The sequence below is a fragment of the Peromyscus eremicus genome, chromosome 6 (genome assembly GCF_949786415.1).
Source record: "Peromyscus eremicus chromosome 6, PerEre_H2_v1, whole genome shotgun sequence".
NCBI classification, from domain to species: Eukaryota; Metazoa; Chordata; class Mammalia; order Rodentia; family Cricetidae; genus Peromyscus; species Peromyscus eremicus.
In genome coordinates this window covers 39529859-39674037 of record NC_081421.1, presented here as the reverse complement: position 1 = coordinate 39674037, position 144179 = coordinate 39529859, and the positions used below count along the sequence as shown (strand labels likewise).

The 144179-nt window shown below is 39.0% G+C and overlaps 1 protein-coding gene and 1 long non-coding RNA gene across 4 annotated transcripts in view; both read right to left on the bottom strand.

The window, feature by feature from the left end:
• LOC131913056 (uncharacterized) overlaps positions 1-9469 on the bottom strand; it is a 71106-nt gene extending 61637 nt beyond the window's left edge. For all 3 annotated transcript variants that reach the window (XR_009379804.1, XR_009379803.1, XR_009379802.1), the window contains exon 1: positions 9331-9469. This is a non-coding gene — a long non-coding RNA (uncharacterized LOC131913056). The remainder of the gene's footprint in view (positions 1-9330) is intronic.
• A 23775-nt stretch (positions 9470-33244) lies between these two features.
• Mme (membrane metalloendopeptidase) lies at positions 33245-109069 on the bottom strand. The gene is made up of 23 exons (XM_059265414.1): positions 108941-109069; positions 104142-104311; positions 103224-103259; positions 77802-77963; positions 76788-76868; positions 76594-76689; positions 76374-76492; positions 75038-75103; positions 69111-69245; positions 67246-67347; positions 65675-65811; positions 65472-65565; positions 64053-64181; positions 63181-63279; positions 62093-62173; positions 60872-60975; positions 53680-53738; positions 48733-48852; positions 47055-47188; positions 46887-46952; positions 43259-43354; positions 42870-42946; positions 33245-34427 (listed from the first exon to the last, which is right to left on the bottom strand). The coding sequence occupies exons 2-23, from the start codon at positions 104299-104301 to the stop codon at positions 34328-34330; spliced, it is 2253 nt and encodes a 750-aa protein (XP_059121397.1). The 5' UTR covers positions 104302-104311; positions 108941-109069; the 3' UTR covers positions 33245-34327.
• Positions 109070-144179: the final 35110 nt, after the last annotated feature.

Below are 144179 nucleotides of genomic sequence, written 5' to 3'. Positions count from 1 at the left end.
TCGCCATGTGTACCATGGCTTTATCTGTGTGCCATTACATGCTGCTCCCTGGATGGTGGGCTGGTGTCTCCTGACTCAGCCTTCCTCTTCCCAGAATTCTCCTTGTCTGCTTATCCCTCCTATACTTCCTGCCTGGCTACTGGCCAATCAGCATTTTATTTATCAACCAATCAGAGCAACACATTCACAGCATACAGAATGCCACCCACCACTAGCCATTCTGACAGATGAGGGCTTGAAACTCATGCACTTTTAATTTACATCTCCCCATGGGCTACAGACTACAGGCCACGTTTTCAAGTATTTATTGACCATTTGTATCTCTTCTTTTGAGATCTATATGTTCAGTTTGTTAGCTCTGTGATTGACTGGTTGATGTCATAGGGCTGCTTGAATTTTGCAGCTCTTCATTGATTCTAGATATTGAAATGCTGTCTGAAATATAGTTGATGAAGATATCTTTTTCTTATTCTGTGCTGTCTCTTCATTCTAGTGATTGTTTCCTTTGCTGTTCAAAAGCTTTTTAATTTTATCTAATCCCTTCTGTCAATTCTTAGGATTAGTTCTTGTGCTGCTAGCATTCTGTGCAGAAAATCCTGCTCCTGCCTGTATTTTGAAGCATTCTACAGGTTTATTGTTGAGTCCTCCACGCTGCTCCCTTCATTGCTCTACATGCCACGGTAGTTTTCATTCTGCTACTTCTAACACGCCAAAGGAGCCTGCCTGAATGTAAACCACGTGTCCCCAGACTGCAGTTCCATGCACTGAACTTCTTAAGATGGTAATATGGTACTGGAAAAACAGATTTCAAGCTTAAAGAATTTTGGAAATGTCTGGGTTAAGGAAATCAAAATAGCTTTCTTCATTATATTTTCAGATGGTGTAGTGTTTCTATGCTAGGATTCATTTGATAAGATAATAAACATATGTAATGAGTTCTGTGTTTCAAATTTATTTGTGTTATACTTTCTCTTGGTATATTAATTAATAACCATAACAATGCTCTGTGGATAGCAATTGCAGAAAGAGATTAATTTTTTTAAAGTTATTTATTTTTATTTTATGTGTGTGATTGTTTTTGCCTGAATATATCTGTGCACCATACATGTACAGTGTCCACAGAGGCCTTCTGGAACTGGAGTTACAGATGACTGTGTGCTGCTGTGTGGGTGTTAGAAATTGAGCCTGGATCTTCTGGAAGAGCAATCAAATACTTTTAACTCTCTTAATTACTACACCATCTCTCCTGGCCCAATTTCCCAAAATAAATAAAATAATTCACCTACTTATTGTGTGTTTGTGTGTATGAGTGTGTGTGTGAGGGGAGAGGACAACTTTCAGGAGTCAGCTCTCTCCTTCCACCATGTAGGGGAACTTGGGTTGACAGACTTGCTGGCAAGTACCTTCAACCCTAGATTAATTTTAAATCAACCCGTTTATTCAGTGACTTTGGAAAAACAGCAATGACTTTGATATGTTGACTATATCAACACACCACTGATTTTGACCACAGAAAATGTGAAACAAAGTGCGTTTTACAAGTATTCCTGCCTGAAAAACAGAGTTTGTTTGTTTTGACTCGGAAAGGAAAAATAAAAGTGGTTGAGCTAATCCTCTTGTGGGCTGATGTTTTGGGCAGTTATTTTCACCTGAAGACCTTGTCTTTCCTGGAAAAATGCTGGCTTCTGCATACAGCCTTGAAGCACAAGGACCCATCAAATGAAAGGTTTTGTTTTCAAACCAAAAGTTCCTTTGTAAAAATTACATTTTATGTAATTATATTGTAAATGTATGTATGTATGTGGGTTGGTCCACATGTGCCACAGTAGGCATGTGGAGGTCAGATGATCCTCTCCTTCCAACTATGCAGGTCCCAAAGATCAAACCCGGCTTGTTAGGAGTGACAGCAAGTGGTGGTGCCAACTTTGCAGACCCTAAAGACTTGAAAAACTGGTTTGAACTCAAGATTTCCTGACTTTACTCTTAAAGCTGCCTCTACAATAATATATCAGAATCTACAAGCTTCAAATTCCATTATGATTCTTGTTTCCCAGTGTCTATTAAAATCATTTATTCAGATACAAATTTCAAGTACTTCTAGCTTAATTCGATCGGTTTATTTCAGCAGCATACTTGGCAGTTGTGAAGGTCTAACTAGTTTCTTAAATAATGAGCAATTGTTCCTTCGTGAGTTCATATGATACCAGGCTTTTAACTGTGCTGCTCTTGTTAAGGTGTGCCAAATGGATTATTTCAATTGACCTTTGCAAAAGCCTTCTGGAATAGATGCAATTATTTTGCCCATTTCACAGATGGGGCTTTTATAGCAAAACTAAATATCCCCAAGGGCCCCAGTTTGTATGGAACAGAGGCTAGATGGCTGTCTACACCACTGTCTGCCCCTCAACTTTCATATCAGTTTGGAGAAGTTGGAGCAGAGCTCTTAAAACCCATCTGGTTTTCCAAGATCTTTCCAGCCTCGTAAATTTGTGAGAATCCAAACATAGTTTGTTTACTGTTCATATGAATGAGTCTATATTTGGCAACTCCCAGGGCTCTCTTAATAATTAAAAAACCCACAATGCTCAAATCATCCCGGGAGGGAAAGATTAATAGGAACAAAGAGTTAGCTAATCGTGTTTAATTGGGCCAGCATGGGTAGCTGAATAGGGAGAAAGAAAACAGTTCCCTCATGGATGGTAGCACCTTGGATTGTGTTCCTGGACAGGAATCTGGGTGCCCCGGAACATGAGGAGTACTCTGCAACAGGAGCCATTGTGAACCAAGTACAACTCAGACTTTTGAAAACTGCTCTGACAATTTTTGCCATAAATGATTTATTGTTTGTGGACACCTTAGCAGAAATGCCAAGATGAATGTTTTATCAGGTTTGAGTTCCAAAAGAGCATGTGATCCAAACGAATGTAAATGCACAAATACTTCCTCTTTCACTTGGCTATGTCATGGTTTCTATTTTCCCTTTTATTTTTGTCCCTGCTTGAGAAACGTTCCATCATGAGAAACAGACGGCAGTCTCTGTAATCATCTGAAAGTCTATTAAAGCCACATTGCAGGACATGGTGCTTTCCTGGAGGGGAAGAGCTATAGTTGATGATTTTTAGCAATCAGATACACAAAATTTTAGATCTCTGAAGAAGATCAAATTATGTCCTTCCTTCTTGTTTGAACTCCTGTCCCTTTAAATGTTGAGGTTTCAATATACATTTTTTTTTGAGCTTTTACCAAGGCTACCACATGAGATAACAATCTGCCTCAATTCTTGCCCCCTCAGGGGTGTGCATCTTCATGGGGGATTCCACCTACACACCAAAAGTTTGCTACCCCAGGAAGATGGGCAAAGGCCCTGAAGGGGCTGTGAAACTTAATATCCAAGGAGACAGACTTGGGATCCAGCTGTGAATGTCACAGACCACATCCCAGGGGCAGTGACTTCAAACTCATGGTCAAGCAAAAAAAGTTTCACTGGTTTAAACAAAGAGGTAGGTAGGCATTTCAGACTTTTTTTTGTATTGTTTTTAATTTAATTTAATTTTATTTTACAATATAATTTAGTTCTACATATCAGCCACGGATTCCCTTGTTCTCCCCCCTCCCGCCCCCCTCCCCTTTCCCCTAGCCCACCCTCCATTCCCACCTCCTCCAGGGCAAAGCCTTCCCCAGGATTGAGATCAACCTGGTAGACTCAGTCCAGGCAGGTCCAGTCCCCTCCTCCCAGGCTAAGCCAAGCATCCCTGCATAAGTCTTGTTCAAATCAAAAAGGAGCAGTGGGGTTTGCAGGTAATTAAAAACAACATACCAATTTCAAAGCATCACAGATCCAAAGGAGAAACAAAACAAAACGCAGACGCATTCATTGCAGACTCTGCCTGTAAGCTGGCAGTTTTGAACCCTTGAGTTAAGGATCAAAGGGCGTGAGATCAGTCAACAAATCCATTGAGCACTCACTTGGCTTCAAATCTCCCCTTTTCTTGCCTTACTACAAAATAGGAGCAAGCACACCCCGAAGAAAATTTCCAGTCTGAAAGCTAAAGCCGCTCGTAAATAGAAAAACTATACAAACAAGAAAACATGGAGATGAAAACTACCATTTACTGTCCTCAGGGGGAGAGGAGAAGATACTGTGTCCTTGAAGCATGTGCAAGATGTTATTATAGAGGGTGTATTCAGGGAACAAAAGAGGAGTCTTAAAAATATAAAATGCGATAGCAAATATATTTAAAAAAAATCTAAGATACTTGTTGGAAAATAAAGTTGAGAAAAATCTCCTGTAAAGCAGACTGTGTTCTTTCACCAGGGAGCCAGAATCAAATATCACAGTCTGGGTGGCCCAAGAAACACAAATTTTTCACAAGCCTGGAGCCTGGAAGTCTGCACTTCAGGCTTCAGTGCGACTGGCATATTCTGAAGCCTGTGGGTGGCCATCTTCCTGGTCACATGCTGTCCTCCTCTGTGCATCTCTGTTCCCAAATCAATTATTTTTATCAGAAAGGTAGACCTATTGAACGAGTGTGTATCCTTAATGACCCTATTTTATTTGTCACCTTTGGAATGACCCTGTCTTCAAAAATAATCCCATGCTGGGGCAGCCAGGATTAGGATGGCATTGCTACCTATAAATGGGGTGGGGGAGGTATTCAGCATAAGAACCAAAAAAAAAATGAATGTAGACTAGAAAAAGAGTCCTAAGTTTGGTAAAGAGCACCTGCTACTTAAAATGTATGAGTTTTAGAGTAATAATAATAAAAAATACCCAAATGAAGGAAGCCATTAGTGAGGGCATTTAAGAAAGTTTCTCTGAAATAAAAGACTTAAGTTTTAAGTTTATAAGATTAGAAGATGGATGAGGATAGTTCCAGGCCAAGGAAACCATTAAAAAGTTTCAGAATAGAGAAGCAATTGGAAGATTCTTTTGAGGAAAACAGTTCACAGCAAAAATCACGAAGCAGAATGGCTTCATGCGTCTCTCAAGTAACATTCAGCTAAAAGACGGTGGAGCGATACTTTCAAAACTTTGGAGAAAAAAGATTTCTCAGTTTGAATTCTGTACTTGGAATGTTCTAAGACAAACAGAAAGTACAGGGCTGCACATAGAGATGCAAAGGCCTATACTCCCCTTCTTTTTGCTTGTGTTCTCGAAGCTTCTGGAGTCTTCAACCTTGAAGCAAACCAAAGGAGCATGAGCAGGCCATGGTTCTCACTCTCAGCTGCCCATCAATACAGGAACACAGGAGATTTCTGAGTTAAATGGTTTGGGATGATGCGGGGCCCTCAGGAGTTTTGGATGATCTCAGGTGATTTTTAGATATACTCAGGGTAAACAATGGGGCGATAAAAAGGGAGTCTCTATGGTGGAAGAGACTTTGGTAAAGTGTTCTGCACTGAGAATGGGCTTACAAGAATTTGTTTTGAATTAGTAAAAGAGATATAACAGCTACTGTAAGACTAGAGTGGGGCTTTAGACTACTAGGTTTTCTTAAAAGTGTGGGTCAGAGCCTACATGGGATCATAGAATGAATGTGGGGGTTGTGAAAATTTTAACATCAGTAAAGGTTTTAGAATACACAATGACCAAAAATTATTTCAAAATCAAATGCATAATGAATCAGGGTATTTGGGCAGTGTACACCCTTGTTACACATGACTTCCCTACAAGCTTGGGGCTAAACACAGCTTTCCCACTTTTAATTGTGCATATCATCACACCATGCCATGAAACAATAGCAAATTTCAAGACAATTGTATGTTATGAACTGCAGTGTTTTACTCTGTTGTACAGGCCAAGTTTTCTGTTCTTAGGGAAATGTAATGTTTTTATTATGGAAACAATGGTTTCATGTTTTCATACTACCATTCCTGAGTGTGTAAGTGTCAAATTATTGTATCTTGAGATTGTATTGTTATAATTGTTTTTCTTTTTTAAATTGCTGTTTTAGTTGCTAACTTGAGTTTCATAAAATATTGTTAAATGAATTTTGACTTGGGATTAGGTCAGAATTCCCAATATATGTTTTAATGACGCTAAACACGCTTCTGCAATTTTGTGCTTATGCAAAGCAGAATTCTCAGAATTGATGACTATAAAACCAAAATACTGATAATTCTGGAAAGTGATGATGCTTGATATCCTAGAACTGATATTAAGCTAATACTTTTTCTTTATGTATTAATAAACAAGTACATTAATCTCTTTAATATGCAATTTTTTCTTTTATAGATTGTGTCTTATTTATTGTTCTATTGCTGTGAACTAAAAGACATTGCTTCACTGTCTTTTAGCTGACACCATGACCAAGGCAACTCTTATATTAAAAAGAAAGGCATTTGATTGTGGGCTTGCTTACCATTTTAGAAGGTTAATTCATTATCATCATGGCAGGAAGCAGACAGGCATGGCACTGGAGCAGTAGCTGAGAGCTCTACATTCTGACCTACAGGCAACAGGCAGACACACACACACACCACACACACACACACACACACACACACACACACACACACACACATGGACGAACAGATAGATAGATGGACAGACAGACAGACAGACAGATATTGGATCTGGGTCGGTCAGGTGCTTTTTAAACCTCAAAGCCCATCCTCAGTGACACACTTCCTTCATCAAGGACTAAGTACTCAAATATATGGGCTGATATGTGCCATTCTCATTCAAATTAACCACAGATGTGAGAATTCTCTCTCTATATAAAATATATACATGTGTATACAAATATATAACTTTCTAGTTGAGAGTGACAGTTGAGAACATCTATGACAACAGGAATATGGACAAGCCAAGTTGACATTTTTTGTTCACTCCAGAAAAACTTTGTTTTGAGGAGAAGTATTGAAAATGAGCAATAACTTTGCCCTTTGTGCCAGGGAATTCCTATTCATCAATTAATTGGAGACAGAGATTGCTCTCCTGGGAAAATGCTTGCTTCTTAAACAGTTTGAGTAGCAGGACTTGTTTGGAGACTCTTGCTTTGTTGAGTCCATCAATCCTTAACTATGATGTCATAAACTGCTGAATTCCAGTCCTCCACCATGAGAGACATCTTCAGGCTATGTGACAGCAGAATTGCAAGACCTATGTTATCTTGCTATCTTTCCTTTTGAGAGTGCCGAGACTGTTGAGTTCATGTTTGGAGGGTGAACAACAAGGGGAAGTTCTATGCTATAGAGACAGAGCATAAAATAAATTACAAATTGGAACTTGGAATTGCCTATAAAATCTCACTCCGAGGACCAGGTTCAATCGTTCTCAGTTTTCCACCTTGGGTCTACTCCTCCGTGATATAAGTTCATGGCATAAGTTTTCCCTCTCTATCCTCCTCTTGTGATGAATCCATTTTTCTCTTTTTCATCCTCACTTCTCTGAAGAACTCAATTACTAACATCTGTTCATTCTCTCTCATAAATAGCTCCCAAGTTCATGTGCTTCTTGCCATTGCCACAGCTGTGTTCACACGGCTCATCTGGACTTGTGCAATGTCATTCTCCTCTGAGAGAGCTTCCCAGCATAGTGTCCATGGCATATAATATTTGTTATTGCACACTGATGTCAATGACAAAGTCTGCTGTTGATAGAGATAAACAGAGGTTCTAACTAACCCAGCCTTTCTTCATTCCCACTGAGACTGAAGGGACTATGTTGTCATGCACACTCAGCTGAACATGGTGTATTTCCCTCCATATTCTCAGTAGGAAGCTCTGCTCTAGATTCTTCCAGTATATTACTATTCTGAACATTGAATTCTTACCAGTGTGCCTGTCATACTAAGCTCCTATTTTTGTATGTTGAGTCAGTTCAAATTTCTAGAGTTAATTTTTTTCCACAAGACTTTTTTATATATCCCAGGCTGCCCTAAAATTCATTATTACCCCTGACTGTTGGGATTGTAGGCATATGCCATAATGCCGGGTTTAGAATTAATACTTGAAAACACAGACTGTTTATATGATAAAGGCCAAGCCTTTGGGGTATTCATCTCAAAGCCTCACTCCTTTCTCTTACAACCAGGATTCTTCGTTAACTTGACCTGGAACTCTACACAGGGCATCCCTGGACTATCTTGTTCTGTATTCTTACATTACTCTGTTCTTTCTTGTGCCATCTCCTCTGTTCATGATACACTCACGCTATCATTGCAATGAGCCCGAGGACACTTACTAATCTTTTAAAATCCTGCCAAATGTTGCCTGCTCATTTAAGTCTTCTCAACATGATGATATCCTTTCTGTATTTTTCCAAGAAACTTGACTAATAGTCTTGTGGATGGGGAAAAAAATCTCATCAATGAGTATCCAAAATCTTCTTTGCTTTTATTTAGGAAAAGGTCTTGATAGTTTCCTGAACAGGAAATAGGTTGGCAAAAGTTCTGGTAATAACAAAAATGGGTCAGGTTCTTTGCATGAAAAATGAACAGAAGGGAGTTCACTAGTAGAGAGAGAGGCTTGGGGAGAGAGTTGAGTAAAAGGGCAGAGTAAAGCAAAGACAGAATAGGCATGCTGATAATTTCAGGTGTTTGTGTCATTATGATAGACATCAGTACCTATTGCTAAAGCTTTCAGTGAAGCATGTCTCATATGTAAGAGATTCAAGGTGTTGTTTTATTTATTTTTGAGGTGCATGTTTGGTTTGAACATGATGGAGGAGAAGTGGAGCACTACACAACAGAGGTGACCTGGGGAGAGAGTTCACCAGTAAAGTGCTCTCCAGAATCCATGGCAAGCATGGTGGTGGGTATTTGCAATCCCAGTGCTGGGAAGGAGGGGACAGGGAGACTCTTGGGGCTTTTGACACAGCAAGTGTAGCTTGGTTGGTGAACCCAAGATTCTAGTGATAAGCACTGTCTCAAAAACAAAAGGCCAATGCCACCTGAAAATGAATACCTGAAGTTGACCTCTGGCCTTTACCTACACCTCCATATAAGTACATCAGTATATATTCATGTATCGATACACATGTATATACTGATCCCTCCACATGTATATGACCCAGCATACATTTGCACACTCATACTTCTAAATATATGTACACCAGCATACACACATATACTGATATACACATATGCACCCACATTCTCTCCTCACCCTCCCCTGCCTAAATTAAAACAGGCACAGAAGGACAACTAAGATCACAGATTAGTAAGTTGAAGTTGAAAATAGACTTAAGTTACAGAAAAAAAAATGGGGATGAATATCAATGTTTTCTAGAGTTTAGAGTTTAATGGACAATAAACTTAGTTGCTACCTGGCTTTTACTACAATTATAGTGGTGATAACCCAGGCTAGATTTTAAATATTACTCACAATGTGAATGTTCGGGCATAGGTTCCACGTGAAGCACAGCTGTCTAGGCCATAGTTGTCTCCAACATGGAGACTGGGAAAATCCTCAGAAGAAGGGGTTCTGGGCAAGAAGACAGTGGGTGTCTGTGACAGACAACAGCTTTCCTTACTTCACTCAGATCTGACTGTCAGGTCACAGTTGACTCTGAAGGCTGTGTTGAATCTTGCATTGTGACTCAAGAGCTCTTGTGTGGGTGTGGCCATTGCCACAGCCATAAACAACATATGGGAACAGTTTACTTCTCAGTGGTTCCTTTGCAACAAAGAAAGTGTGCGTGTGATCTCAAGGTTATTTTTATGAGGACAGAAATTGCACCTGTTCTGTTTACCACCCTGCACTGGGACAGTGTCTGGTCCACACTGGAAGCAAGGTAATATTTGTTGAACAAATAAAAAATTAATAACTGCTTAGTAAATTTTTAAATAGTTTCTTGAATAATACATTCCAATGAGCTGGGGCTAGGAGAAATGTTTTGGTTGGTAGCTAATGAGAGGCAGACACAGAAAAATACAGACTAGGGCAGTTCACTTCAATTTGTAGCCCATTATCATGGTTTCTTTTCTTTTCTTGGAGTAGACAGTGGAAGTGAGGCTCTTTCAGTTCTAGCAGATTTTAACTAATTTGCCAATGAATTTTAGGGCTTCTCAGGAAACTAAATTAGGTTGACTACAGTGCAATCTTTTCTGGATTTTATAAAGTGTGTGTATGGCTGTTTGTATGTGTTCGTAGCTTACATGTGCATGTGTATTTGGGTCCATGTACTGTGCATGTCCTTGTGGAGGCCGGAGGAGTACATAGGTGTCTTCCTCTATTACTCTCCACCTAGTCTTTGTGTGACAGCATCTCTCATTTAACCTGCATTCTTTCTTTCTATGAGGCTGTCCAGCTAGGCAGTTCCTGGGACCCTCTGGTCTGTCTCCCAGTGCTGCGGTTACAGGCCTGCACAGCCATGCTTGGCTTTTACGTGGATGTTAGGGTTTTGTTCTCAGATTTTCTTGCTCCCATAGCAAGATCTCTCACCTATTAAGCCCTATCTCCAGTCCCTAAAATGCAGTATTTTAAAATGCTATTTAAATTCTGTTCCTGTTGCACATTTAAGCAATCTGGCTACGCATATGAACGCATGGCCTGGCTGGGCTCACTGGAAGGTACTCCTACAGTGTAAAATTATCTATTGCTTGCCCTTGCATGTCCCTGCCCATTGCCTGTGTCGTTACTATCACAACCTGTCTGCACTGAGCTGATTTATGGCTGAGTTTTATTAGCTAAGGATCTTTCCATTTCTGAGTAATAACAGTTTCCTGTGTGAATTGAAAATATAATTTTCAATATCCCATGCATGGATCTTGGAGAATAAATGTGGCGATGTCATTAAAATAACTTCTCATACCAAAACCTTTTATATTATGAACAGCTAATATAATTAAACAGTTGGTTGTTTCTGGTGGCTTTCATGTTTTGAATACGGTAGAATAAATGCATATTGATCAAATATTGGATTACTTTTCCCCTTTGAGTCTTTGATTTTTCTAAGGACTTTTGTGCTGTATAATTTGCATGGTTTCTTTCATTGCCTGTGTGTTATAAGGGTTAAATGAGTAACAGCTCTTATGGTTTCCCAGGGCTGCTGGAATAAAGCATCACAGAAGTAGTAGCTGAACAACAGAAAAGTGTTGGTTCACAGTGCTGGAACCTGGATGTCCAAGATCAAGGTCAGCGTGCTCCGTGGGCTGTGAGGTAACATATTCTTCATGCCTCTCATCTCCCTGCTTCAGTGGCTTGCTCACAATCTGGCAACCCTCTGCTTATAGACACATCGCCTGCTCTCTGCCTTCATCTTCTTGTGGTATTGATGAAACATAAAGTCTACTAAAAAGTGAAAGTTGCCAAGGAAGGTGCGGTACACCTTTAATCTCAGCATTTGGAATATAGGCCAGAGTGTCAGGAGTGCAGTGCCAGCTTTGTTACACGACTTGGACGTCAATCTGGGACATAGGGCTCTAGTTTTGAAAGAACAATATCTTCATCATCTTCATCATCATCATCATCATCATCATCATCAGCAGCAGCAGCATTGAAGAGGCTGATGTGCTAGCTAATCCCAGCACTCAGAAGGTGGGTGCAAGAAGACCAGGAGTTTCAGGCCAGGCTGAGCTACACCAGACACATTTGTGTACACATGTGTCTCCGTGTCCCTCTTATAAGGATATAAGGACGCCAACTGTATAAAATTAGGGGGCACTCTAATGACCTCATCTTAACTTGAGTGTATGTAAAGGCTTTATTTTCAAGGAAGATTACATTTGCAGGTGCTGAGGGTTAGGACTTTAGCCGCTTTTGTGGGAGGCATAATGCAGTGATAATAGCATCATACCATTGTGAAGGAATGATGGGGTGTGGGGTGAATAGTCTTGGGAGTTTTGAGCTGGACCCTGAAGGGGCAGGGTGCAGGGTCTAGTGGAAGAGACTGAACAGTTCACCAGCTGTGGAAATAAGAGTGGAATTCTTTTGAATATATGTAATATTTCACCCAACTACAAATATGCTTTTTTTTTTTTTTTTTTTTCTTCCGAGACAGGGTTTCTCTGTGTAGCTTTGTGCCTTTCCTGGAACTCACTTGGTAGCCCAGGCTGGCCTCGAACTCACAGAGATCCACCTGCCTCTGCCTCCCGAGTGCTGGGATTAAAGGCATGCGCCACCACCGCCCGGCTCAAATATACTTCTAAAAGGTGTGTGTGTGTGTGTGTGTGTGTGTGTGTGTGTGTGTGTGTGTGCGTGTGCGTGTGTGTGTGGGGGTTGTGTGTGTGTGTATGTGTGTGTGGGGGGGTTGTGTGTGTGTGTGTGGGTTGTGTGTGTGTGTGTGTGTATGTGTGTGTGTGGGGGGTTGTGTGTGTGTATGTGTGTGTGTGTGTGGGGTTGTGTGTGTGTGTATGTGTGTGTGGGGGGGTTGTGTGTGTGTGTGTGTGTGCGTGTGTGTGGGGGGTTGTGTGTGTGTGTGTGTGTGTGTGTGTAGTGAAAGCACATGTGCAGGTAATGAAAGTCAGAGAACCATGTCAAATTTCCTGTTCTCTCATTCTCTGCCTTATTCCTTTGAGATGGGGTCTCTCCCTGAACCTGAAGTCTGTCTTTTGGACTGGGCTAACTGGCCAGTGAGCACTCAGCATCTGTCTGTATCTAATGCTGGGGTTATAGGCACAGGTGGTCATTCCTAGCTTTTACATGTGTTGTGGGGACTTGAACCAAGGTCCTGATGTTTGTGCAGCTTACCCGCTTACCACTGACCCATCTCTCCAACCCCATGAACAGTTTTTGAAAAGAGATAAATAGAAACTGGATTTAAATCCCGGGCCTGCTATTTTTCCAGCTGAGTAACTATGTTTGAGCAATCCGACATCTGCAAAGCTTGTTTTCCATGTCTGTAAATGGAAATCTGACAGCTTGTAGCTCCAATGAGACACGCTACTCAACATTCCCAGAACTGCACCTGTAAGTTAGCAACACTTAAAAATAGAAGTGCCCTTCCCTCCTGTTCCCTTTCTTTCATCCCTTCGGCTTTAAAATTGCCCACACTAGTGACCAAAAACAAATGAAAATTATGTAGTGTCATATCACAGTATTTGAGGATAAGTGGTTGAAGGAATGCAGAATAGGGCTACCTGTGCACTGTGCAAGTGGGAGAACTCTGCGTTACTCTCTGTCTTCCTTTCTGAGTCCTAGAATTTAGACTTAAAGCATTCGGTCTTAGTTAATGTTTTGCTTTGATCTGGAAGATTGTCACTCGAACATCCAATGACTCTTGGGGGGTAGGACTATTTATTGGAGGACTCAGCAGGGTCCCACAGGCATGTGACATGGCAAGTTTTGTTAGGTCTTTGCTTTATGTCACTTACTTAGTGTATTTTAAACTCTCTCTCTCTTTTTTTTTTTTTTTGTTGGTTTTTAGAGACAGGGTTTCTCTGTGTAGCTTTGCGCCTTTCCTGGAACTCACTTGGTAGCCCAGGCTGGCCTCGAACTCACAGAGATCCGCCTGGCTCTGCCTCCCGAGTGCTGGGATTAAAGGCGTGTGCCACCACCGCCCGGCTGTATTTTAAACTCTTATTCTGTGTGTGAGCAGAGAAAGGTACCTGCTCTTGAAAAGCTTGCCTCTTCCTCCTAGGGAATCCTCTACTGTGTACACAAAAACATCTCTCATGGACACTCCTGGTATATCCGTGGGTAAAGCTGGAACAAAACACTGAGGAAATAATGTTATTAATGCCATGGATGTAGAGTATCAGGCTCCAAGGACTGACTTCAGCTACCGTGGGACTGGTCCTGATGGAGAGAAAAGTGAACCAGTGACCATTAGCAATAAAGTAGGGATGTTTTTGTTACACCTACACTAATAAGAATCTATCTCAAAACAAAGCACAGTGAAAAACTACAAGCAATTTTGCACAATGTCATGTGGGCAGTCACATTGTCCTCTAGGTCCAAGGAATAATGTCCTAATGAGGAAAAGAGAAGTTTGTATTTAGGTACCACAGGCTAATCCAACGACCAAAAACAAATCCTCTCGTTTTTGTTTTTTTTTGTTTTTGCTACAACTTACACTGAGACTTCAAACATGTTTCTTTGAACTACAGTGTGGAGCTTGAGCAGATCTTAGACCTGACCTTGTCCAAGTCTCTCAGGGAAAATTCACCGCACACTAAGATGAACTGACTGCCTCAAGGTCACAGCATCATCGTTCAGGACAGATCTACTTCTTCTGGTCCTAGCATCTTTCCTTGGGCAGTTGTTAAGAAGCAGCAGGAAGACAATTGAACTTTTTAATTGCCAGTTTCTCTCTGCATATGTACAGGAAGTGAATTTTCTGCTTTTTCTCCCATTCCCATCTAATTCCAATTCAGTGTTTCAGCTGAGGTCCTTCGTGACTTAGTTTTGAGTTGTCTGATTTGGAATTGATTATTTGGGAAGTTTGGGTTCTTTCCTTCTTGCAGGGTTCTTTCTTTTTCTGTAAATAATCTTCATGGAGTTTATTACTATGTGCCCCAACCATTCCTCTAGCTATTTTTACCATTTAATTCGATCTTCATTAACTACCAGGTGTTAGGCATCTGGTCTCCTCATCTTGGGTTCATCCTAATTTTTTTTGGGTTTCTTCTTTATTAGCCTGGACTGTTTTGTGTAGACGATCTTAACGGCCTGGCTTAATTCCAAATTACAAAATAGGTTTGTAATTAGTGAGATGTTTGCCAAACCCAGTTGATTTCAGAATGAGCCATGGTTTTTAAATACTTTTCACAGATTTTAAAAACTAGTCTTTCGTGACGACTTTATTTATAACTCTGGATTAAAGAAGAGTTATAGCATAGTGTTCAAGGGTGGGAATGTAATGTCATCCTGTTTGTTTTCCATAGCTCATGAGCCACAGGCATTGGAGCACAGGGCTTGTTACATTAGTTTTGTATTTCTTGATGAAGCTAGTTTATTACAGACATGTATCATATAAACACACAGCTTTATTAGTGTCAGGAAGGAAGAAACCTTTCGCTTCCCTCTGAAGACCAAAGGATGATGACCTTCTTAGCTACCAGGTCAACCAGGGTGATAGACAATTTGGAAGCTTACATTGTTAGGAATAGTGATTTATTTTTTTATTTTTACATACTAGTAAATCCACTAACAAGAATTTTTGGGGTCGCCTCAGTCTTAACTGTTTTAAGTCATCATCTGCAACTCCAGGACAGCATATAAAGGAAGAGTTGGAAGCCAAGGATGTGTGTAGTACAGTGCATACTTGCCTGGCTCTGCTGAGTCAAATTTATTAGCGATGACTTCTTTGCTCTCGGCTTAGGGTCAGGAGACACTTAGAGACACATCTTTAGAAGAAGCACTGTTCTTTTCACAAATGCCTCAGTACTGTCTCTAGCTGGATGCCCTCGTGAGTAGTGTGGCAGGTGCACATTTCAGGACAGTTTTCTTTGGATGGGCCATCTGGAGCCAAGACTGAATAAACTGACTAAACTTTTATAGGAAGGGCTCAGTCTAGTGAATCTCTACTTCTAAGAGACCATTTATTCTGACAACCCTTAGTTGTTTTTAGTTTCTGCTCGGCATTTTATAATAGCTTGTCAACTGTAAATAATTTTTCCTATGAAAGTGAAATGCTTTTTAAAATCTTTGTAGTCTCTTAAATATGACTAGTTTGCTCCCACAATCACATTAGGGGAACACCCAAGAGCTATCAAACTGGGGTCCACAGTGCTTGAGGAGATGTAGCACCAATGAGCACTGTGACATTTATGGGCACTGTTGTCAGAGAACGAAGAATTTTAATATATTTTCCACACCAGAGAATGATGCATATGTCATACTGAAATCTACTTTGTGATGATCTAAGGAGTATTTTATTGCAGGACAAGTACATCACAGTTTTGGAGTAAAATATGTTTTAAACTAAAAATGGTACTAATATATGAAAACGTCTATATACTTACACATAACTTACAATCCATATAAAATATGACTGCATTTCAGCACATTTAATATGAAGTAGGGTAGGCCATCTAGATGTAAGTGTGGACAAGGTCTAGGAAGCTTTTTAGATGCCCCGACTTCTAGGAATATCAATAACGTTAAGAATATAAAATTTTAAATTTGAGAGCCATCGGATATTAGGTATAGCAGACATTTATTTATCTTGGTTACTCTCTCATACTTTGTATTTTGCTTTCTTATTTATTCCCAGAGAAGGTAATAAAACTCCAATTAGCCAGTAGTGAGAGACAGCCTGACTGAGAGCTTGTCTCCTGTCTCCCAGCCTGTCTTCTCCTTGAAGATCATTAACCCTGCACACATGCTTGTGAGTGTATCTTAAAAAGGAAAACTAAATTCTTTGTTGGAGCTACAAGAGAATATATTATTATCATTTCTTAAGGATTTTTAATTCAATGAGTAAATTAAAATTAATTTTAATCTTTCAATTCTCATAAAATTAAGAAAAAATGCTTCCAACTCTAGAACACACTGTAGGCTATACTAAGACCTGGAGTTTAATTGATACTAAATTAAAAAGAATGTTCAGATGTTGCCTAGTAGAGTCATTAAAATAGCTTTGTAGATGAGACTGTGAGTACTTTATGAGCTACCCATGTTTCCCAGTCCTGCATCTGTTAATTTCTTTTTATTGAAAATTTTCCTTATTCTTGAGAATTCTGCACATACATACAATGAAATACGAGCCTATTCACTTCATACCCCAACTCTCCCAGATCTTTTTCCATGTTTCTCTTCCAACTTCATGTCTCTTCTTCTTCTTCTTCTTCTTCTTCTTCTTCTTCTTCTTCTTCTTCTTCTTCTTCTTCTTCTTCTTCTTCTTCTTCTTCTCCTCCTCCTCCTCCTCCTCCTCCTCCTCCTCCTCCTCCTCCTCCTCCTCCTCCTCCTCCTCTTCCTCCTCCTCCTCCTCCTCCTTCTTCTTCTTCTTGTTTGATAACCCATTCAGTCCAGTTAGTGCTTCCCGTAAGTGCGTGGCTGTGGGGCCACCCATCGGAGTGTGGGAAATAAACCAGTGAAAGCACTCTCAGAAAAGGACAATTCTTCTTCCTCCAGCAGCTATCAACTACCAAAAATGCCTCGTCAAGGATTAGACCCCTCTATACAAACAAAATAAAACAAAAACACCAAAAACCAAAACCAAACCAAACCAAACCCAAAACAAACAGCCTGCTTGATCTTGTGCAGGTCTTATTCAGGTGACCACAGCTGCTGTTGGTTCATGACAGCAACGGCCATGTCTCATCCAAAAGACAATCTTTCTCAGTTCACAACACTCCTCTCTATTCTTATGCTCTCACCTGATTTTTGTTTGCTTCTTTGTTTTGCCTCTTCTATGACGTCCCCCGAGTTTGTCAGGGGTGTTGTTGTTGATAAGGATGTCCCTTTAGGGCTGAACACTTTGTCTCTTATTCGCAGCATTCTGACCAGTTATGTATCTCTGTATTGACGCCTGACTGCATCTGATTAGTTCCTGCCAAGTAAAATGAAGGAAAAGTCTGGCTCTTGAGGCTCTTTCTTTCGCCACCCATTTATATGGGGGAAATAAAGAATGTTCAACTTGATGGTAAAAAATTAAGAAAAGCTTAGGTAATAGAATCACAGGTTAGAGTGCTGTGGGATGTTCTGTATGGCAAATGTGTTGCTCTGATTGGTCAATAAATAAAACACTGATTGGCCATTGGCTAGGCAGGAAGTGTAGGCGGAACAAGGAGGAGAATAAAGCTGGGAAGTGGAAGGCTGAGTCAGAGACACTCCCAGCCGCCACCATGACAAACAACATGTGAAGATGCCAGTAAGCCAAGAGCTACGTGGCAAGGAATAGATTTATAGAAATGGATTAATTTAAGATATAAGAACAGTTAGCAAGAAGCCTGGTACGGCCATACAGTTTGTAAGCAATATAAGTCTCTGTGTTTACTTGGTTGGGTCTGAGTGGCTGTGGGACTGGCAGGTGAGAGATATTTGTCCTGACTGTGGACCAGGCAGGAAAACTCTAGCTACATTAGAGAAAAATAATTTCAAAAAAACCTGCTCCATGTGCTTGTTTTGTATGAGGAAGAAAAAAAGCTTCTGTTGTGTTCTCAGATTTTTGAAAATAACCAATACAATGAAGTGATTGAATCTGCAGGTTTTATACAAAGAGATACGGCCAATTACAGATTTAAAACAGTTAAGCACAAAGTTCTATTATTATTATTATTATTATTATTATTATTATTATTATTGTTTTTTTTTGAGACAGAGTTTCTCTGTGCAGTTTTGGTGCCTGTCCTGGATCTCGCTCTGTAGACTAGGGTGGCCTCAAACTTACAGAGATCCGCTTGTCTCTGCCTCCCGAGTGCTGGGATTAAAGGCTTGTGCTACCACTGCCTGGCAAGCACAAAGTCTTATGTTGTGGATATGAGTGATGTGGTTCAATCTTCAATGGCTGTGCCTGTACTGAATCGATTTTACTTATCATCATTCTTTAAATAATATTGGATAACAAGTATTTACATGTTGTTTACATTATGTTAGGTACTGTGAATAATCTAGAAATGATTTAAAGTATATATAAGTATGTGTATGGGACATAGGTAAATACTGTTCATTTTGTAGAAGGGACTTGAACACCCTTGGATTTCAGCATCTAACAGGGGCCTTGACATCAGTCCCACATGGATAATGAGGGACAACTATGTTAATTACCTGGACAAATATGACTGCTTTTAAACTTTTATTTATTTTTCCATTCTACAGTAAATTTAATTACTTAAATATAATTCCCTTTGTCATATTAAACTCTAAATAGAATTTATTTCTAGCCCAACATGTAGTTTGTAATGTAAATATCTGAGAGTTAATGATATATTTTGTCTTCCTGATGCATATTATCCCCACATTGACTACCAAGTCCTTGAGGTTTTACAGGTGTTTCTCTGGTCATCCTTACATACATATTTAAACCCTGTTTTTTCTTTCCAGAGATGTAAAGCTTTATAATGCCTTCTGAAGTGCCATAGCAAATGAACCACCAAGGGAAGAACACCAAAACTTAGAATTATAGATAACTATGTAAGTATATGCAACTATATAGCTATAGATATAAAACTCTCTATACTCTATATAACTGTATAGAGAGTTTTATATGTAATGTTTTTTTTCTCTCTCTCTGTGTATATATGTATGTATGTATGTATGTATGTATGTATGTATGTATGTATGTATGTAGCTTATTTCTTTCTTATTTAACAACCTGGGGTGAAGTTAACCAGGGGTCTGGTTCCTTTTATGCTTTTGCATTACCTTCTCAGCCTGAAGCTTGCTCACCAGTATGATTTCTGGAAGTTCTAGCCTGCTCCTTGGAGAGGAGACATTCTTGTTTCTAAATACGTGACTCAGAGTTGTAGATGTAAATGCTTTTATATGCTGGCTGAATTAGAATTGCATATTCTTTCCTGGAGGGAAACTGTCACCTCTAGCTAGGTGACTATGTGCTGAGATAAAACTTGGGAGTTATGTAACAGAGAAGGAAAAGAACAGATATTGAGACAGGCTTAGCAGCTTCCAGATGAACCCTGTTGGGACCTCTAGTAGTTATTTTCCCAATTGTTATAACAAAATACTTGACGAGAGTAACTCAAGGAAGGGTTTGATTTGTCGCCCATTTCAAGGGTATGGTCCATCACAGCGAGGAAGGCATGGCAGCAGGGGCTGGAGGCAGCCCTTTAGATTTCGCCTGCAGTTAGGAAGCAGAGACAGGTGAATACTGGTGCTCATCTTTCTTTTTCTATTCAGTCTAGGACTCTATCTAGCCCCAGGAATGTCACCCCCACACATGTAAGGTGTAGCTTTCCATTTCAAATCACCCACCTCGATAATTCCTCATAGATATTCCCAAGAAGCTCGTGTCTTAAGTGGCTCTAGACTGGTCAGGTGGATGGCCAATATCAACCATCACAGGATCTTTGGTCCATGTTCTAATGTCACAGGAGATCAATTTTGTCATATTCTGTACTATGAACTTCACTATATTTTCTTGCAGATGAGAACCATCCTTAAATAATAATTTAAAAATAACTTTTTAAAACTGTTGTGAGAATTTCTTTTGTGTAGAACATGAATTATGATCATAACCAACCCTATTTGCCCTCTCCAACTTCTCCCAGGTCTCCCCACTCACACATCCACCTCCTGTCTCATTCTTAAAAATATTATCTACTAAGCTCATTCCGTGTTGCCCATATGTGCACATGAAAATTATGCCAGTGCCCGCACTCACAAAAAATGTAAATATATTTATTATATTGTCATGTTTTTGTCTTTCTTAAGAACTAAGGCATGAAAATATTCTTCTTTATGTGTTATTTTCATTTTTGTGTGTGTGTGTGTGTGAGACTATAGGACATATGTGGATGATGCATAGGGACTTCAGAAGATAAACTGTTAGGGGTTGGTTCTTGTCATTCACTTACTTTTTAATTGAAATTTTTAATAGAATATATTCTGAACACAGTTTCCCTCCCCTCATCTCCTCTGAGATCTTACCCACCTCCTCAACTCCATGATAATGCTCTTTTCCTCCCTTGCTCACAAAAAAACAAAACAAAACAAAAAACAGAATAAAAAGTTAAGAAAAAAGAAACCACAATAAAAACACACATACCCCATAAAAATACAAAATTAGAAACCATAATATACAAGCAAAAGAGCAGTAAGACAAAAATAATGTCTGAACAAAAGAATAGGAGACAAAAAGTCTACAAAAATACCCTTGAGTTCATTTGTTGTTGTTGTTGTTGCTGCTGACATCTGCTGCTAGCATGGGGCGTGCCCTGAAGTGTGACTTAATATACTTGGTGAATCTCTATCGGAGAAAATTAAGTTTTCCTTTGCAATTGGATGTCAATTGCAGATAGTTTCTTGGTAACCGATGGAATCCCATGTCCACTTCCCGCCTCAGCACTGGGACCCTGTCTGTCCTGACCCTAGTCAGCCCCTGTGTTTGAGGCCACAATCTCTGTAAGTTCATATGTTTATTGGTCTGCTGTGTCTTGAAGACATTGTTTTCTTGGACTCATCTACCCAACCTCCCTCTGCCCCCAAGCTCTTATAATCTTTCTGTTTCCTCTTCGGCTTAACTTCCTGAGCCCTGAGGTTTGTTGAAGACATCCCAGTTAGGACTAATTGTTCCAAAATCTCCACTCACTGTACATTGTCCAGCTGTGTGTCTCCTAGTTAGTTTCCATCTACTGCAAGAGGAAACTTCTCTGATAATGGTTGAGTGATTGGTATTCACTTTGTTGATGCATGGTCTCTCTTGTTTCTGCCTCTGTGTCTCTATCTCCCATCTTATGTTTGTCCTGTGAACAGGATGGCCCAGAGGCAGGAGACTAGCTGTAAAATATATTAGCAGCCTATCAGATGATACTACCTGTAAACACAGGGCACACTGACATCGGCACCTTCTGATCAGGTTTCATAGCTATTGAAGCACAAGGCATGCCCAATAGAAGTTTTAGAGTGAAGTGAGTTGCTTCATGGGATTCAAAAGTCTGGTTTGGGAGAAGGGAGATTATGAGCTCAGTTAATTCCCGCCACTCAGAATATCACCATAGGATAAAAGTCAAATCCAAGTTCAAGGGGGTCTCAAGAGAGAAAACAAGCAATGCACATTGATAGATTGATAGAGATGTACTTACTATCCCTATAGAAATTTCCACAGAATGTGCATGGACAAGATTTCAACACTATCATGGTAGGTGTAATAGTGTCTATGTTGAAATCTTTGGCAGTAACAAGATATCGCACCCCTGGTTCAGATGACACTGACCTTGCTTGCTGTCTGGCAGCAGCTCTTAGAACTGAGTCACTAAGGAGGGAGACTGGTGGCTATTCCTTGGAAGCAGCACTTTTGTGGGCAATGGAGCATCACTGCTGTACCAGAAATCAGCATTAAGAGGAAAAGTCTGCAGAAAACAAGCCACAGAGGAGGGATGCTTCAGTAGTGAAGCATCCCATGCTTGCTTTGCTATGGTCTGTATGTGTGGTCTCTAGGATTCAGATGTAATGGGAAGGAGTTGAGAGGCTTTGGGACTTGTTTCTGTGTAAGTCTTGTTAAGACAGTAACTGTCTGATACTACTTCCTGGAATACTTTCTCTACCACCACGCCACCTCTTGCTTCTCCTAGCCAATACTTTAAATCTATTCTGTATAACTCTTTTGGCCTCATTTGATAGGGCTCCAAGCCAATCACCCTTGATGTGGCACCATTGTTACACTGTCACTAATTTGTTATGACTCTCAGAAGAAGGAAGGGCTCCAGTGTAGTGCCCACTCTACTCAGGGCAGATCAGTGTCTTCTATTCATTCAGACCCATGTCTTCCTTTGCACACCCTTGGACTCCCTGTGAGTAACACCTGTTGCTCCTGACTCAAGACTCTAGGACAGAATAGAAACCACACTCCTTGTCAACTGTCCCTTGTCCTTGTCTTTTGTTAAGACACAAGATTGAATTTTATTGAATTTTATTTTCTATTTACCATTAACTTTCCTTTTATCCTTTTAGTCTGACAAGATACCATATGAAAAGGAAACAAAAGCCATTTGTAGCTAGAGTTTTCCTGCCTGGCCCACAGTCAGGACAAATCTCTCTCACCTGCCAGTCCCACAGCCTCAGACCCAAGCAAGTAAACACAGAGACTTATATTGGTTACAAACTGTATGGCCGTGGCAGGCTTCTTGCTAACTGTTCTTACAGCTTAAATTAATCCATTTCCATAAATCTATACCTTGCCACGTGGCTTGTGGCTTACTGGCATCTTCACATGCTGTTTGTCATTGTAGCAGCTGGCAATCTCTCTCTGACTCAGCCTTCCACTTCCCAGCTCTATTCTCCTCCTTGTCCCGCCTACACTTCCTGCCTAGCCAATAGCCAATCAGTGTTTTATTTATTGACTAATCAGCAAAACATTTGCCATACAGAACATCCCACAGCAGCCATTTCATATAATGATTCAAAAAAATGGTTTGGAGTCACCTTAGTTGGCATGGACTGAAAATATTTTAACAGGTGTGTTTTCTGATAAGAGGATTAAAGACAATGATATAAGTTTAGCTTCTAATTTCAAACAAGAAAAAAGTTACAATATACTGGGTGCTGTAAAAAGTCCCAAAGGCACAATAACGCAGATAACATTCTGCTTTGTGGTCGTTTACTGGATCTCTAGTTCATGCTTTGAATCCTCTGATTTTGGCAGAAAATTAGGCTTTAAAATCTCAAATGAGCTTCCAAAATGACAGCTTGTTGACTTTGGAATTCCCAACCCTCATTTTTGGCTTCTAACATCCTTGAGACATGATATTCCTTCAGGTTATTTTGACATAAAACTACTGGCTCTTTGGAGAGTGGTTCTGGCTATCAATGTCGACTCAGGTTGTATTCTATTTCTTGGAATTCTCATTCTATCATTTCCCTTGTTAATGTCTGTCCAGTTTTTAAAGCCTACCCTAAGGGAGCATCTCTTTAAGCCTTTGCAAATATCCACAAGTAAAGGCAATCTCCACCTGATTGAACTCTACAGCTTTTGGTGTTAAATACAATGCCATACTCTAGTTATTTTCATGGCACATCAGTACAAACTACTGCTCCTGTCATCTGGATTGTATAAAAACAACAGGGTTTTCTCATTCTGGAGGCTGGGTCATCCAAAGTACAACAGCAGAAGGGTCCAGGTCTTGTAAGCTCCCATCACCTGGTTGAGAGTTGGCCATTTTCCCACTATATCCTCACAAGGCAATAGAGGCCAGGATTCTTTCCCAGTCTCTTAAATAATGGCACCACCCAATCATGGAGGCTCTGTACTTGAGACCTAATCCTATAAGCTCTGTATTTTAGATCTAATCCTATAGGCTCCATCTCCTATTACTACCTAGCATCATGGTACAAATGGAGGACAGTACTCAAACTTTTGATCTGTAGCTCTTACTGGGATTTATGTGTTCAAGTTCATTAACCCACATGCTGCATTGTGTGAAGTGAAAAAAATAAATGTTTTACTTTTATCTTTTAGAAAATTCTTATGTTAATTCTGTTAGTGTAGGAAAATTTTAGCTATCAGCCAGGAAAGTTGCAAATATGTAAAACTGAAGTCTTCCAGATTGTGCGTGACTTAAATGGCATGTTAGTCATTGTTCTTGTTGTTGGAGTGACCAAATGTCTGACAAGGAGAGTCTTAGGAGGAGGTTTATTTTGGCTCAGGTTGGAGGGTACAGCCCAGCTTAGAGGGAAAGACAGGGCAGCAGGAGTATGAGGAGCTGATCATGTGACATTTCACAATCGGGGAAATAGACAAGGTGGCATCCAGTTCACTTTCTCCTGTTCCTTTTTCATTCAGTCTGGGACTCCAACTCTTGGGATAATATCATCCACATTCAAGGAGCTTCTCTCCTTTGTTAAATACCTTCACAAATGCACCCAGGGGTGTGTCTTCTAGGTGATTCCAAATCTAGTCAATTTGACAATGAAGATTAGCTTGCATAGATGTTGACCCTGGCTTTCAAATTCTGGACTGTGGGTGGCCTTTGGTCAGGGTCAGCGTGGACTAGCAAATGCTGAATGGCTAATTATCTGAGAAAAACAGACTAGCCAAACCTGAGCTGTAGTGTTGGCAGATTTCAAGCTGCTGGTATGGTATCGAACAGCTAAAAATGTCTGAAAATTTAACAATCAGTTCTAATGAGCTGTTGAAAGATGGCCCCGGGCTGTCATGGTCTGAGCTTTATTTATTTTGCTATCTACAGAACTTAGTAAATGTTAAAGGAGCTCTGAGCAATGTAAATATATAGTTTATAGGTGTTACATATTAAAAAGCCATCCACATTCTTTGTGTAGCTGCCAAGGACAGCACACAATTCCCAGTGTAGTGGTTCCTTCCTCATTTTTAATGTTTAAGAATTTGGGCAATATTTTTTTTTAATGACATCCTTCTTAAAGCCGAGGTACAGAAGTTCCTGAGAAAATAGCAATTCATTATTAGCTTGTTTATGATAAAAATAATATTTATAAACTTTTCAGGAAAACACAATGTGCCAAGTGGACAAAAAAAATCTTCAAGGCTGCTATTTGATTAGTTTTTCCATGGTCCTCAGTTTCTATTTTCTTAAAGCACTGACTAAACAATTTATATTTTAGCTATTTAGTGGATGATGCCTTAAATATTTTCCTGACATATTAGTGCTTATACAAGGAAAGTCCTCTGAGTGCTTAATTATTTTGCATGCTGGGATGAAAAGCTGTGTGCTAGGCAAAGCCCATTAATTATCTAATATCTGACCTCTGTATGATAAAATATGTTTATTTTATAAAGGCCAATGGTTTTAGTCTTTGCATAAGTTTATCACTTATTATTTGCTTATTTTGGTTTAGAATAGTATAAACTCCTATTTGTTATCTCCTAGTGATGTGTACTCATCTATTTAATAATAGGTAAGTAAAAGAATAATAATTCTGACCACATTTCATAGTTTCATATATTTCATTGTTAGGAGATAATATCTAAACTTAGTATAATTTTGGAAATGTTTAAGTAATTATGAATTTTATGCATTGAATATATACTTGCATATTTTCTATAGTTCTGTAGAAAATTTCATACACTTAGTAGCATAAATAATGAAAACTTACTTTGTTCTTTAGGTCAGAAATCCTTTGTGTCACTGGTCAGGACTGTGTTACTTTTAGGGGTGCTAGGAGATGATTTATTTATTTATTTATTTTTGTCTCTTCCATCCAGCTTCTCAAGGCTTATGGCATTTTCTCCCACTTTCAAAATAAGAACCATCAGGTGTGGTGATATTGTGTTCCCCAAAATATTGTGCACCCTAATAAACTTATCTGGGGTAGGTAAGAGAACAGAATAGCCACTAGACATAGAGGCCGGAAAATGGTGGTACACACGCCTTTAATCCTCTCACTTGGAGAGCAGAGATCCATGCGGATCTCTGTGAGTTTAAAGCCACACTAATAGCCAGGCATGGTGACTCTTTAGTCCCAGGAAGTGAGCCTTTAACCCCAGGAAGAGATGGCAGAAAAGTGTATAAGACGTGAGGATCAGAACTAGCCTGGTTAAGCTTTCAGGCTTTCAAGAAGCAGTTCAGCTGAGATCCATTTGGATAAGGACATAGAGGCTTCTAGTCTGAGGAAACAGGATCAGCTGAGGAATTGCGAGGTGAGGAAGTTGTGGCTTGTTCTGCTTTTCTGATCTTCCAGCATTCACCCTAATACCTGGCTCAGGTTTGTTTTTATTAATAAGACCTGTTAAGATTCATGCTACAGTCAGGCCCTCACAGCATATCACTCTGACCTTCTCTTCTGTCCCTGGTCTATTTTATTTTTTCTTAAATGAAGACTATTTTATTAAAGTCTTTGTGTGTAGTGTTTCTAACCAATGAGGTTCTCCCAGTACCAAATGGAAAAGGAGGGATTGTTGAACTCAGAGTTCGAGGAGGGGAATATATAATACGAGTATCATTTAAGGAACAATATCTGGGGATGAATTGGATGAAAAGGAGCCAAGAGAAAGAAGTGGGAGGCCAGGAGTGTGGCCTAGCTGCATAGGAGGAGGTCCTTGTGGTAGAAGGGGCTTTGATGGGAGGAAGCAGACACTGTCTTAGTTTCCTCGCTTAGCTGACCACCGCCAGACTCCTCGCTCCTCAATATGCTAGAAAGTGCTACATAGTGTTAAAATGAACCCAGACAGTGTATTAAATATATGAATATCAATCACAGCTCATTACTAAGAATAAAGAAGTCCATGTGACCAGATGTTTGGGTAAGTCATTAGTCAGTCACAGGTCATTGACCATTGGCACCAAGCTTTCTGGTAGCTGAGTTGCCCAGTCCCTAGTCTGTGTTTAAAGACTCTTGTGATTAGGTCTGCCTGGACAGCCCAGGATCATCTATTTTTATAAAATCTGGTGATGAGCCAATTCAGTCCAATCTCTACCCTTTACTTCCCCTTTGCCATATGATCTCCATATTCATAGGTTTGGGAAATTATCCCATGGACATTGCTGGATAAAGGTGGCAAGGAATGTTGTTCCACACGCCACATATCAAATTGCCCAAACGTTTTTTATGTCTTTAAACTTCACTTCTAAGGAAACTAAGCTTCAGGGAACTACACTGTTTTCCCTGGTTCTCTGGTGCCAAACAGTATTTTCTCAGCAAACTGAAAGAGATGCTATTATAACCAACTGTAAGCAGGGTCCCCCAAATTTCATCTTGCTCTAAGCTTCAATTTTGTTTTGAGTGTGCTCTTACTTTTGTTTTTTTTCCCTTTGAAGAAATCCCTACTTCAAGGATTGCACTTCTTGTCTTTTCTGTTTCAGAAGTGTCTGGTGAGAAAAATGATTCAAAGTGATCAAGCAAGGGACTCATTTTAGCAACGTGAAAGACAATATAGTAAAAAATTATCTTTTAGACAAAAGCCTCATATTTTTCAAGATTCATAGAACGTAATTAGTGTCTGGGAAATGCTCGAGGTAAGGATCATGGTGTTAAGCTTCAGCACAATTGAAATAGTTTCTTAGCAACTAGTATGGTATTCTTCCCCAGAGGTGACTGTGATCCTGGACATTTTGTAGTTGAGGAAATGGAGGCTGAGAGGGGCTGGTGCTTACTGTGTGGCCTTTTGGCCCATCTTTGCTTCAACCCTAAATGTCTCTGAGTCAGTTTGACTCTCTCCAGGCTGAGATTCTTCCTAGACTCCATGTCCTAGTACACTGCAGCCATTCCCCATTCTGAGGAGTTTGCTTTGAGTAACATCATCTGCTACCTTCTGGTTTCCAGGAAGCCTTGATCCTGATTTGCTTTTTGAGATAGTGACAATGCAAATAAGTTAGCTATTTGTTCAGTGCAGTAAGTTCACAACAGGATCTAAAACTGAACAGAGTTCTATATTTTTATCGATAGGGGGGGATTTTATCTTTACCATACAACGTCTAGCAAATGCAGGGAATGTATGGGTGTCTTTCAAAGAAGAAAGAAAAATGCATCGACTTCCATAACAGCATAAGACATTCAGTCAGTAAATAAGGAAGACTTTTGTTGTTATAATATACATAAAAAATCCAAGTGTGAATAAGGAGTAGCTAGGTAAATAGTGTACATCCCTCTATTACATTCCTCCCCAATAAGCTCTGCTATCTTGTTTAGCAAATTCTTACTTTTTTGTGCTTAATTTTGCATGTAAAGTACCATTAAATGGGAATATTTTCTTATCTACTTTGTATAAATTACATCCATATTATCAAATAACAACCTATAAGTTTCTCTAAAATATTTTCCACATGCTAGAAAGAAAATCCCAAATTTGGAGTTCTCTGTATGTCTTTATAGGTGTTTGTGTATATTTTTAGTGTCTAGTATATGAAAAGATCATCTGTTTTCACTTAGTTTTATCTTCTACAGACCTAGAAAAATACATCATAGATTTGTAGGTACTTTAATGCCTAGTGTTTGTTCAATAAATAGAAAAAGCTAATGTTGGGCAAGTGCAGTGTTAGTCAAATATTTTACCATTTCTAGGATTTTATTTGTGAAAATAGGAGATAATTGAGCAGTTTCTTGATTACTTTAATGTTCTTTACAAATAATGTAGGTTTACGTAATGTAATAAAATTTGGAAAGTACATTGTTTTTCATTAATATTTCTTAAAAGATGTATATCTTCAGAATTATTGTCTATAAATAATAAGTATTTTGAGTGACTAAATTCATTTCATAGTGGGATAAGGAACTTTGATGGAAATGTGGATTCTAGGCTTCAGGGTAACTTGGGCATGTCAGTATCAGTGATTTTGACAAACCAGTTAACTCTTGCATTTAAATATATCATTTGTAAAATGAGGTTACACATTATTTCAGTTTAATATATTAAATTGAAACTGTATGTCTGGATCACGCTAAATATTGTTCTGACTGCCTACCATCTTTCATTAATTATACCTTTCTTAAGTAGCCATTCTGCAAGGCAGAATGCCTTTATTTTGAAAGACAAATTAAGATGCCATTTATTTGAAGTTTAATATGCACAGTAAAATCTAGACAGATATTTGAGAAATTATTTAGTATTATCAGTGTATTGGACATCTCTTTTCCTTTCTTTCTAGAAAGATGTTTTGTGTAAATTGCTCTTGAAGAGACCAAAGGTGCTAATTTCTGTAATGTATCATGGAAGATAACAATTTCTACAGTACCTCCTCCCACATCCTCCATGCCCTTGATAACAGAGATGTGTTCTAGAACAGGACAGTTGGCTTTTCATAAGGTGTGTTGAGTGTGTGGTCCAGTTAGAGGTCTGTCCTTCCCCTGTCCTGCAGGGTGCTGCTGGCTGCTCCAGCTTTTTTTGAAGGAGATGCCTTGAAAAAGGCTGAGTTATTCACACCTGCCGCACATCAGGTGACACAGAATGACAAAATCTCCAATTTTTGTTAAAGTATCCTGAGTTTGATTTTCACAATTGTAACCAAAGTCTTAGAGCTTAAGCACATAAAGGCAACTAGTCAGCTGGGTTAGCTACATCCTGCTCTTTTTTCCTTTTTCAAACCTCCAACTTTCAGCCTTTGCCCATCGAGTAAATAACATATCTACCAGGTAGAGCCTTTGGATCTGGACAGTACACAGTCTAACTTCTATGTTGGGGCTGAACTCTGCGTATTGACTCTTTGTCTGGGTTTGACAAGTGCTACAGTTTGACTGTGTGGGAAACTCCAAAGAGGAAGTATGAGTCATTCAGCTCAGTATTTTCTTGAGGGAAGCCCTCTGCGGCACATGCTTCTTTCTCAGAACTGCTGGGAACAGGAAAGAGGAAGATCAAGTTCTTCTACTCTGTGCTTAAATAGCAACTTAAGAAACTGTGAGAATGTCTATCCCAAGAGAAGAGATACTTGACCAAAAACTTAACCTACCCACAACACCAAACTGAAGGGTTTGTTGCATACTATGATTTATTACAGGAAATTATATTTTGATTTGTGATCATTTTTCCCATTTTCCTGCCGTCTACATTCCCCTTTATATTCCAAATATTTACTGTTTTCTGTTTGTTTGTTTTGTTGTTGTTGAGGTAATATTTTGTTTTTTTAGCCTGTGCTAATTTAAAACACTGCCTCTGTCCCTTGAGTTCCAGAATTTCGGTTATGAATCACCCACACCTCTCTCCAAGTAACATTTTAAAATTACCTTTTAAATGGCAATATTTTCTTATTTTAGAAAAATATTAAATTCAGAAACCAAAATTTATAAAAATGAATCTCATATAATACTACCATCAGGATTAGTTATGATTAATTTTAGGCATACATTCCAATGCTTTTTCTACGCAACAATACTTTGACACTCAAGTTGAAATGATAATGAATATTCAACATTATGTCCCCATGCTTTCATTGGACAAACCTAAACATTGTCCATTCCAATTTCCTCCATATCGCTCTGGTACCCTATCACTCCATGAACACTGCAGAATTCCATCTTTGATGCTATTTCAGGGGACCCAAAACATTCATACTATGTGTGAAGGCTTTTCCCTAAGGAAAATCATAATCCAGGTCTCAGATGCATTTGTCTTTCCAGATAAGGAAAAACAATCTTAGAATTATTATGTTAGTATTATAACATCAGATGATCAGATTGGAGATGTCATCAAGTGCATTTATATGAGTGTAATAAACTGTTAACATGGCTTGCAACTATAAAGTTTGATTGTTTCTTGGTAGAAAAAAAACCCTGGATCATAAACACCAAGCATCAGCACTAGGCTTTCCAGACCTTTTGTTTTCCATGCTGAGATCTCATCATTATTTGTAGTCAGGGACGATGTTTATTTTTCTACCAAACTTCCCCCGTACCACCAAGATCCCTTTTTTTTTTCAAAGAAAATAAAAACACATTTTTGTCTAAGAGGTTGAAAACAGCAGGGATGTTTTTCATTGTTTTAGAAGAAATGCAAAGCACAAGGAGTTGACACTAAGAAAATATAATTAGACAAAAAGTTAGGATGCAATAAACATGCCGTTTTGACAACAGTCACATGTGGCTCCTATGTTCACTAAATCACCTGAATGGCTCAGCTCTTCAGTTTGGGGACAGTGCACAATGGGTTTCAGCCTAAGTCACCCAACTATGATTGTGATCCCTGACAAGATTTGGTGGCCATATGAAAAGTCCAATCAGCAAACTGGTTATCTTGAAAAGAAAATGTTGGTAAAATAGTTCACATTATTCTTTTTAAAAAAGATTTAGTTTAAAACTATGAAGAAAGTATAAGACTGCATAGAAACCAATACTCCATTTAATCTTAAATTTTTTCAAGGCATAAATGGTGTGTGTAGGTTTACATGCGGATGGCGGGGGGGGGGGGGGGGGGCGGCGGCGGCTTGGAACAGAGTCAACTAGGTATAGAAACAACATTATGAAAATATTTGTTGTTATTTTCTATCCCAGAGACTAGGAACTCATTAAAAAATTCTGATTATGCTTCTCTTGACAGTGGAATCTTATTTTCTTTCCAAAAGAACAGATACCTTCTACTCTAAGAGCTCCACCCATTGCTACAGGAATTATAAACACTTTGAGGAAATTAGCAAGCATTTGCCCTGTCAACATGCCTAGTAGTAACAGTATCACAGCCCCAAGCTTGTTAGCATTTTGGTCCTTGTTTCCTGGGTAACAGATTAAAGGGAAGGCAGCATTGGTACGAACTGCTGGAATAGAATTGTCTTCTACTTGGGTAAGAGAAGCAGAGGCCTCAAGGAATATGCATGTGCCCAAGGCCACTTTGGTAGCAGTGGCAGAGTGGAAGTAGGACAAGCCCTCACCTTTCTGGGGAGCATCCTCTGGCCTTGCACATAGACACTGCGGTATGGAAGCAGACTCCTTGCCAACATATATTGCCAGGAGCTTTTTCTTGTCATTGCTAAGTTACAACAGCTCTCAAACCTTGGTGTTCTACTTCTAAACTGTCCTTGATCAGAACTTAAACATGGCGGGAGTGGATTTATGAGTGAGATTATATATAAAGTAATATAACAGACTGTTGTTAGGAATTAAAAGAACACAGGGTCCCGAGTACCAGCTACAGCAAGTGATGTCTGGATATGTGAGGAAGAGGGAAGAAATTGCTCTTCTCAGTTTTGTATGTCCTTTAGCCCAAAGGTTTGTTATACGTACCGTAGGGATGTAGGCACTGGAGTTGCTGTTTTTACAGGAATGGGAGCTTGCTGCTTTAATGAACTACCAGTGGAGATGCTAGTAGCCATTTATAGTTTGTACTAGTTACTCTTCACTTCTTTAGTTGCTATCACAGACAGGGATAAAAATAACCAAGAGATAACTGTTTCACTGAAATCTAGTACTACCACTACAAATAATACTCAAGTATGTTTAAGTTGATTTAAAAGAAATAGTGATATAAGTATACTGTAATTATCTATGATAATATTATTTGTGGTAAAAGGGCGAAGAATAAGGATATTTATGTTTAGTCTGAAACCATTTTCAATATTTATGATAATTTTTTTGCAAGATTTGGGAAAGTGATTCCACAGATGGTTCAAGTAAAGACGAATATGTAAGAACAGTTCACAATGCATAGTTGTATCATTTGTAACAATCCAAAGCAGAAAACTTCTTAAAGAGTCCATCAACAAAAGGATGGAAGATTTGTAGTCTAGTCACACAACAGAATCCCTTTTGACAATGACAGATCCACACACAAACCACCCATACAGCTATATCTTACAAATGTAAGGCAGAGAGAAGTCAGATAAGAAAGAATGCAATGATTGACTAAAAGACAAAATGGGGGCAAAGCTAGTACACGGTGCTGGAGCTCTGGATAATGTATGTGGAGGGCTGAAACGATGATGGCGGAGAGCTAGGACAGTGCCCCATTTCTTATAGGTTATAGCTGCAGTGCTATGTTCAGAGGGAGACCATTCACTAGCTATATAGTTCTGTTCTATACAGTTTTATATATTATATTGTAGTAACATTTTTACAGACATATGGGCTTTTCCCAAGAAGCATGAAAACCAATCTATTGGGTAGAAATATTCTCATTTTCACCTTTTGATAAAAAAATAAGGATTGTAGAAGTGCACCTCTTCTGCAACATCTTAACTGGATAGTGAAATGCACTAAAGTAAGCAGAAGGACAAGAAGGGAAGGGAATATGAGCACTCTGGGTCCATGAGTTGTAGAAATCCAGAAACAGGTCTGCTGGAGGCCTCCCATCTCCACTCAGACATGGGCTTTCTAGAACTAGCTGGCTTTCACACAGGCCTGGTAATGGGCTTGCAACTTTGATTTATTATCAAAATATTTCCATTAGATGACAAATCTGAAGAGATAAGGACTCATGGAGCAACACAGATACAGCTAGGCCCTTTTCTAGCCACCCTTGGGGACAGACTTAATCTTGGAAATGCTGTCTATAAACCACAACTATTATATATCTCTAGACAGTGGGTCGATGGTAACCTTCACCCTCACAGTTTGTACTTAAAACTTCTCACCAATATGATTTACAGATTTAAAAAGTCCCAAATTTTCATCTGTACATCACATTACAGCTCTTTGTAACTATCCATCTTGACCATTTAACTTCAATATTCAATGATTACCTATAGTAATGGTTATTTAGTCACAAATGTTGTTAGTAATTAAATATAGAATTATTGTTTATACATTCCTACAAATCCTTTAAAAAGACTAAGTCTGAGAGGCAGAGGGAGCAAGAAATTGCTCAAAAAAATTGCAGGGGCAAAAGAATCTCAAAATCTTTAAAGTGGTGAAAATGGGGAAGTTTCAGATATTCATTTTTACCATAACAGTGCTTCACCTAGAATGATAATGAATAACTCATGTACAGTAAAATGAGCTCCGAACTACACAAGCCTTAAGGCCACAGTACGCATGGGAGTTCTTTGGGAGCATTTTAAAGGAGCATGAGTGTTGCAAACAGAAGTGAGTGCTGAGGCAAACCACGGCTGTGCTCTGGTGCCCAGCTGAATTCAACATCTTCCCCTCTTTGATCAGAAGCTGCAGTCTGCCTCGAGAGTTAACACTGTTCTTTATGGACAGCACTAAACTTGCTGTTTGTGTGAGGAACAGAAACGAACAGTAACACTGCCCTTGAAAGTAAGCATTATTTACACAGTGATGTGATTGATTTGATAGACCTTAGGTTACCTCCCCCTTCCAATCACAGTGGATTCAATAAGATAATTGCATGTATGTTTAGCTTGTGCTCATCTCTGTGAATTGTCTCCATTAGCTGCAGAAACTTCCAGGGCCCAGTGTCCCTGAAGGGTGAGTCCTGTTTCTGTGGCTTTAACGAGTCTTGCCATGGATGCTCCGCTTCTCATGAAGCTCACCAAACCCGACATTTCCTTTCTGGATTCATGTATGAATTCTTGCGGCAGTGAAAGGCGTCTGCAAACTCAGCAGAGTTCTGCAAAGTCCCAATAATCCTTTGAAACAAACAAAAAAAGTTGCCGTCAGCACTGGACGCTCAGTGTCCATGTCACATTTGGAGACCATAGACATTCTCTTGATCCGCTTGTCCTTGCGGTTGTGAGCCCAGCCTTCAAGGTCTGAGACATCTCTCCGGTCCCTTCCCCCTGCAGAAGTTCTCTATGCAGCTCAAATGAGTGAATAGAAAGTTGGCATGATGAATTAGATCCTTTGTATTTACAACATTCTTAAATGGATGGAAGGCCATCATGCAGGAGTTAAGAGCACAAACTTTGGAACGTTTTCGAGACTTTTCAGGATTTTTATCTGTAGCATGCATCTAATACGTTCTATCAAAGCTGTTGTTACAATATCACTAGACTGTAAAGAGGATTCACAACATAAAAGTATGCTACATGTTTGTTTAAGATAGATGGACAATTAATATTTGAAAGTGTGGTGGTTTTTGTGAGAAGAGTTTAGTGAAAAGATTAAAAAAAAACATGATTTTTAACTGTTTCTTAAGAGGGCTCAGATTATTTAAATAACGTTTTAATAGTTCATTTTATAATAATCATAATATAATAATGATCAATAATTTTAGAAAACTATTTCAATGTTTATATTAAGTATATATTTCTTTTAATGTAACTGATTAACTGTCTTTTGACCATTTCACATTTACATATATGTATACATATGAGGATACATAAAATATATTGCGACTACTCTCTCCCCCACCTTCTCTTAGTAGATTTTTTTTTTAACCTTTTTAGAGCTTTATTGGGAGAGGCGGGGGAGAGAGGGAGAGAGAGGGCAGACGGAAGGAAGGAGCGGAAAGGAAAGAGAGCTCTCTTAGTAGATTTTTGTTGACTTGATTTAGTCAGAAAGATAGAGAAGTTATTTTCATTTTTTTGTCCCCAAAGCACTCTTTACATATTGGAAACTGGATTCACTCTCGGTAACTGGAGCTGAGAAATACCCATTTCTTCTTATTTGTGACACCAATGGGCAAAATAAAGCTGTGCAGCCCACTATATGAAGTAAGCAGCATTTGAAGGGAGAAGTAGGTCAATAAAAGGCAGAGGTAGCAGTATCATACCAGCTCTCAAGCAGTTCCTTCCATTTTCCTCCTTCTGGGACCACACTACCCTCTCCTAAGGTTGGGAGGTGAAGCTTGGAGGCAAATGCTTTTCAGTGATGGAAGAGAAGGAAAAAGTGATTACATCACTCTCTTCATGTGGTGGGTAAGTGCATATACACATCTCAGCACTTGTCTCCCCTCCACATATTCTACATGTAGAAGTCTGAGTAATATTAAAAAATTAAATCGTAATTTATAATTCCCAAACCTAATTCCAGTGACACCTGAAGGAAATCCAGACTTAGTCTATGTAGTGCATTTTCTTTCAAATTCCACATCTAGCGCAAAGTATGCCAGCCTAATGTATTTTCATAGCAACCACAACCTACTGTTGTGATGAAGCCCACTACCTGGGGAAATCACATCTCAGCCAGAACATGGCTAACACCTTCCAGCCTTCATCATCACCCCCTTGACAGCTTTGCTAGAGTTTTATGTCAACTTGACATAAGCTAAAGTTATCTGAGAGGAGGAAACCTCAATTAAGAAAATATCTCCATAAGATCGGGCTGTAGGAAAGCCCATAGAGCATTTTCTTAATTAATGATTGATGGGGGAGGGCCCAGCCCATTGTGGGTGGTGCCACCTCTGGGCTGATGGTCCTGAGTTCTATAAGAAAGCAGACTGAGCAAGTCATGAGGAGCAAGTCAGTAAGTAGCACGCCTCCATGGCCTCTGCATCAGCTCCTGTCTCCAGGTTTCTGTCCTGACTTCCTTCGGTGATGAACAGTGATTTGGAAGCATAAGCCAAATAAACCCTTTCCTCTCTAAGTTGCTTTGGTTATGATGCTTCATCACAGCAATGATAACTTTAACTTGGATAGCAGCGTTTTCTGACTACCATCTAAATTACCCCTTTCCACTAGTCTTATCCCTATCAAAGCTGTTATAATATCATCAAACTGTCATCTCTGTGAGCAAAATGCTGTGGGTAGCCTGCTCTCTGCTGAATCTTCAAAGCCAACTAAGTGATTTATATGCACCTTCTGATTCAGGACAAGCTGAATGAATGAACCCGTCACTTGGTCATGATGACAACCCACACATCAAAGGACAGTATGAAGGAAAAACTGCATAGGTAATTGTTGTTCATTTGTCACTGTAGAACAAGAAATGCAGCGTAGAAGAGAAATGCAGCTTTGCTTTCCCTTCTCACTGAAGGAAAGAGAAGAGCAGCATGAGTGATTTCTACACCTGACTTCCCAGTGTCCCATCCCTTAACATTCAGCGGCTGCTTCATCCCACCCCATGGCCTCAATTCTCTATCCTCAGGAAGACATAAATGTTTGAGATGCTTGTTTGGGGGACTATTAAGGGTAGTCTTAAAGATATATCTTCTTGGTTTGAGGGTTTGAGGTTAACTGGGGGTCAATGCTGAAGATTTTAATATCTATAGGTACACTTGGGAGGTAGACACCTAGCCTGCATAGGACTTGGATTCAATTCTGAAGTTTGTGTGAAGGACATAAGCACCTTCCTGTTGAAAACAAACAGAATGGCATGTGGATGTCCCTGAATCTGAACATGAAGAGCAGAGGTTCTGCCAACAGTGTGCGCTCAGGTGTCAAGGATTTGAGTGACCACAGCAGTCTTAAATTGAAGACTACACCCTAATCTCTAGATTCAGGTGATGACTTTGGGTTCTTTCATCTAGAAAACAGCATAGCACATTGACCAACTCCCATCTTCTAATTGTTTAGCAGCTTAGAGCTAACTTAATCTGACGGCTTTAAAGTGTCTCCATATCTGAAATGCTAAAAAACAAATCTACTCTTTCCATCATCAGGTACAGGTGAAGATTGAATCTACAACTCCAAAAATAACACCAGAACGTGACTATGCTGTCACTTAGGCTTCCAGTCTCTAGAATGGTGAAAAATGGAGGTTTGTTTGTTTATAAGGTAAGAAGAGAAGGAGGAGAAAAGTTGGAGAAATTCAACTGTATAAATGGAGTAAAAGGCATGGTCTAGGTAGAAAAGCATCTTAGATGACAATAATGGCATATACCCCAAATTCTACCTACTCAGGAAACTGCAAGAGGTCAGTAAGTTTAAGGTTGGTCTGGGCTACAGAGCAATACCTCATGTTAGAGACAAAAACATCTTAGAAGTTAATTGTTTTGATGGTCTTGACTCTTTTAGGGTCCAGGCTTAACCACCCTTTCAATGTGGTGAGGAATGTCATTCATTTAGATACTGGGGAGGGGACAGTGATGGTGGCTAGGGATATCCTCATTCCGAGGAAGAAGTTCCCTGGTTGGTATTGTGTGTATGCAAAAAATGGAAGAACCTCAGTGTTTCACTAGTACTTAAATAAAGCCCTTTTCTCAGTAGGTTTTGCAGATACGGAGGAACCATTACATCAGTGAAAATGTCCAAATCTATGCCTTAACTCTGCATTTCTTTCTCTCACTCTTTTTGATTTCTTTCCTCCCTCCCTTCTTTCTTTTTTTCCTTTTCCTTTTTTTTTTTTTTTTAGACAGGGTCTGACTATATAGTTCAGGCTGGCCTCAAAATCATAAAGATCCACCTGCCTCTGTTGAAATTAAAGTCATGTAACACCCCAAAGACTAATCTTTGGAAAACACAATTGGGAATTGACAATCCAGATACAGCCAACACATGAACCAGCTCTCCATCTCTGTTGTATTTCCTCTTTCCCATTCAAGACTTATAGATAATTTGATTCTGAGTCATCAGGGCAACAGCATAACAGGGCTTCTCTTTCTTTCCCAGGTTTGTAGTTCGTGTTTAATGCTATTTATATCATCAAATATTTGGACAGGTGATATGAATAAATCATTTTGAAGGTTGGGTACATTTTGAATACAATGAATCTCTTCTCTAAGAGTGAGGTCATATTTGTTAGTATTGCATACAGTATTTACATGGGTTTCATGCTACATTAAAATTCTGGCACTTGTGTGTTTGCATTTTCATTAACAGAAGATAAAAACTTCTATTGTTTCCTTAACATGGTTCACTCAAAGTTTTTGTTCTATTATGTAAAATAATCAATTGTGCTGGTTCCATCTATGCCCTGTGAAATAATCATTTCTATTAAAACCATCAAAAACCTAGCAAGTTGAACATCTATGTGACTGACGATGGACTTTAGACCTACAATATAGTACTCCTGATAAAAAGCAAATGGATTATTTATTTATTTGTTTATTTAATCATTTACCTGATTATTTATTTATTTATTTATTCATTCATTCATTCACTCATTTATTTATTTATTTACTTATTTATTCATCTGAGCCAGTATCTCACTTTGTAGCGCTACCTGCCTGGAACTCACTGTGTAGACCAGGCTGGCCTTGATCTCACAGAGATCAGCTGGCCTCTGCTTCCCAAGTCCTGGGATCACAGGCATGCACCACCACACCTGGATAGTAAATGGAATTTTTAAATTATTGAATAACTCTTTTTCACTTGATAGGTCCTCTGACAATCTGTTTATAATTCCTTAAAATTAATGACTTAGACTTAACTGGTTCCATTTATGAAGAGACTATCCAATCATTATAATTTCTTATTATGATCCCTTCATGACAAAGCCATGTTGAGAAGCATATATTCTACCACAGGTAATAATGTGTATATTAATATATACTAACTGGAGTGCTGGGCAGCTCATCAAAACCCATCCTGATGGTCATAAAATATCAGGAGTTGTCCTCCCATGGGAGAACTTACCCTATTGAAGTGGGGGATGAAGTGGGGGGGGGCGTGGAAGGTGGCTGGAGAAAGGGAGAGCAAGAGGAGGGATGACAGGGGGATCTGTGCTTTGTATATAAAATCAATAAAAAATGCAACAGCAAAAAAATATCAGGAGTTGATGCTAATTTTAAGGCGAATGGAAGAAACAGGATTTCAAAGAGAGTTAGCTTAAGCATGCTAACTTATAAAGGGAAACTAAGTGCCAACATTGGTTGAAAGTACCTGCATAAAATGCTGGAAAGATTATACTTATAAACATACTGGGATTTCATCCTTGAAATAGTCCCTCTTTTATTTTTGATGGTGCAGCTGCTTCAGCATGGGTTTATTTATTTAATTTTTTTTTTTGTTTTTTGTTTTTTGAGACAGGGTTTCTCTGTGTAGCTTTGCGCCTTTTCCTGGAACTCACTTGGTAGTCCAGGCTGGCCTCGAACTCACAGAGATCCGCCTGGCTCTGCCTCCCGAGTGCTGGGATTAAAGGCGTGCGCCACCAACGCCCAGCTTCAGCATGGCTTTAACAATCTTCCTCTATTTTGAAAATATTTTTAGATAAACCACCGAGCATCAATTTTGAAGAATAACTCAAGAATTGTTGGTTTTGAAAGTTCTTGTAAAGTACGTTTCACTTTGAATTGCCAAGAAACAGCCTTTTTCCAAAGCTACAACATAACCTAGCCTTTGCCAAGGAAATCCCTTTACCTCCAGAGAAAACAGTAATTTCCTGGACAAAGGCTGGCCTTCCATTTATTCTTAAAACACACACATACTTCTCTTATTATGAATGGAAAATAGGGATATATTTGGTGTGAGAATCACAGTTGAATATATAAATGACTTCACATGTTTATATGAAAACATGGGGGTGGAATGCAGTCACTCTTACCTGTGGTATTTAGCCAACACTCATTACATCTGCAACTATGCAGAGCAGAAGAAATGAGTGATGATTGGCATGGAAGTACTAGCTTACTGGGAAATGGTGTTAGGTTCATTACAGACTTTTTAAAAAATGATTTTTTTATTTTTATTTTATGTGTATGACTCTTTCATCTGCATGCATATATGTGTGCCATATACATGCTTGGTGCCAGCAGAAGCCAGAGTAGGCCTTTAGGTTTCCCAGAGATGGAGTCAAATGTGGTTTTGAGCCTCCTGACCTGTGTGCTGGGAACCGAATCCACATTCTTTGTAAGAGCAGCACACATTCTTAATCTCTGAGCCATTTCTCTAGTTCTCAAAGTCCATAACTTTCCACATAAAATTTTTTATTCTATCCAGGTCTCTTATTTAAAGAAAAAAACAAACAGTAATAATTTTCAAACATGTATAAGTAATAGGCACTTATATCCATTAACCTGAATCTTCCAACAACTCTCTCTATAATTTAGTCCTTACACATCAAGAAGCCGAGGCCAGAGATTAAAAATTAGGTAGTACTAGGACTCAGACAAATGTGCAGAAAAACCCTAACAGAGAGCCCAAATGAGAAATGAAAGGACACTGTCACTCGCACAGCGATGAACAGGCTTAGGCGTGCTAGCTGTGACGATTTCACTAGGTTAAGAGCCTGAAGCATAACTAACAATAGTAACAGCAACCTGTCTCATCAAAACAGAAGAACATTAATGTATAACACCTTATTCTCCAAGGATGGCAGCTCATTCAGTAGCTCAACACTACTGAAGGAATCTCTTTATGGAGATCTGCTTATGTTCATAGGAACATACAGAGCAAAGATCTGACAAACTGTTTTATATGCATTTATAAATGTTCTCTGCTATCCTCAGAATTAGATTCTTATATTTTTAGCTCCTGAAAACTTTAGTAAGAACAACAACAACAACAACAAAAACCCACTTTTTTTTTAACTTGGCCATGTTGGTAATCAAAGGAATAAACAAAACAAAACAAACAAGAAGCACTACTAAAATTAAACTAAAAGTCTCTTGGATTAAACCACAGAGGAAAATAGATCCACAATGCCTTTCTGTGGAAAGCAGTTAACTAAAAGCAGCTAGTATGGATAAGTTAATTAACAGGACTAACTTTAAGTCACATTACAGGGTGAGCAAAATGCAATAAGCTGTTGTTGCATGAAAGAAATTTTAAGGGATTGCTAAGGCAGAGGCCATATGAGGCTGGTGACAGGGACAGAGGTAACACAGGGACAAACCAAGTGCCCTCACTGAAGTTTAAGGTGTTTAATTGCTACTTGTGACTTTACAATTAAACGTGTTTCTGTCAGTAGTTAGTTTTCTAGGTAATGTATTCACATTCATTTTAGGTAGAGTTTTAAAATTTTGGGGGTAATAACTTTTTTTTTTCAAACTCAGTTTTCCAAAGTACAAAATATTTAGTTAATTTTTTTTCCAGTTTCCTTCTTGGAAGGTGGTATTGACAGCAGGGGTCTGTTAAATGTTACAGTGTGAGAGAAAGGAATTGCCAGGCTAAGGGACTGTAGAACTCAACATTCAAAGGTTGTCAGGGATACAGCGATTCTCTTCTAATACATTGATCTCTTACATGCTCCCACCTCAGAGAGCATTCCTCTAGTAGCCTTGCTGGGCTGTTCTCTGACCTCTGCTGTAATGTACTCACTCCTGGAGTGTTGCAGATAAGGTATTCAATGCTGGAGAACCTCCAACTAGTAATGCTTCCCTTAATATAGAATTAAAATCTTTCTTTGGAATTTGGAACTCACATTCACAGCCTCTTAGACACATGTTCTACTGGCTGGTGGTTCCATCAAACCACTGTTAGGAGGTGACATCTTTGTTTCAATCTATCAGGCACCAAGCTTAGGACATATGTATTCTGGAGGACAGAACGGCCAGAGCTGTGCTTGTGTAAACATTACTGGTATGGTCTTTTGAGTCCTATCTTTGACATATATTCAGGCACAGACAGAGACACATGCACACACACATACATGCACACATACACATGTGCATGCACACACACAATCATGCACAAGCACACTCTTATGCATACACATATATGCACACATATGCACTTATACACATGCATGTATGAATACATACATGCATGTGAATACATACATGCACACATTCACAGTAGTCTTAAATTGTATAGAATAAGAAGCATAAAAAGCCAAATCTGAAATATAGAAGTAGTGGAGTCAACACTGCTGTGGGATGTTCTGTATGTTAAATGTGTTGCTTTGATTGGTTAATAAATAAAACACTGATTGGCCAGTAGTGAGGCAGGAAGTATAGGCGGGACAAGGAGAGAGGAGAATTCTGGGAAGTGGAAGGCTGAGTCAGAGAGACGCTGCCAGCCGCTGCCATGACAAACAACATGTAAAAGATACTGATAAGCCACGAGCCATGTGGCAACTTATAGACTAATAGACATGGGTTAATTTAAGATAGAAGAATTAGATAGCAAGAAGCCTGCCATGGCTATACAGTTTGTAAGCAATATAAGTCTCTGTGTGTTTACTCGGTTGAGTCTGAGAGGCTGTAGGACTGTCGGGTGAGAGAGATTTGTCCTGACCGTGGGCCAGGCAGGACTAGAAAACTCTAGCTACACAACACTGAAATAGCCCGGCTGCTATTCATAACTACATACCTAAAATTGCCAGGACTGTGTACGTCTGTTTTAATGGAATTGACTGCGTACTCTGGCCTGTAGGTCCCACACCACACCTGGAAGTATAAATAGACAAAGGAAAACAACATGGAGCATTGTGAGTAGGTTGGGGGAAAAGTACAATAATTTGGCATTTGCATTCAACTATTTACTCTTCAAATGACGTTCAGTAAAAGGCAACCATAAACATAATCAATCACTCATAATGAACATGATCTGACAATCTTGTTGCAAATAATGGAAGTTAGTTAAGTCAAATGCTCCACCCCAATTAATTAAAAGAAGAAAACATCCTGCAATATCCAACTTGTTATGAAATTACAACTCAAAATGATTTTCACATTTATCAATCATGAAAGATATACTACCTGGGCAAAGTTCAAGAAGAATAGTTGTTTGTGATTTAGGTCAATTCCAGGGAGTAATTTTTCTTCACCATTCTTTTTAACATAATTCTGATAGGCCTAAGTAGTAAAATAAAAACATATAATTTCTAAATTTATATAAAAACCTATCATGAAAGACCATGTAACCAAGTAATTCACCTTCTATATCAAATCAGTACACATTTAGCTATGGCAGCCTGCAACTCTTTCATGGATTAGGAAGGAGACTAGAATGCATCTACAAATGTTCAGAAAGAATTAGAGACTAATTAGCAGATGACCAGAATCTGGCATGTCAGATGATCATACTACATGTCAGTTGGATGAAAAGATGACTTGAATACATGATGAAAATCTTACCTTAATATTGTCTATGGATAGATGGGTAAGTCCAGCTTGCTGGAGGAATGAGTTGCCAAAGGAGTCATCTGCAATTGCTATATTTAGCTTAGTTACTACTCTTGGCAAAATAGAGTTACACCAGATTTAGTCTGAGTGGCTCTTGCCAAAAGTTAAGGGATTCTGTTGAGATTCCTTAGGGGCTCTGTTTCCTGTGGTCCTGAGGTGAAGGAGAGGCAACAGCTCTGGTCCCCTTGATACAGGACAAAGTAGACTAACTTCCAGTAACATCCGGAGAATGGCATTTTGGTCACCTGATTCTCAGAAAATGTTCTGAAACCTTTAAAAATTTATATTCACTATTGAGAAATTTAGTTTTGCTTTGCTTTATGTTATTTAAAAATAGATAAACAATAAACTTCCTGAGACAGGTTATTTGCAATTTATTAAAAAAAATAAATTACATTTATTTATTTATTTGTGGGCGCACAGATGAATGTGTGCATGGTGCATGTGTAGAGATCAGAGGACAACTGGCAGGAGTCAGTTCTCTCCTTCTATCAAGTGGATCTAAAGGATTCAGCTCAGGTGGTCAGGTTTGGTGGCAAGTGCCTTAACCTGCTGAGCCAGTCAGCCCTTCCTAACTTATAAAGAACATCCATCAATTACATAAGTTAAACTGTATTTTATTTCTTTCTCTTTACCATCACCATAGACTAGTGAACCTTTACTATCTAAAGATTTTGGAGATAGAGGGGAGGTTTATGCCTCTTCCCACTTAGGGAGTACATGATCTCACAGAGGGCCAAGTCATTACATGCAAAGGGCTCATATAGTGTCACAAATATTTGTACAATTGCGCTTTCCTTTCCTACTTAATTATCAGCCTGGTGTAGGTGAGTAGTAGAGCAGAATCATCAAAGGTGCTAATTACTAACACGGCCACTTCCAGTCAACACAGAGTGACAGGGACTGTTGCTGAATCAACAAAGAGATGGGCAAAACATATGAGACAATGGCTTGCATGACATTGGGAACCAGTCTTTAACATTACACCTGACCAAAGAAGACTGTCCTGAAAGATGGCTAGTAACAAAGAGGAGTTCTTGAGCAGGCTTAGATTATTTCTCCATGAGCATTTATGCCATAGTGAAGGAAGGGGAGAGTTGATGGAAGTTTGGGGAGTTCTGAGTTGAAAAGTACTTGATAGCTTTGGGTTACACTGGCCAGGATACTAAGAAAGAGAAATCCTGAAAGAAGATTCCAAGATAATAAGAGGGTGCTCTTGAATATTCAACTTCATGTTAATCTGGAGATCATCCCCAAAGGATTACAGATAGCAGTGCCTGGGCAGAGCAGGACAAGGATAGGAGCACTCAAGATCCACAGGGCAGGATTTGGCCTCAGTAGGGGGAATCAGTTTCCTCTAAACTCAGCACTATTCCAGTCCCAACTAACATGTTGTCCAAACAAGTCCAAAAGGGAGCAAACCATTTCCAATGAATCTAACTATATCCTATGATAACTCTGAAAAATATTTATAGGAACTTAAAAATTATCCAGCATCTAAAGAGGTAAAATACACACTATTTGCCACCTAGTGAGAAATAGAAACATCAATTACCCAACATTCAAGGTAGTAGAAATGTACCACCCCCAGTGATGGGCAGGGGCATTTATCTGACTTCATCTCCCAGGCCTCATACTGGGATGACGCTTTGTTTTGGGTACACTGCAGGGCCCATCAGTCATCTCTCTGTTTTGTTGTGATGCTTCAACTTTCCTGACCATCACCAAGGTTCTCTTCCCCTTTACCCTCAACATTCCAGTGATGACCAAAAAATCCTATTCAGTCCTCAAACATTCTACCCATCCCATCTGTGAAAACCTGGTTTCCTCTCATGGACACCTTATCCTTTGTGTCATTTCAAGTAGACTGCTCATTCTCTCATACGTGGGCAGCTTCAGGGTCAAGAGGTACACTCAAATTCATCTTCACTCCCCCTTGATGCTTCTAAAAACATCATTTCTCCACCCTTTTGTGGAATTCCCTATTTTCTCTTCCACACTGGCATTCATTGGATCATCTTTTAATTCTTTCTCACATCCTCAATTACTGAAATCTTTTATGGAAGCTGTGTTGCTACATCTCTAGCCCCTAAAATGGTACTACAAACAAAGCCCAGTCCTTAAAAGTACTTAGGTGGAAGGACTGTAAGGGCCAGAGGACCCGGACACCTGCTGTACTATAATGCCTTCTGGACATCACAGGGAAGCTGTATCCATAAAATCTAAACAGCATGGGTCCCTAAATAAGACCTGCATAACAACACTGCCAGCCAACATGTCTATGGATGGAAAATATTTCATAAGTCTCCACCTCAGATGAAGAGCTACCGGCAGTCAATGGCAGCCTAGAGAGGGAGAATCAATTTCTACAGGGACAAGTCCCCTGATGAGTCATCCAGTTCCAAATGGTCACCCCTAACTAATAGACATGTAAGCAGCACTAAAAGACTCCATAGTTCTTGCATGTATGTGTGGATAATAGTAAATAAGAAGGTTATGAATCTGAAGGAGAGTGGGGGGCACAGGAGGAGTTGAGGGGAGAGAAATGTGTGAAAATGATGGAAATACAGTACTCCTATATGAAATCCTCAAAAATAAGTAAATAAAGTACTTGTTGCATGCAAGAATAAGTGGAAGGCTGTGGATCTAATGAATATTCCAACAATAATAATTTTTGAAGAATAATAGTTGAGCCAACTACATGGCCATATCCTGGAGCCAGATCATGATCGGGTCCCTAACTGTTTCTCAGGGAGCAGACTATGGCTTAATGTTATATCTTCAGTTTATGCTAGTTAGCATCTCCACAGGCTGTCTCACATGCTGAGAGGAGGGTCTCACTCATACTGATGAGCGATCCTGAAATAATCACTTGCATGGATATATTGACTAAGAAATTTACTTCAGGGATTATTTCTTAGAAATATTTTGTGTCTTCTACAGGTTTGTGCATCCATCTTCTCATATCTTCTGTTGGAATGTTGAGTGCTTCCTTTCTACCCTGGCTTTATCACATCATGTCAACCTTACAGACCCTTATGATGAACATATATACAACCCTCTTTGCTCTTCACATGATTCCCATTTCCCATTCTTCACTTTTTGTTTATATGTGTCTCTTAGAAGAGGCTTTACAGAAATGGGTAAATATAACAAATTAACATTCCCATCACTGAAGTGGGAGTACAGTGTAAATACTCACTCTGTATGCTTGGCCAATACCTCCATTATCAGCAATGTTTTCTCCTAGTGTATTAATTCCATTGAGCTGTTTAAAGAAAGATTCTCTATTAGGATTTTTATAGAAAGCACCAACATTTCACTTGTGATTGAATGTCTAAAGCTTTTCTGGGGAATACTGATGACATACATGCTGTCCACCTGCTAGGTCCCACGTAAAGTTTCCATACTGGTACACCATGCACTGGGATTGGTCTTTAAAATTATTTGCAGACTGCTGAGTCCACCAGTCGACGAGGTCTCCATCTTTGTTAAAATTTCTGCCTGTAATATATTCATTTAGTAAAAAAGGAAATTTGTTACAACAAAAATGAGAATAAGATTGGTCTTATGCTCTTTGTTGTAATTGAAATTCTTGAAGTAGATTCACATGCAGTTGTAAGAAACAACACAGACCTCCTGCTCACTGTTCCTGCTCCTCAGTGGCATTTTGCAACACTATAAAACCACAGCAAGGATATTGACATGGATACAGTCCCTTCGTCTTGAGGTCTCTAGTTTAATGTGCAAAGGACTAAAATACTACAATGTGAGTGATCGTGGAATGAGGCAGACATTGTGAGAAACTGCTAACTCCCCCAACTCCTGCTTTCTTTGGGAAAGCCCAAAGTTGATCTGCCAATGTGGAATTGATAGGTATTTCATCCACTTGGCTTGTGCCACGGCAGATGAGGCCACCGGATAAACACTCCTGAAAGCACGCCTTGCTATTCTCGATGCTTTCCATCTGAACCAAGACCATTTGATTTGACATTTTTAGACTTTAAAAGGTCAACACCTTTATTCTGGCACCCATTTCATGTTCCCAGACCCTTTATGAAACTAACTCTATGTTTCTCTCTACTTTAAACACAAAGAAAAATGTCCTTTTTTTCTCTTGGAGTTTTCTTGCTAGATTGAAATGACACTGATCATTTCTCCAAATGCACTTACATATTTTATGTTTTGACCTTTAATTTTATCATATTTTAAATATTTATGATACAGTGGATAAGAAAAAGGCAATGAAACAAAATTTGAACTTACATGCTGATTCTACCAATTCAAGGTTTATAACATTGCACAAATATGTTATATGCCTCTGTATGTTTCCATTTTTCAAATGGAAACATTATTAGTCAGTACCGGTTAAGACTGTTGTACTGACTAATTGAATTAACAGACATCTAGTATGTTCTCTTTAAAGTGCTATTCTTCTTGTCTCTCTGTCCTTCTAGAATTCTGTCCAGTTAACATTTTGTGAACTAAAACTTATTACAATTTTTGCTATGGCCTTTTTACATATCTTCTGTCTTTATTTTAATTTTGTTTGACTTTAATTAAAACTGTAAGTCTTCTTGGTTGTTTAGGAATGCATATCAACATTTAAGTGCCTACTGTTTACAAGATTCTAAATTATGTATTAAATATAAGATTAGAAAAAAAGTTCCTGGCTGCAAGCAGCTTATGAGCCACGGGGAAATGGATAAGTGATGCCTTCTGACTTTCTACCAAAAGACCCTGCTCTCCATGGGCCTGGAAAGCTAAGCAGACACTCATAGTAGGACTGAGCATCATTTCTGGTGCAGAACACTACAGGACTTACTAAATGTGATATTTCCTTTAGTCTCTCCGAGTGTAAAGCACATATTTCTCACCGCCCATTAACATTTTGAGTTTCTTAAGAAACACTTTAGAACACTGACTTTGCAGTGAGACTTAGGTCAGCAACACGCTGATAAACAAATGGAGTTTTGTACTGATAAACTGTAACTCTTAAACTTAGGAAGATGTATTTCAGCCAAAGGAAAATGTTACCTATACTTTACCATTGTCATCAAAGCCATGAGTGATTTCGTGTCCGATGACCATGCCGATGCCCCCATAGTTCAATGAGTTGGACTGCCGGGCACTGAAGAAGGGGGGCTGCAAAATGCCAGCAGGGAAGACTGAAGGAGAGAAGACGGTGGAAGATTTGTGAAGAGTACCTGTGGCATTGTCAGTGATGGCATCATGCTTGCTAACCTGTTTCTACTAAGTCCACTTCACTTAGGTAGACAACAAAAGTCTTGTGTGATAGAAACCAACACAGTCATTTATTATTGATGGTGGAGAAGTGACCGAGTCCGTGCTGGACACGACCTGTGATTTATTCATCACAATTCACCTCAAATCAATTTAAGACTTTTTTTTTGTTCTGTAAGGAGTTTGGGGCAAGGAAAATTTATAAGCTACACTCAGGAAGTTCTTTTCCTTGTTTAAATATTTGGAAAGAAGAGCTACTCAATAAAACACATTTCTGTTCAATGTTACTTCTGAAATTGTATCCGTCCACAATTCTATCTAAAATAAACTGCCACTCAGTCAAAGGGGTCCTTCCATCATTTAACACTATTTTATTTTTATCAGAGTTCTTGTGACTTTTCTAAATTCTGTTTATTTCCTAGTTTATAGTTGGAGTCCTTCTTTATCTGATTTGTTTATCTCCATCCTGGCACCCCAAATTCTCAGCCCTGTGAGATCAGAGATTTACGTATTCATACACATTTATGTATGTATTCTTTGGTCCATTTGCTTTTAAAGTCATTATCTCTAGAACCCATAGCCAGACAGTGCTTGGAATAGAATTAGCACCCAGAAAAATGCGTTTACTGCATAAATAATCAATTATAAACAAATGAATACGTATTTTTCATAGACTAAGATGCCTATAAAAAGTTTGGTAGGCATGAAAATCTCAAAGAATAAGATTATTTTATTTAAAAAGTTTGGTAGATAAATGAATAGTACTTTTTATGACTACCATAACACATGAATTAAGTTGAAAACTTTTTCCATTTTTATGTCTCAAAAACAATTGAGTATATCAAACAGCAAACACTTTCCCTTTCCTAGATACCTGTCCTTTGCCTGTATTTTTTTCCTAACAGCACTTAGTAGGGTAGTGACAACAGAGTGCAACAGCGAACCTCTTCTATTGATCTCAGGTGCCTCTTTTCCTTTACAAAGTTTGCACAGCACATGTAGGCAAAGACTAGGAGGTACACTGTTCTTCCAAAAGCACATTTTGTTGTTTCTTCTGGGAGTTTGACAGTACATCTTACCTCACACTTGTTCCTCATGTCAAGAACACTAATTTCCTAAGAGATGTTCTCACTTCCTGCCCAACCTGTAATCTATCCTAATCTAATCTACCCTCTTAGTGTATTCTGTAGCCAGATTAAAGTACAATCGTGGTCATTATTCCTTTCCTGCTAAGAAACTTTGGGGAGTCATCATTGTTCTGCAGGCAAACAGCACCCTTCTCCTGGCCCTGCATGCCATCATTCTTTCCTGCTTCTCCTGGTGCCTAACAGTCACCCCTTGTCTAGTCCTTTGCATTGTCTTCTTATAATAAATGTACCTGCTAAATACTCTGTCTGTAAAATGCACTAATGTGTCTCAATCATTTTTCCTTGGGATACATTGCCTCTATTTAATGTAAAGGGACCACTGTTTTGGGCCAATGATGTCTAGAGGAAGTTAACCCCTGACTTTAGACATGAGTGAAGATGGATTCTTGTAATTCAGTAATTTTACCTTTCCTGTTTTAAAGTTCTAGTACCCACTAGGTAACTGCAGCACTATGTTCTGGAATCGATAAAGAATTGTATGTAGTATGAGCACATATTACATGCAAAATTCTGAGTCTTGCCTTTACAGGATATCAAGAATATAAGTGAAAGGCCTTGACACTCAGTAATTAAAAAAAAAGAGAGAAATTTAAGGTCTATTTAACACAATGTAGCAAATATTTTTCTTTTAGACATGGTAAATATGACCTAAGCTTTCATGAGCTTCCAGGATAAATATTAGATATTTACAGAGGTGACTTTAAAAACTCTAAGCAATTTTGTTCTTTAGATCTTTCAATATGTTGGAAATGTCTATCATTTTCAAATGATAAAATAATAAAAATAGACCTTTGCCCTGGAGAATTTGGGTAAAAGTAATAGCTCACATGTATCTGCCTGAGCTAAACAGTGCCAAGAGATTATTTTTAGCTGAAAGTTACACAAATTATATGCAGTATTTTATTAACTTAAACTGAGTATTATCTCCCACACTATGTACTTCGATTAAAAGCTACCCATTATATAAAATGCTCTTATGAAATGTGCTATCAAGGCTAAACATTAACCACAGAGATGCAGGTGACTTAATTACAGCCTTAGATGCCATTCTTCAAATAAGTGATATGATTTTTTATGGCTCATATTAATACTGATCTTCAAGTTCAGCTTGGCAGATTATGAGCTCTTTAACTTGGTCAGTTCAAATTTTTCTCGGAGGATTTTTCTTCAATAAGCTCATTACTTTACTAGCAAATGTCCCAGTGTTGCTAGTCACTGACAGGTCACTTCATGGCTGCCAGCAAGCTGGCCAATTAAATAAGTCACAGGACCACAAAACAAAAGATCACTACTTTTCTTCCTCCCTGTCTGCGTTCAGACCCCCACCCCGGTAATTGCCCCCTGATCTTTTCAAGATTTCAAGCAACTCAACTTTAAGATATTTCAAGCACAGCTCAAGTTTGCAGTCAGGTACAATCTGAAGGTGAATCAGTACCAGATCTGGCAGTGTCTAGGGTCTTTCCTTCACTTAACTTGAAATGAAGCTGTGCTGTATTCTCCCTAAGGTAGAAATAAATGTCTAGCTGCCTCACTTCGTGCTGAAAAGCAATTCTGCTAATAGGGTTTCAATGCAGAATGAACTAGATCTCATACTGACAGAACTATGCATATTAAAAAGGGGCAGATTTGGGGAGTGGGCTGAGAATGCTGCTCAGTGGTAGAGTGTATGTTTATGATGTGCAAGGCCCTAGGTTCAATCTCCATTCAGTCTCCAGAAAAATCCATCCATCCATCTATTATCTATCTGTCTATCTATCTATCTATCTATCTATCTATCTATCTATCTATCTATCTATCTACCTACCTATCTATCCATCAATCTATCTTCATCATCATCATATTTTGAGATTCCAAAGTGAAGAACCTCTCTAGATAAAGGCATTCTGAGGAAAGTTGCTGATTGGTTTTATAAATGCATTATACTATGATGCATGATGATATAGGTGCTAGGGAGTTGATCATCAAACAAATCTTGTCTAGCTTGAAGTAATCTTTCCTCTTTTCATAAAACATTAGGCTAGACTTTGAGCTAATTGATTTTTTTGCTTAGAGGCACGTCTTAGTTATTATTTACATGCTATATAAAGATAGCCTTTCCAGATTCCTTATGTAATGTTTTCATATCATGTACCAAAGTAAATTATAGATAAAGTTTTACTTCAAAAATAGAAGCCATAAAAATACTAAAAGAAAATGTAGACAGTGTCTTACTATATCTCTTCTTAGGCTTAAAAGCATGGAGGAAGTTGTACTTAAACTTCAAAATAAAAAGACATGCTTTAAGATTTGTTTTTTAAGTAATGGTAAGTATTTTTAAAGGCTTTTAGTAATTTCTGTTTCAAATCAGTAACAGATTTCAAAAAGGTGAGGCTTAAAACAGACTTAGAGATATAAAAAGAATAGTTTAAAATAATGCTGAGATTATCATTCCTTAATTCTGGCCACACTTCGATATAAAGGCCTAGACTGAGTCCCTTTGGAGAAGCCTGCTTTATGGCTTTAGTGTACTTCTGTCAGTGTGTGTTTGATGTCTGTCAACATGGTAAAAACTCTTGAAAAAAAAGGGTCTGTTTATATGATAAGAAAGACAGATTTCAAATATTCCCAGGTTTACTCAGGAAGAGAGAAAACATATCTTTGCCATGTCAAGTTATTCATCATATTATTCATACATGTGTTAATTTTCATCATAGTTTATGATATTACTCTTAGTGCAACAAAAGTTATTTTTCTGTTTTGAACAAAAGCAGCTGGGTAACATAATTTTATATGGTAAAGTCTAATCCAGCTGTTCGGTTTCCTTTCTGCTGCTGTGACGCATACCATGACCCAAAGCAACTTACAGCAAGAATGGATTTATCTGCCCTACACTTCCTGGTTACAGCCTATCACTGAGTGAAGTCATGAAGAATGCTGCCTGATGGCTTGCTCACTCAGACTCATGCTTTGCTTGCTTCTTATGTAGCCCAGGCTCACCTGTCCAGGGATGGTACTGTCTGTATTACACTGGCCCCACCTACATCAATTAACAATCAAGACAAACTCCCCAAAGTCTTATCTCCAGGCCAAACTCGAGTGAGGTTTTCCACTTGACTCCAGGCTCTGTTAAGTTGGCAACTGAAGCTAAATGGGGCACTGGAGTTTTTTTTCAACCCTCTGAATTCCTTGGAAGCTTTGGATAAAGAAGACAAAGAATAGGAGAATCTCTGCTAGACAGGCTGCTTACTGAATTACCAAGAGAACTGGGTCTATGAAGAGTTGGCTCTTTGAACCTCCAATAACTTTAAAGGGCTGATGCCCAGTAACTCCAAGAGTCAGTATAATTTTTAAAAGGAAATTTCAAAGAGCATATAGGAATAAGATAAATCATTTACATTATAGATTGGATGTTATGCAAGAAACAACTACCTAATGTGATTTGCATTAATTTTTATTTTCCTATTATACTGAAAAGAGGTACATGGATACTTCAAGAAGTGAAGCATTAACTCAATATCACCTTTACTTTTACTTTTAGGGGAGTATTAAAAGTTGGCCATACAGCAAACAGAGGCCTGAAAAAAGTTGAGGAAAGCTAAAGAATTATTTAGGAATATACCTTACCTATCTGATTTCTGCCTGAAGAGTAAAATGCATTGACTACAGCTGCTCCACTTATCCACCTATGGAAAACATAAGAACTTGTTACAAAAGATACTCCATTACCTCATTCAATCTGCTTACCACAAAAACAAATGTGAAATATGATCAACAAATTAACTTTGGCGTACTAGAATTTAGAGTCATTGGAAAATACTTCTATTCATTGAAAATTCAACATATATCTATGTCTACAATCTATTATTTCATTTGCATGGATTTTTGTGGAGGTATGTGGTAGTACAAAATTTACTACATCTTTTCAGAAACTGTAGTAGGTTCAAATTATATTGAAATGTACTTAGCTTTATGCTTTGATACTAAATTGTCTCAACAATTCTGGAACAGTTGACAATATATGAAACAAAGGTTAGTAAAATTTCAGATTCAAGTAGCTTTTAAGAATTCAATTCTTAGTTCATACTGAGCTTCTTTGGGAGCTCAGAGATCTTATCTTGGAGCAATGAACTTCAAATTATTGCTCTTTAAATCTTGTTTTAAAAATGCAACATTGGGAGAGATGGTGCAGTGATTAAGAGTAGGAATTGCTCTTTCAGAGGAGCAGAGTTCATTTCTCAGCAACCACACTGGGCAGCTCGCAGGTGCCTATAACTCCACTTCCAGGAGATCTGATGCTTCTGGCCTCTGAGAGAACCTGCACCTGTGTGTACATAACACACACACACACACACACACACACACACACATATACATGATTAAAAATAAATCAAATCTTTAAAAAAAGTTTATAAAAAGGCAACATTACAGCTAATTGAGGAAATTAATTTTCATTTGATTGTAAAGTAAAATCCAGGTGATCTTTAAATAGAGTTGTCTGTCTGTTAGTCCATACCATGACTTAGATTCTGCACAGAATCTAGAGTTTATAAAACACAGGCCCTAAATACAGAAGACTAGTTTAGGAAATGAGAACTATTCATAAATAATTGTTACACAAGAGTGCATAAGTAAATTAAAAACAAAACAAAACAAAATACTGGTCTCATGATAATTTGAGGACTGAAAGAGAGGAGCTATTGTTCTCATGTCTTCCTGCTTAGACACTATGGAAGATACCTGTCAATCATCATATACTAAGCACATCTGAGGAACATAAATATTATTCCAATCTTCATAATCTAATATATGTGTCTATTGAAAATGGACACTGCTTGACCTCAGATGACCTCTTAATGCTAGCATATCCACATACACTTAAGACAATCATGGAGCATTGTCTTAAGGCTTCACTAGTTATTTTTACTTCAGGGCAATCATTATCCTTCTAGTAGCAAATCACAATAGTACAATAATTCCATTTATATCAGAGCTCTCTCTAGTCTCTGCTGTGCCACGTAAGCAGTGCAAAGTCAACATATTAGTCAGAATGTCAGTAACTATTGTGCATGTCAGGCATAAGCACTATTTTAGCTTCTTAAAAATAACTGGCCGAGACCAATATGTAACAACCATCTGAAAATTTCTGTTATTTTTTGAATAACATGATTAAAACTTTACATAAAAGGATGCATGACTTTACAACAATCTTATTTATATTTTTATGAACTTCTGTTTAGGAAAACAATGAGCCTGGAAATGGTGAAGAATAGCTTCCACGTGTGTTTCTGTTAGTCTGTTACTTCTGTTTTTTTAAAACAGCAAAACATTTTAAGCAGGATGGGGCTCACATACCAATCCTCCCTAGCTTCATCAGAGCTGAGTCATGAATATTTTAGCATTTCCTGCAAGTTGATGATTACAAGAATACATCTTGCTTGTTTTAATTAAATGCCACTTGCTTACTACACAATTTGTAAATGACTTACGTGAAAGGCAAGTATTTGTAAGCCCAAGATATTAGATTAAAACAGAGAAACCAGAGCTGCACAGAACAAGTGGGTCTCATTTATGTGACTAACAAAAAAAAGATGTTTGTATAAATAAGTGTGGTGATGAGGAAAGTGATGTATTTAGATTACATTTGCATAGGTTCATAAAGGTACCATGATGCATGGTCAAGTGAAGTCCTTTGGAGCCAGTGAAAAGGTCAAGGATGATGTGCTCGGATAATTTAAAAAAAAAAACACTGTTGCACAATTTGAAAAAATATTCCTGGTGTATTCTCAACACTTTCATAGCAAATGTGATAATAAAACTTATAAGTAAATAGTTTACAATTATTAAAATTTTTTAACCAAAGTTATTTACGAAATTTTCCTTGTCTCAGGGGCTCTAGAGTAAATTTCTTAGTTGCAAATTCTGAGTTGGTGGCAATAAGTGTGCATTTTGTGGGCAATTACAAATAATCATTATAAATTATTTGGATCTGAACTAATTATTTAAGGTGAAATGTTATACTGAGGAGAAAAAGCAGATATCCTAAGCAAATGCTTCAGACGACACACTTCAGAATGTGACTAGAAGACACAGACATAGAAAGATGGATTTCATAGAATATTGCCTGCTTAGGTTTACTGCTTTTGTGAATGTAAGTGCTATCCCTTTTACTGTAGCGTCTTTCCACTCTTCTGAAACATTACTTTAAGGAGTTTAAGATTGCATTTTGATTAATGTTTTTAACTCTCCAGCAAGGAGAGTTTTACATATTAAAATGTCTACTGTGAGTTATATCTTCTAGAACATAGGTGGCTATTTATGATCATGGAACACTCTCATAAAATTAGAATTATGGTGGTGGGGTTTCCTGAGCACTAGTGTGTAGTGTTGTTTTTTTTTTCCCTCCCCCCTCAAAATCTTTTATGATGTGTCCTTAGTTCACTCTGGAGAATCATACAAATTCAAAAGCCTGGGGCATTTTGTCCCAGGTCATGATCAGAACTTGAAGTTCTAGAATTATACCAAACGTTACATCTTAAGTAGGGTAGTGATAACAGAGACAGATTCAGTGTCTGATACTTGTGGTCAGTTATAAAATACCCCAAATACCGATGGAAAAGATAAGGAGGCAAATGAAATGTTTTTAAAATTTCATAGCAATGTAATGAAAATTCTAAGTTCTTTTGATTTCAACTCATCTATAAAGACGGAGATGCTTTTATTTGTAAACCTGAGACAATGCTGACCATGACCGCAGCACTTGAGAGAGAAAAGGCACAGAGAAAAGAAAAGTAAAATCAGAAACAAATGGAAGTGATATTGCTCAAAAATAATGGCTACTGTATGCTCCCTGGAGATACCTTCCAAGTGTGCAGACCAGACTCTAGCAGCCTCTCATGTACAGTAGTAGACCTGAGAGAAGAAGGAGAACACTGAGTTCTCTTGTTCTCTTCCTGCCTCCAGTGGTCTATGTGTGTGTCAGCATGGGCTGTGTGGTGGGAAGGCAGAGTGGGAATGGAGGAAGTAGCTGAGAACTTTACTTTCATATAATTATTATAATTTTAATTTCTGAAATGTTGTCAGGTAAGCTAATCTGTTTTGAATCATCAACTTGTCATCCTCAAACAGGACGTACACCTGAAATACACTTGTGAGAGGAGCCAGATGTTTGCCTTCAACCTCTTTTTACCCTGAGGAAACTAGGTTGTGAAGAAATGAAGGGACATAGACTTTATGGCAGGTAAGAAAAGCAGACATGAACAACCAAATTCAACAGCCTTAAAGATAAAGTGAATCCAGTGGACTTTAGAAACACTTAGAGTAAGCCTCTTTTCAGTCACGGAATTTAAAGCTTAAAATAAAGAACAAGACCATTAATGCCCTTCTCCTTGCAAGTGTTCGATTCTCAGCATCTGTGCTGAAAGCAACTCCTTTGAAATCAGCAGGACAATAAATAGATTTTTGTGTGTGCCTTCTTCAAGTATTCCTGCGTGAAAGGAGAATTCTCTTGAAATCTCAGATCATTACAGTCTTTTACACTTCTTTTTTTTCTCACAATTCTTCCCACACGCTCTTATTGATCTTCCAGATCGTCCTGACAGTACTGATGGAACATCCAATCTGTATGTATGGAAACTGAGTCACTGCATGGTTACTAAACTCAGTCCTAATGCATGTATACACTAAGTGATGGAACAGGAAAATATATTTAACTGAAAGGGGAAGATGGCCTGCTTGCCTTCCTATCAAACTCCACCACCAAACTGCTGATCCACATGACATACAAATTTCAGCACAGCAATTAATGTTATTTCATTGCCAATATAAAGAGGATCTTTTCGCTTTCTCTCCTACCTTATCCCTCTCTTTTCATGGCAAAAGCAGATGTTATGAACCAAATTTAGAAAAAAGAAAGAAAAAACAAAAACAAAAACACAATAACAACAGCAAAAAACCCCACCACCACCACAACAAAAACCAAAGCTCCAAGGCTAAGTTTACACAGCTAATAAGTAAGTAGAACAATACTAATTTAGGCCTGCCCTGTTCCCACAACCTCGAAGCACCCCTACCACCTTGCTCCAGTTCCACAGCTCACACTTTTTTCTTATCCCAGACATAGCACTTCAAGGCCTAAACAAAAATGCAGGAGAACTAAAGACCTTCTCCGAACTTTGCATTTGAGTAGTGACTGTAACTAGGGTAGTCAGTGGTTGAATTTGTCAGAGGATCAAGACCCTCCTGATACTGAATTGGGAGAATGTACTTTCCTGATGTTAGGTAATCCTGAGAACTTCTAGGAAATAACCCAAACCTCTTCTATTCCTTGTAACCCTTTGTACTTCCCTGACTTTACATAAATGAACTGTCTGTCCAGCTGATTAGAAGGTAGCTTCGCAGGTAGTGACAGTTCATGTTTTATTTTTAGCTTGAACCACTAGGACTTAGCACACTGTTGGGAACATGATAGGCACTCACCAAATACTTAGGCCTATTAATGGCTGCTCCACAGTGCTTCACCAAGTACTGACCCAGCTTGCCCTGTGACCTGGGAGGATGAAGAGCATTGCCTTTCTGCATCCATAGAGAGCTGTGGCAACTAGAGCAGCACCCCATCTGAGCACGGTCCTCTCAAGAGATTGCACAGAGTGAGGGTACCAGAGTTCTGAATTGTCCTCTCCAGCTAAATGGAAATATGGGACATTTGGATCCTCTACTGTGGTCTCCACGTTTCTACTGATTTCAGTCTGCCTTCATCTGATTAGCCCAATCAGAAAATCCAGCAGACATGAAGTAAGGAAGACATCCCATGAGTCAGTGATTACTGTTTTGTTTTTAGTCACTACTCTGATCTACTCATTAATCTAACTTCTAGCTGTTATTCTCAGAGAATGATTTACTGATCGGTCCAAAACAAAACAAACAAAACAAAAACCCCAACCTTTCACCTCATAAGGAAGCCTTACAGTTTTGTTGTGCATGAACACACAGGCCTTGAGGTTTATTTCTGGGCTGTTACCTCTCAGTGAATAATCATGTTAGTAGAAGTAAATGATTTTAGACGTGTTACTAAGTACACATCTTGCCAACACTCACACTCCCAGGTCAGTGATACTTTGCTCTGAACTGGACATGTTTGAAATTCCTTTGCAATTGCACCAAACCCTCAGGAGACATCACATTCAGAGCAAAAAAAAAAATTATGCATAGACATCCAGAAACCATATGAAGTTTCAAAATTATTAAAATTCCTGTTCTTTGCAGGTGTGAGCTGTTCACAAGGGGGAAGGGAGGCCCTTTAGCCAAATAATTAACTTGGACATATCACATATACACTCCTTGAGATTAAGTTTTTAAAATTGTTTAACAGAAAATAGCCACAGTGATGTATGTCTTCACCAGCTGTGGGGGTAAAATGTGGAGATGGAGGCATTTTTATCTTATCTGCTGAATTAACTTTATCAACGAATTGGCTATTCCATTTGCATACTCTATTGCCATGTATGAAGGGCCCACATTCTATTAATCGATGTTTTTGACATAAGTACGTAAGTAGTTTCCTTTCTACACAAATTAGTTTCTTAAGCAGCATCAAACTGTACTGGGGCTTTGTCAGTTTTGTCTGGGTGAAGAAAAAGTTGCCGAGGTACAACAAATAAAGAGACAACACTTAAGACAAGCCATGCAGAGGTTCCTGTCAGACAAACAAGAGAAGAAAGGCTACTACAAGCTGGGTGTGGTGGCACACGCCTTTAATCCCAGCATTTGGGAGGCAGAGGCAGGAGGATCTCCGTAAGTTTGAGGCCAGCCTGGTTTACACAACTCCAGGACTCCATAGAGAATCCCTGTCTCAAAAGACAAGCCGAACAAAACAGGATGCTGCAAGTTCAGAAGAAATGAGGGGAAGGCAGAGGAGTGGTTTGGAAGCGTGGCACACCCCTGGAGTGTTGGACCGAGGTTGGAGTTTGGGTGACTATTAAGGAATTCTGGAGAGCTATGGGAACTTTGGACCTTTTCAAGGGTTCATATTTCTTGAGCTAAGCAACAGGAATCATAAAGAAAGGATTTGTCCAGAAAGAACATGACTCAAGCTGTATCATCGAGACCCTGGGGGATAGCAGTGTGAGGATGAGGTGAAAACATGAGATAATTGGTAAGAAAAGTTAAAAAAAAATGAAAACCACAGAGAAAAATGTGGTAAGAAAGCAAAGTGGAGATGGGTAAATGGAGCCGTTTGTACATTCCCATATAATATTTAATTAGCAGCAGGTGAATGCAGTCTTTCTCCACCCCCCACTCCCGAATAGAGCACTATAGAGGAAATAGATAAGTCCAGAGTGATCAAGACAAGGCCCTGGTTTTGATCTGGGTGGGAATAAGATGGAAGCTTTAAAAAAATAGATATAAGGAACAAGATTAATTTTTGTTTAAGTGGAAAATGTTGGGCTTGTGTGGTTAATGATATATTCATATAGAAGTGCTTGCTAATCAGCTAGATATTAAGTGTGGAGCTCAGCAGATGAATCTGGGCCAGATTCAAATACTCAGATGTAATAAGGATAATAGACTTCAAGAAGTAAACGCATGTGCTCACTAATTTTAATTGTAACTAAGCTTGGTGTTGGGTGCCCAGAATGGCTCCAGGTCTACAGGGCTAAAAGTCTTGGAAGAAGATCAGTCTAAGCAACTCTGTGGGTTTGAGCACTCAGCACATACGCTGGTCAATCTCTGGGTATTACCCATTGAGTGGAAAAACAAAGGTCAAAAGTAATAGTCGTCACTGCTCCAGAATGGACAATTAGAAAATAGATATACGCACTCATCTTTGTCCACCTTTTCTCGGAGCTTCTTCAGCTGCTTGCTTTGGCTGAATTTCAAATTTTGAATTATGTTCTCAAAGTATTCATCTTCCTTGTAGTTCAACTGCATTAGGTAAAAGATTTGGGGAGAAATATTAATGCCAGCATCACCATGGTATTGCTAGAAAACAAATATATATTATACTCATTTGATCTTTCTGATAATCTTGTAACCTAACAGCTGAGGTCAGCATTTGAAAGTTGAAGAATGTGAGGTGGAGATGTTTCTGGTCATCTGCTAAGGTTTAAAAGATTAATAGAACTGGAATTTGGGGCCCAGGTAGTTAGCTTTGAGTCTAGCTCTGATCTCAGGTAATCCACTCTTGTAGCAAAAATAAACAAACAAAACAACAAAACCCAAGATAACTAATTTCTTCTGTAAATGGAAAGCAAGGAGTGAGCATTTTGGTGTGTAAACCTCCACATCCCACTAGTACTTGGTGGATCAGCCATCACTGTCATCTCAGACCTGGTGCATGTCACCTGTTGTGACCAGGGTGTCATGTCATGGTGGTAGTCACAGGACAATAATGAGCATTTCAGCCAAGTCTGATCACAGGTGCAGAGTGTCAGAGTCACCTCTTTTAACAGTTACACTACCAAGGAGAGTTAAAAAAAAGGTTCTCAGTTATATTTGGTTTTTAATAGAGGACGCATACTGTGTAAAACACACAGGCATAATGATTAGTAAGTAGAAGGCTTTTTGACTTTTGTAACCCATGTAAGCAATTGTAAGGACCTGTCTACCCCTGATGCTCTAAAGCAATGGCTCTCAACCTTTATAATGCTATGACCCTTTAATACAGTTTCTCATGTTGTGGTGACTCCCCCCAAAACCATAAAGTTTCTTCATTGCTACTTCATAACTATAATCTTGCTACTGTTATGAATTGTAATGCAAATATTTTTGGAGACAGAGATTTGCCAAAGGGGTCACAACCCACCGGTCGAGAAACACTACTCTAAAGGCTGCAAGGCTTTTCTCACCACTATTGTAACATATAGAAAGCAAACACAGTCTTGCACAATGACAAGAAAGGTTAAATTAAACATAATTTGGGTATGAGTGTTTTAGATATCGATAGTAGGGTCTACGGTTTTAGGCTATTTTACGCAGTGTTTGGCATTCCTGAGCTACAGTGATATTGCCACCAGCCCCACATATCACTGCTGAGACTTACCTCAAGGTACTCATTATTCAGTTTGTTATCATTGGAAATGATGTCATCAGGATAGCCAATCCTTTCTTTAATTGCTAAGGCCTGTGAAAATTACAACATTGAATGTGGAGGTGCAATCATCTCCATAACCACAACCTTCAAATACAAACATCAGATGTCCACAACCAGCAATTAAATAAGCCTGATGTGCCATTTACAAAAGGAATACCTAACAACACTCAACCGGTGTTCTTTGCAGTGGCTCTTTGCTTTAGTTAAAAAAGAAAAAAGTAAAAACAGACATGAAATTTAGCGCCTAATGCCCTGTCCGTCTTTCCAGGCTGCAGCTTTCCCATAGAAACTGACAAAAGCCATTGCTCCACATGTAATGTATTTTTATGAATTTTTTTTTTCTCTCCAGACTTTTCAATTTTATTGAAGGAGTAACATTTAGTGCTCCCAATCTTGCAGGATATAATTATCTTTCCACTTCATTGGTTCAACCGAGAAAACAGATAAGGGCTCCACAGGCTTTGTGCTAATGCACTCCTGAATATTGGTGCCTTCAGTCTTTATGTTCCCCTTCTTCCCCAAAGTCAGGGCAGATCTTCTCAAGGGGAATGAATGACATTACCAGCATGAGTGGGATGTGGGTTTCTTTGTTAGCCACCTCATATTTGTACACTGTTTATTACTAGCTTTCCGTTACCATTTAAGTGTGTTTATGGTAAGTATCCCATTACTTATTTCTGTTTACTGCCCCCCCCCCCCCACTCTGAGATTGTCCTGGAACTCACTGAGTAGGCTGGCTGGCTAGTGAGCTTCAGGGATACACCCATCTCCCCATTCCCAGCACTGGAACTCCAGACGTGAGCCACCACACTTACTATTGTTTTTTAACATGGGTTTTAGGAATTGAACTCAGTTCCTCAGGTATACAAGGCAAACATTTACCAACTGAGCTATTCCCCCAGCCCTAGACCTATATATAGCTTTTATAGGAATTTTTTATAGGAATTTTTTTATAGGAATTATTTTTTCCTAAATATTTTTCAACTTCATCTTTTCCTATAAACAGATTTTCTTTGATGGCCCTGGCTGGTCCTTACCTTCTCTTCAGCTTTCTTTTTTGTTTCTGCATCCATCCAGGTGAGCTCATCTAAAGTCTGAATAAAAACTTCCCGGATTTGTGCAATCAAATCTTCAACCTCAAAGCAAAAAGAATATTAGCTTATTAATAGTCTAATATAGAAATACAGCCCATGAGTTCATTCTTCATTGCTACATGATGCCTTTAAGGTCGCAATAGTATGCTAATACCCGTAAATTTACAGATGAATCGTGACCCCAAACAAGTGGATGCAAAAGAGCCTACGGGATTATTATGCTAAAGCAATACTGCTGTTGTTAAATTTCTCCGGTTAACAGGTCTTCCCATAGACCCGAAGCTAAAATCACCTTCAGAATGCCCTGGTTCTTGCTATCTGTTTAGAGGAATAGAACCTTAGCTGTCACCGTCACCAGTGCTTCAATTAAGCAAGAAGTAGCATTTCAAAAAATTGATTTACTATGCCACTAAGTCCCATTGTCTTAATTTCAGTAGCAATTAGAAGATACGATACGCTTCTCATACTTCAAATAAACTGTACTTTTTAAGGAAATGGTCAGTCAGGCAATAGGAGACTTTATAAGACTAAAGTCTTATATATAAAGTCTTCATAAGACATGGCTGTGAACACTAAAGTCACTGCTTCCAGGAAGCAGATAAGCACTTCCAATTAAACAATGTGAAGGCAGAGACATAACCATATATTGAGGGTTATGAGGCAAAACCTGTTGAGAACAGTGGTATTCTATGATACATAGTATCATGCCTAATTAATAAAAATTGAGCAAAGATGTGAACAATTGTAACTGCTAATCAAACAAATGAACTGTCAGGATGCTACTTAGATGCTGATGCGCTGGGTTAAATCATTACCACATGTTTGCTCTCTCCAGCAAATGCTGCTTCCACATAAAGCCTCCCCACAGCATTCTCCATATTCCCATTGACATAGTTAGCGCACCGTCTCCATGTTGCTGTTTCTGATGTAGTGCCATAAAGGGCCTATAAAAGAGAAAAGGAAAATGGCATCTGACTAGGAGCCAGGGATGGTGAACAATAAGAGCATACAGTCTGCAAGGCTAGTCTTTATGTCTGGCTTAAGTTCCTGCAGTCCTCACTGCTTCTTTTCACAGAGTAGAGGTCCCTCAGCTACGATAAAATGTAATCTGACTGGATTGTTTACTTTAAAAAAAAATGGGCTTGTGCAAACAAGGTATCTCTTCAGAGGCATGTCCCAGCAGAACTTTTAGCTATTACAAGTTAATAACTTTCAGGAAAGCTTTGGGAGAAAAAATACAACAATGTGCCCACTATACAAACATAAACGTGAAGAAATGTTCAATAAAGGAACAGAAAGGAAATCTTAAACACAAGAAAACACATTTCTCCTTCTAATGTTTTAACTGAAGTTCAGGTACTATAGGAAAACTGTGTGTATATAAATTTTAGTATCAATAAGGGGGTTGGCAACTTACTGAAATAACATTTTTTTTTTGCTCTCTTTACTTATTTATTTATTTAACACAAAGTCTCATGTAGCCCAGACTAGCCTCAAATTCACCATGAATGATGCTGGCCTTCTGATCCGCTCCACCTCTCACAGGCTGCGATTACAGGCATGAGCTACCATGCTTGCTGTTTTATTTATTGAATTTTTATAAAGTGATACTCAAGCTTTATTGCAATTCAGTCACATCTCAGCCCTGTGTTAAAGTTTATCAATTCATTTTTAGTGGAGAAACTGGAACTTTCAAGCAGTTACTCCGTTGCCAAAACAAGAACTGGTATATTAGTTTTCCTTTCTCGGCTCCTACTGTCTGCTCTCTTAATAGTAGGATTGAATGATTGTTTAGATAATGTATCTGCAGCCTAAGAAAAAGCTTTGTGGCTTTAGCTTCAAGTTGGGGTTACTCCCTACAGAATGTCATCACAAAGAAATCTGTCTTTATATACGTCCAGGGTGCTATGAGCTCCTGAAAACCAAATCAATTGAGAAGGGTACCTCTGAGATGGATTTTACCACATTGGCAAAAGCAAATCAATGCAGTATTCTTTTGTAAAACTACAGGTGACTCCCTGCAGGGCTATGAGCTCATGATACCACAGCAGACCAGCACAGGATGGAAAAACCCAGAACAGTGACTTCTTCTTACACATGTGCAAAACAAGCAAATCTGGGCATTTTGGTTCTTGGGAATGACCAGCACATTCTAGCAGTGTACATGGCAAGCATTTATAACCATGTATCTCTTTATGCTTTAAGTCTTAAGAAAAGAGAGATTTTGTCTTCACCTTGCGGAAAGCATTTCGGGACTCCTTGTAGTTTCGGCTGAGGCTGCTTACAAGATCCATTATGAACCTCCAGGACATTAAATTTTGAAGATCTCTGTATAAAAAAACCCACCACCCAGCAACAGAAAAGATGAGGCTGCAAAGCTTCTAAAGACTGATATGAAATGTAAACTTTGAGTTTATGGGCACTCTGACATACCTACCTGGGAGAATATTTGGTAAGAATAGGCTTAAGTTTGGTTAAATATTCTGGAGCATAAACAACCACTTCTTCCTCATTTTGAATATTAATATTCACAGTTGACATGATTTCATTTGTGAAATTTGACCAGCTGAATGGCTGGGGAAAAAGCAGGCATAAAACATTCAGTAATTATGGCTTTCTCTTCTTTGTTCCAAGAATTATGGTTAGAAAATCACACACTAAAGGGTGTCAGCTGCATCATAAAATGTTTAATAGAATAGCCAGTTGGTGTTTGAGATTTTTTTTGGTCAATTGTTTCAATCAGCTTTTGAATAAATATTAGTTCTCCAATATGATTATTTAGATAGCAGAATTAAACCAACCATTTAAGAGCAAAAACAAATCCGTTATGCATACTGAGCACACAATTAGAAAAGAGGCTTGTTGTCATCTTTTCTCCAAGAGATATTTTTTTTAAAAAAGAAGAAAAAATACAGTTTTAAAAATAAAACTTCCTTAGTTTATAAGAATGCAAGCACATACAACTGTCTTTTAACAGTAGATGTTAACGAACAATTCATTTAAACACAGCAGTACACTGGAGCAGAGTCAGCTTCAAACAGAACATTATTACCGCAGAGATGCTATGGAGCCAGACAAAGGAACACGCATTGAGCTGTTCATCTTAGTTCTATAGATAGGCATACAGGTTTTAAACTTGTCTAAAAGACAGAATCTTTTCTATTATTCCTTCCATGGGAACTGAGCGTCTAAGATCCTCATGATCTTAGATCTTATTTATGTACACCAAGGTCCCTTACTGTGTAGGAAGTGCTGTGCTAAAATACTTGGTTTCCTTTGGCGCTTTGGACCAGTCTTTCAAAACACATTTACTTAATTCATTATATCAAGAAGTGAATGTAAGAAATGACTAGCTTACTAAGAAAGTAACCAGAATCAGTATTACAGAATTAGTATAAAGAGAATGTTGACTGTGAGAGTTTTTAACCTAAATGTGGCTTCATGTCCCAGCCATGTGGCCCAATTACTACACAAGAAAAAAACAAAACCAGAGGAGAGTGTTAGAGACCAGCTAAACAGAAACAAGCAAGTCCTGTTTATTAGTAGACACTGAGACAGATTTCCTTACTAACCGATTCTGTTTGTAATTTGTGTCCTAAATTCCTTCATAGATGGCCTGGATGAGAACATGGGAAGTTCTTATGTGTAGATCATGCTGTATTAAGAACTAAAGAGAAATTTCATGTCTTCTTGCTTGACATCCCACGTTGAATGACAATGTAGTGGCCTCTCAAAAAGAGTCATCCCTTCTCCAAACCCTTTTCTGTACAGTGTCTAAAATCTTGCACATGTACCTTAAAAGGAATTTTGCCTTTGAACCCTATTCTACTTAAATACAGAAATAGCAGTTTCAAAGTCTCCCTGCCCCAGGACTTTGTAGGAAGTCAAACAGTGAAAGTCATTGAAATTCACTGAAGTTAATTCACTTCAGTAAATAAAATACAATGCTATGATCTCAGGAAATGGTTCCGGAAAGGGGCACATAAAACTTGCAACCTTCCTACTTACCTTCCCATCGACCTCTAGAGAAAAGTTGCTTTGGAGCTCAGCTACCGTCATTTTGTTATAAAGCAGCATGGGGTCATTTCGGTCTTCGGGTTTAGTTGTTGCCTATGGATTTAACATGTGATGGTTCTTTTAGAAAAATATATAGGTTGGAAAATAAAGTATAGGGTAGGTCTAAGATAATTTGATTTTGGTTCCAAATTTGTCATTTTATATATACTCAGTAATAATTAACAGCATTTACCCAGAGCATCTAGCTTAAAATTCAAGAATCTTTTTACACTTTGGTAGCTGCTCAAGCTACCGAATTAATATTTGTGGCTAATAGTCAATTATGTCTGCCACTGTTTCATATTATAACTTTTTCTTTTGATATAGTCATCTCCAATTTATCTCTCAAATACTGGCTTCTACCCTCACTTTATAATTCAGTATTCTAGTTAAACTTAAGCCACAGGGTAGGGAAACGCAAAAAGTTTTTACAGCAATTTACAGCATTTGGCACAGTAAATTCTTAGTCTATGGCAGGCAGGTGGCAAGCTGGTCAAGAACGGCTGCTCTTTCCACTTTCCTGATCACCCTGCCTTCTGACTAGTTAATGATCGACATTTAATCCAGGTTAATTTTGTTCACTGAGTCTAAAGATAAGGTTCTGATAGCAGGTTAGTGCTTGGGATAAATAGTGGGAAGACACAAAAATGAAGGTGTCACATGAGAACTATGTGACAATGTCCCCTTTGGGTAACTTATCTACTCTTTGATGAAGACAACCAGTACTGAATATCTCCTTCATATGAGGCAATGTGGACACTGTTAGACACACATGAGTGACACAGAGATGCCTGTAATTCTATGTCAACTTCAGAGCCTAAGGCAGGGGGAAGCCTAGTACAGTGGCAAGGTTATCGGAGGCAATGGAGTGACGACTGTGGAGCCAAGTCTGGCCAAGGAAACACGGCCCGAGAACATGGGAGTGAAAAAATCCCAGGACAAGAAACTGCTCTCTAGCAATGCAGTTTCCCTCTGAGAACCCCAAGTAACCCACCAAACTGTCCTCTACCCAGCAGTCTGGCTCTGGTTGGGGGCGGGAGGGGGAGGGCTTGGTTTCATGTAGCCCTAGCAAGTCTAAAATCACTCTCCCTTATCTTTGGTTTTCAAGATCCTGATGAGGCCAGATGGAAGTGGTGAGCAGATGGAGACATAAGAGAACAGAGTTTTGCTTGCACTGTTAAGGAAAGGAGGCCAGGTTCAGTCAGTAATCAGCATATTGCCTAGGGCCAGAGTTCACTTGCTCATGCCTGCATGGCCCCTCTGAAGACTGAGAGAACAGAGTGCCAGCCCAGTCTCCAAGAGCTTGCCTGGAAGCAGAGGAAATACAGAGATCCCCTTGGCTCTGTTGCTAAGGTCTGTCTTCCCTGAACTCAGCAATCTCAGAGGCTGACATCAGTGGCACCACGTTGCCCTCTAACCAAGTTCTTAGCAGAAGGACAGAGATGATCTCTGAAGACACTTTGTATTTCAAAATAACATAAAGTAAAATTGTTTAGAAAAACTACCATGGTTTCGTATGAGTCTTCCTGGGTCCTGAGGGCATCTCACAATCTGAGTATAAGATTTTGATGCAACTCCTTATTATATATTAAACACAGCTTGTTTGCTATTTGTCAAATTTAGTGTGTCTTTTGGATTTCAGGAAATTCTATAGTTTCAAAGGTTGTCCTGAAGACAATGATTCATTACTGGCCTATGCATGTTTAATCACTGACTTAAAGAGCTACAGTTTTATCTTTAAAACAGCATAGAGAAGACAGAATGAAACAAAACGTGGTTCACATTATTCAGTATCCCAGAAAAACAATGTGTTTTACATTGGCAATTTCTTTTTCCAAATCCATAACTTTATTCATTTCCAAAGAAAGCTGGTTTTCGTCAATCGGCAATCTTTCTTCCTGACGAATCAGTCTGGCCACAGCAATCATAAAATCCACATATGCCGTGCAAGCCTGCAAGAAATAAGTAATAAGTTGTTGGGGAACCTTCTGATATTCATCATGGTACATAAAGATTTTTAAAATACTAATTTTTGATAGCAGAAAAAGCACAGTGAAATGGAAATACTTTCTAAGTGCTAAAAGAAATGACTTGCACAGACTCCTTTTTTTTTTTTTGTTTTTTTCGAGACAGGGTTTCTCTGTGTAGCTTTGCGCCTTTCCTGGGACTCACTTGGTAGCCCAGGCTGGCCTCGAACTCACAGAGATCCACCTGGCTCTGCCTCCGAGTGCTGGGATTAAAGGCGTGCGCCACCACTGCCCGGCACAGACTCCTTTAATTAGAGCTGAGGCATGGCAATAAAATATCATTTTGAATGGTTTAATTTATGGTCATTTGTCTATGGAGATTATCTTATTTGCAATACATTTACTTGGCCTTTCTAAAAACACAGTTGTAAAGCACTTGTTAAGTAATTACACAATTACTTCTTTTCCTTTACTAAACCATTTTCCCAAGATTGACTTTTCATATATATATGAAAGTATTTATTTTAACTATTCATACTATATTCATATAGTATGACCAGGACATCTTCACATCTTGGGCCAAGCTAATTTTTTTGAGACTGCTCTCAGGGGTTCCCCCAACGAACAGTCAAAGGTTTTCATTTTTCTCATAATTCTCCTGTTACTGTGAAGTTTCACTATAAGAGACCACAGATTTAGATGCCATCTTTGTTCCACACACTCCATTTCTTTATATTTTATCTTCAGATACATTTTAATTTATAAGCAGAAGCTGTAAACTTGAGTTCAGTGACATTAAGACTCTGAGAATTCAATCCTACTTTTGCTAAGTTTCAACACCGCGCTACTTATTAGATATTGTCACGCATCAGCAATTAAAAGGAAGTGTGATCATTTAAAATTTACCCAAATTCAAGTTTCTGTCGGGAGCTTTACTCTTAGTAAATCTGGTGACTGTCGTCAAGGGAAATCTGCCTCACAGCTTGGGGAGAAGCAGAGCCTTGGATGCTTCTAAGACTCGGTATCCAGGTAAATACAAATGAAGGTTCTATATGATGTATGCTAAAAGAATGTAGCGCTTTCAGTTTCAGGACAGTCCCACATCCTTATTAATGATTTACAAGTGCAAAGGTTACCCTTATATTCAATTTGAACACAGAGGTACATGTGTATTTACAAGTGCTCACCATCAAACATAAAACAAAGAGTAAAGTGAAAGTGTGTTATTAAGCAAGAGCCTTATACAAAATGTGTAACTACAATGAATCTCAAAAACTTAATGTACTGCTACTTGTGACCCTCATAAAAACTAAATAGACGGTTCCCTGGAGAGAGGGGCTTTCTCGGTTGAGGGATACACTGTGATGTTACGAGTACCTCGGCAGCGCTTCCATCCATGCATTTCAATAGGCGAAAGTATTATTATTATTATTTTTTGGCTGTGAATTTGTATTTAAAAACCCAGTCACTTAAGGTAGTAGGAATGAAAGATAACTTCATATGAGTTATTCCCAACTTCACTCTTTTCCTATTAAAACTAATCAGACTTCTTGTTTCGCTTTGAAATAAACAAGTATGTCTGGGTTCAAACCTCATGAGACCACTTAGGCCAAAGTAGAAGAATGTAGTGTTTTGAATTAACTATATTTCAAAGCACATAAATCCATCTGCTTTCAGCAGGGAATTACTACTGGCTATGAAGGAGATGATAATTTGAATTTTCTAATGTCAATCTTTTGAGATTTCTCTGTTATATGAGATACATTTTTGTTAATGAGGAGAGAAAAGAACAAGAATTCTTCCGTGTACTTTGTTGATTCTGCAGTCTAGTTCTTATTCTTTCCAAGTGTACCTGATGGCTGTGGAATCTTGGTGGATGACCTTACAAGACAACCCTCGAGGCCTGCTCATATTGCTAGCTCTGGGCACACTTGCATAGAACGCAGTGTTGATGAATGAGGTCCAGCCTGTTAACCACTTCTCACTAAAACACATATTTTAGCGTCTTTTCTTTCCAAATTCCTGTAGTAATTGTCAGAACTCAATCTCACTGCTGCAAGATTCAGCTGAAGGCTGTAACTTTTTCTTATTTTTAAACATGTAACAAGCCAAGTGATATCAAGTGTACAGATTTGGAGAAACTGAGATATTTTTGAAAGTGAAAATTAGTTTTTCTTTCTTGTGATTTAGAGATTTAGTTTTCAGGGCAGGGACAAGAATGAATTCTCATCTTTTAACAGTTGTGTCTTTTAATAGACAGTAAATCAAGGATCATTTCAGTGGAGAAGAACCTGAAAACATCTAGTAGACCTTTGTTAAAAAAAAGATTATAAATCTTAACACTGACAAAGTAGTTTTAAAGGAACACTTGCTTTTAAAAGGCAGCATAAAATCCATATAGAAGCAATTTCATTTAAAACTACACATTAGCAAAACTAGTATTTACTAATCCTAACATCATAGATTATTGCTTTGATTAGAATGATTTCCATTTTACAATAACAGACGATGGTGTTTATAAACTAGCTCCCTGAGCCCAGGAAAAAAGCTGATATTTATTAGAATTGTTAAAGAGAAACACAGCAGTATCACTGTTAGTAAAGGACATCAAGATCCAGGAAAGAGAAGCAAGCGCTCCAGTCAGATTGGCTGATGTCTGGGCACCCTGGTGGTGGTGACCTATAAAGATCAGAAGTTTCATAACCGGATATTTTGTTTGTGACACTCAGCTCTTGTCAGTTTTTTGACTTTTCCTTCCTCAGAAGAAAATCTACAAAATGTAGACCAGGAAGTAACTGAGAAGTCACAGAACTATGCTCTAGGTAGCAAGCCATTAATGCTCGGTAATGTTCAAGTGTTACTCGGGAAGTTTATTGGTAGACTCTACAACGTGTACCAAGGACACCAAGCATGAAAGATGCTTTCCATCTAAAGGGCTCAGAAACTTCCTATTAAATAGCATGCAACTGCTGTTGCAGAGACTTGTTCTCCATAGAGGGATTGTGTATGGAGAATTGCATACCTCTTCCTGGGGACCAGGGATGAGACAAAGCTGAACCTGAGAACAACTCAACAATAGGACTTGAAGAACACAGGACCCAAGAGGATCTACCTTGGCCCAGAGAGGGAACTGAGGCTGTTGGTAGGTTACCAAAAAGAACCTAGAGCTTTAGACAAGCTTTTCAAAGGTTTATTGTTTATGAGGGAGACCAGAGTTTTCACAAACTGCTTTCAATCTCTAAAAATTCTCTTTTCAGATTTACTGAGTGGAAAAAGTATATAAGTATCATTCAATAATAACCAATAGATGTTACACGCTATTAAAACAAAATGAAGTACACAACCACATGGTCATCTCAAATGATGGAAAAATTCAACATAATTTTTAGAAAGCTTTTAAATGCATAAGCGGAACATACTTCAGCACAATAAAGGCCACAATGACAAGTCCACAGCTAACGTAAGACTTAGTGGTGAAAAGTCGAACACTTTCCCTCCAAGACCAGAAACAAGACAAGAATGTCTGTTCAAGATTGTACTAAAAGTCCCAGCCAGAACAATTAAGGTAAGCACAAGAAATAAATGATACCTATATACAGGAAAGGAAACAGTGAAATGGACCATTTGCCAACGGCATGATCTCATACATAGAAAATGCTAAAGGTATCATCAAAAGTAGTGTTAGAACTGAAGCAGTTCAAAGAAACCTATACGCAAAGATCAATAGCAGTTATGCAAACAAAAATTGAATTACTTGACTTAGAAATGAAAAAATCCAATTTACAATAGCATCAAAAACAAGAGTAAATTCAGCTGACATTTTCTAGCCTCCTTTATACTTAGCGGGAACCACATGGCAGCCTGGTCAGCCCTGGCCACAGAGCAAACCCTTTCTCAAAAACCAAAGAAATCTGTTAGTTAAAAAATTAGAGGACATGGTCCAGCATTTTCCTTCTTTTCTATTTCCCTTTGGCCTTAAACATGAATAAGGCACAATGAGCCAATTCTGACCAGGCAGACTAGTGTAAATTCCAGAGCAGACTGAGATTAGAAGAGTAAAATTAAAGGCAGCTGAGGCCACAGGGAGTCCCATGTGCCCTACCTCACCTGGACTGCATGCTTTGAGATCAGAAAGGGAAATAGAAATATTGTCTTTTGCTGCAGGTACTGTAATTTTGAGTATTTTTATTATTGCAGCTCAGACAAAACCCAATCCAGTACCAACTTACATGCCTAAAGAGACAAGAAAGTCAGTGTAAATCAGTGAATCTCCTAGATGATGGCTATACAGAGGCAGAAAATGATGCTCTGTCTCCATGGAGTGACTGGGATGGCTCTGGCTGCACAGCCCTTTGAAAATGCAAACTTAGGGTTTCTAATTCTACAGACATAGGAAGAAATGTGTGTTACCAAGTGAAGGCCCCAATTCTGCAACAGATGGACAACAATTCAAAATTTAAAATAAAACAAGTCTTGAAGCTTACGTAAAAACGCTTCTGTATCAGATGCAAACCCCAAATGGCCAATTTGTCACCTGTCTGATATTATGAACTAACATGGAAAATAAAATTCACAAAATATTCTATCATCTTCATAAAATCTTATCAAAGGAAAAAAGGAAGAAACTTCACCACCTTGACTATCAGGAACAGTTTGATATCTGAAATGTTAAACTATGAAATAAAAACTATCTAAGATTGGAAAATGCCAACAGTTTATAAGAGTACAATTGTAAATATGAACAGTTCTTGGGCTGAAAATGATAAGGAATGAGCTGACAATCTTCCCTCATTTTTAACTCTGCAACAGGAAACATCTGGACACTTCTTAAAGCCAACAGCTGCAGCCCACACAGAAACTAGATCACTCAGATATTCTATATCCGTTCAATTACCTGTGCTATTAATTATGGCCTTTGATATTATAATGTATGTACTTTTCTTAATTTCAGTGTTGTGTATCCACTCAAACAGACACTTATACCATGTTATTTGAACTTAACATGAATGCAAACACACAACCATGTCTACCTAATGATGTTAGCGAAGCAGCGGTTCCAGTCATATTACCACAATGTGACTCTTTAGGATCATGAAAAGCAACCATAATTTTCTTCTGTGTTTCAAAAGAGTTATGAGAAAAGCATCTATAAGACAAACTCCTTCCTTCTGGTATCTAATCACACTCAACATTGCTGGTTTGGTCTGCTGGGGCTCCTTGCATCAGGAAGAAAGAACACATTCACAATAGTCTAAGACAGGGAAGCTTGTGAGATACTAAGAAGGCAATCCAGGTCAACAACAGCTGTGTGGGATGTGATGTCCATGGCTTAGGTGCTATGGGAAAGGGGGTAGATAGCCCTATCTGCATAGTTTTCTGAAAAAGTTCTGGAGGGTACTTTTCACTGTACCAGTCAATCCCCAATCCTTACTGATAATGTTCTACTATGATTAATCTGACACTTTTCGTTTTTTGCAAAATGATCCGAGTTAGACATGAATGGAAACATTTACAACTAATTTTTAAAAGATACATCATATGACTTAAAAACTAAGAATCAAAATTCATGAGAGGAATTCCAAGCTTCCTTATTTGACTTCCATTAGTCTAGTGGGAATGTTCATTCTATCAAAGGAACTTCAGCACTGTGTGGCTTTGGTATTTCCCCAGCAAAGAATGGAAGGAGTTTTACATTAGAGTCCTTTTTGTTATTAAAGGTTTGCACAGATGGAGCTGCAGGCTGTGTCTGATTCTTCTCTCCCTCTGCTTTTATTTACCTCTTTATATATTCCAGTACACTCATAGTAGTCTCTGGAAGGGAGGCCAAGTCGAGGCTGGTCAAACTGTAAAACATATACATCAAAGAAAACAAATTACCCAGCAAGTAAAACATTTGGATAAAATACAACTAGGCCCACTCTCGCTGCTGTTTGTAAGTGCAACAATCAGAAATGAAGTAAATAAACATCTAGGAAAGGTTTCTACACTTCTTGCAAGTAACAAATGCACGGGCAGCTACATAATCCAGGGGATTTTATTGTGCATATGTGAATGAGAGTAAAGAAAACTTGAACTAAAAGTACCCTAGGAATGATTTTAAATTCAGAGCAGAAGATAAAAGCAAACTAAAAAATATGAGGCTCCTGGTCGAGTGAGCTACCAGATTACACACTTACAGGATTTCCCAGTTTCTGGACATTCTAATGTGTTCCCTTGGGGCCATGTTTGTCTGCACCATCCTTAACTGGGATATATTCTAACTGGTAGAAAGAAGTAAGTCATGTCCTTTGTTTATTTGGGTGTGTGATAGTGGAGGCATGCAAAACCACTAGAGTCACTGGACAACCTATTTGCCAATGTAAATCTTGCTAGAAATCTTGAGATTGTCTACCAAAGAGGCAGGGAGAAGACTCCCCCGCCCCAAGATGTCCCCAGAGGTGTGTGTTCGGAAGGATTTTAGCAGGTGCGGACAGTAGCGTATGTGAGAAAAGGGTCTGCGGTTCTCATGTATGTGGTCCAGCTTGGGCACCGATGTGAAGGACAAGTGGGCCCACTGAGTGCTCTGGGAGACTGCTTCCTAGGTGGTACATGGCAGAATAGGATGCATTAGTAACCTAGAGCACTGATAGATAAAGGTGGGATTCCTTGAAGTTTGGAGGAGTCCAACACATCTCTGCATGAAGGACCCTTGAAAGGATGGTATTTTATTTACCTTCACTCAGATTTAGGGAAAACCAAAACTGTGTTCAAAATCCCCTTTGGGGTATTTCATTTTAAATCAAAGAGGAATTTTTGGTTTCCAGGCCTACATTATGTTATGTAAACCAAAGCATGATACGTACAAAGAAACTGGGAGTTATTTTCATAATAAGAGGATCCTAGGGAGCTCTCTAAAATAGAGACAAGGGTGAGAGGTGAGTGTCTAAAACATATCACCAAGAAACCCTTTTAACATGGTGCCCCAGGGCTGAGAGCCAGGGGATGGATTTATTACCCCCTAGTTCATGAAATGAAAGGGAGAATTGGCAATACTCAAATATCAATGAAAAAAATGTACATGGGAATTTCATTACAAGTTAAAGATAGCCTTGGCTGCCTGACACACACACTTACATGAATTATATGGTGGGTAGAATTCTTATCATCGGTGCCAACAAAAAAATTAATGAGGACTTTTTTCCCATATTTAGAATTCAGTTGTGCAATAGCTTTCTCAGCTGTCCAAGAAGTACCTAAAGGAAGAGAAGGGGAAGCACGTTTTCTGAAGCTGTGTTTCATTCGCAATACTGTACTGTGGAAATTATTAACTTCAAAAAGAGGGAAATGGTCTTACCATACGTTTGTTCCCAGTTTTCTGAGGCTACAGGCCACCCATATATATCTGGTAGCAGTCTGAGTAGAGGCTGCCCGCCTCTACTATCAATAGCAGCTTTTCGGAACAAGGGAAATAAATACAAAGTGGGGTTATGCATATTCTATTCCTATTTTGTTACTAATATACACATACTTCAAATAAAAAACACTTACACTCATTTATACAGGACCTGTACAAGGTTTTCGCCTTCTGCACTGCTACTATGTCCTCAGTTCTGGGTTCTTCAAGGACATCTGAAATAAGGCATTTAGTAAAATGGGTCAATAGAATTGCTGATTTGGGGCTGTTATTAACATTTTCAACATAGGTCTAATTAAAAATAAATGTTTTCTCCCTCCCCATTCTTAAATCCTGAGAAAAACAAAGCCATCACTCCTAGAACAGAAGTGAGGTTGTGTAAGTCTTTTTGAGTAGACTGTGAAGGTGTGTGTGCATATGAGTGTGTGTGCATGCATGTATGTGTGTGTATATGAGTGTGTGTGTGTGTGTGTGTGTGTGTGTGTGTGTGTGTGTGTGTGTGTGCTTCTCAGCCTCAGGTACCAGTTACTTTTGAATTTTAGATTTGTACAAAACAAATAACACAAAGGAATTTGGGACTTAGTGTAGATAATCCTCTGATGACTAGAAAGTAATTATCTTTGTGTGAATGTGCAATGCATGATCCAAATAAATTGTTCTTCCTGCTTAGATTGTAAAACATAGGAAACTCCCATTTTTCCTACAAAGCAACTTCTAGAAGATAACAGGATGGATGGAGATGGTAGATATGAGTCTAAACATTCTCCACTTTTCAGGGAAGACAAAGCCTGGTAAAATCTTCAGCAACTTTAACACAGCACGGGGATGAGTAGGGGCATCTGTGGAAATGGTTCAGTAGCAACCATTAAACGTTTCCCTTCTATAAAATGACATGAAGACACCATCAATGGGGATGAAGAGCTTTAGCACTTGTGTATTTAAAATTAAATCAGGGAACGTTAAGAGATGACAATACATCCATTTTGGTGTCTACTACCCTCAGAGTGACTCAATGGATGTCTGCAAATCCTGAAGGAAATAAAAACTGTAATCTTTTGCCAAATTTCCTGTAATGGCCAGAAGTTACACCTCTAAAAAATGGATGTCAGAGGAAAAATTTTCAATTCACAGACACTGTCAACACTAACCTTTCAAAATGACTTCCAGCTCATCTCTTAAAATGTCAAAATTACTGTATCGGGAACTGGTCTCTGGAATGACGTTGCGTTTCAACCAGCCTCCACAAGCATATTTGAAGAAGTCTGTACAGGGCTCAGCAGAGGCATCCATGTTCTGGATCAATCGAGAAGCTGCAAGACCAGAGAGAGGATCAGATGAATTGAAAGATGTATTGCTTAAGTAGGCTGGAAAGAGAAAAGGAAGCTCTTCTTCACATCAGCTGCACAGAGGCTCTGTTCTGTATTTACATAATAGTGCACTCTGATGGCATCATGACTAGTTTGTGTCTGTAGTCCCCTGGCCCTTTACTACTATAGTGGGTTTGTTTTATTTCTGAGTGGCTTGAGTTCTCCGTCCTAAGTCCTCACTGTTTCCTAATGTGTCTCCTTGCACCTGGCTCCCAATAACTGAACTTTCTTCAGTTTACGACTTCAAGGAAAAAGAATTATAGGTCTACTTTGTGGTGGCCATCTTGGCCTATGGTTAACATAGTGTCATTCTGCACTCTGGTAACTTTCAGGAGCTACTTGCTTTTCCGGGTGCTGCGTCCTTCAAATTATCTCTGAAACTCCGAAGGATGAAGAGCTGATTGCTAGTGGATTTTTATGAGCTCAGTAGGGATCTGAAGCCAGTCATTAGTTTTTGTATCTTGCTTACAGTTCTTTAAATTTTTATTACATTTTTATTTATTTATGTGTGTGTACACAGGTGTGTCACAGCATGAATCTACGGTCAGAGGACAACTCATGGGAGTTGGTGCTCTCCTTGAACCGTGTGAGTCCCGAGATCAAATTCAAAGTGCCGGGTTTGGTGGCAGAAGCCTTTAACCACTGAGCTATTTCTCCGGTCCCACTTACAAAATTTCGCAATTAAAATTCATGCCCAATTTGCATTTGTTTATGGAGAGTCTGTTATAAAATTGGTTGTAAGCTTGCAAGATTTTCTGAGGTCCACTCTTAGGTGTTTGAAAAATCGTGATGAAAACACAACACTGAGTATTTACAGTGCATAAGACATGTTCTTGTAGGTGCTATAACTGATAAAATATGAATTATTACATTCTGAAGATTAGAATAAGGCACAAGGCTCACACACTTTACACTTGGAATAGAGCAGACCCACCCCCTACAATCCTCCCAGCGTCCTTTCTCACAGTAAGTTCAACTGTTTTGTAGTGAAAACAAAGGAGCAATTGAGAATTCACTGGTATCAGCAGAGTATATATATTCAAGTGAGCTTCTGAAAGTACTTCACTTTCTGAACCAATTAATTAATTAACTAAAAACTTGAAACAATTGCTGAGCTGTGTTGATTTTTTTTTTTTAACTTGGTATGGTAAGTTTTGCAGCTGAGCTTCAAGCCCCTAATTCTAAGCACGTTTAGGACGTGTTTACTTCCGGAACACCTCAAGTCTAACTTTTATCCCTCCTTCAAATCAGTCATCTTTAAACTTCCATGCTATGGTACACAGCATATCGTTAGAACAGACTCTTAGGATTGAGTTCTTGGGAAAGACTCTGTATTACTTCCATCTCTTTGCTAACTTTTAATTCCTTAGCCTGTTTTCCATGTTTAATATCAACCCAGTTTACATCTTCATTTTCTGCTGATTAATTCATCCCACTGGCTCTCTCTTTCATATATTCTGCTCATGTGTCAGATTAAACTCCCTAAAGACCCTTTTGCACTGGCCACAACATTACTCAAAAATGTCAGTGGCTTGTCATTTTCCAGGTTATATGACAAAGTCTTTAACTTGGTCTTGAAGCCATCCTCTTCCCATTATCCTATCTACATTTTTATTCACCTCTGTTCCCATAAGACAGGCCTACTGGGAGTGCCAAAATACTCCAATGTTTCTTAGCCCTGAGCCTTTGCTTCTGACCTCCTCATCCCATGTCTTGGATCCCTTCTCTGCTTCTTTTCAATTTCTACCTACCCTTCAAGGTTTGGCCCATGGCCCACTTTCCTAAAATTCTGTGACTCCGAGCCATAATGAAAATGTCTCTCTCTAGACTCCTTTGAGTTCACTGCCTCACTCAATCTTTGGTGTTTGGATGAAGCTTCTTTGAGCTTTGCATTGTAGACACTTTCTCTGTCTGCCTCACCAATTTGTTGATGCCATTAATCTTTTTGTATGCCCATCACCTGACATCTATTAATGGGGTGCAGTTATGCCTGAGCTGTGTCCTCTTCTCCTTCCACGAGTCAGCTCAGTTCCTGTTTTACTGGACTCTATCTATACCAGTCCAACCCTTCTGCATTTTTTTTCACCTTATGAAATTGCAGGCATTTTTAAAACCCAGCTTAAATCCTCCACCTTGATAAACACCATCCCTACAATACCCACATCAGCATGTATCATCCTCAGCACACAGGAACAAATTCGGTTTCTCCCCAACCTAAACTTTAGCTCCATGAATGTAAGAGACTCATTCTTCTATTCTCACAGGGTCAAATGCCACTCGCTCGCTTGCTCAAGACCCAACAGGAAGAATTCTAGCCTGAACACAACAGGACAAGAGAAGAAAACCTAAAAAATTTCTGGGAAGTGGTGATGGTGCACACCTTTAATCCCAGCACCTGGGAGGCAGAGGCAAGTGGATCTCTGTGAGTTCAAGTCCAGCCTGGTCTACAGAGTGAGTTCCAGGACAGCCAGGGCTACACAGAAAAACCCTGTCTCAAAAAAGGAGGAGAAGAAGAAGAAGAGGAAGAGGAGGAGGAGGAGGAGGAAGGAAGGAAGTAAGAAAGGAAGGAAGTAAGAAAGGAAGGAAGGAAGGAAGGAAGGAAGAAAACCTAAAAAATAGAGAAGAAAAGATCCAATGGCAGGAGAAAGTGAAATCAACACCCCCAATTAAGAAGATTGCCATATGAAGTGAAAACCCCTCAAAAATGGAGACTGAACACACTAACTAAAGACCTTCTAGAATTACACTCTGCACATTTTTTCTTTTGAACTTTTCTGTTTGAAAAGTTGAAGGTAGATGTTGTAAAAGTCACTGACATTTGGGGACCAAGTCCATTCATTCTCTCTCCTGGGAAGTGAGTGGCTTATTCGAACACCCTAGGATAGCACAATCTACTGAAAAGTCATAAAGAAGCAATCAGCTTGCACAACGAACAGTGGGAGTAGACGGTAAATGTTACAGCCCATTTGGAATCCTACATACCCCATCAAACACTTTGAATAAAAATAATGGTGTTGGTTGAAATTCCGTGCTCATGAGTATAAAAATCAGTCCCTTGAGTGCATGTGAACTTCCCAAACCCCCCACAATGGGGAAATGGATTAATATTCCCTCTCAGGCCAGCTTTCCTTGCCAGATCCCAGCATCTGTACTAGTCCAGAGAAACAACATTCAGAGACAAGCAGAGGGCTGGGAATAGGCAATTGTGCTAGCTCCTTCCGGTGCCTCTTATAAGTCCCATTGACCAGAGAAGGCTCTGAGTGTCAGTGCTTCATATCACTTCAAAGAAAGTTCTGTTCTGATGAATATTTGGGGGCCATAGGCTAAGGCAGGTCACAGGCTAGCACTTTTAAGCTGAGTCTTTGATGAACCTTCCTTTAATCTCTTATCGTGGACTGATTCTCATCTTGCACCTTATCCTCTGGACCTCCACTGTGTTGACTTTTCTTTGAAGTCAGCAGTAGACGTGGGTAGAAGGACCATAGGAAACATGCATGACTGTCAAATTGGTTGTAACTGTCTTTCTGTTTTGTGCTGTCCTTTGAATTGCTGGACATCCACACACAGCCACACCCCTGCTCTTCAGATGTTTCTGACTTCTGAATAAATGACTGTGTTTTAAAGTCAAGCAAAATTATTTACTTCAATAAGTAAACATGAAAAGGCAAATGTATTGATATGGAATGTCATTTAGCAGGTAGGTGTAAAGTGGAGAAAAAAATGCTACAATGTTAAAAAGCTCTATGTAAAAGTCCAAAAATTCCAGAAGGGTAGATGTTGAGGTACTTAGTATAGTTATATCTATGGGGAGGGGGTATGGGTGTGTTTAATTTTGTAATATTTGCTTATCTTTATTTCCCAATTTGTATTAGATGAATATGTATTCATTACCCTTGCTATAAAGAAAAAGTTAATTTTTCAAATTTAGTCACATAAAGACAAGCGAAGTAATCTCCCATTAATAATGAGCTTATTTCTTATAGACGACAATTCTGAATGTTCTGGGCTGATAAATGGCGCACCATTTTTTCCCTAACTAATCTCCTCATAACATTCTCCCAACTTATTTGACTCTGGGAATTTAAAAACAAGCTCAGCTAGTATCTGGGGAAGTCATTAATTACTGTATTCATTACCGAGGGTGTATTGTGTGGGTATGACTTGGAAATGGAATACAAGCTAGGGAAACATTTTAGTCTTTAAGTCAGAGAGACTTGCTTTGAATTCCAAAGTTCTGTTGCTGCTTAGTTGCACGTGATTGAGTAATTTTTCACAAGACCAGCAGCTAGTAAATGTTAGGAGTATAACACTTGCTCCTTGGTGCATGTGTTTGCAGGCTTTCCCCATGTGGTGGCCCGGAAGGTTGGGCCATGTGACTAGTGGAGCCTCCCACGGGCTTCTCTCTTCTACTGCAACCCAACTGTGTTTTCTTCTGTCCTTGCTAGTCCTCCTCTTCACTTTTCCATACCACTCTCCAGTCACAGATTCCCTCCTCACAGGAGAAAGGCAGGGCAGACCATCAGGGACTGGAGCATCGGGATGGAGTAAGCATTTCTCGTAAGCAGCACTGGGACAAGCAGGAATGGAATGTGGGCCAATGGAACACACAGGAGCCGAGATCTGTCTGACCAATATTCAAAGTACACTGGATAAAGGAGCCCAAAAAATCTCAGCAAAAAGCTTGGGGAGCAGTAGTTTCCAACCCTGACAAAAAGACTTTGAAACAAACAAATGTGTAGGATCTATTTTTGATCAATTATATCAGTTTTGGGGGTGATTCAGAATATTTAAGGTTTCTTTACTGGTTCTACTATGCACCAGATTAAACAAGCAATAAACAGAGAAATGGGCCAGAAGACTGACTATCAGAAACTAAAGATGTCTTGTAATTCTCAACTCAGAGATGTTTCCTCTGCAAGTGCAAAACCACTCATACGGCAACAGTATTAAGTGGTAACTTCTGCTGAGTTCCTAGGAACCTCACCTGTGTGTCACGCCCATGGCCTCTCCTTCAGGCTTCACACTCTTACTCCACTGACTTCAGCCTCCACCCCTTCCTGCCCAGACTCTACCTATGATGCAGTTTTCCCTGGGTGTTCAGGATGTATGGCAAGAAAACTGCCTTTTTCCTGTCCTCCATCGTCTCTCCTTGTTCTGAGCCCCAAGCAGGGACATAGCTCAGTGGTCAAGCACTTGTCTAGAGAGTGCAAAGATCAGGGCTGTAACTCCAATATCACATAAAAGCCGGGGGCAATCATCGGTCTATCTTTGAATGCCCATAGGTCCATGTCACATGATCTCCTCTCTCCTATCTGTTCCCTTCTTTCCAACAATACTGATAGTGTGCTAATTAAAAATAGGATTTGGGGCACCACAAATAACAACTATTTTAATGTTTATATAAGAACGTTTCCCAGATGCCAGTTTTCTGGTCCTGTATCTACATGAACTTTAAAAGCAACCTCCGCATTTGTCACATGCTCCTGGGACAAGTGTCAGGGACACAAAGGAAGCCTGAAATCAGCTTGTCATAGCAGTAAAAGAACAAAGTACGCAACTGCAGTACTTCCTCATTGACTTCATTTTTAAACTTGATTCCTACTTAGCAGGTCATCGATGCTTCTCAAAAGAATGAGGAATAAATTCTTGGTCATTTCAAAGCAAATATGGGTGATTCTTGTTATTGATGGCCTTTCTGATGTATAAAGCCAATACGAATTTGTGTATAGTGAATCATAAGCCTTAGAGAAAATAGTCAGCTGAGCCTCTGGTAATCACTGACCCAAAGCTAAACTTGTGTGTTTCTGTTGAAGGACCTCACTGAGTATATACCATCGATCTCTGGCATGGCACTAACAACCTGCACAAATTACCCTTGGTCACAGCCTTCTTGTTTGGCTCAATGAGTGGAGGTGTGAATGGACATTCAAACACTCTTCTCTTTTCCACATGTCTAGGAATCTCTGCAAAAGAGCCCAGGCTGTTGGTTTTAGGATTAAAAGTAAATTTCAGTGCCAAGGCAAATTATCAAACACAGGATTAACAAACAGTGAGGCTATTTGGATTTTTTGAAACATCTATGAAAATCAACAAAATGGGCAAAACAAAAACAAATATTAGAATATACAATATTTATTTCTCAACTACTATTCCATTTAAAAAGCTTTCTGTCAGGGCTGGAGAGATGATTCAGCAGTTAAGAGAACTGACTGCTCTTCCAGAGGACCTGGGTTCAATTCCCAGCACCTACATGGCAGCTCACAGCTGTCTGTAACTCCAGTTCCAGTAAATTCAGTACCTTCACACAGACATACATGCAAGCAAACACCAATACACATAATATAAAAATAAATAAATAAAAAATTTTTGTGAATTAGATTAAATAGATCAGGTATCTGTTTATAACACATGCACCAAATAGACACCCTTCCCTAGTCTTTGGCAAAACTTCTCCATTGACCAGTCTTGTTCTGCACTGAAGAAGGGTGAAAGAAATTACACAGCAGCAAAAATGTGTTCAGCCTGTTCTTTCCAAATTGCTCTAAGCTTTCTGATGCTGGGCTCCAAACAACATTCTAACTTTAGTATCTTAAAATAACTGAATACTCTAAAAGTATCCAAACGAGGTCAGAGAAATGTTAGGGCAGCCAGTAGCAGATGCTTCCTGTAAAGACCTTAGGCCACTCATTTATGACTAGACCTTTGTTATAAATATGGGCTATATTAATAGACACTAAGCCTGATATTACTTATCAGGCAACTTCAGCGAATTAAAAAAACATCTCCTTTGACAACAATTCTGAAGGTAACTTCTTTCCTCCTTTTCTGCCCTCCGCCCTTAGCCCTCAACTAATGTGGAGGCATAGCTGTAACATTTAGAAAGAACAAGGAGAACACAGGGAAAAGCAAAGTGATCACCATTCAGAAGGCAGCAATATGCAAACTAGAATCTGGGGGACCATTCCTGAAAAGAAAATGACCCTAATGCTAATAAAAATCAAACAGCTTTTATTGCAAACATTCTGGATTCCTTCACAATCCACTCTTCATTTTTAATGAAGAAAATCCCTGCTCCAAATTGCTCTCCTGTTGTGTTAGCTGAAGAAAGATGGGGTGTGGTGGGACTGAATTAATCTGTACACTGGTTTATCACTTAATTCAAACACTCCTCTGAACCACCATTTATGCTCCAGCCCGAGCAATCTAACGCAAAGACTTACAGTTACTTAATTGGTCAGCACTGAGAAAAGTCATCACTGGGGCTAGAGATGGTGTGGATTTTTGTTGGTATAGTGCTTACCCAGCATGCCCAAAGCTCTGGTTCAATCCTCAGCACCAGTGTGCTGGCCCATGCCTGTAATCTCAGAACACACAGGCAAAGCATGAGGACCAGAAGTTCAAGTTCACACTTAGCTGCACAGCAAGTTCAAGGACAGCCTGGGATGCACAAGGCTCTGAGAAGGAAAGACCAACCATATCCACACAACTCTTCAAACTCCATAGACGATCTGTGGAAAGCCTTTGTACACAGTGGAATTACTCAGCACATCTGTGCTCTCAATAAGGAGATCTATTTTTGGTCTCCTAGCTTAAAGAGTAATTAGTTCATAACTGTATTTCACATACAGATGCTCCCCGACTTACAATAGGAGTACATCCTGATAAACTCATCAGACACGAAAAATACAATTAACAAACACATTTAATACACTCAGGCTACATGGCATCATAGCTGAGTAACCCTCAAACTTAAGAGTGTCAGAGCCACAATCACATGGCTAACTGGGAAGTTCACTATTGATGGCCAGCATTTTGGGAAAGTGTCATTCAGACTATCACTAACCTGAGAATAGACCAAAATTCAAAGTATAATTTCTAAAGAATGCTTATTCCTTTTACATCACCATAAAGGAAAGAGAAAAGACAAAGAAATCAAATGGTCACAAGTTAGAACTTGTCTGAAGACACTGGCTAATTCACCCCCAGTGCCTAGGCTACTTATTAGTCACCTTTTCATTGCTGTGACCAAAGTAGCTGACAGAAATGACTAAGGGGATAGGATTTGTTTTGACTCAGTTTTGAAAGGCTTAGGCTGGTATGGTGGAGAAAGCATGGCAGAGCAGCCCAGTTGGTATCATGGTGGAGCAGAATCCAAGAGAAGGGCATGCACACTCTGGCTTTCTTCTTTTTCCACCTTTATTGTGTCTGGGAACCTAGCCCATGTGATGGAGCAGTCCACATTCTAGGCAGGTCTTCTGATTCAGTTACTCCTCACTGGAAGTACCTTCCGACATATCCCCAGAGGTGTGCCTCAACCTCCCTGGTGATTCTAAACACAGTGAAGTTGAAAACAAAGACTAATGACGTCAGTGTGGATATGAACACATATACATGCTCACATGAACATACACACAGACACAAGCTTACTCACAGTCAACCTGGTTTTGATTCACTGTCAGACTTACTACAGAAGAGAAATTAGAGGGACTTCAAAGACATTTAAATGTAATCAGCCTAATAATAACGACGACAGAAGCCCACATTCACTAAGCATTTCATTTCATGCTAAGCACCTTTGTACACACTTTGAAGTTTGTTTTCATTTAAATTTTTATGGTAAATATATTTTGTTGTCATTTTGAGGTATAATCATTCTGGATAAATTAGTTGTAGGCCAGATCACACCACTGGTAAATGGGAAGGTGGATGAGACTCATCCAGGACCCACAGTCTGTATTCAGACAGCGGACATTACTCTAACTGAAAAGTGGTCCTGCACAGAAGGGTTATGTGGCCAAGGCCACTAAGATGAATTGAGATGGACTGTCGGTTTATGAAGCTAGTGTTTTCCGTATGCCACCATTCCACTGTTAAGTCCAGATAACACTAAAGAATCTCAACAGCCTTATCAAGGGAGGAAGAAAATCCAAACTATGTTGCCTAGCAAGCATTGTCTTCTTAGGCATTCAAGTGAGTTTAATTTCTCCTAATAAGCACACAGTTAGATGTAGTTTTTCACCTCACTTGGCCCTGGATTTCAGAATCTTCTATTTTAATGGTCCTACAATGGTAATCTGCAGTTGGTTGTCCCCAAATAAGTGAAATTCTTCAGGCTTATCTCATAGTCCATTTCAACAAATGGCTCACAGCCAAGAGAGGGTCAACAGTAATTTCCCTCTAGGGATTCCTGCAAAACTCACATCCAAAATATACACTGATAATAAAGTATAGCAGTGTAAAGGTGTAACAGTTAAAGCGCCATGAGTCTAAAAATAGGATTTTTTTTTTCTTTTTTCAGGTGTAATTTGCATTTTGAATGCTAAAAGACTGCTGGCAAAAAGCTATTAGGGATAATACTGTGATTTAAATAATATATCACTTAAAATAAGTTATCAAGTTTGCTGTTGCCTATAATGCTAATGAATAATATTGTTCCTTTTTAAAAACTAAAGCTGTGAAAGGTCATGCAAAGGCTGCACTGTTCCCTTGGTAACACTTGGGGTAGATCCCAAGCTCCTAGACCCACCCATGCTCCTCCTGTTTAAACAGGTAATTTTGAATCATGTGTTGGTCAAAGATGACCAACAGACTTCAATCATATGCAATTACTGAGAGGAGCTCAAAGCAGTCTGCCCTTGTGTAAGTTTTTGCTAGGGAGTGGCACAAAAAGAGGTCAAGCCAGGTCAGGATGCTTCTGGAATGCTGTCAAATGGTAAAACAGCTCTTCCCTAGTGAGCACTATTAAACTGAGTATCTATTAATAAGCCAAGAACTGGGGTGATATAAGACTGTTTAGTGCCACACATTCATATTTTTAGTAAAGTAAATAGTCCTTTTCTATTATGGAAGACCCAGAGGATTATGCTACATGATTTGCTTTTTCCAAAAGGTTTTGTCCTCAAGAATAATGGATAAACTCTGAAACTTTTCATTTTATTTCAGCAACATTTTTAAGTACCACCATTGACCCAATACTATTTGGCACTGAGTAAACCTTAGTGGGTACACAGATGCAATCTCCAAGCTCAGAGAACTGTAGACTTCCATCCTAAATAAGACTATTTCCTTTATATTGCATGTGAAGTGAACTCCTCCAATACACTGTCATCTAGCTATGAAGGGTTCTTTTGTAATTCTCTAACTTTACCCAGTGCTCAAGTGACATGAACATTCCTACTTCATATGTCACTTAAGGTTAGTTGCTTGCAATGTGCTCCCAGAAACTAGAGAGATATTTATGTATGTGAACAAGGAATGTGAACTGGCATTTTATGAGGGAGGCAGACAGGGACAGAGCTCTGTGGCTGATGAAAGCAGCCATGCTTAGCTACATAAGGGTATCCCAAACCAGAACTCAGGGGCTTAGTCAAAAGAGAACAGAAACAACTTTGAGAATTATAGGGCAGGGCAAATTAGTGCTGAAGAGGGAAAACTAGGCTGGTTGAGACTAGGTGAAGAGTCCAGACTCAGTAGCTCAGGACAGAAAAGCAGCAGAAACTCACTGGTCAGAACTGGGGGATGAGCCAGGAGTGAAATGCTCAAGGGGCCAGGCTGGAACTCAAAGATGGGAGCAGGGGTCAAAGGCAGATCAGCAGCCCAGGGCTGACTGGATGTGGAGGCACCACGTCACTGACCTTGGTCCCAGTGAGTGTCAGGCTGGGACGAGGCTGAGCCTGCCCTTAGGTCCCATATGGAATACTGCCACAATGTCAGCTTTCCAAATCTCCCCACTTCTTTTAGATGTCTTTGTGTTACTACCCTCACTGCTGTGTAGTATACAGGGTCTCACAATAGTTACTTTGAAAATGGATACGTTTATTAAGCTGACTTTCAAGATTTAGCGTGTGTCATTTCTTTTCAACACATTAGCAGAGCCTTGTTCCAGAATATTCTGTACACTGTTTCCCAAAATTCACAGCTGTGTTCATGACTATGTGTATATTACATTATTAGAGTCAATGAAATATGACTAAAATGAATTTCTCAGTGACATATATTGCTGGTATTTTGATTCTTGGATTTCAGTTAACAGAATTGTTAATTGCTCTATACATATGTTTTGGGAATAATGAGTTCATTTAGCTTCAGAATAACAAAGGTATCAAAAGCATCTAAATTTCATCTAAATAAATTCATTATACCAGAAAATTAAGTCAAAGAACTTAACAGGTCTTGAGGGAAATGTTTGTAAGTAATGACTTGATCATCAATCTGATTATAAGTTTTTGGCAATTTAAGAGTTCTGTAAGAATTCCTTTTGCTCTAGCCAGAGGGAAACTTTGGGAATCAGAGCTGTGCAATAGTCTATGGAGTGGAAATCTTGTCTGAGGAGTAAGACTCACTAGCTCCTTGGAAGGGGGACAAAGTGCTTAGTGCTTAGAGGTACCAAGGAGTGAGACACCCAAGTGGGGAGTTTGCTGGCAGTTGCACATGGGACCTTGGGAATTAAAGGCACCAAGGGATATAATCTTCTCTGACCAGCCCATGGCGCACATACTCTGCTGTAGGGCCAACACCACAAAGATCAACAGAGGCAGCAAAGCATTGCAAAGGTTCTTCTCTCAGTGGAAATCACACATCTAGCTAGCCAGGGAAGGAAAAGTAAGATGGCACAGAGATGGATTCTGGACCCCTAGCGTAGCCAGAAAGATTGCATGCCCTCCCAGACCAGGGAGAGCATGTGTATACCAGGTTCTGCAACCCTACCCTGGTGAGTGACACCTCTAAGGGAAAGGACATCAATCCTCTTCATCTTCTTTTTATCTGTTTTATTTTTGACTATTTTTATTTTTAATTAAAAATTTTTACTTCTATCTTACTTTTTCCTTCCCCATGTATGTGTATATGTGTGATATAAAATTTTAGTCTCTTTCTCCTTTTCTCTTTCTTTCACTCTCATGGTTCATTTATTTAGCACCTAATTTTGTAGACCAGCTTTGTCCCACACTGTTTTCTCTTCCTTTTTGCTTTCTCTTCTTGAGACAGGCTCTCCCATGGGGTACAGACGGGCTTGGGTTTGCGGTCTCTCTGCCTCAGCCTACTGAGTACAAGGATTGCTTTAGGTAGTCTAGTGTGTTTCTTCCTCCTTCTCTTCTTATTCTGCCTTCAGCTAGAGCTGCCCCACTTCTTCCTTTCTTTACCGTTCCCCTCCTTATTGACTTTTGTCTCTTCTATTTTTCTTTATTGCCCTAAAACCAATTGCTAGTCTCACTATGCTTTCTTAGTCTTTGAGGGCTGGCCCTTCAAAATGAGAGTCTTGGTATGGGCTGTGCTCACATTGTTCTTTTGTTCCCTCAAAAGTTTTGGAGTTAAATGGAATGATTGACTTCAGTTGACTATTACCGGGCTATCCATTACTTGTGGTTTCTCTGTGGTTAATATTCTATTCTCATGGGTTAGCAGAATTAACTTGTGAAGATGGCTATATTACCAAAAGAGTTACAAATTTACAGACTCAACGTAACCCCCATTAAAATTAATGGTATTCATCACAGAAACAGAAAAAAAAAACAAAAACCCAAAAACAAAATTCGAACAGCCAAAGCAATCCTGAACAAAAGGAACAATGCCACAGGTTTTATAGTGTCACCAAAACCTATCTTCATTGTAGTGCTAGCTGAGGGACAGACATACAGACTAATGGAACGGAACAGACCACCTGGAAACAAACCTGCAGAGCTGCAATCACCTGGTTGTTGACAAAGGTGCCAAAAATACACGCTGGGGAAAAAAGGCACTTCCACAAATAGTTCTAGGAACACTGGACATCCACACGTAAAAGAATGAGACCATCTACACACTGCGCAAGCTAGCTCACAGTGGGTCAAAGACCTTCATGGAAGATCGGCAATTCCGAAGCTGTTAGAGGAAAATACTATAGGATAAGGCACAGACAACGGCTTTCTAGAAAGAACTGCAGTAGCTCAAGAAATAATTCCAAGCAGTTACAAAGGGGATTGTGTGAAATCAAGAAAGTGTCTGTCAAACAAAGGAAATGAGTGAGTGGAGATACTTTACAGCATAGGGAAAGAACTTTCGCCAAGTACACATCTGACAGAGATTGATACCTTAAAATATAAAGAATTCAACCAAACAATAACAAAATGAAACACTCTAAAAAACAACAGACATACGAAAGAATCAGAGAGTTCTCACAAAGTAAAGCACCAATAGCCAATGAACATATAAAATGCTTATATCACTGGCATCCAGGAGATCCCACTCAAAATGACTTTGAGATTCCATCTCCTCCCCTCAGGGTGGCTATTATTTAGAAAATCAATGACAACAGATGCTGGTGAAGATGCACGGGAAAGAGAATTCTTAGCCATGCTGGCAAGGATGTAAATCAGCACAGACACAACGGCAATCATCATGGATGTTCCGCACAACACTAAAAACAGAAGTACCACCGACTACAGCTGTGCCAGCCCTGGAAATGCATCCTGGGGAATCTCAATTAGCACTCGGCATGGATGCCTGAACACCCACGTTTGCTTCAGCACCATTCACAGAGGCCGATACAGAATCAGACTCGGTTTCCAGCAACAGATGACTGGATAGAGAAACACAATGGGGTTTTATTCAGCCACAAAGAAGGAGGAACTGATGGTGTTTGCTAGGGGTTACCTGATAGTTCATTTCAGCTGGGCTTCCTGATCGTCTAGCCAGCAAAGTGACTCTCACCCCTTCATTACCATCACAGCTAAGATACTGTAATCAGGCTCCTGGGTTGAGGAATTGGGGGGTGGAGAGGCAACCTGACTTCTGATATGCGACAGCTGTTTGTTTTTTAAATTCTGAAGAATTATCATACGTCTGAGAAATGTATAAACAAATACTTGAATAACTTTCTGATTAATTTTGAGCTTTTATCTAGAGTATAGAAAGATAAATTTAAATGAATCGTTAATAATTCTATTGTCACAGAGTTCCATAACAATATGCCAGGTGGGAGGCCTGCCAGCATCCCCCCTGGACATGCTGTTTATGCTTGTGAGTGATATAATCACCTATGGCAGCACACGAACCAAACCCCTAATCTGTATGAACAGATCATGTGGCATGTCCTGTTTCTCATATCTTAATCAGCAATGCTCCTCTCTCTTCAGAAAGGGGGTTCCCACAAACCCACCACTAGATGGAAGAGGGATTTGGCTCGTGACAGAAAATACAATCAGAAAAGCATTTCTGAAGTCAGTTTCTCCAAGAAAGTGTGAGGGTATAAAGTCCTAAGCCTGCTCCCAGAAAGCTCTTTCCAGCTCTCTGGCGTAAGCAAAATGGCTTTCTTGGAGATCTCTCTCCTCTGCTTTCTTGGAGATCTCTCTCCTGTGCTCTCTCTGTGCAACAGTACTCAGCGTCAACAGACCAAACTAGCCTTCTATTATCACTGTGCCAAATCCACATCAGCACTCTCCACAGCACTTATTGAGGCTCCCGCCATTCAGTCACTCCAGCCTCACCTACTTTACCTGTCATCCCCCCCCCGGACTCCCGAGACAGGCATTTCTGCTTATTAAAGGCTTTGGCACCCTCCTCAAAGTCTGCTGCTCCACACCTGTCTTTGCAGATGGCGTCAGGGATGTGTGAACAACTGCTACGATTCAGCTAAGAATTTCTTGACTTTCTGAACATGCCTGAATATCACCTTTACTATACATTAGTGTGTTTTCACGGCACCTTGATGTGATTGTTGGCCTTTTCCAGGGTTCTACTCATTTTGCATTCACTACAGCTCACTCCTGGGAGTAGATTTGTCCTCTTCATGTACAAAACTGCGAAGTAGTGACTACTCGCTTTCTACTCCACGAGTTCTAACCATCATTGACTCAGAGGAAGAGCAGAGGAAGAGGAGGGCCCTCTGTCTAAGGGGACCGCTGGCTGCACTCCCCCATGGTCTTTTTCTTGCCTGTGGAGATCATCATTTCTCCATCTTCCACCAGAACCCCCGACCTTGCTCTCTCTGCTTTAGTAGTGTCCTACTCTGGCTTTCAGCTGTGTTCAGTCCCAATGGCCACTCTAACTTTGGCATCTGCTTTTTCACTTGCTTGGGTGACCTCTCATCTCGATGGCTGTCTTTCAACCTTTTTGATTACCCAATTCTCAGTCTCTTTTGAAAGAGCTCTTTTTTTCCTTCCCATTTCCGAATATGTGGCTTTATACAATACCATTTTGAGCTCTCTTCTCTATCTCCTTCCTGGGAATCTCAACCATATTTACATGGGCTAATGACTTTATATTCAGTCCCAGCTTCCTTGAACTCTACTGCACAAACCAATTACAAGTACCTCAAATTTAACTGGCCTCCAGGTGAATTCCTGCCTATAATCTGCCCCACCTATTCAGTAGCTCTTCCTTCGGTAACCTGGCTTGGTGGATGGCTTCCCCTGTCACCCAGTTTTCCAAGCCAAAAGCTTGCATGAAGTTTTCTTCACTTCTTTTTTACCACCTGTTCATCTGAGTACTGTATCTAGTGAATTCTACCAAACATTCCACAAACGTACTCAACTCGATGCACCTCGAATATTGTAACCTCATAACTAGGCAACCACAAGCCTCATCCAGATAAGTATGGGAGGCTTAGTTCCTGCCCTCAGCTGTTCTTCTTTTGTGACAAAATATACAGTGATCCCTCAGCAACTAAGATCAGGCACATGTATCCTATAAAACTTAGCATTCTCTGATTTCCTATCGCAGTAGACAAGAGTCTCAAATACGTTAACATGGACTACATGGTACAGCTGATGGTCATTCACCAGCCAATGCCAACATTCAACACTTCCCCACTTGTCCCCATATCACATCTTCATACACATCCTTTATAACTTAGCCCTACATGTATCTTATCAGTGTCTCAGTCTTGCCAAGTTCTCCCTCACACTCTTCTGTAAGATACCCCTCCAAATAGCCTTTGAGTTCATTGGTCATACCAAGTTCTCACTCATTGAAAACTTATCCCCTCCTCTGGGAAATCTTTGCCTTCATCTTATTGTGATGTGTCTTCTTTGAAAAACACAAATGTCTAGGCAATTCCTATGCACACTAATGTCTACGTATTAAGTTGCTTTCCCCCCTCATATAAAGAGCACTAAACTGGAAAGACTGTGTGTGTGTGTGTGTGTGTGTGTGTGTGTGTGTGTGTGTGTGTGTGTATGTGTGTGTGTATCAGCATGTTTTAAAGGCTTTTCAAATTATTCCACAAAGCTGCCATAGTTGGAAATCATGATTGCTTTTTGCTTTTCAGACTTCTTTGCACAGACTGGCATCCTAGGAATTTGCTAAAATCACAACTGCAAATTCAGTATGACTGGGGTAGATCCTGGGAATGAGCATTTTTGAAAGTTCCCAGCTGATGGTGATGTACCTTGTCCAAGCACTTAACTCTGAAGAAAGGATATGGTCGTTTCCTCCCACCTCAGCCCTCTAGACTCTTACTTCTAGAATTTAATCAGAGGTGAGCAAGCACAGAATAGTATAGCGAGGTATTCTGATGAGGATGTGGGTTTTTTGTTGTTGTTGTTGTTGTTGTTGTTATTTTGTTTTTTTCTTTTACAAGAAGTGGATTTAAGTGCTCACTTCTGGTTGAGCTCATTTTTAACCTGGTCAAAAGCCTAAACTGTCACCCCCCTCTATGTAAGATAGAGTACAACAACTAAAGAAAATGACAAGAAAGGATAAAACATTTTTAATATTAGAATATCCAAAATCAGTCTCTCTTGTTTTGCTCTGTGGTTTTATGTGTGTTTGTTGTTGTGTATGTGTTTCGACTGTCACAACTTTTCTTTAAAAGTAGTTTTGTTTGATTTTCAATAAAAAATATTTAAATGCTGCATTTGTAATTTTTCTGAAATGAAATATTAAATGAAATACACCTTAGCTTATATTCATGGTTTATCTCCCTGAAAGACGAGCAGTATGGAATGGGCTGTCATTTGTCTTTGCTTTTTGGCTGTAAAATGAGGTCTTTTTAATTTCAGTTTTGTAGATAAGGAAAATGAAATGCAGCAAGCCTAAAATGACTTAATTAAGATCACATACAATAACACAGGATGTGGCCAAAACTTACATCCTAGCTCTTTGATGCTAGAAGTTTCTGAGTGGAAAAGGAAGGCAGGAAGCTTTCAAATGACTGGGCGTTAATTATTCATGACCCTGACGTCTCTTTTAAAACGAAATTTTCAACTTCTCCTGCACCTATCTCTTACTGGAATTGATCCTTCTCATTTGATTATTAATCGTTATTGTTCCTAAACTATGTATCAGCAAATAATCAAAGTGCGTGTTCCAGTTTGCTTTCCCTTGCTGTACTAAAATGCCATGACCAAAACTAACTTGGGGGAGAAAGGGCTTATTTGGCTTCCAGGTTACAGCCCATCATGGAGGGAAGCCAGGGCAGGAGCTCAAAGTAGGAACCTAGAGGCAAGAACTGAAGCAGATGCTATGAGGGAATGCTGTTTGCTGGCTTGTTTTCCTGGACATCCTCAGCTATCTTTAATCAACAGCCCAGACCCACCTGCCCACAGTGGGCTAGATCTTCCCACAGCAATCAGCCATCAAGAAAATACCCCACAGCCATGCCCACAGGCCAATCTGAGGGAGGAAGGCCCTCAATAAATGTAGAGAGCTGCGTACAGCCGCGCCTTAAAGATGGTGCTGGCTTCCGCCTTGCACCCTCCCAACGGTGAGTGCTCTCTGAGATAAACAACTCCTTATTTGGCTAAGGCTAGGATCTGGCTTGCTTCCCCGCACCTGGACCTATCTGCAGTACCCATGTGGCAGACTGGGGTAGGCTACCCAGAGGCTATTTAGGTTGACCCCAGGGTCAGAAGTTTGTCTCAAGGTTCCTGAATAAACTGCTTGGAGAAGAGCCTGGTGTTGCGTCTTCCTTGCTGGTCGAGGCGGATGCGACAAATTAAGATTCCTTCTTCCTATGAATATCTAGGTTTGTATCAAATTGACAGAAACCGTGACAGTAGCATTTCAGAGATATGTGAAATAAATTCCTATTTGCTTGATGAGAAAGAAAAGTTAGGATAGGAAAGGTACTAAAGATTCCAGTTAATACAAAGAAACTTATAATTACAGGTTAAAACACATCTGGCTGATTTCTATCAATCAAGCTGAAAATGGACCTTTTGCGTCATGTTTTTATCTTCAGAGGATGCTCTTTGGTAGCTGGATCACTGGTGGCTGCTCTATGTAGACCTACCTAGCAGTCTGGTGTGTGTCAGGTCACTGGAACAGACGGTCACACATCTCTGTAAGTCAAATCTCAGGAGATGGCACCCATGCTTCCAGTACCCAACCCTGAAATAATTTTAACTCTCTAGCTGAGTTTCCAGAGGCTTCTCATCAATACAATCCTAATGCAGCCAGACACTTAATGATGGACTCATTCCAAGGGACACATCTTCGGGTGATTTCTGAAGACACTGTGCAGCATATTCCCACAAACTAAGATGGGTGTGAGGTTACAAAGCAATGAAGTCCTATAGCATGTACATGTACTTATGTTGCATAGGTGCTCTATCATTGATCAAAGCACCACTATTCTGCACTCGGCTCTTTAAGCAGTGGGAGTCACTCCAGCTATACTTTCTAGTGAACCTTTTGTAGTGGAAACTTGGTAGTTAATCTTGGGAGCCAATTCTCACAATAAATCCTTCTTAAATATGCATTTCGCTCTCACATTTGGAAAAAAACATTTATTCTCTTTCTGGAGAATTCTTCTAGCAGGTATGGCAAAATTATATCTTAAAAAAGAGAGAATATGAGAGTCCAGATTTCAATGAGTCTAAGAACAGAATAAAAATACCAGCACCCCTCTCTTCTCCTTTGCTAAATGGTCTTAAAGAATGACAATTTCAGGACTTAAGGAGTTGGGCAGCTTTCTTCTTATGATTCTTTTTAATGCTTTGTTTTCAACTTCTCTCAAATAATATATATTCATTCCATTACCTTGAGCTGCACATCAGACAAAATGGTTGATAAAGAGCACCAGACTACCTTTTGCTATGCAAGACAAAGTAGGACCCTTCCTTCCACAGCATATGGATCTTTCCATGTCTCCCACTCTTTCTCTGCAATTGTAAAACCAGGACTCTCATAATATTATTGACTACAGTTTACATTCAGCATCTTTACAAATATGTATTTTTTCAGCTTTAAAACCGACATTTGAAGTCTAAAGAAGCCTACTGGGCACCATTACCCCTCACACACCAAATGATTAATTTAACTCACCTATATTTTCCAACCCTTGATCACATATAAAAAATTATGGAACACTAGTGTTTAACTTTTTCACAGAAGCTAAGAAGTGTGTGTATGTGTGTGTGTATATGTGGGGTTTTTTTGTGTGTGTATGAGAGAGAAAGAGAGAGAGAGAGAGAGAGACAGAGACAGAGACAGAGACTGGGGGAGGGGGTTAAGTTATTCCCTTTCTTGGAAAGGAGTTAATTGATGTGTGGTGCTTTTGTGTTCCCCAAAATATTGCACATGCTAACAAACTTATCTGGGGTCAGAGACAGAACTGCCACAATATTAAACATAGAGGATAGGCAGTGGTAGCACACGCCTTTCATCCTAGCATTTCAGAAGCAGAAATCCCTCTGGATCTCTGTGAGTTCAAGGCCACATTGGAAACAGCCAGGCATGGTGACACACACCTTTAATCCCAAGAAGTGAGCCTTTAATCCCAGGGAGTGATGGTAGAAGGCAGAAAGATATATAAGGCGTGAAGACCAGAAAGTAGAAGCATTTGGCTGGTTAAGCCTTCAGGCTTACGAACAGCAGTTCAGCTGAGATTCATTCTGGATGAGGACTCAGAGACATCCAGTCTGAGGAAACAGGACCAGCTGAGAAATTGGCAAGGTGAGGTAGCTGTAGCTTGTTCTGCTTCTCTGATCTTCTAGCATTCACCCCAATAACTGGCCTTGGGTTTGATTTTACTAATAAGACCATTTAAGATTCATGCTACATTGATGGATGCTAGTTTTGACTGGAGATATTTTAAGGAAGCATAACTACAAAACTGCCTTCAGTACTGTATCAAGGAAATCCCTGGAAGTAAGTTTCTGCACGCTACATTGAAACCAGCAAAGGCTTGCTTTGGTGGGTGTTTTTCTCCAAGATACCTTACTTCTGCGCTCTTACTGCCTGCAGGACTTTTTCAAATTCATAATAAAACAGCTTCATTGTCTGCCCTAAAAGATGGTACAGGGCTTGCAAATCTTCAGGGTCAGCCTGCAGTCCTTCCTGTATTGATGCACTCCTTCCAATTCTCTACATGGAGTCTTCATTGTGTTAACGGACAGATGACAGAGACTAAGGTCTTCAGGGAACAGAGATGCCCTGTTGCTGCCAGAAAGCCAGTTGGTGCTAAGAAACTTCATCTGGGGCATCGCCACCATCTGGCATTTATAGAAATGCCCACACACTGGAAGATTCATTTTGCTTCAGGGTTATAGGTCAAGCCATACAAAAATGATAAATAAATCAGAATGTGAATTCATTATCTCACTGTGTTAAATATTTCAAGTAGACAGAATATCCCCTTTCCTAGTGTTGGTAATTAAATACTCATCAAAATTTGCTTGGTAAGTACAGAAATAAAGCAAAAGAAAGTTCTAGATTATAGTCTATCTTTCCTTGTGTTTCATCTGGGTCTTCATGCTCCCCAGGCTTTTTGTTCCTGGTTCCTTAGCAACTGAGCAGTGTACAATAGAACAGTTCTCTCTTCTGAACTCCACTGCTCAGATGTCTTAACCTGGATTCTCTAGAACCTGTATAGTTTAGGATCATACTGCCAACAATTGTCTCTTTGGATATTCCCTGTTTGTTCATGATATGGCCTTTGCATTTGTCCTCCAGAGTTGCATTACTGAAATTTAATCCCCTTAAATTGATTTTGGCATCTAGAAGTGAGACCTTTATAAGCTAGGGGTTGGGATTTGATCTGGCCAAGAGGATGAAGCCTCCATGATGGCTTTATAAGAAAAGGAAAGATGCCAGAGTACACATGTATGTGCCCCCTTTATCCCCTCAGATGCCTTAGTACTTTGCATGCATGAAGGTGATCAGCAGATGCTCCTTGAGCAGCAAGAACTGTGAGACGGATAAACTTCTGTTCTTTATAAACTTACTCAACCTCAGATATTTCATTATAGTGATGCAAAACAGGCTAATCCAGACAATCGTATTAGAGAAGAAACATCTATGTCTCTTAAACTGTTATACAAGCATAGTTTTACACTCCTGATCTCCTTGGAAACAACATAGAGAAGGGTTATGCTGCCTCGGTTGAAGTCCTAGCCCAAGTCTGTTCACCTATACGAAGGAGATATAATAGTACACACCTCAGATGTATTATCTTAGAGCTCTAGACATCAGAAGTCTACAAAGGACCAGAGGAGTTAAATTTGTTCTGCATGCTCCCGGGACAACCCTTCACTCTGCTTTCCAGCTTCCAGTAGCACATCCTGTGGCTGTGACACTGAGGTCTCTGCTTCTGCTGCTTCCATGGTGGTTCTGATGCTCCCTCTGTCTTATAGGGACTCTTGCAACTACACAACAGCAACCACATCATACTGTGTCATCTTTCCATTTCAAACCCCACCACCCAACTCTTCTTAAAAGCTCTGTTAGCATATAAAGTGATGTAGAAGGAATCAGGTGTGGGCATCTTTGGAGGGACATTATTTTGCCCCACAAGATGAAAAAAAAAACTGGTGACTTCAGGTTGTTTAAAGCAGTGCTACACCATCAAAGTGACTCTGCCTTTAAAGGCCATTTGACAACATATGAAGACGTTTTTTCGGTTGTTGCAATGGGATGGTGGAACTTGCTGCTCAGCATCTAGTGACTGGGGTTGCTGCTAAGTATTTTATAATGCCAGCATCCTCTGTGAAGAGTTATCCATCCAAAAACGTCAGCAATGATGAGGTTGAGAAACTTTGATTTAAAGCATATGATTTGGAGGAATCTCTTGAGTTTGGAAGGTTACAATACAAAAAAAAAAAAAAGTCAGTTTCAGAATTTAGAATTACATAAGCAGTCTAATGAACCACACACAAGCTCTGTTCCTCTAAGTTTTTGACACTGTTAAATGTCTAATAAATGATAAATGACATACTTTTATACTAAAATGTCCAGCCTTGCCTTAACTTGTTACTTGTTAAGAAGTGTTTGTTTTCTTGAGGTCTGGCCAACCCCATGAAATCAGATATAAGCAAGACAAAGGATGCATTGTAAACATTACTTTATATGTATTATAAAATCACAGATGCTCAAACTCAAAATATATAAGACCCATAGACGCCAGTTACCAATTTTCGCCTCAGTGTGGCTTCCCTTCTGATTCTTGACGTACATTTGCCAGGAAGTTCCTGTGTACTGGCATGAAGTTGGAATCCACTTTCAATTAAAGTAAGCATCATACCTACTTCTCCAATTCTCAAGAATGTCTGTGCTCAGGTTTGAACTTTCCCGGTCATTCAAAGTGACTGCAGAATTGTTACTAGGAGTCTTTACTTGTTTCAACGTATTTCTTCCCGTCTTCCTTCTCTCCACCTACTCGGCTCTCCTCATCCTTCTGTACTACTTTCTCCAGTCTAAGGTTTTCTGTATTTGAAACAACTTGTCTTTTCAGTGACAAGAATGATTTCTAAGCCAATATGGACTGTCTCTCCTCTGTGTGTGTGTGCGTGTGCATGTGTCTGTCTGTCTGTCTGTGCATGTATAAGAGCATAGGAGAGAAGAGTGCAAATATGCGCGTCTGTGAGGTGAGGATCATGCCATCTTCATCTTACTATTTTTTTTTTTCAGGAAAAAATAGTAGCTTGGAATCTGAAAGTATCCTTAGAGCTTGTGGACCAACCTAGCAAAGTGATGGGAAATCCAGCTGTGCCATAGAGGCTGTCTGCTGCACACATGTCTATACCAAGGTAATGCTCTTGGGACACTTTATATTTACCATGATTTTTAGGTTATAATGAAAGAGTAAAAGTTAAATACATTTTGGCAAATTGGTACTTGCCAAACATTATTTAAAAGCCATATTCCTAAATATCAAGTCACATGTAAGATTTCAGACACCAAATGTCACTCCATGTGGTGGGTACTACTACAGGAATCTGCCAGATCCCTGGGGTGACATCATCTATACAAGCTTATAAACATCTGCCTATGTAGTCAAAGAATCCCAGATAATCCAATTTCTTCAAAAGCAAAACACATGAAAAAGAGTGATAGGAGAGAACAGAAAACCTAGAGATTAAGAGTTTTAAAGGACATGTGAAGTGTGCTAAGGACAGAGGAACTAACCATTACAGGTCAGGGTGTAATTATAAGTTTCTCAAAACAGGAGCAAATGCCAGGACAACTTGACAGAGAACGAGAGAGAGAGAGAGAGAGAGAGAGAGAGAGAGAGAGAGAGAGAGAGAGAGAGAGAGGAGTAAGGGGACCCGGAAAGAGAAAATGGTAACTTCAGCAACCTCAGCTCATATTAACTTTACTGCAGTGACCCTAGATATCTCTTAACCAGTGTGTCTATATAGTCATTTCCCTGGGGAATAAAAACATCTTTTTGTTTCTAATTAAAATCACTAGCCAGGAAAGTACACACTGTTAAGTTGAAGAGCAAATGGCTACAATCCAATCTATAACCAGGTCTTTCTTAAACTCCCTGCGTCAAAAGCATCATGATGGAGGGTGCATGACTATCACAATGGAGACCCAGAGCAAAATACCTATTTAAAAAGCCACGCAGATAGCCAAAGGGCACACACTCAGCACATTAGAGCACAGCCTGGAATCCCAAGGTAATTTCCCATCATTATCTTCAAGGTTTAAAGAATAACAGAAAATCAGATAGGAAAAAAATCATCTGTCAAAGGTTAAAGAGCATATTCCAGGTTGCTGTACTCTACCTCCTTGTAGAAGGGTCAAGAATCTTCCTTGTTTTCTCACAACACAATAATTGCTGTGACATCAATGGCTGCACATGTTTCTGCTCTTTCTCTTTTATTTTCCTTCTACTCTAATTATTAATGTCTTCTTAAATCCAGCCTCTATTATCCTTCTTTTCTTCTTTTGGGAACTCAAATAGTTGCAAGGTTTCTACTGTTACCTATAAACTGAGAGGTTCCAAACTCCTGCTTCCTAGGCCCCCTCTCTGCCCCCTCACCTGGAGGCTATGCCAGGCTTACAACGCACACCTCAGAATTCATCTCCTTGCTTCTGTACTTCAGTGACAGTGGGCAGCATCCTCCTCAAAAAATTCAAAGTCCTTTTGGATTTTACAGCTTGATATCACGTTAATGCATTCATAACCCTCATTTCATTAAACAACTCATTGGCCTCACCCAGTTGACCCTCACTGTTGTCTCAGGACCACTGGGTTCCACAACAGGTCAAAGTTCTGCAGTTCATGCCTGTCTTATTGGGGCATCTTCTACTTGCTCTCCCCTCTCACATGATCGCTTTTCGCTCAATCCATTCAGAATCATCCCTCAACTGTTGCCCAACCACTTCACTGTTCAAGGAAGTTCTTATTTCTCCTTTACCACCACTAAACAGTACCCATGGATTTTCAAAGCTGTGTATAAAGTGCTCCTGTCTATCACATTGCATTTTTACTGCTTTTTAAGAACATGATTTTTCCTTTCTTTCCATTTTTAAGGTGTTAATCTCATATGATTTATTCTTTTTTTCTTTCTTCTTGCTCATGTTTCCCTCTTCTATACTTTTTTTTCCCCAAACCCAACTCACTCCAAGGTCCTTCTTCTCACATCTTTACTTCTCTCTCTCTCTCTCTCTCTCTCTCTCTCTCTCTCTCTCTCTCTCTCTCTCTCTCACACACACACACACACACACACACACACACACATGAATGACATGTCATTCTTTCGTTTTCACACCCTGCTAATGATTTATACTTACTCAAAGCACACCATTAATGTGTTCATTGTCTTTCTTTAACTACCTAGTACACCCCATAAAAACATATAATTTGGTATCATCTTAGAGTAATGATGGTTTTTCTCAAAGTATTTCAGTTGACTAATTAACTACTAAATACATTTGGACTTTGTTAAGTTTAATGAGCATGCACATGAGCAGAGCAAAAGTATACATCTCCATAACATTTGGTTTTAAATGTTATATATTAACTGTAAACTAGTAAATGAAAAGACAATTTGTTACCTGACTTTATGCAGTCTGATGATTTGCAAATACCATCTAGAAAAAGGAGAGTAGATATATAAACATTGGTAATAAAATATTCCAGTTTATGTTTACCTTTTGTTATTAAAAAAATTCTGCCAATTAAATAGATGGACCATTAAGTATTATATACTATTTTTACTAGTTAAAAACTAATGGAAGAATAAAAGGAAAATGCTAAATTTAAGGATGATTACAAAGAAAGAGTGTGCTATTATACCACATTCACCAACTGAACTCTGGGAATACTAAATTAAAATAGCTGAATGCTTCATTCATCATTCTGTAATCATGTTTTTTCCATTAAAGAGCCAATCATTACTAATCCCTATTGTGAAAAACTTCCAAGACTCAAATTAGACTTCATAGACTCCTGTGAAGCCTTTTGGAATTTCAATGACACAACAGAAATTGATTAATGGCTATTACTGAAGTTTGACATAAAATTGTATATATCTTTTTTTTTTTTTGATTTTTTTTTTTTTTTTTTTTTGGTTTTTCGAGACAGGGTTTCTCTGTGTAGCTTTGCGCCTCTCCTGGAACTCACTTGGTAGTCCAGGCTGGCCTTGAACTCACAGAGATCCGCCTGGCTCTGCCTCCCGAGTGCTGGGATTAAAGGCGTGCGCCACCACCGCCCGGCAAAATTGTATATATCTTAATTAAATAAAATTATTCAGGTCTCAAACACACGAAAATACTAGATGTGCTTGGCAATTAATAACTTAGCTCAAGCATAAGGACACTGTACTTTACTCTAAGTTCATTGACATCCGAGTGCTATATCTTCTATGTGAATCTGTGCATCACCCAAGTGTATCTAGGTAAACGGTGAAAGCGTATGAGGAAGGCTTCCTTCCCTTTTACATTGGTTTCTGTGGAGCTGGGGGAGACACTCACCATCATAGGTTGCATAGAGAGCGATCATTGTCACCGCTATGATAGTCAGGAGCAAGACAAGGACGGAGAGGCTGATCTCCAGAGGAGTCCATCGCTGTTTCTTCTTTGGCTTTGGAGTATTGATATCAGTTATATCCATCTGACTTTCTGATCTTCCCATCACCTAAAATCTGTAAAATATACATATAGATACAAAAGCGCCATAAGCGGATACAAAGAAAAAGCATATGTATGTATATGTGTGTGTGTGTATGTGTGTGTGTGTATGTGTATGTGTATAGTTAATGTGGCTAAATAAAAGTAAAAGGTTAACTTATTTTAGATTAGAAAAAAAATCTGTTTTCTGAAAGTCATATTAAAGCTGAAAACAAAGAAATATAAAGAATATACATACATATGAATCTGGTCCCAAACCCAACCAATTTTTTATATTCTTTTCTTTTTACACACACACACACACACACACACACACACACACACACACACATACACACACACAGGCACCTACATATGCCTTTAAAAAAAAAAGAATGTACATATGTATCTATTACTGAAGATCCAAGAAAGAGAGTTGATTAAATACTTACATTACTTCTGAGGTTTGTGAGCAAATAATTGCTGTATCATAATTAAGAAAGCTTTAAAGTCATCCTTGTGAACTTTAGCCTGTCAAAGGTTAACTCCGTATCTTGCTCCAATGGTTTCTTTTGTAAGTTAAAAAAAAAAACCAAACAAACCAATGACTAATACCTTGAGGTTTTGACTAAGCAGTAATATAAAAGTGCAAATACAGCTAAAATCAAAAGGAATAAGCACTCGGAGTAGTTTATTTTACTTTGAAAACAACTTGTATTTTTAAAGTTCAAAATATCTTTCCCTGCAGATAAGGGTGCCTATTAACTGGCTAGATGGAATTCTGAAAATAGTCACTCAATGGATAAAAAAGTGGCTTACATTTCAGGAAGAAAGATAATTATCCTATCAGTATTTTTTTTTTTTTTTGTACAATTGAAAAAGAGAAAACAAACATGATTAAATGAATTCTCCTTTGTAGGTCAGGGTATCACTTGTTAAATATATAGTTAACTTGTAATTAAGTTAAAAATATCAGCACTTCTAACTATAGGTGGGGTTTCTGGAGTTTTTTCCAGGTGTTAGGTACAATTCTTAGTGTCTTACTCATTTCCTTTGTTAATCCCCACAGAGTGGATGTTAGTACTCCAGGTCTCCAACTCCAGGAAGCTAGGATACAGAGAAGTCAGATAACTCGCTCAAGCTGACACAGCTAATCAATGTTCTACATCAACATCTGGCCACTGCTTCAAATGTAATAGTGCCATTTAAAGTAGAAGCTGCTTTAGACATTGTTACAGATGTTTATGGTGAAAAACTAAGGGTATGTAAGGCCAAGTGTTAGATTCCCTGGTTTCTTTAGAGACTTGGTGGTTCTTTAAAAAAAAAAAAAAAATCAAAAACAAAAAACACTGAGCAAAGCTTTCAATGGAGTCAACCTTCCTGTGTGACTTCAGGAAAGAATGCTTTAAACAACAGGCTAGCTGTTCTTGGCTCAGTACAAACTAACCATAGAATGTGGCTCTTAGAGGAAATAATTGCTCAGAGACCTTCTGATCAGTAAAGACTTTATGTGAATAGATACAAATCCTCAGGCGTGCATTTTCTAGAAACTGAGGCACTCAAAGTAGAGTGACACAGGGAGCAAGTGACTCTAAATCTGTGGTGTCACTGAGGAGACTCAGCAGACAAGTAGGGAGGGATGTGTTCTCTTGAGTGACTTATCAATAATAAACCACACATGGACATTAAGAGACTGGATACAAAGTCTTGAGCAGTTTGTCCTCCTGGTTACATGGCGTTATAAGCAAGGACTATGAAATAAAAATACTTTACTGGACAATGAAAACCTTGTCTGTTCAATAAAAGTGGAATGTAATGTACCTGAGTGTTGAAATGTCTTATTTAATGGTTATGTAACTCATGTTAGCTTAGCCTCGAGGCTCCTGGAGTGATGATATAGAATTGCATTGATTGTATCACTATTTTAATGGTAGTGGTGGCTGGGCAAAGAAAAGACAGGTACAAATTTAATACTTTGACTCTGAACAGAGAAGTAAACATGAAGAGCTGTTTCCCCTGAACCCCTAGAACGTTTGAATACTAATCACATCTGTTTGTGGATTTCTCTTAAACATGTCTCCACTGTCCTTAAATGTTCTGTCAGCAAAAAAAGCTGCTTTTTAAATTTTTCTTGCTGTCTTTTTTGTTGTTGCTGTTGTTTATTTTTGTTTTTGTTCTTTCTAGAAGCCTCAATCATCACCAGTGAGTTATTAAAGTCCAGCTCAGAGCCTGGCAAGCACTTGGTTACAGTCAAAGTGCTCTCTGGCACCACCAAGCTTCCTGGTGAGGGAAAGCCAGGAGGCGGGCATTTCTTTCTCAGTTCTGGGTTACTGCTCCCTGGCCCCCCTTTTACCCTAGACCAGGGTAGAAAGGTAGCTGGGTTCTGAAGAGCTAGGCACCTAAGGCTGCAGGAATATTTGCAGGGAAATTAATAGTGTAATGTACACAAGCTATTTAGTCCTTTTACTTGCATCAAGGGAAAACTATCTTTGAATTAAACTTTGATCAACCAGAGAGGTTGATGTAAATATTTTGCAAATTCTTCAGAGAAGTCCCGTTTTTGTCTCTTAGTAGTGCTTTTCAACATTGGTCAAAAGCAAAAATGCCTCAACTTTAACCTTCTAATTAACTTTGTCATCCATTTCCAGTTAATTCTCGATGACTTACTATCTTTTTTAAGGAAAACGTGGGCCAGAATACCTCAAGGTGGAATGCATCACAAATCTTCAGTTACCTAAAGATCCAATCTAACCACACCCAAACACCTTTAAAAGATAGGGAGACAGGGAGACAGGCAGACCAGAACACAAACACAGTGCAAAGTCAATGCTTGCAGTAGAATATGCAAAAGCATGCCTAGGTTCTTAAAATATTTCACCTGAACTGCAATTACATTAAAGCCCTTAAATTAAAAAGCAAATACCAGCACAGACAAAAAGAGAACAGAGAATCCGGAGTTTAGACTCAACAGAAACCCCACAAATTTCAGCGTGGCAACATCGGCAAAAGAATACAATATTATTTTTGCTCGAGTATGAGATGCATTTCAAAGCATCAACAAACCATCAAATCATGAAACATAAATGACCGGTTAAAGAGAAAGGTGGAGCGAAGTAATTTTCATCCTCAGGGCATATTATGATACCATTACAATACTTATGTTTGTAAGTCCCTGTGATGGTGCGTTAGAATTACAGTTTGCATTAATGGAAACTGAGGCAGAGTAAGAAGAAGCCGGTTTCATGTTTAGATTGTGTCTGTGGAAGCTGAAGACCAAAGAAGTATTCAGAAGAAAGTGTGCTTCCCAGGACATTAACTAGGAGGTGTTTCCCTGGCCTGAAGTGAGTTATGAAAAGTCCCATCCACAATGCTCTCCTGTACAGTGTAGCCCTACAACCGAAGACACACAACATCGAGTCCAAAATAGAGCCACACATTTTTGAGAGCTTGAACAAAAGAGAAAGAAAGAAAGAAAGAAAGAAAGAAAGAAAGAAAGAAAGAAAGAAAGAAAGAGAAAGAAAAACAAAACAAAACCCCAAGAGAGTGCAACTACATTCCCTCATGGCCAGTCTGCAGCCGATAGCAGCTTCACAACACTGACACCGCAAGTCAGTTACTAGTTTTCAGTTTAATAAAATCCATGTGAACCGCTTATGGACAAGGAATAGACTTGACCGAGAGGCTCAGAGGAATACCCGGTTAGAGTTACTCTTATTTTTAAAGACTATAAATAGCTCGGGATAGGTTAAGTAAGAAGGGGTCTTTAAAAACTTCCATCTACAAAAGAACACCCCCCACCCCGCGCCAGTCAACCCTCTGGGAGATTTAAGCATGAATTATATAATAGGAAGCCAAGGTTCAAAGCGTGATGAAGAGATGGGATCGTGAACAGACATTTAGGTTAAGAAAACTGAAAACTAGAAAAGTGAGTTAATTGAGGAGAGAATCCGATAGAAACTAAAATGAAAACAAACCTTGCTTTTAAAAAAAATCAGTGTCTGTACAGCGGAATGGCCAATTCCCAGCCCCCAAATCAACCCCGGTGCAATTTGGTAGCGCGGCTCTCGGTCCCCAAACATAACTCCCAGGCGGAGGCTGCAGGGAGCTATGAAAATGAACCTGGAGGTGACCTGACAACACTCGCAGGGCCCTCCTCCAGGTCGCCCTCTGGGTCCCTTCCCCTCCCCACATTCTCAGGTCCCAGTGGCGGCTCCCGCCCAGGACACGCCTCCTCCGCCCGCGGCGGCCCGGCTCCGGGCGTCCGCTCGCGCGCGGGACCTCGGCCTCGGTCCCTGCCCCGCGCGCCCTGGCCCCCGCCCGCTCCGTCCTCCTGTTGCCCGTCCCACGGGCTCCCGGCGCCCTGGGGACCCCGGTGCCGGGTTGCTCGCTCTCCGGTGACTCACCAGTGGGATTGGGGAGAAGTTGGAGGCTGCTGAGCAGACACATCCCGACCAATGAGAGCGCCGGCCGGGGCGGCGGTGGGCAGGCTGGCCCCCAGCCCGGGAGAGCACCCACCGCTCGGTGCGTCCCCAGGGTGCGCCGGAGCGCCGCGCGCGCACAGGAGCGGAGGCCGGAGTCACGGGAGGTTCCAGGCCCCGCTAGGGCTCGGGGAGGGAGGGCGCCGGGGAAGCCCGCATCCCTCGGACCCTCACCCCGCGACTCACCCCTCGCCGTGGCCGCTCTGCAGCTTACGCCTGCACTCGGTCCTGCTTCGCCACTTGCACATCTCCGCGCCCCGCGCGCCTCGCGCTCACCCCCCGCCTCGCTGCACAGGACCAGCCGCGAGAGCAGTTCCTTGGGTGACCTGAAGGTTTCCGCCAGGTCTCCCAAATCCTATCACACCGTGTAAAGGGGCGGAGGGGGCTCCCCCTCCCAGTTAGTCCTCCACCTTGCCCTTCCCAAAAGGGCTTTGCCAGACATTCTTGGAATTGTTTAGCTTTGTGGCTTTCAAGACAACAATACACTGTCTCTCTGGGATTCTGAGAGCTGATGCAGACTCTCATTCTCCAACCGACCAAGACCATGGGGCTTCTCTCTCACACACACTCTTGCTCTTTCTATGTTTCTCCTCTTACTTCTTTCTCCTCCCTTCATTTCTTTCTTCCTTTTCAATGTCTTATTTTCTCTCTTTCCTTCTCTCCTCTCCTCTCCTCTCTCCTCACCTCTCTCCTCCCCTCCCTCCCTCCCTCCCCGCCCCCCCCCCCCGCCGTGTGTGTGTATGTATGTTTGTGTTTCTCTCTGTCTCTCTCTGTCTCTCTCTGTCTCTCTCTGTCTCTCTCTCTCTGTCTCTCTCTCTCTCTCTCTCTCTCTCTCTCTCTCTCTCTCTCTCTCTCTCTCTCTCTCTCTGTATGTGTTGTCTGTGTGTCTGTGCTTCTCATTCACTTAAGACATTGAGATCCTTGAAGTATTTATCAAAGAAAGACTAACTTTTGCAGAAGCAAATATTTTATGGAAACTGCCTATAGCAGCTATTAAAACCAAAAGCTCAGAGATGCTAAACTTTTCTGTTTTTTTTTTTTCTTTCTTTCTTTCCTTCTTCCGGGATTTCAGTTTAGTTATTCAACGCCAAGTACATACATAGTTGGAAGACTGATCCTCTTTGGAATCACAAGTTTTAAGTAACACACATGCACCGTAGTTTTAAATAACACAGAAACACCGTTTTCTGAACTTGAAATGATCTTTTAACTTCAAAATGTCTTACTCTTTTCCCTAACCAACTTTATGCTTTTTTTTTAAGATTAAAAAAAAAAAAAGCTAAAAACAAGAACAGGTAATGCATGTTAATGAAATAGTAAGTGGAATACTATGAAAAGACATCTCAAGAAAAGGTGAACGGGTCTTTCAGTAATTCAGTTGATGTGAGTAAGTTCAATGCGTGGCCTTTAAACAGAAGTTTCCATGCCTCACACTCCGAGGCTATTACACAACTTAGTCCTCGTGGCTCAGCTAACACTGATGTGCAATTTCTCAGAGATAAGCATAGGCAGCTTGGCTAACACTCTGGAAAGCATCTCAAATGGAATTTGAACCCAGGTCGTCTTGATTCAGATTGTTTAGTTTGCAGAGGATCAATGCATGGAAGAGAGACTTAATCAAATTCATTTGGGGAGAAATCTACATTTTCTAGCACCCTTGTGCTTAGTCTTTATTATATTCAGTTAAATTATTAAATATCTAAATTTTAAATAACATCGAATTAAAATAAGTTGGGAAAAATATATGTGTATATATATATTTAGAGAGTGTATGTATATGTATAGATCTATATTATCTATCTATCTATAAAGAGAATGAGTGCACTAGTTCTCAGTTTCTTCATATGGATCCATGAGCATTAAAAGTTTAATGCATTTCTGATTAGCATAGTAATGAATTGGGTAGAGAAGGAAGTTTGGTTAGAATATTACAAAAAAAATCATGTTTCAACTAGAAATGAAAATTAAGCTCATATGTTTGGTCATAACCTAGATGAACGTTTCTAGTTAGATTTCATTTTTCAATTTGCATTAAAGTTTTAAACATAATATTCTTTTGTAAGGTTATCTAGCATATCCACAAGATTCAGGAATACCTCTTTTAACCTATGGGAAGTGCTTGAACTCCGAGCCTTAACGTGGTAAGTTTTTGAGCAGCCATTGAGCAACTCTCTTAGCCCTGGAGAATGTTTTGATAACAGTGGAAACTAGGTTATACTTATTTACTACAGTTATAAACTTTGAGCTGAAAATTAAAAGGCAATTGATTTTTTCTTAATTAAGGAGTCATTAATGAAGCCTTTTCAGACTTGTTAAGAACAATGTCATAGTTTTATTTCAGTCTTGTTACAAGAAAAAAAATTTCTTTGGGGAGTCGATTAAAATATTCGCTACTGGTAAGAACATTTTTGCTAGAAAAGTAATGGATTTAGTTAGAATGCACCTCAAAGGGAAGTAAAAACCCTGAAGTTATTATTAGATTTTGATTTGCAACTTACATGCAACAGTATGGGCCAATACCTCGTTTAATACAAGTCTTAATCTCATTAAGTTCATTAGAAACTTAAAGGTTTTGTTAAGAATGCTAAAACTTTTCCCTAAGGAGGTTATGCAAGTTTGAAGTCATTTCTCTTTTAAGGGTCTTAAAAAGAGCCCTCAGGTGCTTCTAGCAAGTAAACAAAAACCAAAGGCTGACTGAAGTGTCCAGGGTCCCTCAGTTTGGTGGATTATCAGAGCCAGGGACAGAGTATTGCTCTTGAGGCCTTCTGTAAGTCATCAGTAGTGTGGTGTATCAGTTTTGGCAACATGAAGCACAAACCTTGAGAACAGCCCCTGGATGTAGCATACATACTTCATAAGCAATATTTGAAGATGCTCTAATTGCACCACTAAGCTAATGAGAAAGTGAACGGAAACTTCAGAAGCCAAAAGACCCAGGGAAGGCAGAAATCCAGAAACGTGTGTAAGTGCTGGAAGGGTGCTCTATCTATCTACCCATCTCAGAAGGCTTGCCAAACCTAAGTGACCTGGAGTTTGGTTTTCACAAGACTGGCAAGACCCAAGGACCTCATCCAGAGCATCATCCTGAGCAAGGTGAAAACCCACATCAAGCATTCCTATATAAAGCTGGATAGGAGAAGAAACATCCTCAATGTAAAGGTGAGCTACAAACAAAATCCTCACTCCATTCCCTGCCCCACCCCCACTGAGCACAGAATTGAGTTGTGAGTCATGCACTTCTTCAACATTTCCAGAGAACGTAAATCTTTTCAAACAATTGCCAAAGTGTAGGGTTTTTTCAAAACTGTAGTTTACAACAAAATTTTTAGGGACTATTTATGATCAGGTCAAACTGAATACTTCTGAGTTAAAAGTTTGTAATAAAGTGATCTCAGCTAGACTGTAGGAGCTAAAGACTGAATTACCGTCACTTGATTTTTCCTATGGGAAATGCTTAGAATAAATTTGTTCTGAAACAAAATGATAGTTTATGGAAGATGTGATCCATGAGATGGAATGGTAAAGCTGAGAAAAGAAAAGAGATAAGTCAGTATAAGCATTTTAAAGTCACCTATAAAAAGTATGGTTGTTAAAAAGGACAGTTGCAGGGAAGGGATGGTGTTTGAGACACAATATTCTACAGTCCTTATGTTCTTGGAATGGAAGAGAATGGTGATAATTTTAGACTTTATTATTTATACATGTAGAGATTACTAATGTAGCATTAAAAGGTAAAAATGACTACATAATGAAATGCTTTGCAGAAACAGAAAACTAGAACTAAATAAAAGTCAATCTAAAAGAGCGTGGTGAGAAAAAATTTAATATTAGAGAAGAATGCACAAAAAGTGCAAAGAAAAGTGTATGAAAAGTGGTAAAAATAATTTAAATACATCAATTACAAAAACTATAATTGGACAACATTTCCAGTTGGAAGACAAGGACTAGACTAAAATAAATTTAGCTGGCTTTTCTTAAAAGAGATCTATACCTTGTGGGGAGTCATGATTCATACCTTTGATCTCAGTACTCTAAGACAGAGGCAGGCAGATCACTATGAGCTCAAGCCTAACCTGATCTACATAGAAGCCAGGGATATATAATGAGAGCCTGTCTCAAAAAGTAAATAAATAAATAAATAAATAAATAAATAAATAATAAATAAAAAGAAGAGATACTTTAAAATAAGGCTATATCAAAATGGTAGAAATAGATAAGTCAACTATATGTAACTAAGGATTGTTGTTTGGATATTCTAATGAGACAAAAATAAACTAAAATTTATCCTTACCTGATTGTGTTTATTTCAGCAGCATTGTACAATTCTAGACTGTGTATCCAGTAGCATACATTTTAAGTAGGTATTTTTTTTATAATTACATAAGAACTAAATAGAGACATTAATAATTCATGATGATAATGGGTATTTTCAATGTACTTTTCTCAATATTTGATGAACCAGGTTCACAGAGCAGTAGTGATATAGAGAATATCTAAAAAACACTATTAAAAGACTCTCCTGTGGAAATATATAGAACATTTCCTCGAGTATCCATAGAATATTTATAAATATTGATCATATGTTTATGTTAAACTATGATGCTTCAATGAGTTTCTAAGACTTCCACTATAAATAATGTATTATTGGGCCAGGCATGGTGGCACACGCCTTTAATTCCAGCACTTGGGAGGTAGAGGCAGGTAGATCTCTGTGAGTTTGAGGCCAGCCTGGTCTACAGAGTGAGTTCCAGAATAGGCTCCAAAGCTACACAGAGAAACCCTGTCTGGCAAAACCAAAAAAAAAAAAAGGATAAATGATAAATAATGTTTAAGTGACCCAAAACAGATAAATTAAAACTACATGTAGACTTAAAAAGTTTTGTTTTTTGAGCTTATTAGATTTTTAGGTAGGTACTTTAGAAGGAGACACAGAGAAGGCAGAACTCCTGTAGAGCATGAGAGGGTTCCCCAAGGCAAGGGTTTATTTGGCTTACTCTTCCACATCATAATCTATCACTGAAGGAAATCAGGATGGGAATTCAAACTGGGTGGGAACCTGGAGGCAGGATCTGATACAGAGGCCATGGAGGGGTGCTGCTTACTGGCTTGCTCCTCATGGCTTGCTCAGCCTGCCAGCTCAGGGATATCCCCACTCACAATAGGCTGGGCCTGCCCATGTCAATGACTAATTAAAAAACCCTCTACAGCTGGGCGGTGGTGGTGCACGCCTTTAATCCCAGCACTCAGGAGGCAGAGCCAGGCGGATCTCTGTGAGTTCGAGGCCAGCCTGGGCTACCAAGTGAGTTCCAGGAGAGGCGTAAAGCTACACAGAGAAACCCTGTCTCGAAAAACCAAAAAAAAAAAAAAAAAAAAAAAAAAAAAAACCTCTACAGGCTTTCCTATAGCCTGATCTTATGGAGTCATTTTTTCAATTGAGGCTCCCTTCTCTCATGACTCTAGCTGTGTCAAGTTGACATAAAACTAGCCAGCACAACTATATCTCAATATGTATGTCAATTGAGGCATATAAAAAAGTATTAAAATCTTAAATGCTTTTGCTTTAATGGGGAAAGCTGAAATTTGTTGAAACACGACTTACTTAAGAAATTAGAAAAGAAGAAGAGCTAGGGATACAGCTCAGTGTTAGAGCTCTTGCCTAGTTCTATCAGGACTCACCATTTAATACCCATCACTATAAATAAATAAACATGGAAAATTAGATATTAGAAAAGAAGTTAGGAATATAAAGAGAGAAAAGACCCAAATACGTAAGTAACAGCAGATTCCATTGAAATCCAGATGGTCATTAGACAATACTATGAAGAAAACCTAGACAAATGAATACATTTCTGAACACATATGACTTACCTAAATTAAATCCAGGAGATATAAATAATTTAAATAGGCCTGTATTGAGCAATGAGATTGAAGCAGTAATTAAAAGTTTCCCCACAAAGAAAAAACCTAGGACCAGATGGAGTTACTACTGAATTCTATCAAACAATTTTTTTTTATAAAAATAACATAATTGTAATTAACTTGAAAAAGAAAAAAAACACTTTGTAGTTAGATTAATGCAGCGCCTAAAACAAGCACCTTCCCTACCCAAACTCCATACATCTCAGTGGACATCAGTGGAGTTAGAATGACCATTCTGAAGCCATGGAGATTCAGTCAGGATTTTACACTTTAAAATCAGTTACAGGGGCTTGAGAGATGGCTCAGTGGTTAAGAGTACTGGCTGCTCTTCCAGAGGTCCTGAGTTCAATTCCCAGCTCACAACCATCTGTAATGAGATCTGATGCCCTCTTCTGGCATGCAGGCATATATGCAGACAGAACAATGTAGGAGAGATGGCTCAGAGGTTAAGAGCACTGGCTGTTCTGCCAGAGGTCCTGAGTTCAATTCCCAGCAACCACATGGTGGCTCACAACCATCTATAATGAGATCTTGTGCCCTCTTCTGGCCTGCAGGCATACATGCAGACAGAGCACTGTATATGTAATAACTAAATAAATCGTTAAATAAAAAAAATAAAACTGTTATAAAAAAAGTTAAAAAAAATCAATTACATTTCAATGTACTTATCCACCATAGAAAATGAAAAACCAAACATATTTAAAACTAGGAAAGCAATGAATTTTATAGCCCCTTCCACAGCTCATGTGCCTGTATGTGCATCTGTTTCCTCATCGTCTGCACCATTTCCTGTCCTCCTTCCTACATGTTCCCCATAAGTCACTCAAGGAAGATGAAATACTAACACTTCCCAACTTTTCCCACAAAACAGGAAGAGTAAAAGCAGCAACAAATTCATTCTGTGAAGCCGATATTGTCTTGATAACAAAGCCAGATAAAGACACATTGTCAACAAAATACTTGCAAACAGAATTCAAAAGTAAAGTAAGAAGACCATACATTATAATAGGTGCCATCCCTAGTCCCAAGGAGGCAAAGGTGGGCTCAATATACATAAATCAATAAATGTGATCCGATATATAAGCAACCTTAAGGACAAAAATCAATCATCTTGATAGATGCGGAAGATGCATTTGACAAAGTTCAAGATAAAAGTTCTAAGGAAATTAGGAATAGAAAGAACATACCTCAAAATAATAAAAGTTTATCTATCTGTAAACATGTAAAACATACCTATAGCAGCCCTTATATTAAATAGGAAAAAAATGAAAATATTTCATGTAAAATCTATAATGCAACAGGGTAGCCCCTACCCACTTTTATTCACATAATGCCTGATGTCTTACTGGGGCAATAAAACAAGAGAAGGATGTGAAAAAGATAAAAATTGGAAATGAAGAAGGATTCCTATTCTCAGATGGCATAATTCTATACCACAGGGTATCTTATCCTACAGACTCTACCAGAAAAGTCTTAGATTAATAAATACTTTCAGTAAAGTTCAGGATGCTAAGCCAGCGTATAAAAATCAGTAGTTTGACATATGTTGATAATACACTTGCTTAGAAAATGTAGGGACTGTGTCCTATTCACAATAGCACCTGCAGGATAAAGTACTTAGAAACAAACCCACTAAAGGAAGTAATAGGCCATTACAATAAACATTTAAGATAGTGAAAAATAGGAATTAAAAAAGATGCTAGATGATGGAGAGAATAGCTGTGCTTCTAGATTGATGGAACAAATACTGAGAAACTGACTAGACTATGAAAGGATATCCGTATAATCTATGCAACCCCCACCAAAATTCCAATGACATTCTTCAAAGAACTGGGGGGAGGGGATCCAATACTTTATATGGAGACACAAAAGAATAAAAAAATCAAAGTACTCCTAAGCAGAAAGAATGTTGCTGAAGTACCATAATCCCTGCTCTCAAACTGTACTCCAGAGCTAGAGTGACTAGGACAGCATGGTACTGCCACAAAACAGACACGTAGACCCATAGGATGGAATAGAGGACCCAGGAAGAAGCACACATAGTTATGGCCACCTAAATTTTGACAAATACATACACTTGGGTTGGGGGGAAGCCTGTTCAACCAACAGTGCTAGTAAAACCTGAAATCTTCTGGCAGAATAATAAAATCACTTCCAACTTTATACAGAAATTATTCAAAATGGGTGATAGATCTCAACCTCAATTTAAAATTTGAAACACTGAAAGCTCTAGAGGAAAACACAGGGAATGTACTTAAGTTATTGGTATGAGCAAGAACTTTCTGAACAGGACAGAAAACAGAGCCAACCAATGGGGCTACATGAGATTAAAATGTTTCTGTACAGCAAAAGACAAAACACCCGCCCCCAACACACACACACACACACACACACACACACACACACACACACACACACTTTCATTAGCAGAGTGAATAAGCAGCCTACAGAATGAGGACAAATCCTTGCCAGTTATACCCAAGACAGAGGGTTCATGTCTATAATATATAAAGAACTAAAAAAAAAAAAAATTAAACATTATAAAGGGAAATTGCCAATCAATAAATAAGGTAATGAAATGGACAGTTCTCAGAAGAAGAGACACATGGCTAGTGATACTTTTTAAAGTGTTTACAATCCTTAACTATCAGGAAGATGAAAATTAAAACAACTTTGAGATTTCATTTTACCCCAGGTAGAATGGCTGTAGTCAAGAAAATAAGTGATAATCCCAGCACTTGGGAGGCAGAGGTAGGAGGACCTCTTTGAGTTTGAGGCCAGCTTGGTCTATATATCGAGTTCCAAGCAAGTGAGGGCTACGTAGTGAGACTCTGTCTCAAAAATAACAACAACAAAAATAAACAAACAAACGAAAGATAAATAAAACACATGACAACATATGCTGGTATGGTTGCAAACTAGTACAGCCATTATTTTCTCTCAAAATTAAAAATAGAACTACCACATGACAAAGCTATACCACTCCTGTGCATATATCTTACCACTTAGGTATGTGCATAGCTATCCTTGCATCTGTATTATTCACAACACCATGGAAGTGAAAACCATCTTAATGGTCATCAACAAAAGAACAGATAACAAAAATGTCACATATAAACACAACACATTTTACTCATCTAAAAAGAAAAAATAATGAAATTTGTGGAAAAATGGATGGATGGCTCTGAAAGTACTAAATTAAGTGACCTAGACACAGACAAAACTCAGGTGTTCTCTACCATATGCAGACACTTTTAATAAGGGGATATCAGAGAAGGTATAGGCTATGAAAGAAGATAAAAGAGGGGGACAAAAGTTGTTGAGAAAGGTGGGTAGGGACAAATGGGCCATGTGATATGAAAATGAAAAGGAGGCTACAGAGGGTATGCATGGAGATAAGGATGGGAGGGTGTTGTGGAATATTAGTGTAAGATGTGTTACATTCATTTACACTGTAGAATATTGGTTTAATAATGCAAAGATGTGTTGCATTCTTTTATATTGCTTTTGTTTAACTCTGCAAAGCTGTGTTTACTTTGCCTGCCTAAGACACCTGATTGATTTAATAAAGAACTGAATGGCTAATAGCTGGGCAGAGAAAGGATAGACAGGGCTGGAAGGCAGAGATAAAAAATAGAAGAAATCTAATCTTGAGGGCGAAGAGAAGAGTGAGGAGCAGGAAAAGGAGAAGGAGAGGAGGATGCCAGGGGCCAGCCACACAGCCACACAGCCAGCCATGGAGTAAGAAGGAAAGAAAGATACATATAATAAAGAAAGGTAAAAAGCCCAGAGGCAAAACATAGTTAAAGAGAAAGAGGTTAATTTAAGTTAGAAAAGCTGGCTAGAAACAAGTCAAGCTAAGGCTGGGCATTCATAAGAGTAAGTCTCTAAGTTTCTGTGTATTTATTTGGGAGCTGGGTGTTGGGCCCCCAAAGAGTGATAAAACAAAACAAAACAAAACAACAACAACAACAACAACAATATAACTACAGGAGGGAGAATGGGAGAGAAGATGGAAAAAGAAAAGAAAGAGCAAAAAATTTTCTTTGAAAAGTACCATAATAAAAATTATTTGTAATGTATGCTAATAAAAAGAGTAAGCTCTAGAAAGGCAAGTGAAATGACCTAGTATATATTTAAAAAAAATGACTCTCAAATCTGTAGAAATACAATTGTTTACATTAAGCATCCTGCTAGAGTATCTAGGTAGTACCTCAGAAAAGAGAAAAGAGGAGAAAGAGGATGGAGGAGGGGAAAACAGGAAGGCAGAAAGAATAGTAACAAAGCTAAATAATGACAAAATCGTAAAAGTGTCTTTATACATAGTGATATAAATATAAATGTAGATTCTTTCTGGCAAGTTAAAAGTCTTCTGAGAAAGGTACTGATGACCATGTAATTGAAAGACAAGCCAGGCAGTTGAAACTGAATATTTAATACAAAGACTTCAATGCAATAAAAATGCAAATTTTCTTCAAATTGATCTAAAAACTAAATTATGTATCAGTCACATGCTCAATAAAATTGTCTTAGAAATATAACAGGAAGATTATGAAAAGTTTGGAAGAACAAAGAGAAAATTATAGCCAGGGTAATCCTGAAGTCAAGCTTAGAAAGCCTCTACCTGACAGCAAAATTTTATTTTAAAACAATATTATTAATAGTAATACCATAATTTACTAGTTAGAAATACTTAATTGATTCAGGAAAAATGGGTTAGTAAAACACAATAAGGATTCAAATAATAGACAGATATCTACAAGAAAAACTATTGTCCCTCCTGTCCATTCAAGGGGGTCATGGCAGACATCCACCACAAAAGGAGAGATAATCAAGCAAATTGTAACAGCCAGCCTCATATGAAATTCTTGAGCATGTACAGAAATACAAAGACTCAAGGTGACCTACCCTTTTTTTAAAAAGTATTATTTGGGGGTGTGTGAGTGGTATACACAAATTGGATGTATTGTTGTCAGTAGGCAACTCATGGGAGTCAGTTCTCTCCTTCGACTATGTGGGTTCTGGGAATTGAACTCAAGTCCTCAAGTCCTTACCAGCTGAGCCATCTCAGCCACGTGACTTCCCCATTTTTATGCTCAGGTTTTGCAAAGTAGAGGGAGTCTTGAGGAAACTGATGGAACTCAACAGTCACTGTCTAATGATAGCAGATTCTCTGGCCAGCAGTTCCCACATTCCTCCCCACACTCCTCGCTGTGGAGCAAGGCCTTTCTAGAATGGGCTGGAATAAAAGGACTTCTGGGTTTTATGGCTGAACATGGAAAAGGATGCAGAGCAAGAGACGGGAAGGAACAGGAGATCAGAAAGGGCATTTACTTCTGAAGCTGTTTCTGCGGGTTCTTGGGAGTATCTTTTAATGAACCCCAATATTTCAAATATGCAGAATTGACACTAGATATCAACATTTTGTTGTTGAGAAAAGGAGGCTTATTGTTTCTGACAATCTGGCAAATTTTGGTTAATAAATTATTTCTTGGAAAATCCAGATTTGAATTTCCTCAGATAATCTCTGCTCTCTAAATAGAAAAAAGAAGTTGCATTCCTACATCATTAAAGAGAAAAAATTTAGTTCCACACAAATTCTAATGCAATAAGCATATATATATAATAAAAACAAATGTATATAATTTATTATTTTACATGTTTTGTCTGCCTGTATGTCTGTGTATCACATGCAAGTGATACCTGAAGAGGCCACAAGAAGGTGTTGGATCTTCTGGAACTGAAGTTCCAGACATTTGTGAGCTGTATTGTGTGTGGTGGGAATCAAACCCAGTCTTCTGAAAGACCAACCAGTGCTTTTAACGGCTAAGCCATCTCTAGCTTCCAAAACTTTATATTTATAAAAAGTGCTGAAAAATATTAGAAATAAATGTAAGAAGGCCTGGGACTGGGGCTCAGTGGTAAGGCTCCTACTTAGCTGGAGAAGGTCCTGGATTCAATCCCCAGCATCAAAACGTTGATCAAATAATCAAAAGTTACACTGCAGCAAACCATGTTGGGAAACATTTCCATTACCTAGACAGCATGGGAAAGATAAGTCCAACATTTTACCTTTAGATACGCACATGCTGTGGGAGACAAATTAGAGATTTCATAGCAGCGGTGTTTGTAGTAAGTTTTTAACAAGTGAACACAAACATTTATTTATGGTAGAAGTGACAAAATATTGTGTATACACCTAAAATAGAATACTACATAGAATGTAAAGTACCAATAGTAAAACATATTGATATGTGTAGTTTTAAGCAAAAATATTGAGTGAAAAAGTGAGCAAAGCCTATGTATGATAATATAATTGCAAAGAAAGATATAATGACCGTACAATCAAAAATGTAATAGTTTCCTGGATAGGAGAAGGGCAAACAGGCATAAAAAATAGAAAATGGTAATTTTCCAATTGAGTTCTGTGAAAAATTCACTTAAAATATATGCTAGGTTAACATCTCATCAGGAAGTTTCATTATGTGACACATGCTTTTTGAAGCTTGTACACCAGGATGGTCTCAAACTCACTGTGTAGCACATGATGACCTTGAAGTTCTGACCCCTCTGCCTCTACCTCCAAAGTTTTGAGATGCCAGGCTTGCACAGCCTGCCATGTTTATGGGGTTCTGAGTTTCAAACACCGGGGCCCCTGCATGCTAGGCAAGCACACTCTACCAACTGAGCCCTCACCTCCACATACACAACACATTTCTTAGATCTGAGATATAGCCAGGCTCTGCCAGATCTCTCCAGATAGAAAACACAGTGGACATTCTGTGTTTTGAATCTTGTGGAGAACACAGTAGAATAGCCTGGTGCCTTCAGGTAAGCTACTCAAGGAAGGTATTGCTGGAATGGGAAAGATGCCTTAAGGAAGAAGAGATAGGAGCAGTTCCTTGAGAGAAGGGTGCAGTTCAGCAGAGGAGGAAGCAAGGACGTGAAGCAATTTTATTGCGTGCGATTGAAAGTCACAGTGGAATCTTGTGCAAAGTGGCAAATGAATCAGAGATGCTCATCTAAATGCCGATGATGAGAGCTGAAAGAGTGGACAGAAGCGGGAAACCATGGAGATAGGGTAGAAAGCTAGTACAGTAATACCTATGAGAGATTCCTTAAACATAAAGAAAAGATGTAAAGCAAGTAGTGGGAATGTTTTTGAGGGAAGACCTAGTGATTTTATTTATATATTTATGTAGAAGGTAAAAATGGAAAAAGAATCTAGCTTTACTCCTGATGTGTGAGGGGTAGTTCTGCCACTTCTCTGAGATAGGGACGTTGGGTGGTGGTGGCGAGGTGTGTCTAAAATATTGGACATACAGTGAAACACATTGTGTTTCACACAACAATGGGAGGTTTGTTTTGATAATCTTACAAAACATCTAGGTATTTGTTGCCTACCAGATGCAATGATTAACTGAATGAGGGGAGAAATCAGACTGTATGGCATCACAGCCTCACATACTGTGCAGGAACAGATAATAGTCACCAAATGGTTATTTTTAAAAGCAGTCACTTGCCAAGCAGTTTTCAAGTTGACTGTAGCTGAGTGACTGAAAAATAAATTTCAAAACATGGAATCTCCGGAGCCTGCTCTCTGGCTAAACTTTTCCATGTGCTCTGATATTAACCAGGCAGGAAAGTCCCTACTGGGACAGTCTGCACTTCCCCTCACATGAGGACAACCCAGCTCCCCTGGAGTGATACATTGTCTCATGTCTCAAGATGGTTCCACGTCTCAGTCCAGCCACACACTCCAGTTCCATTACTGGCAACGCACGGGGGAAGTGAGTGGAAGTGTGGTGTCATAGCACATTTCTGTTACTAACCTGGAACCAATTCTAGCTTAGCAGGAAGGCGGATCTTGAGCCCTTGGTATCCCATTGCTGCATACCAAGGCACATGTGCGTCTCATTTACTCCCAGTAGACCTCTTGGATGCAGACCCTGTGGAGGTCTTGCCCCTGACCAGGAAGTAAGAGCAAGGATCTGAGTCCTTTACACCAGCAGCCATAAGAAACGCATATTAGGTTTTTGTGTGTTTGATTTTTCCAGAAGATGGCTATTAAGTTTTGGTACAGTTAACCTCTAAATTTCTGGGTACTTCTGACTCTGAACTTCAGCAGAGGTGCTCATCCCAAATAGTCCAATCCGTACAGGCAGCATAGTGAAACATGACTTCTTAGAAATGCTAGGATTGGAAGGTTTGCTCTTTGCCTTAAAATGATCCCATTCTGTATGCAATCAATTTCTAGTCTCTTGAGTCCATAACATTTCTAGGAAAAGTGCCAAGTGAAAAGGTATATCTGAACTGTAGACTTGTGCATTACACTTTATTTATTTATGCATTATAACATAATGATCTTTTTGAGCCCATCTTTAACCTATTTTAAATCTATCCAGGACTCCTTCCTGCAATGAACATTCTTACCAGTTCAAATCACTGCTTTTACTTCTATCAAGTCTAATTGAAGAGAACGTTCTTTAAAATCAACCTGATCTAAACGTGTGTACATATGTCTTTCAGCATATTTGCCTGTCCTTTGAAATCCATTGGGAACTGGTTCCAGGACCCCCCACAAATAACAAATTCAGAGATGCTCAAGTCTCCTGTAGAAATGGCATATTTTTGTGTAACCTACACAATCCTTTCGTAATTTATGATAACTGCTGCAGTGTAAACTCCACTTAGTTATTGCACTTTTTAATTTGTATTGTTTCTTATTGTTCAATCATTTTTGACTTTGTGATTGTTGGTTGAATTTATGGATGTAGGACCTGAGTGTACAGAGGTTTGACTATACTTTTATGATACTTAAATAACAGAACACTAAGTCCTAAGAAGAGTAAATCTTTCACTGTGACAAAATGCTTTATAATGTAAAGTCTTTTCAAATCTAGTGATGCTTATCTCACAGGCTTATCCAATGCACATTAATGTAACTTTTAAAACTAGGTAGGCCAGAAAAAAAACTTATAAATATTAATAGGAACCATTTGGCTAGTACATATTTATATATAATTGAGAGTCAGTGCCCAAAATATCAAATGCTGTGCTCTCTCTTGCTTTTGCCCTATCACACTACTATTACAGAGGAGCTGACCCTCCCTGTTGCCCACCTCTGGTTTCTACTGGTTATTGGTCAAGGCAGAAGATACATCCCTGAGAGAACACAATCTCTCCCTGGTCTCCTGGTTACACCCATTTCCTGTTGCTTCTGGACCTGGGTAGGGAGGCAGCTTTCAGTGAAGTTTTTCTTCTGGGTTGACTGGTGTCACAAAGATAAAAGTTGGGCTCAATCACAGGCTGGTTAAGGTGAGCGAGTGCCAGGGTATTAATGTGGCCTAAGGTAATGGAGCCTCTTCTAAAACTCAGTGAGCTTCCTTTGGCTGAGGAATTTATTATTTTCTCCAATAATGTATTGAAGCATTTGTTAATAAAAGTAAAGACAAAACACTTTCCAGAAAGTTCATAATCTCTCAGGTAGTTTCAATATGTTCTAGTAGGGAATGATTGGTATTACCTGAAGGGACCATCGGAAGGACCAGGTTATCACTCCAGCTGCCACTGAGGATCATCACCCTTCAAATGTATTGTTTCTGTGCCCTACCTTCTGAGGTTCAATAAACTTCTTAGCTGTTCACTGTCCCCCTGCCTAGTTCCCTCACCCTTCCTAAGGAAACCGTTCTTCAGTTTCTCCCTTTATCGCCCTGCCTTCCTTCTTGACACTTAATGCACACATTTCTCAAACTTTCAGTTCTCTGTTTCCATGACACTGTGCTGTCACTGAGTCTTCCTTTCTCTTTCATATCTCTTTCCTACTTAACTAAAACAACACCCTTCCTTTCCACCCTTTCTTCCAGATTGTGCCTAGAAATTTTCATTATTTTCTTTCAGCTTTGGACTCAAACCTCTACCAATGGTCCAATGCGTTTCTTTTCTTCCTTCTATTGGCAAGACCTTTCACGTGCCCCTGCTCCTGTGGGCTTGTGTGTCTCTTCTCAACTTTGCCTCCATATGTCGAGGCTGAGAACATCCAAGTGACCTTGGACAACTTAGGACTTTCACTAAAATAAGATTCTGACTAAATTTTTACGTCTCTGAGCCTCTTAAATCCTCTTACTCATGTGATCCTCAAAGCCAACATTAGCCATCACAGACTCCATTTTCTTATTTTTCCAAGATTATTTTGTAAGCATTTTACACATTATATTTACAAAGGCATTATTTAATTTTAAATTCGTCTCAATTTGCTGTTTATGCTGACTTCCTGGTTGATTGTCTCAGAACGTACTAATTTGTAGAAACTCACATTTCTTTTACATGCTCAGCTGTTAAAAAATATTCCCTGTACCCATACAAATGCTGGGCACGTGCATCTATAATCCAGTGTGTTGGTTGGTTTTTGTCATCTTGACACATACTAGACTCACCTGAGGAAAGGGAACCTCACTGGAAGGAATTCCCTTCATCAGATTACCCTGTCACTAAATCATCCAGGCATTTTCTTCATCAGTGATTGATGTGGGAGTGCACATTCCATTGTGGGTGGTACCGTATTTGGGCAGATTGTCCTGGGCTGTAAAAGCGGAGGTGGGGGGTGGGACATGGGGCATGGGGGGTGGGGGTGGGGGGTGGGGGGGTGGGGGTGGGGTGGGGGGTGGGGTGGGGTGGGGTAAGCAAGACAGTAAACAACCTTCCTCCAGCTTCCTGCTTCTGTTCTTACTCTAAATTCCCTCGGTATTAGACTGTGATATGGAAGTGTAAGCCAGACAAAAGTTCCTTCCCATGTTGCTTTTGATCAGAATGTTCTATCCCGGCCCTAGAAGGCAAACTAAGACAGAAAGCTACAGTCTGCAGTGAGCTGGGCACCACATCATTCACTAATCAAGAAAACGCCCTCAAAGATGTATCAGTCTGATGGAAATAACTCCTCAATAGAGGCTCCCTCTCCCCAGTTAAATATAGTTTGTGTCAAATTGACAAATTAATCAACGCATGAAATATTGAGAAGGTAGAGGCAGGAGGACCCCAGGAGTTTGGTAGCCAGGCAGACTGAAACATCAAGCTCCAGGTTCCGTTGGAGACTTTGTCTCAAAATAAGATGAACAGTTGAGGAAGAAGATGCCTGATAGCAACCTCTCACCTCCACATGGGATGCACAGACACAAGCCCCGCTCCCCACATGAGCCACTCTTCCCATATACACAAATAGACACAAAGAAAACATTAAAAATAGCTCCCTACTGCTATAACATTCTGAATTCTCAAATTTCCCTTGTGCTAAACAAAATTCAGTAAAATGCATGCTATCTAAATGTGTGATAGGCCTGCTACAACAGAGAATGTTAGCATGGGTACTTTAAAGGAAATGTAATTAAGTCATAATATCAATGCTGTTCTATCAGACCAACCTACAATATCTAAGTTTCAGGAGGAATTATTTTGTCTTCATTAGCTTATATATTATTATATAACTGCCACTCAATAAACTTCATATATTCACGTATACAATTTGATGAGCTGTGACAGGTCAATACACCCATGAAAGAATCATGACAATCAAGACAATATCCTCTTCTTCCATCTTCCATGTGTCTCTTAGTGATCTTGCCTTCCTGACCTTCACTATTATTCTATTATTATATGTTAGTTTGCATTTTCTAGAATTTTCTATAGATACAATTACACAATATGCTTTAAAAAAAACTGCAAGTTTTTTTCAGTCAGTAATTAACTTAGTGTTCATCTCTGTAGTGGAAACATGCCATTCCTTTTATTGTTGAAAACTTACTCTATCATTTCTGTGTACTAGGGTTTGTTATTTATATTGATGGGTGTTTATTATTTTTTAGTTCAGGAGCCATTACAAATAAAGCTGCTACAAAAATTCATGTTCAAGTTCTTACATGAGTGTATGCTTTCATTTCTTCCAAGTAATATTACTAGGAATGCAATGGCTAGGTAATATGGCAGTATAATCCCCCTCTTAACAAACTGTCAAGCTCTGCTCAGAAGCGCTTGTAGCATTCTGAGATCTCAGCAGCAGTGTGTGCCTTCAGTTCCTCACACCTGGTAAGGCTAGTCTTTCAAATTTAGCATTACAACAAATGTGATGCAATGTCATTGTGGCTTAATTGGCATTTCCTTAATGACCAATAAAGTTGAGAATCTTTTCATGTGCCTGTTTTCACATGTCTTGCTTGTGAAATGTCTCTGCAAGAAGCATTTTAAAAGGAAAATAAATTATAAAAGTTAAATTCGTTAAGTAAATTTCAAAAACACACAAATGTTCTATTATGGTATTTGAATTAATTTTAGTTGATTTATAATTACCTCTCCAATAGTTCTAATAATAGACAAAAATAATTTCAATAGGAAAATATACTGTGAGCACAAAGGAAGGTCACGCTGTGTAGCTCTGGCTGGCCTGGAAGTTGCTTTGTAGACAGGTTGGCCTGACACTGAGATCTGCCTACCTCTGCCTCTAGAGTGCTTGCGCCACCACGGAATGCTTCTTTTCCTAAGTGGCTTCCCTCAGCACTGGCTGCTCAGTCAGATGACTGGCAATCCTCAGAAAGTGAATTTTCCTTGTGTCCTCAACAGAAAACCTCCTGTCTGAGTTTGGCGAGGTTCTGTGGTGCCATTTCTGTTGTTGTTGTGCAGTCACAGGTTAAAAATAAAGTAAGATTCTAGGAACCCCATTTTTTTTTTTTTTTTTTTTTTTTTGCTGTTGTTGAAAGCTTTTTGTGATTGTATCCTGTTTCATTTTTCTTTATTTGGGGTTTAAAGGGCTAGATATCCATTTGTCCTTAGGATCTAGATGAAGTTGAATTAATTCATATTATTTCACAAACATTTATTAAGCCCATCTATGTGCTACCAATTGTCACAGAAGACCGAAATATAGGACTTACCCTAGAAGAGAGAAAAGAAGAATGTGAAACTGTAGCTCTAGCTTTATATGTGTTGTGATGAAAGAATGCCCAAACTAGTGATTTTAAAACAACACACACTTCATAAACAAGATTTATAGGTAAGTGAATTGTCAAAGAATATAACACCTGTTGAATAGTGTCCCCCTAAAGTGTTATTCATTCCTAGGACCCCATGAATGATGTTCGGAATGAACATTATTGCAGGTATAATTAGCTAAGAAGAGATCATACTAGAGTAGGTTTAATTTATGGGACGTGACTGCTGTTCTTATAGGAAGACACATGGGAACACTGGCACCCAGGGAGAAAATGGCCATGACACAACAGATGCAGTTGGGGTGAAGCCAGGGGGCCACCAAGGGTCTGACAAGAACCATAAGCGGTGAGTCAAGGAAGTCTTGCACAAATTTCAAAAAGGACATTCCCTATTAAAAACTAGCCTCAATGGTAAGATACTAGATTTGTGTTGTCTGTAGCCACCAGCTTGTTTCAGCAACACTAGAAACTAAATGGACACATAGGAGCTCATTAAGGAGATGTGCTGGTGGCCATTAAGAATATACAGCAGATGGCAGTTGATAGTTCAGGTGTCAACCCACCAGAGGAATAACTCTCTGATGGAGGAAACTCATCAGCAAGGCTTACAGGACCACAGACTCTGAAAACCGGTTGCTTCTGTCTGTAATTTCTCTCTTGTGTCATATATTTCTTCCCTAAAAACAGCTATGGGTATTTTCCCCACTGCCTGTGTGTTTGTCTCATGAATACGTTTCATCTATTGGGCATGCATATAGCTATGGATGGTCAGGAAGATGATTTCTGCCTAAGCTGTGTAATTCTGATGAATAGGATACTTTTCACACTCAAACTGACATAGGAAAATAACTATTCTCAGCTACAAAGACAGCTTTTCACACATTTAGCTAAGGCCTCAGAGCAAATTCAAAACAGACCAGTTGCCCCTGGAGACAAATTTAACAACAGCAAGTTCCCAGGTGTTTGCTTGTTGAACCAAAGTCAGGCTGATAACATTAAGACACAAACTCCCCACAGCAACTGACTTTCTGCACGTACTCCTAGGCTCACGGTCCAGGTCCAGCCAACCAAATGTTTATTGTTTAAGTCCTGAGTTTCAATGGCACTCTCTGAGAATGCTAACCACTCAGAGCTTTGTGTTTGCTTTACTTACCACACCCAGCCAATGTGACCTCCCAAGCCTGAGAGAAACTGTGTGATCCCTTACATGTATCAGATGGCTCTGTCTCTTATTATTTACTCAAGAAATGCTTTGTGACCCTCAAAATGTAACTCCTATTTGTCCAAAGTTTTTGCTGTAGAGACAGAGATAGGGCAGAAATGTATGTGTAGAGAAGAATGAGTGAGTGAGTGTGAGTGAGTAAAGAGTGAGTGAATGATGTAGTAGTGTGTGAAGGAATGTAGCAGAGTAGAGAGAAGAAATATGTATAGAAGAGAGATGTGTGGAGAGAAATATGGATATACGTAAATAAGAGATGTAACTGTGTATAGAGATGTGTGGCTGTGCAGGAGAGAGATGTATGTATGTAGAGAGAGATGTGTAGCTGTATGTAGAGAATGTAGCTGTGTAGAGACAGATTTTCAGAAAGAGATTTTTTTTTAAGATGAAGTAAAAGAGAAAGTTGCATCAGAAAGTGTGTTTCCTTATTTACCCCTCCGATAGAAAAGTCTAGCCATTGACACATTCGTGGATTTTTTTTGCATACCCTGGAGGCGATCTTGGAGCAGGCACTCCCAAAAGCCACCAATATAGATGGACAGTAAAGATTACCCCAAATGAATGTTCAAAGTCACCAAGGAGTAGAGGAACACTCAGAGGAGTCCCATCAACATGGCATGTGTAAGTCATTAAATCATGTCTATGCTGTGTTCCTGTGTGTGGAGTAAGGTTCCTCATTATCCATATAGTGGGTGTATCAGCATGCAAAAGAGCAAGAGACAGACTTCTTCCCCTTAGACATGCTTATCCTGTGTTTCCGTCATGGCAAGGTTATCTTCTCTTGTGCTAACTCAAAGGCTAGTACAGCTATGAAATATTTCTACGAAGTAAATTCCTTAAATATGAGCCAGTCTATTCTATGGTGCTCTCTATTCTAATATAGGGTGTTTGGGGTAATAAGACTGGATATATTTTAGTCACTGAGAGATCTTTTGCAGATTTTCAGTGTAGCAGCTTTCTAATGAATGTTGAAGAGTACTTTTGGCTCTGTAGTATTTCTGTCCAGGCAGTGATTAGAGTGAAGCTCTTGGTAAGTTTGAACTTCACTGTAAGAGGTTATAGATGGTCCATTTTATGCTTCCATGGCCTACATGGTAATTTTTATTATCTTCTTTACCTTGGCTATAAATAAAGTTTCCACTTTATTCGTGTATGATCCTTTCAAATGTAAAAACAGAACAAAAAACAAACCACCAAATATACCACATACTTGGTGTGTGTGTGTGTGTGTGTGTGTGTGTGTGTGTGTGTGTGTGCAGGCTCACATATGTTTATATTTATATAGACATATGCTGAGATAGAGACAAATTGTTTTCTGAAGTTGATAGGAGAGATAATGAAACAAATCTCAATATATTAGCTCAGCTTTCTAAAATCCAATTTTAGCATCATTTCCACTTGGGTGTGGTGACTATACCTACTTGGCAGTGGGGTGTAGAGGTTCTCCTTGGCAGCTTTCTTTCCTAGGTGACACTTGACAATGTTTGATTACACTGGGGATATTTTTGGCTGCCATACTGAGGAGATGCTGCTGAGTTCAAGCAAAGAGGCCTTTGAACTATGACACTTGTACAATAAAATTCTTTTAAAAATAGCAGTCTAAAATAGCAATAGAGCTAAGGTTAAGAAATTGTGGCCCAAGCCGGGCATGGTAGTACATGCCTTCAATCCCAGGACTCAAGAAGCAGAGGTAAGCAGATCTCTGTGAGTTCAAGGCCAGCCTGATCCATATAATGAGTTCCAGGACATTAAGGACTATTATGGAGAAAGACCCTGCCTCCAAAAAAAAAAAAAAAAAAAAAAGACAAGTAAATAAATTGTGGCTTAGCATAATGGTTAATGATGAAATGTTTCTGTTAAATATTTACTATATACTGACTATAGTGCTAAAGAATTTTTGAGCAATAATTTCTTTACCCATAAAATATTTCTAAATATTACTCTCATAAATATTGCACATTATGAAACTAATATGCTAGGATAAGGGTGTTGGTGTTTCCCCCAACACTCATGTTTGGAGCCAGATTGCATGAACTGTAGTGTTAAGAGGTGAGGCCTGTGCAACGTCATTAGATCATGAAAGGCCTGACCTCATGAATAGTACTAGTTCCATTATAAAGGGAACTGGGGCAAGCCTATTGTACTCTGTAAGATCATGGACTGTGTTATCAATGAAGAGCAGACCTTCACCACATACCAAATTTGCCAGCACCTTAAACTTGAACTTTAGAGCCTTCATGAATGTGAGGAATATGTTTCTATTGTTTACAGATCTTCCCCACCATTAAAGGTATTGTGTTATAGTGGTGTGGCTGGAACAAAACAGGAGTGAGAGAGCTTCACTCACTCCAGTGACAGGGCTAGAAACTGTTGAGAGAAGCTTTTCCTTAGCCATCACATTCTCACTTTCTCAATAACAGGAAAACCATCATGATCTGATTCCAAATAACTTTCCGTTAAAGATTATCTTCTTATTTGGCTTCTTTAGCCTGAAAATATAATTGCATCCCCTGAAACGTCTGAAATAGTGTAACATTTGCTAAGATCGATTTGCATAACAAAATCAGTTATATAATGAACACAAGATTACCTTAATCTGATTGAAAAAATAAGCACTTCTGTCTGATTTATACCTTGGAGAGCTAGAAGTGCAATTTAAAATGCTTTGACCTCTTTTAATATAAAATATACAAATTACCTTTCTCCTACAACAGTAACTACTCAGCCACCTCATGATTGAGAAAAATTTAAAATATATATAGGTAGATGATGCCTTTTGGTTGCTTTGTATTGCTATAATAGAATGCCATAGACTAGATGATTTATAAATAACGAGAGTACATTTTGTTCATGTTAGGGAGGCTGGTAAATCTGAGACTGATGGGGCAAGTGTCTTCTTAAGGTGTCATCCAAAGGCAGAAGGGCAAGAGAGCACACTCACACACACTTATGCAGTGTGTAATACAGACATTAGACTTTTATTTTGAACCTTTTTATAATCAACATTAAGTCTTTCATGACAGTGGAGTCATCACGACCCACTTCTCAACACTGCTGCTTTGGATTAAGTTCCCACCACTTATGTTGGGGAGATGCAGTCATCAATAGTAATGACCAAGAGAACTTAGGAGCTTGAATGAAAGAGAAATGTTTAGCAATAGTGACAGACTACATAATTCAGAACTAAACTCCCACTGTGAAAAACAAAACATGAAGGTGAGTATGATAAAATGGCCAAAAGCTATGGGGTCAAGAACCAGGGTAGGGAAACTAGATTACAACTCTACTTAGAGCATTTCTTTTTCTTCAGGGATATCTATCAGTTCTTGGAGAGATGTCTGAAAGACTGAAATTTAGCAGTACATTTGACAGCTTTGAAGTTCTTAAAAAGAGAAAGAGGCAGGAGCTGGAAAAGTTGAAGTGGGGCAGCTAGTCTATCAAAAGGGGGGCTGGGTCAGCCTTTACTTTGTAATGAAACACCAAAGGGCTATACCTTAAGGTTTAAAAACACATTAAAGGTAACTTCTCTTTAGGAACTGAATGCAGGTTAGATATTTTCTTAGTTAGGTTTCTACAGCTACAATGAAACACTAACCAAAACCAACTCAGGGAGGGAAGGGTTTGTTTCATCTTACAACTCTCAGATCACACTCTGTCACTGAGAGAAGCCCAGGGAGGAAGCTGGAGGAAGGAACTAAACAGAAACCACTAAAGAATGTTGCTTACTGGATTGCTCCATGGCACTTGCTCAGGCTGCTCTTTAGTACAGTTCAGGACCACCTTCTCAGGGTGGGCTGGGCCTTTCCACATCAATCGTGAGTTAAAAAAAATGCTTCATAAACTTGTTTACAGGTCAATTTGATGAAGTTATTTTTCTCAAGTGAGGTTCCAGATAACCACAGCTTGTAACAAGTTGACAAAAAAAAAAAAAAAAATCCAGCACATATAACAGATACATATCCCTAAAATTGAATTGAGTTAAAATCATTCAAGATCATACTCTCCTAATACTAGCAAGAAGGTAACATAAATCTTCTGTGGAGGAATATATTACACCAGGCTTAGAACTATTTCATAATTTTTATATACAGTTTTGAGCATTTAATCAAAAACAGCCAGGTCTTAGAACAGAAACAAAACTTTCAAGAAATTACAGAAAACAGAAGCAGATCAAGTAGCAGCAAGTGATGGAATGATCAGAAAAGTATTTTTTAAAAATTATGATGAATCCATGGCTGATATGTAAAATTAAATTAATTATAAAATAAAAATACTTATTTAAAATTATGCTGATTGTATTATTAAAATATTAAATAGAGGGCTGAAAATATTGATATGCAACTAACAGTGAGAAGGAGAAAGACCTGAGTCAATGTTGAACAAGAACAGACTTTCAGGAAAAGCAGGAAGCTAGAATGAAATATTGAGAATCCAAAGGTAGAGTGGGTACAGCACCCAGCCTGTCTAAATACTTGTCCCTAGAGTCACAGAAAGAGGAGAGAATGCTGTAGAGGCAATATTTAGAAATAAGGTCCAAGAATTTTCTAAAATTTGTGAAAGATTTCAAATCATAGTTTCAAAGGCCAAAGTTGTGAAGGAAGGAAGGGAGAGAGAGATGGAGGGAAGGAGAGAGGAAGGGAAGTGAAATGGAGGAAGGGAAGAACCCTATCATTTCTATGAACAACTTAGTAACCAGTGTCAGAGTAGGAGAAAGACTTTAACTGAGAGTAGGGAGTGATGCAGGATGTATGGGGGAGGCTGCTCATCATGTCCTTTGTATTTTCTCTTGTTCCTTTTTTTCCGTCTTTATGTACCTGGTTATATTTGACTGGGTATTGGAAGTTATCACTACTGATCTCTACTACTGACCTCACCCACCACACACACACTCCCAGCCACTGAAAAGGAAACTATCCCCACCCCTGTTCAGAAACTTTGAAGCTTGCTTTTCCATTGTCTTTAGGCATTCATTCCTCACAAGAATTTAACTATCAATCATCCTTATTGTTAGCTCTTAGAATTTAAGATTGTTACTGCTCTCATTGTAAGCAAGCTGAAGCCATCCTCTATGGAGAAAAATAATGACCTCATAATGAAATTAGTGTTCCTCTAAGAAAAGGAGTCTTCACCCTCACCTAACATGTAACCATACTGACACTCTGGTCTCTGGAAGTTCTCTAGAATGGTCAGAACAGATCGTTCTTTTTCAGGCACCCAGTTAGTAGCATTCCATGCACTGTGCTACAGCAGCCTGGATAGAAACACCTCCCCAAATCTTATCCCAACACCCATCATGACTACTATCTTGTGCTCTTTTCATGTCTCATCCCATTAGAGGCATGCTCCTTCAGAAGGGACAAGAATAATGGATTGTCAGATGTGGAGGAAACCCTTGATTATCTGAATAACCTCCTAAATTTACAAATGAATGAGCTAAGGACTAAAGAGGCCAATGCACTTGCCTTAGGTACCTGTACACAGGGGAAAAATGCCAGGTGAATGTAAGTAAGCCATTTTAGCAATAAATACTTCACTTCACACATTACGAAAGCATCCAAATGAAGAGGAAGGTCTTTAATAATGAGGTTGCAGCTTTCAGCAAACCCAGAGGAAGGACATTTGCAGATCAATGAAAATGTCTTGTAGTTGTGAAGTCATACTTTTTTTTGTATTTTTTTTTCTACAAGCTTGTAAGATCTGGGTCTTGTTCTGAGACCTCCAAAGAGTTGGTAGTAGAAGAACAAACATTGAGTCAGTAACTGAGAACTAGTGTGCCGACCTTATTCTGAGCACCAAGTAAAGCTGTGGCCACCCTTCACACTTACACTTTCTGCTCCAAAGAACAAGGGGTTAAAAGTTTACTTTGAGATTCTGGGTCTCATTGCCCAGCCACTAAAATCCACTTGATTCTGTCTACACTGAATTCCCATATTGTTTCTTTAAATTTTTTTTTTAAATCTGTGCTTATTTATACTTCTTGTGAATGATCATCCATTTGCTCCGTATATTTCTCATATGATATTATATACAGTTTTCTGTTCTGTTTTTAACTCATTTTTAAAATTTATCTCAAATTTAAGGATTGTATAAGCAGTTTTAAGCTATTAACCTGTCTTTCAATTGTGGTATGTATCTGTTTTTCCTTTTCTTACTTGGGCTTTTGAATTAGACATGTAAGTAAATGACCTCAGAGAATGATTTGTCTCCTTCATAAACGAGGTAGTACTGGTACTTGGGTCCCACGGTCTCCTACTTGTAGGACCTTGCAGATACTATGCAGCCTCTCTATGTCCTAAAATTTGTCATCTGAGAAGGAATGATTGTACTTAATCACATAAGCATACTGTGAGGAACAAAAGATTTATAGTTCTAGAATCTTGACAGTGATTTTTGGTATAGACAAAGTTCTCTCTTCATATGGATGGGTAGAGAGAATATATTCATCCCCTATTTTAAATGTCATTTAAGCCAACTTTTACTGTAGACATCTTCCAATTTACACTTGAAAGTGACATTTATATTTTTCTATGATCTAGAAGCATGTAAGAGGAAGGAAATGACTTATTCCGCCAGGATTTAAAATTAATCAGCTGTGAAATCATCTGTAACAGTGACTCTGAAGGACCCTGCCTGGACCACTTCCTACTGGAGTTCAGGAAATGAACATTTTACTAGGAAATTACATTTATTGTTGCTAAAATATTAAGGTTTGTCTCATGTATCAGTATGAAGTTTTTCATTTTTCCCTAGTAATACTTTAAGATCTTTTTGTTTGCCTGTTTACTTTGTGGCATTTTCATGGAGTATGGTTTTGTTCATGTCATTATTTATGTATTTATTCTTCCTTGGATGTCATCCTTTCAATTAGTTATCTAACATTTTATTTTCCTAACTCACTGTGTTAGTGTTTGCTTTTGCAAGTGTTGTGACCACAAAGGAATGGTAGAGAGACAGTGTCCTCTCTTTCTCTTTTCTTATCCTGTCATGTTACCTTTGTATCTTACTTGTCACAATTACATTTCATTCATTCATTTATTGATTCATCCAAAATGTTTATTGAGTTTAGCATTGTCTAGGGCCCTGGTGGCAGAGTGGTACCGTGAACAGTAGATAAGATACTGCCTATCCTTTCATGGGGCAATGTACTCCTGATGTGTCCTAAAGCTGAAGAGATGCTTCTTCGGTTGCCTGGAGTCGGAATCTGCTAGGGAGCTGCCATAAAACTACTAGCAGTTACTGTCACAGGTCTTCATTCATATCTTGGCCATTTAAACTTCTTGTGTGTGGGTATCATTATTGTTGCTATCATTCCTAGGTATTTATGTAACTTTTTAAATTGACTACCCATTGTATCTTAAAATATGTAGCATCCCTTAGGGAATGATTGCCTGGAGCAAGATGGTGGAAAAAAGTCAGAGATCCTTCTCTTTTTCCAAAACAAATTTAAAAATACCTTTAAAATAGCACCAACTACAGGCTTGCACGGAAAAATAATTTAGGGCAATGGGAATCAAGAAAATACACAGATAAATTTTTTAAAAAATTATATAATGATGTATAAATAAAATATAATTTAATAATACATAATAATGTAAAATTATACACACATGTACACACACATTATATATATATATATATATATATATATATATATATATATATATATATATATATTACTAAGACAGGAAAAAAGCAACAGATGGCAGAAGTTATCAAGATTCCCTTCTCTATCCAAAGACAGCATGGGAAAAGATGAATTAAAACCTGAAGAACTCACAGATTTCTATACTCTTCACCCCCACTCACCTTCTCACAGTTTGAAGGTACATTAATATAGAAACATGTGATTAGCTCGGGGGAACCACAGCAGATATTCTGAGAGTAAAAAAACACAAACCATTTCCTACCAGAGAACAAGGAGCAGACATGTCAATTAGGGATTATCTACCAGTGTTCCAGAGGTAGGCATGTCCACCAGGGCTTACCTAGTGGGAAGTGAGCTAGGCAAAGGCTGTCAAAACAGAGTCGCCATCTGGGCAAACACATCTGCACAGCTCTGTGGAGAGGTAGCTCAGAGTGTGCTAGAACAGCCAATGAGCGTCAGCTGAGGGTGCAGGAGATTGCAGATCTGCAGGTGGATGCAGTTACTTTTTATGAACCAGTGATTTGTAGTTGAAGGCACACGACAAAAGCCTGGGTGGAGGGATTGAGATTGACAGCTGAAGAAAGATAATAAGGGCATTGATGGGTTGCATCCCACCTGTAGTTCATGTAAAAACCTATATACAAACAAGAACCAAACTATGACCTTATCTGGAGGAATGAATTGGGGCACTGAGCTTAGAAAAAAAAATGACAGAGAAGCAGCAGCAAAACAAAAAGCCCATCCCCTGCAACATATGCTTAAAAAAATAAATCATAGGTTAATATGTGGAATAATTTTCACAAGGTCATGGTACTTACGAGACCAAGAATCACAGCAGGAAACAGAATATTACTAGTCTCTCAGAGATCTCCTTGGCAGCCCTTCTCATCCTAAGGGCACTCATTATGTTAACTATGAATTCTGTGAATAGGTTTTGCTCAGTTTTGTAGTTCATATAATTAGATGAATAATGCAATAAATATTCATTCTATCTCTCTTCCCCTCCCTCTCCCTCCATTTCTTCTCCTCGCCTTTATCTGCGAGAGATTTTTGCCTGATTTTTTTCCCCAGAAAACACAAACAAACACCTGTTTACTTTGGACAGTGACACACATAAGACTCCACAGAAGTTCAGCTTGGTGAGCTAAGGAGTTTCTTGGGGTCACTTTACAAGATCATGAATGGGTGATTGGTTATTTATCAGAGGGTCACTGATTCCAAGCCCACAGAATTGAAAGGTCCACTCCAGCATGGGTGACATCTTACAGCAACTACATCCTTGGATTCCCTGCCCAACTTAGAGGTATCTCCACTGAAAAGTCTCCTGTTTGACAAAAATTGTTTATAGCTTACCCAACCTTTAATATGGGCATTGTGAATTTTGGAACCTTTGAGGTTTCTTGATTCTTATATAGTTCTTTGGCTTCTGGATACTGGCAATATTAATTAGCTTCCTGAATCCAGTGAGACTCCCTCTTCTGGCTGCTAGGGAATACTTCATTTGGAGGGACTAGTTATATAGCAGAGATCCATCCACACTACCTCAGTGTGTTCCTATGTGAGTCTCCTGCATTTTGTTTTTCATTTTGGAGTTGGGATATTTGAGCACTTTCCAGTTTGTTAATGCTGGGTACATCACACCTGAATATGTTTCCTTCTGGAAACTTACTTAGAAACTGAATTGCATTTGGTCAATAGATGCTGCCATGCAGTTGCTAAGACAAGTGGTCTAATGTAGGCTTCTGGTCAATCAGATTTTGGGCTACTTTCATGGTAGGGATGGTTTGGAGGCCTTTTTTAGTGAGTTAATCCCTAAAGTGTTTAGCACAGTTTTCAACATAATGAATTTTATAGAGGACATAATGGAAGTAAGGCAATCTCCTCCAATTGTCTATAGCTCATGCAACTATTACCCTTCATGCATGACTTGAAAAATAAGGACTTCACCCTAAAACAAAATGCAAAACAGACTTAAGTAACATGGAAGAAAGACAAGCAAAATGTGACAAAATTGTTTAGTCATGAATAGGTCTGGATTCACAAAATTACAAGACAAAAGAATTGCTAACAGCTACAGTAGACATGGGAAAGAAATAAGAAAAGGACTGGAACAATAAATGAGTGGATATAAAAGAGATAGAAACTGAATAATAGACAATTTGTCATCAACAGTGGATGCTAAAGATTGCACAGCAAGAGCTTAAGTACCCAGAAACTTATGTATATGCAAATATATTCAATGATAGAATAGTTTTATAAGAAAGGAAAAAATCAGCTATACATTTAAAGGTCTTCCATGTTCTTGAAAGAACTGATACAGAAACAAAAGATACCCTGAAGAATTTGCTGAACCTTAAAGACAAAAAGTTCTATGAGAAACTAGATATGTAGGAAGGTCATTTCCAACTTCCTCTGTCTATAGGCTTCTGATAGGGAGACTTAGAAAGTACTTAGAAGTGAATTATAACAAGCAGATAATGTATCACAATTATGAGATAAAATTAAAACTATAAACAGAGGTAAATATATACTTTAAACGCTTATATTTGAAAAACACATAAAAATCAGTGCCTACTATTCCAACTTAAGCAAATAGTACAAGAGAAAATCATGTTCAATGTTAGTCTTATTTAATAGTGTTCAAGAAGAACAATGTAAATGTTGAAAGAGAAACAAACAAGAGTCATATGTTGGCTTTTGAATGACCCCACAGATCATGCTGTAGTGTAAATGATGACTCTGTGGTTCCTGAGAGAGGCTACAGCTTGCTGAACTTTCAGAGGGTGGAGCTTATTGGGAAAAAGTGAGGTCACTGGTATATGTCATTGGAGAGGATGTCTATCAGACTCTGGTCCTTTCCTCTCCCTTTCTGCTTCTTGGTTACAATGAGGTAAGCTCCTTGGCTCCTCTGGGGGGTCTCCCAGCTATCATAGTCTGCCAAACCATTTTCTTTTGTAAGAGGAAAGGAGTAGATACTGAAAGAAATAGAAAGTAGGGACAAAACTATCAGCATTTACAAGTAAAATGATTATATCCTTAGAAAATATTTTAAAATCTTTAAAAAGGAAAAATAACCCCTCTGAAACTCAGTAGGGTAAATAGTAGCTAGAACACTGGCTGTGAAGTGAACACATAACTCCTCCTGGCTATAAGAAACAGTCCCATGCACCAGGGATGGATCCCGATCCAGTGGGCCCCTCAAGCAGATCAAGCTACACAACTGTCTTTCTTATGCAGAGGGCCTAGGCCAGTCCCATGGAGGCTCCACAGCTGTTGGTCTAAAGTTCATGAATTCCCACTAGCTTGGTTTGGATCCATCCCTGGTGCATGAGCTGGCCTTTTGGAGCCCATACCTATGGTAGGACACCTTGCATAGCTTTGATGAAGAGGGGAGGGGCTTGGATCTGTCTCATCTGAATGTACCAGGCTTTGCTGACTCCCCATGCGAGGCCTTACCTTTTGGAAGAGGAAATGGGGGTGGTTTGGGGGAGGGAAAGTTGTGGGGGGGGCAGGAAGAGGGAAGAGATGGGAATCTGTGGTTGGTATGTAAAATGAATAAAAAATTTCTTAATACACAAAAAGAAACAGTCTCAGTAGGAAACAAGTGTGTGTTGGAGAAAATGGATAGAAGATTGCATTTGTAAAACTTATACAAACAGAAATTCTTACATTTTAAAAATGGCATTAACCTTGATAAAGAAAACAGTACCTCTTTCGTGTGTAGGGCAGAGCCAACAGTGTAAAGCCACTCTTATTAAAATACTCTAAATACTTTGTTATTATAATATTGACACAGTACATTTATAAAAGTAAACATGCAAGTGTATCAAGGACAATTTGGAAAAACAAAGTGGTAAAAGAACACTAGTTTATTGTATAGTAAAATGTTTAATCACACACAGATACTAAGAGTTTTAGGTCATTAAAAAATATAGATCAGGAGACATGATTAATGGCCCAGTAATTGATACAAATATTTCTGGTGAATTAGTTCATTATGAAGGCCAGATCAGAGGATAAAGAACAAAATCAAAAATAATATTGGATAATCTTGTGAACCATTGGAAAACAAAGTAGATTTCAATCATAATATTAATTTAAAATAACTTCAAAGTATAACAAAGATTTAAAAGTAAAATCATGAAATTTCTAGACAAAACATTGTGAATTCATATACAGTTTTAATATAACATGGCTTTATTGGAAGGATACAAAACACCAAAGTTGAAAGTCACATTCAAATGATGTTTTAAAAAGACTAAGGGGCAGGAGAGATTGCTCAGGGGTTAATAGTGCTTGCTTCTCTTGCAGAGGACCTGGGTTCAGTTTCCAGCATCCACATGGTAGCTCACAAATATCTCTAACTCTAATGTAGGGATCTAACTATTGGTGAAATTATTAAGGCCACTCCACGTAGTTAAAAGGAGATTTATCTAATGGTGTAACTTACAAATTAAGGGATAAGTAGGTCGCGGGGTCTGGGGAAGGTGTATCACAGTCCAGCGGTGTTCTCTGGAGCTCTGCTTGGCCCACCTCCACCATCCAGGGTCCCGGAACAGAGAGAGAGCACTGGCCCATCCAGATCTCGGGTCTCCAGGCGCCTCCCTTGGCCCGGCCTTGTAGGCATGAAAGTTGCCGAAGTCTCAATGGGGGTTGGAACTTCCAGATCAAAGCTGGAATGGCTACCCACTACATCTAACCTCTTTTTTCTGAACTGTGAAGCATCAAGCATGCACAGGGTTCATATTTATATTTCCGTGCAAGAAAACACCCATACACAGAAAAATAATCTGTTTTGGAAAGACTTTAAGCATAGTTTTGTAAATGAACAACAACAATGGCAGCCTAACTAACATGAAAAGTCGGGTTTGGAGGCACAGTAGTACTTGAGCTGAGGTGGGAATGGGAAAGAGAGGGGTAAGGAAATTGACACACTGCAGGTTCAGTCTCAAAAATTAAATTAGATTGTAATAATGTTAGACACCAGATGTTGACTTCTGGCTACTACGTATGTATGCATGCAAGAGAACACCCATGTGGAAACAACACACACACACACACACACACACACACACACACACACACACACAACTTGAAATACATATAACTATAGATGGTGACTTTTCTCAAATTTACAGAGTGTTTTCACCACATAAAATAAAATGTAGTAGGAAAAAAGAGAAGTTGCTAAACTCCTAACAGAAAAGTTAATATAAATTAGCCCCAGTGAAAAAATATATTGACTATACTCCATAATTAAATAAAGTCGACATAAGCAAAACTGGTGATCCTTTGTTTCCTACTATGTCCACACGATTAAAAATCTAGTTTGGGGCTGAAGACATCTCAGTGTAGAAAACTTGCCTACTGTGGGAACCTCTGAGTTCAATACCTTGCACCTCTTTCTCCACTATGAAAATTCATTGTTGGGGAGCATATAAAACAAACAAACAAACAAAAACACGCATGTTCTACTGATGGGAAAATAAAATATATAAACTCTCGAAATGCAATTTGTCAACAGATTGTTTCAATATAAAAATTCTCACAGTCCTTGCTATTTAATTCAATTCATGTAATGTGTTATGCAAATGTATATATACTCATGCACTTAGTCACTAATGAATACATTAAAAAAATCTAAATAGCTTATCTTTGGGTCAAAAGACTGGTCATGAGTTAGGAAGAAAGAACTTTTGTTTTCATTGTATATTTTTGTTCTATAAATTCTTTCAATTTTAGGTTCATATAATTTCATACAAAAATAATTAGTAACACATACACTTGTGTGTGCAAATGGATCATGCTGATATTGTAGAATCCTATTACCAAAATTCTTAGAAACTACTGGGGCTGTTCTGAAGTTTCATGACAGGTTGAAAGAGGAGCTAGGCGGAGCACTCAGTGCTCAACCACATTAACTGAGAGAAGACTGAAGCCAGCATGGCCCTTAAGACAGTTAACTCTGCTCTGTTTCCCCAGATCCAATCCCTGAGTCTCATCCCTAGCTCTGCAGCAACACCTGTGGCAGCCTCCTTTGCTTCCTGCTCCACTTCCTGTGGATCCCACAGATCTTCCCCTTCTACCCTCCCTCCCCCGACTCTTTGCTTTGTCCCAATCCCCTCAAACAGAAGGCACCTCCTGCTCACCTAAGGGCCACTCCTGCCATGAAAGCAAGTAGGCTAGTGTCAGATCTACACCTCTCTTTCTTCTCCAGATCCAATCCCCCCAGTCTCATCCACAGCTCTGTAACAGAAAACCTGCTAAAGTCTCCCTTTTCTCTCTGACCCCAGCCCCAAAGGATCACAAAGATTTTCTTCCCAAACTTTCCTTACCCCAACTCATCCCATTATCTTGGCCTCCAACAACAGCAGATATAACCTGGGAACACACCAGTTGAGCAGGACAGGGAAATAGGTACATAGAAAATTTCCTACCAGGCAGCACACAGCCACCATTCTCTCATAAAGTGCAGGGAGGAGGCAGGCCAAGGCACAGAACACTCATCCAACATAGACAAAACCAGATATTAATCACCCAGACCTATAATTGTCTTCCAGGTGCTGAGAAACCATCCTAAAATCACAATCAATAACAACAGCCAGGGCAGTATATTTCCACAGAAACCCAGTAACCCTACCACAGCAGCCACTGATAATTCTAACATAGCTCAATCCCAAGAAAAATAACTAAAAAGCAGTCAGTGTGAAGATGATAGAGGTCTTTACAGAGGAAACAAATAAATCCCTTAAAGAAATCTGGGAAAACACAAACAGTGCAAGGAAATAAATAAAACTGTTTAAGATTTGAAAGTGGAAGTAGAATGGGCGAAAAAAAACAAACTGAGGGGATACTGGGAATGAAAATTTGTGAATTTGATCAGGATCTACAGAGTCAGGCTTCACTAATAGAATACAAGAGATGAGCTGCATGGTGGTGGTGATGGTGGTGGTGGTGGTGGTGGTGGTGGTGGTGCACACCTTTAATCCCAGCACTTGGGAGGCAGAGCCAGGTGGATCTCTATGAGTTCAAGGCCAGCCTGGTCTACAGAGTGAGATCTAGGACAGGCACCAAAACTGCACAGAGAAACTCTGTCTCTAAAAACATATATATATATATATATGACAGAAAAAAGAATCTCTGATGTTGAAGATATGATATAAAAAAGTGGATGCATCAGTCAAAGAAAATGTTAAATTTAAGAAATTTCCTCACAGATAACATCTAGGACTCTATAAAAAACCAAGACCAAATCTAAGAATAAAAGGAATAGAAGAAAGAGAAAAAAACCCAGCTCAAAGGCCCAGAACATATTTCTATCAAAATCATAGAAGAAAAAATTTCTAAACTAAAGAAGGAGATGCCTATAAAGGTAAAAGAAGCATACAGAACACCAAATAGATTGGGTCAGAAAAGAAAATCCCCACACTGTGCTCAAAACACTAAAGGTACAGAGCAAAGAAAGAATATTAAAAGCTGCAAGGGAAAAGACAAAGTAAACACAAATGTAGGCCTATTAGAATTACACTTGACTTCTCAATGGATACTCTAAAAGCCAGAAGGTCCTGGAACAATCTCCTGAAGACTCTAGAGATCACAGATGCCAGCCCACACTACTATACCCAGTAAGACTCTCAATCACAGTAAATGGAGAAAATAAGATAT

Bases quoted from the DNA above. Each gene is read 5' to 3' on its own strand.
- Mme (XM_059265414.1), bottom strand. From the start codon at position 104,301: ATGGGAAGATCAGAAAGTCAGATGGATATAACTGATATCAATACTCCA. The intron at 76,869-77,801 runs GTTAGTGTTGAC...GCCTTATTTCAG, and splicing joins GCTGGAAGTCATTTTGAAAG to ATGTCCTTGAAGAACCCAGA. The intron at 53,739-60,871 runs GTGCGTATATCT...TGTTTTCCATAG, and splicing joins GAAAAGGTGGACAAAGATGA to GTGGATAAGTGGAGCAGCTG.